At 38.7% G+C, this 144,179-nt stretch overlaps 1 protein-coding gene and 1 pseudogene across 1 annotated transcript; both read left to right on the top strand.

The window, feature by feature from the left end:
• Nucleotides 1-42,545: 42,545 nt before the first annotated feature.
• On the top strand, nt 42,546-86,580 carry LOC118619687 (annotated as a pseudogene).
• Nucleotides 86,581-89,794: 3,214 nt separating this feature from the next.
• On the top strand, nt 89,795-90,947 carry TMEM229A (transmembrane protein 229A). Its single transcript, XM_036247528.1, has one exon. It carries the CDS (start codon nt 89,795-89,797, stop codon nt 90,899-90,901), a length of 1,107 nt encoding a protein of 368 aa, XP_036103421.1. The 3' UTR covers nt 90,902-90,947.
• Nucleotides 90,948-144,179: the final 53,232 nt, after the last annotated feature.

Genomic DNA, 144,179 nt, shown 5'->3' with positions numbered 1-144,179 from the left:
CTTATTGGGAACCGAACCCAGGTCTCTCTGGACTGCAGGCCGACGCTCTAACCGCTGAGCCAAACCGGCCAGGGCAAGAAGATATATTCTTACTCTCGATTTTAAACATCTATAGCAATAACAAAATAAAAATAAGTGGTGTGTGTGTGTGTTTGTGTAAGAGAGAGTTTTCTGTCTTGAAGGGTTGGGGATAAAATAAAGGGAAAAAGAGAAAGAAAGAGCAAGAGTCTTTCAAATGATAATGCAGGCAGTTACCACAGGCTTTCTTTTGCAAGACTTAATTGGTGCTCCCAAGGAAATACTTCCTTGTAAAAGTAAACAAACTATACAAAGAAGGGTTTAAAAGATGAACTCCAGGGACTTCTGCTTCTAGCCTTTCTCCTTGAAACAAACAAAAAGCCAAATATGAAACCACTGTTTTCAAGACACTACACACTAGAAATCAAATGACAATGATCTCAGGGCGGGGGGGGGGGGGGGGGGGGGGGGGGGGGATTAAAAACAGATGAAGTACTTGCTACATTTGCACCCAGATTATAGCTTGAAAGAGATTCCAAGTCACAGGTTAGGAAAAGGGAACCCAGGCAGATCCCCACAGAGTATCCTGAGTTGAGGAGAGAGCTGAATGTCCCAGAGACCAAGGCAGATGACGCTGCAAGAGAAAAATCTGCCTGGAAAGAGAACTCTACAGATCTGCAGAGGGTCCACTTTAAGACTTCCGCAGAGTTCTGGTCAGCGCATGCTTGTGAGGCAACTTCTCAAAGCTGGTCATGCCTTCCTCTCCGTGGGAGCCTACACGGTGAGTGACACGAGAGAATGACTTTTCCTGCAGAGAGCCCAGCTTGCTTGAAGCACTGTTGGACCATCATTGAACATTTTACCTCCTCTCTGCCCAGTTTTGTCTCCACCCATTTCCTTTAGCAGATTTGATCCTAATAAACATCTTAAACGCCAGATGTCATCTTGGGACATGCTTCCAGAGAATCCCACCTGTGGCAGAAAGGAACAACTCCAAGATGACAGCTAGTTCAAATCTGGCTTGAACTATGGTATAGAATCTATACATAGATGGAGCTCCAATTTACTGAGATAAGAATTACTTTGAGAAAAATAGGTTAAGTGTATGAATATGGGGGTGGATATAGTCAGTTTCACTACATTATATTTAAGATGCCTATTAGATATGCAAATAGGGATGTGAAGTCTGTTATCTATGTGATTCTGGACCTCAAGTGAGAAATCAGAACCAGGGATAAAAATATAAATATCAACACTCAGACATGGAACTGGGTTGAAAGAATCTCCCAAATTGCTTGAAAACACAGTGGACGTCCCACAGGTATTATAATATATAGGCTGGAGCAAAGGTAAGCTTACAATTATTAGTATTAAAAATAATACAATAATTAATAAATAATAATACAAGAATAAACTCTGTTTTGTGTACTCACAACTGTAAAGCTACTTTTGCCCCACCCTGTATTTAACTGAATAAAACAAGTTCTTAGATATATGTTTGTTTGTTTGTTTGTTTGTTTTTTATCCTCACCTGAGGACATTTTTACAATTGTTATTCAGACAGAGAAAGAGGAAGAAATAGAAAAAGAAACATCGACATGAAAGGAACACATTGAGTGGCTGCCACCCACATGACACCAACCAGGGCCAGGGACAAACTGCAACCGAAGTATATGTCCTTAGTGGGAACTGAACCCGGTCTCTCTGGACCACAGGCCAACACTCTAATCACTGAGCCAAACCAGCCCAGGGCAAGATATATGTTTTTTTTTTAGAAACACTAAGAACTTACTCCTTTTGCAGGGATATACAGTGTATGTTTATTATCAAGAAAAAGTTCGAAAACCCATAAAAAATCCCTATTAGTTCACTTAAAATTCTCAATATAGTGTTTTGTTTTGTTTTGCAGTATAAACTTTTTTGGGAGTTCATCTATTATAATTTTTTCTCCTGAGTCATAGTTTGAAATTGTTGATCTAAACTAAAAGTCTAACATCAAATTTTCATGTTGATTCAGATATACAAAAAATCATCCTGCATTATAAAATTCTACATTTGTCTATATATCTATATAGACTATGCTTTTTATTCTGTGATTTTTCAAAAATAAAACTCCATAATTTCCCAACCACAGTATTTTCTTATTTTGCTTTTCTTTTATTCTCCTTCACCACAGCTAAGCCAGAACATACGTTTAAAAACAAAAGGAAAAATAAGTCAAAGTGACACACTGAAATTTAGTAGACAATACACTGCTCCATCTGTCCTAATACCCAGGTTTGAGCTCTGCCCCTAACAGGTTGGAGATCCTGGCCAAGTCACAAATCTGAATCTGTTTACTCAGTATAGAAAGAGGAAGGTGAGCAGATTAACTTTAAGGCTCCTTCTAGGGTTTGCCTTGACAACACATATACTAAAAAGCTTCTTCTATCTCTAACATGATATGAAATGAAATAAATGACAATAAGGAATAAAGAGAGAAAAATACACTTTATAGGCTTCGTGTTGAAGAACCTCAGTATGTCAGCCTTCTCTCCATTCTGCAGCACCTTCTGGTCATGTTATTAATACCTGTGGAATAGAGTAGAGGCTATTCCTGACTAGTAACTTACTAGTGAGCAGAACTTTTTAAAATGGTAATTGGCTAAAATAAATTTGCGTACTGATAGATTTATATCCTTCCCCATATTATAATGAAGAGTTGAGTTTGCCTGTGGTTGTTTTTCATTGTAAGCTTGTTGTCTGGAGCTCTGGAGACATCCATATTTCTTGCTGCTAAGTAGGATGTCAAACTTATGGATTAATGAAATAATTTTCCTTAAGCTTCCACAGTTTTCATAGGAAGCCTGACATTTAATAGTGAATGTACTCTAAACTGTCAATTTTCAACCTTTTTTATCTCATAGTACACATAAACTAATCGCTAAAATTCTGTGGCACACCAAAAAATGTATTATATTTTTTGCCTATCTGACAAAAAAAATAGATATAATTTTGATTCAACCACACCAGACAGGTACTGTTGTGTTGGTTGTTGTCAATTTTTTTTTTTTTTTTTTGTACAGAAAGAGTGGGAGGGAGAGAGGAAGAGAGAGAGAGAGGGAAACATCGATGTGAAAGGGACACATCGAGTGGCTGCCACCCGCACGACCAGCCAGGGCCAGGGACAAACTGCAACCGAGGTACATGCCCTTAGTGGGAACCGAACCCGGGTCTCTCCGGACCGCAGGCGGACGCTCTAACTGCTGAGCCAAACCGGCCAGGGCTGTTGTCAATTTTTTATTTGACAGGGAAAAGAGGTCAGTACCCCTGACTAAATAGTCAGGTATTGCATGTTTGGAAATTCTTACAGCATACCGGTACACCTCTTGCAACATACCGGTTGAAAATTGCTGCTCGAAGCCATTCAAAGAGGATTAATACTTAAGAAATGTGAAAAACAGACATGTAGAAAATAAATGCTTTATCATAGGATATCCAACTTTAAATCTTGAAGCCCCAAGAGACACTGGGTGGACATATATGAAAACAAGATCATTTCTAAATAGAATGCATTGGTTCCAGGGAAAGGTAATCCTAAAATATAAAGCATCCCCCAAATCCTCATATATTTTCTTTAAAATAACAAAGCGGAGTACTGGCACTGGCGTTTTTCCCTCACTTCATTTTTACTCTTTTGACAGATGAACAGTCTCACATGACATATCAAGAGTGATAAGTCAAGTCAATGGGCAGAGGCCAGAGTACAGCCCTTGCCTATGCAACCCAGACATAAGAGTGAAAAATCTGTCCCCATGCTACCAAGGAACAAATACAGAAGTTAAACTGATGTTCTTCCCTGATGCCATGGCTATCAGGGGACACAAGTACTAATGTTTGTTTTAAACTGAAGGACCACATCCATTTGTCCAAACAACGTTTGCTCTACAGAAAACCATGACACTTTGGCACCATGCAGCCTCAGTCTAAGAGAAACAAATGGTTCAGGGAATAAAATTAAGGTAAAATGTAATATATGCAGCAGAGAACATACATTCTGGCCTACAGGGTAAAACCCTGGGCAACTCAGATCTAAAAGACTTGCAACAAAGTTGTTCATTTCAGAAGAATTATAAATGAAGAACATTCCCCAAGCCCAAGGTGAGAGTTTGTCTGTTAATAGGAGATTAGAGAATTCTGGGAGACAAGCCTATCCTAAGTGGATGGAGACAGCACCTGTAAGCAGGATGAGGAACGCATTATCAGCCGCTGTGTGGACGTAGATGCTAGTGTTAGAACAAAGTGGAAGATCACCACAGTCCCAAAAGGAGGCAGGAGATGCTTCTGAAGTAAAAATGGTCAGAAATCTCAGGCAGCAATTGAGGAAAAAAGTGGATAAAACTAGCAATGGCCAGGAATGGGTTGGGCGAGAGAAGCTAGCCAAAAATGAGGTGTCCTTTAGAGGATTCATAACAGACTTAAAATTCTATGTTCTGCATATTCATTGCATAAGTTAGTTGTGCAACATATCTCATGAACCAAAGTTAATAATGAAACTGAATTTAGCACTAAAATTTTAGAAGAAAGCATTTTAACTTTAAGCAATATAACTTTTTAAAATGTGTACTGGCATTTTCAATTTTTGCTCTCCATAATTTGTAAGCAAAAAGAGCTAACATACAAAAGCTTTCTATTAAAGTGTTAGATTGTAATGACAAAATAATTTCTTAAGAAATAGAAAACCATCTTGGCCAGTGTGGTTCAGTGGTTACAGTATCGGCCCATGCAACAAAGGGACTCAGGTTTGATTCTCAGTCAAGGGCACATACCTGGGTTGCAGGTTCAATGCCAGCCCCTGTCAGGGCATATGTACAGGAGGCAACCAATCAGTGTGCCTCTCTTGCATTTCTCCCCACCCCCCGCTTCCCTCCTTTCTACTCTCTCAAAAAAATCAATGGAAAAAATATCCCTGAATGAGGATTAACAAAAAAAGAAATAGAAAACCTCTCTTACATTTAACCCACTAGTAATCTCAATATTTCAAAATTCTCTGTGACATTTATGGAAGCATGAAGATAAAATTTTGGGTTTGTTTGGGGTAGGGATTAGCACAGAATTTTATATGATATGATATGATATTAATTATATTATATTATATTATATTATATTTATTATATTATATATGCAGACACTTCTCTGTTTGTATTTCAGTTACAGCATGAGACATATACTAGAGGAAATAAATACTAGCGGATTTTTCTCCACTGGAGAACCTAGAGCTGAGCTGTGATTTAATGAGCTAGCATGTCCCAGAACTAAAGAATATTTTTTGATAGAAGGAAGTAACCTTCAGAGTTTGGGAGAAGTTTTCAAATGCAAAAGTGTTTTTCACCAGAAACATAATATTAAGTTACGAATGATCTGTAACATCTGCCATTCATCTGTGCTTCGGGAAAATGTAAAAAGTGGGGCAATAAAGGTGTGAAGTCTGTGAGGCATGGAAATGATGATATGTGCTGGCAAAGAAAAGATGCAGGAGGCCCCTCAAGGCCTGACTAGAGGGCAGAGGGCAGACAAACAAACATCCTAATAAGGAGAAGCACCAAGGAAGCTGCACTCATGGCTGAAAATAGCACGCACGCACACACACACACACACACACACACACAGAAAACAGTGTTAAGAGCTTTTCTTTATATGTGTATAGCACTTTAAACATATCATCTCATTTGAGCTTTAAAAAAAATACCTAAAAAGAGGTTATGATCTTCTTTGTACTAATGAAGAAACATTGGCTGAAAGAAGTTAAGTGATTTGCCCTGGCTGGTTTGGCTCAACAGTTAGAGTGTCGGCCTACAATCCAGAGAGACCCGGATCGGTTTCCACTAAGGACGCGTACCTCAGTTACAGTTTGTCCCTGGCCCTGGTTGGTCGTGTGGGAGGCAGCCACTTAATGTGTCCCTTTCACATCGATGTTTCTCTCTTTCTCTCTCTCCCTCCTGCTATATCTGAACAAAAAATAGAAAAATGTCCTCAGGCGAGGATAAAAAAAAAAGAAGTTAATGATTTGTACAAAGTCACACAATTTTTTTTTTTTTTTTTAATCCTCACCCGAGGACATTTTTCCATCTTTTGTACAGATAGAGTGGGAGGGAGAGAGAGGAAGAGAGAGAGAGAGAAACATCGACGTGAAAGGGACACATCGAGTGGCTGCCACCCGCACAACCGACAGGGCCGGGGACAAACTGCAACCGAAGTATGTGCCCTTAGCGGGAACCGAACCCGGGTCTCTCAGGACCGTAGGCCGATGCTCTAACCACTGAGCCAAACTGGCCAGGGTCAAAATCACCCAATTTTATTTTAAAGGTGGAAGTACCAAGTATTGGTGTTTAAGAATATTCAGTGCTTCAAAAGCCCATAGCTTTTATTTTATTTTATTTTTATCCTCACCCGTGGACATTTTTTGCATTTATCTTCAAATAGAGCTGGAGGGAGAGGGGGCAAGAGAAAGAGAGAAACATCGATGTGAGAGAAACACATCAACTGGCTGCCACCCACACAACCCCAACTGGGGCTGGGGACAAACTGCAACCGAGGTGCGTGCCCTTAGCAGGAACTGAACCTGGCACTCTCTGGTCTACAGGCCGACGCTCTAACCACTGAGCCAAACCATCCAGGGCAGAAGCCCATTGCTTTTAATACTAAGCCATATATCAATATGAAATATTAATCTTCTTGATGGTCTTTTTTAATGAAATTAAATTATTGCAATTATGGTTTTACAAGGAATGCCTTTTCTCTGTTTCTGGGGTCCGTTGGGAGGGTTTTTCCTGAGCACCATCACATCTCTCCATTCCTTTGCTCATGCTTCAGTGGGTGACAGATCTCAGACTAGAAATCAGGCCTGCATGAAGAAGGCTCAGGCCATCTCCTGTTCAGCCACGTGGTCAGGGCAGCTACGTGAAGAGACTTCTTTGTACAGCATGGCCCATAACTGGCTGGGTACGTCTTCTCTAGTCTGGGTTTCAGTTAACAGGCCAAGTTGACTGTCACTTTGATTCTGTTGTTAATAGGAGTTATCTTGGACTCCATTTTTATTCTTTATCTTATTTCATTTCTCAAATTGTTGTTAATCCCAGATGGAGGAAATGGATTTATTGAAGACCCACTCAGAAACCTCAGTGCTACCAATAAGGTTCTTACTCTAAGCATAAGAGCCATTGATATTTCAGGTCCACATATCAGGCTCTGGTAATGGTGGGCTGAGTAATTTGGCTCAAATTCTGAATAGAAAAGCTCATTATCATGTTTTTGTTGTTGTTAATCCTCACCCAAGGATATTTTCCTATTGATTTTTGGATAGAGTGGAAGGAAAAAAGGGGGAGAGAGAGAGAGAGAAAGAAACATTGATGTGAGAGAGATACATCTATTGGTTGCCTCCTGCACAACCCCAGCTAGGGCTGTGGATCGAACCTGCAACCCAGGTACATGCCCTTGACCAGGAATGGAACCCGAGACCCTTTGGTCCGCAGGCTGATATTCTAACCATGATCCAAACCGGCCAGGGCCATTATCATGTTTTAAAAATATCTATATCCTCAAAAGCCTGAAGAGTTAAAACACCAAAGCATTACCCAGAGGCTTAGAAAGATGAGCTCAGAGTCTGGAGCTTGTTTCCCTTGTAGATTCCAAAAAAAATGCCAGAGAGACTAAGAGACTGAAGACCTTCACAGGATAAAGGTACCACAACTGGAGTCAAAAGCTTTAAGAATTGGAAGGAGAGACCAAAAAACTTCACCCTCAGAGTAGTGTTAGCCAGATGTAGTTAGACTCTTGTATAAACTGTAGCTGAAATCTGAATGATTACAATTCTCGAAATGGATTTGAAGTGATTCTGCATTTTATAGAGACACCAGGTACCTGAAAAAGGCAAACATAAATAAGCTCTGGGGGGAGATAACATCACATCATAGACCTTAGACTATTTCCACAAACAACATTGCAATTATAGGTCCCAACACAAGTAAAATTAACATGGCACAAATGGATAGAATGACATGTAACAGAAGAGCATATCTGAATAGCCAGAAATTATGAAAATATACTAACACTATATAGTAAAGGATAAAATACAAATAAAAATGAGATAACACATCCACTCATTGGATTGGTATAAATTTTAAAAAGTTATTTCTCTGTTAGCAGGGAAAATCAGTATACTAAAAAACAAACAAACAAAAACATTGTTAGAAATGTTGTTATACAGTTTTTTCTAAAAAACAATCTTTTAACATCTACCTAAACTAAAAATGTACATACAATTTGGGCAGCCCATTTGTGGGACTCTATCCTATAGAGATAAAACTAGCAGATCATAAGGACATGTGTTAAGGGTGCTTATTGATCCATTATTCTTAGTAGCAAAAAAAGAAAGGAAAAGAAAAAGGTGCTAATTCCTATGGAACATATTTGAATAGCTAGCAATCATGAAAACACTCAAAGCTCCCTAGTCAATGGAGAAATGTATCAATTTACATAAGCCAGAAAGTAATTTCCAAAATTCTCTTCCCTGAATGGTTGCACATCAGGGATAAATTTGCCCCAGATTTGAGAGCCAAGTGAAGCAGTACTTACTACATTCTGGAGGTCTGTACAGGTGGCCAGATACCATTGCAGCTTGCACATGGTGTTGCTGATCTCTAGGCTCACCTTGTAGGTCAGACCCATATCAATGCCCAGGCAATCTCTTTCCTGTTCTCACCTGCTTCATTTTCAGGGTTGCTGGCCCTTCTGAACAACTTCAACTTTAGACTCACCATCTGCAGAGGTAACAGACACCCATTGACTTATTCACCAGCTTCCACAAATGCATTGGGGCTAACCTCTATAATAATTCCCTTTTTTCATATCCCTTGGAGCCATTCTGCTTCCCTGATTAAACTCTAACTGATACAACTCCCATTAACAAAAAAGTTGCAGAAAGTAAAATAAACTGCAATATATATATATACACACACACACACACACACACACATATATATACATATTCACACATATATACATCTATATATATAATATTAAGTCTATGCAAAATTATGGTTGTATAGAGAAATAAAATATTTTTAAAAATTATATACAGAAGTTGAAATATTTCCTTTATATAGCCCAATAAATAATCATACACATGTTTAACCATGTATACCCTTATCTAATAATACTGTCGAAGGGATGAGGTGTTGAAATGTCCAGTCTCTCTTATACTCCCCTTTTTTTTTTTTTTTTTTTTTTTTTTATCCTCACCTGAGGATATTTTTCCATTTTTTGTACAGATAGAGTGGGAGGGAGAGAGAGGAAGGGAGAGAGAGAGAGAAACATCGACGTGAAGGGACACACCGGGTGGCTGCCACCCGCACGACCAACCAGGGCTGGGGACAAACTGCAACCGAAGTACGTGCCCTTAGCGGGAACCGAACCCGGGTCTCTCCGGACTGCAGGCCGACGCTCTAACCGCTGAGCCAAACTGGCCAGGGCTCTTATACTCCCTTTTGTTAACTCTCTTTATCTGACTATTTAACTAATGGGGAGAAATCAAGATTTTGTGTGAATAAATCACATAAAATTTGGGGATGCTTTTTAAAGAAAAACAATATGAAATTGGGTCTTGAATGTATATGTATTTGGAAGAAGATATTAAAAATTATGAATTTTTAAAAGCTGACAGGCAACACAAATGTCACAAAATCTAGAAAAGTAATATAACATGTTTATTAATAAACTGTCTTACTCAGTTCTGGGTTGCATTTAGGGACAGATACATGCTCTTTGATTACCTCTTCATATACATCATTTTGTAAAATTGTTTTTATAGAGAGAATAGGAAATAATTCAGATTTTCCTCTAGCGCAATTGATGAAAATTAATTTATTACTAATAATTTAGATTTACAACTCTTATCAAGTATATTTTTAAGATCATTGTGAAATTTGGGGAATCTTCTATCAAATCTCTTTCATATATGCAGCGTAAAATTTTAAAGCATATTTTGGGACATATCCAAATTGCTGTGCTGTGACTACTTTTAAGTACTCTGAATTGATAGCACTCATAACCCATGTGTTATGGATGTTATTGAGTTCAGTGGCTTGGTAAGGATATAGAATTTTTGGAAGCCATTCCTTCACCTAAACAGCTAAAAAACACTTACGCACTGCCCTGGCCGGTTTGGCTCAGTGGTTAGAGCGTAGGCCTGCGGTCCAGAGAGACCCGGGTTCGGTTCCCGCTAAGGGCACGTACCTTGGTTGCAGTTTGTCCCCGGCCCTGGTTGGGTCGTGCGGGTGGCAGCCACTCGATGTGTCCCTTTCACGTCGATGTTTCTCTCTCTCTCTCTGTGTCTCTCTCCCTCCCTCCCTCCTACGTGGTCTGAGCAAAATATGGAGAAATGTCCTCGGGTCGAGGATTAATTAAAAAAAAAAAAACAAAAAAAAACACCTACGCACAATGTAACTGCAATCCAGATAAAATAATCCCATTAAACCCAAAATTAAATGTATCGGTTATTTAACTTTCCCTTAGGCAGATGTGACAAATACTCATGGTGACTGCAATGCCACCTGGGTGAAAGAAAGTATGGCTAAGTGGAAGTCATACTTTGTTAATAGAGGCTGGAGTATGGACTGTAACCAAATATTTTACTTTCATAAATGTTATTAAATATGTGAACACATTGCTAAGGCCCATCTTGAAATGCCTGTGGGCATGATGATTCGGAATCTTAAGTTTTTCTAACTTCATGATAAATAATGATAAAAACTTTGTCAGATATCAGCAAGTTTTTGGCAAAAATTGAGATTCAACCCAGATGGCCTCTTAGTCCATAATTTTCTTCTTATTCCTTAAAAAAAAAAAAAAAAAAAAAAAACTGGGAAAAAGCAATTTCTTCCACACAGGAGTGTTTTTCTCTCACCACCATTCCCACACCGGTGAAATTCAGCTTTAGGATTCTGTTAACCTATTAATTTTCATGAAAAAAAAATCCTAGAAACAGCTCATGTTATAATAAAAATACATACTAAACTGAGGTGTATTAGAAAATTTGGATTAATGAATCATTCTTCCAGTCATTAACTTTGGCCAAGGCAACCTCTCCGGCCCTCACTTCTCATCTGCAAAGTGAAGGCTTTACTAGGTTATCACTAAAGTCCTTTTCTTGGCCTAAACTATTATAACCATAAACATCACTCCACAGTGAAAATTCTTAGTCTCCTAATTTACCTCCCTGACTTCAGTTTTTCCATTTTCTAGTTTATCCTATGCAGCTCACTTTAAATTAATATCTCTGAAATGTTCTTTAAGCATAGTGTCCTACAGCCGTATTACTATAGGTCTTTCATGCAACAAGAGTTAAGGTATTCTACAATTCAGGAATTTTCTAGTGAGCTTTAACTGGGGCTTTGAACATATTTGATCTATGATTTATTCTACACATGACTTCTTGGAATTTAAAATTAAAGAGAATATTCACTGTGTTATATATTGTGAGAGCAAAGCATGTTCTTTTGTCTTGGCAAAGGTCAATACTGTCTGTTTTACCCTATTGAGCTGTTGCACTTGAAGCAAATAATTTTTTAAAAACCTGCTTTTCTTTTATTTATACTGTATCCTTTGCACAAAACAACTCATAGGAACATAATTTGCTCTTCTCACAAGGCCCTGAGTGGCCATCTTAATTAGAAGTGGTGAGCAGACTGCAGTTTAAAATAAAATGGAAAGAGGACCACGTAGGAAGCAACCGGCATCTACTCTTCCGTCACTGACAGTTTCAAGGATATCGCTGCCTCACACCTAGAAGCATTACAAAGAAGGCTACGGCCAATACCCAGTCTCAGCTTTCCTGCCACAGCCTAATATAAGTTGAACAATGTTCTTATGACATTATTCTGTGGAATGGGGTATGAATATTGGAGGGCTTCTGTTAAGAGCTTTATGACAGCTGGGCAACCAATTCATATAATGGAGAAGTGGTCCATTTGATTAATTAGCACTAAAACTCATTATCACTTTGTCCAGAGTTTGATTTTTTTTTTTTTTATTGAAGTAGCATGTATACCAAGAGTAAAATAAGAAAAAGAATATCTATAGCATTTTCTAAATACCACCTAAATAATATTCTGCTTCAACAAAGTAGTTATGTCCTGTAAGCACCTCAAAAGCAATAAAAATGATGACTTTACCAAATGTAATATTCTCTGTGACCTATTTAATGCACATCTCTGATTTGGGGGTGTTCAGATTATAAATTAATATAAATGACTCAATGATCTCTACTGTTCTCAGCTAAATTAATGTTTTATGTAAATATGTTGAAAATATTAATGTGGCAAGGAACAAATTATGGCAAGGAGGAAAACAACAAATGATTGATATAATCAGTTTCTCTTCTTCATAATTTTTTCAGAGTTATAGCCAGTAAGTGGTACAGCTGTACTTTGAACCCAGGAGTACACAGCTCTTGAGGTTAAGCTTCTAACTAGTACATTATACCATCTACCTTAGCAAACAGTTTGACTTCTAAACTTTTATTTTCAAACCTCTGCATATCTGCACATACTGTTGCTGCATTTCTTGTATATCTCCAACACACACTGTAATCAATCCACAATAAACCATAAACTTACAAATTTGATACTATATATAGACTTGGCCATTTATTATAAAAACATAATTTAAATGAGGAAGTGGATTTTAACTATATAGTTATATATTATATGTAATATATAGTTAAATTAATAATTAATTTAAAATATTAATGATGAATGTATTATTTATTAATAATTTAACTATATATTACATATAGTTTCTATGTATAGAAAATGAAAGAGGGTGATTGAGAGTATCCAGATCTTCAAGATTGCACAGATAGCTAGGGATGGAGCCTAAAAGACATAAATCTGGTTTCCCTATTCATAATTCTCTGAGCTGAATATGAACCTAGACTTTGAAACATACTCCCTAACAATTTACAAACTTCAAAAGTATTTCATCAGAAATGAAGTGTCCCTACATCATCTAAATAGTGAAAACTATTTCTATCTATAAATTCAAGAAAAAATAAGTCTACCATGTATCACAAATATGATTCTTTTTTTTTTTTTTTTTTGGTATGTGCCCCTAGCAAGAACTGAACCCGGGATTCTCTGGTCCGCAGGCGGATGCTCCAACTGCTGAGCCAAACCAGCCAGGGCACAAACATCATTCTTTAGTCCTTTATTAACAAGCAGCAATAGATTAAAAGGATAGTAATTGGGAGATTATTACTAAACACCAATGTTCTTTGGCAAAATTGGATGCATGTATGTATGTGTGATTCAGCTGTAAAATAAAGAATTTGACTGACCTTGTTTCTGGTTCCTGAAAGGGAGACTCTAAATCCTTGGAATATCCCCAGTTTTAGGAGTATCTTTGTTATGCTAATGAGATGATTCCTGGTGAACCCCTAGAGAGTTCAAGGGTGGGACCTGGTCTTAAAAACAACCATCACATGATTAAAAAGCTGTGGCTGTGAACCATGTAATATGAGTCTACCTTCCATAAAAACTCTGAGCATCAAAGCTCAACAGAGCTTTCCAGTTGGTAAGCACACTGATTGCCAGGAGAGGACATGCCCTGGTTCCACAAAGCTGGACAGAGAAGATCCACATTCCTTCCCAGACCTTGCCTTATGCATCTATCTCTTTATCTGGCTGGTCCTTCTGATTTGTATCCCTTGTAATAAAATTGTAATCATAAGCATATCGCTTTCTGAGTTCTGTGAGTCGTTCTAGTGAATTGTCCAATCTAGGGGAATTGTGGGAACCTCAATTTTGCGCCAATTCAGTCAGAAATGTAGTGGCCTGAGGGCTCCCCTGAACTTGTGATTGGTCTTTGAAGTAAGGGTGGTCCTGATGGAGATCCTGCCATTAAACTTATGAAGTCTGACACTACCCCTGGGTGTTCAGTGTCAGAATTGATTTTCAGCACAGCTGTTGGTCTTGGAATACTTAGAGTACCAAAGAATAAATTCCTATTACTTTTAATCAAGAATTATCACTACTGTGTCAGACACATAAGTATTTTATAAAATCTGATTTGGAAACTTGAATAGAAAAGCCAAGAAGGAGCATATTCCTACATTTTAGCAGCTGGCTGCCCCCTGCTAACACTGTCTTAGTCTCTGCTAATATGAGTCTAAAAGTTGATGGATTCTCTTAGTTTTTGAAACAACTAATTTTATAAAATTGAAATTCTCTCTGTAACTTGTTCTCAGCATTGATTAGTGGGGTAATTTCCAGATGGACCCTTCATATGGTCCTCAACCGCTAGAAATTCCATAGGCCAGAATTTTGTTTTAATCTTTTCTGTATATACTCAGAATCCCAAAACATAGCTACTCGAAAGAGACTGAGGGATTCCTAGTGCTTATAATATAGTTTTTAAAAGAGAAGAAACCTGGATTCACATGCTATATCCACAAATAGCATAAGCCTGAGAGTTTTCAATTTTTCATATGTTTTGTAGCATTAATTTTTGAGTTGAAAATCTGTTATTGTAACAGGTAACAAGCAACAACTTGCCAACAAGACACTACTTGAAAAATAACTTGATTAAATTTTAAGAATTCCTCACAGCTAGAAAATACACAAGATGTTCTACTTATTGAAACTATGACTTTTTCTCTTTTGTGATTGCTATATTAAAAAGTAATCTTTGACTAGCACTTTGTACACATCATTCCTAATCTTTAAAATGGAATTAAAACGAATTTTAAAAAAAGATATTATTTGTTTCATTTTTAAATAAGAAAAGAAAAATGATAAGGTGGAGCTCGTAAATTATTCCAACAGGATTTGAACCCAGATCCCTGTGCTTCCAAAGTCCATTGTCTTCACAAACCATATCATGGTGTAATGCACTTTTGTTATTTACTGTGATAAATACTTTGAATATATGCCTAAGTACAGCTTAAGTTTTATGTCTTTATAGAACATTTTATTTATTCATTTATTCATTCATTCAATCAATATTTATTGAGTGCCTATTTTCCGAGTGCCCTTCTGGGTACTAAGGAAACAACACCAAGCTAAGACATAGTAAACAAACGAACAAATAAATACAAGTAAGGTAGGGGAAAAAAATGCTAAGGAAAAAATAAAGCAGGATAAGGGATAATGAATGTTGAGGGGTTATGGAGTGGGGAACTGCTTTAGACAATGTGCTCAAGGAGGACTTTTTGATATAGTGACATTCAGATAAATAGTTCAACAAATAAAACTATATGTACAATTATTTTACCATAAAATATGGCCATTTACATATGATTTAAAGGTCAAATAGAGGGTGTCTTCCAGGAGATGAATTTCTTTTGCTCACAGGCTATGAAGTAGAGTTAGTATAAACAGGATAAATAAAAGAGAGACAAAAGGAAATTAGCTGCCACTCTAGAATATGGGTGCCTGACATTTGATGCCCTTAATTTTATATATTGCCCTGGAGGAGTGTGCACACAGAAGAGACTGTTAAATATTTCTGTGAGTCTGTGAATGTTTTGAAAAGGTGGCAATCACCAAACCCAAGATTTGTGAGACTTATTCTTTCATTATGATATTCCACTTTTATAAGATCACCTGTTTCAAATCTTTTTGAAAAATAGATGGGAGACAGAGGTCACTATATGACAAAAGGGAAAAGTTGGTGCTATATCTATGCTGAATGTTTGATAATAACAAACTCCCATGGCCACTAGATATTTGAAAGTGTACTTGACTTCTTATCTTACCTTAGCAAAGTTACTTTTTCTCCTTTCTCTGTTTTCCTTTGCAAGTACAACCTTTTGATTCCTCGAGACAATCAGTCAATCAATAATGTATGGTGTTTCTATAATAAGCCCCACAATGTGGTGATGAACAACACAAGTAAGGTGTCTATTCTCATGGAGTTGACTGTCCAGAGAAGCCAGGAGCCATCACTACCCATTTGGAATCAGTCACCAAGCACCCAGGTCCACTGATTCCAGGATCTTCAGGAAGATTCTCTGTCAGGGCACATGCCCAGGTTGTGGGCCAAATCCCCAGTGCGGGGGCATGCAAGAGGCAGCCAATTGATGTTCTCTCTCATCATTGTTTCTGTCTCTCCCCCTCCCTTATTCTCTCTCTCTAAAATCAATGAAAAAAATTCTTTTTTTTAAATAAATAAATAAAATCTATTAGCCTTTTTTTTTTTTTTTTGTCTGCAAAGCTCTTTATTTCACCATCAATTTTAAATGATAGCCTTTCTGGATAGAGTAGTCTTAGTCTCAGATCATTGCTTTGCATTACTTTGAACACTTCATGCTATCCCTTTACTGCCTGTAGTGTTTCTGTTCTGTAATCAGCTGACAGCCTTATGGGATTGACCTTGTAGGTAACTAATTATCTCTCTCTTCCTACCCTTAAAATCCCTTTTTCCTTATTATTTGCCATTTTAATTATGATGAGTCTTTCTGTGGTTTTCTTTGTGTTTATTGTGATTGGGACTCTCTGTGCTTCCTGAACTTGTATGGCTTTTTCCTTCACCAGCCTAAGGAAGTTTTCTTTCATTGTTTTTTCAAACAGGTTCTCTATCCTTTGCTGGCTTTCTTCTCTCTCTGACATCCCTATGATATGGATGTTGCTCCAATTTATGTTGTCATGTTATCCCACAGTTTCCTTACACTGTCCTCATGATTTTTAAGTTTTTGTTTTGTTTTGTGTTTGTTTGTTTGCAATTCTAATTGAGTGATTTTTTTTCTACCTTGTCTTCTAATTTGCTGATTTGGTCCTCAGCATCTTCTAATATGCTATTGATTATTTCCAGATTCTTTATTTGAGCTATGTCAGTCTTCATTTATGTTTGGTTCTTATTCATGGTTTCAATATCTTTTCATGCTGGTGTAGTTCCCATTCCATTTAACTCTTTTTCTGATGATTCTTTCTGTTCTTTCATTTGGGGCCTGTTTCTTGTTTTCCTATTTTTGCTGTTTCTTCATGCTTGTTTCTGTGTATCCAATAATACTACTATGCCTCCTAGTCTTGGTGGGGTGGCCTTCTTGTGGGACCCAGTGATGTAGTCTCCTTGATCTTCAGAGGTGGGTGCTCTAAGAATGACCCTTGTGTGTGTTATGTGGGCTCTGCTGTTTAATTTTGGTCTTGGTTGCTGTTGTCCCATTTGTAGGGTGAGCTCTGTTCTCAGGCTTGTTTATTCTGAGTTTCAACCCCAACCACATCATGCCAACTGTTATACAGGGGCTGACAGAGCAAAACAAGAAAAAAGCATACCAAACCAAAAACAACTCAAAAAACAAACAAATAAAACAACAACAATAATAAAAACAACAGTCTTAACAAAAAGACAAAAAATATAAAGAAATAAAACACACATACATATAGAAAGAATTAGAGGGGAAAAAAAGTGACTATAAAAACAAAAAAGGAAGAGAACTGAAATAGGGGAAGTATAAAAAATAAAAGATAGAAAATAATGAATAAGAGTATAATAATAATTTTTAAAAGTAATAATATTAAATAACAAAATATAGAGTAGGAAAAGAAAAATAAGAAAGAAAAAAGAAAAAGAGAAAACATTGAACTAAAAAAAATTATTTTTAAGTAAAGAGAACAAGAAAAAGAAAAGTAGACTAAAATGAAAAATAGCAATAAGAGAATATGGGAAAAAGAGAAAAGAAAGAGAAAGTCCAAACCAAACAAAAACCAAAAAAAATCTTTCAGTCTGCTATTTGTATAGCTCGCTGCATTTTACTACAGCACCGTTGGATCTGGACCTTTGGTGCGTGGGTCTGAGCCTCCTGGGCAGTTCTCTGGTGCAGGCCAGTGTGAGCAGCTGTCCTACCTGGCCCTGGGCAACCTGGCTGAAGCCCTGCAGGGCAAATCTCCAAGTAGTCTGCTGGGCATGGTCTCCCTAGCCCAGAAGCTGGGTCTGCTTTGGGACTTGACACTTAACTGTACTTGTTCTGGGCTACTTTCCCTTCCCCCATGGAACTGGGCTCTGCAGGGTATCTGGTACCAGGTCAGGCTGGTTTAAACAGATTTGCATTAGGGATGGTGCCCATAGCTTGTGGGAGGGGTAGATGGGTGCTTCCTCTTCTTCCAAGGCCTCAACTTTGCCTGGGTTGCTGGCATCCCCTTGTTGCCACTCCAAGCAAGAGAGGATTTAAATGTTTTTAAAAACAGCCCCACTTGGGCCTCTAATCTTTCAGCACACCTGGCTCTCACTGAGCAGGCTTCTGCCCAGGTTCCCACCAGTACAGATATTCAAGTCTCCTGTGCTGTGAGGCCCAGCTGCACAGGCACAGATTTCCAACCCACAGTTGTTCCACAGGTGGGGGGAAAGGCACCTCCTTTTCAATCGAGGTGGGGAGAATTGCACCTTTTCCCCTAGGCACTCTGATTGATCCCCGTCCTGCTCTCTGCTGCAAATTCTTTCAAAGAATAAATGGCCCCTTAGATTCACAGCTGAGTGGTCCACTCAGACCCATCTGCTGGTCTGGAGTTGTGCTGAGTGGCCCTTCCAGCAGACACCAATGGAGCAAGCTTCCCAGGCTGGTGGTGTAACCAAGCACTCATATTTCGCCTGGGATAGTGCCATCTGAGTCCCCCCGGTGGAAAGAATCACCATTGATTCCCATTGTCCAATGCTGTGTGGACTCCCCTTTCCTGCTCTGTTACTCTGCTTTGGGGATCCATGCGTGGGACCCCACACTTGGGGGAGCAGGAGCTGTGCTGCCACACCTTCCTTCCTGCTCCCAGCTACACAGCATGAGTTGGCTCACCCACTCTGAGTCTTCTCCTGGCCCCTCTCTATGCTCCTGGCTTGCAGTATTTCAGATCAGCTATTTTTCAGCTAAGTTTTCCAGCTGAATATTCTGCAGTTTAGCCACAAGTCTGGTCTGGTGCTGGGAGCAAGTAGGTGGACTTCCTTAGACTGAAGCCTCTCGCCTCCCTCCACTGCTGGCTCTTTCTGGTTGCAGTGTACTGTTGAATACTTACACTGTGCAAGACTCCAGATGAATTTATAGCTAGGGAGCTGATAGAAAAAGAAAAATAAACAATAAATCTTTACAGCAACAAACCTATAATGTAGAAAATATAATTAATTTCATTGACTTACCTTCCCAACCTGTCCCGCCTTCCACTCTGTTTTAATTTTCTTTTTTTGTTTGCTTGTCATCTCACCATCATGTCAGTTTCCCAGGTTAAAAACTTATTTCTGGTGCCCTTGGAGGAGAACAGCCCAGGAGGATTCCTCCAGGATAGCTCTGAGCACCTCAAGGAGATGATAAGCCCTGGGCAGTGAGACACTCAGGGATTTCCTGGTCGTGGGTGGAACTGTGATGGAAAGTAGCAGAAAAGAAAAGGCAATATTAGCTAATAAACCTCAGTGGCTTTTTGATGCTGTGTTTCTCTGTGTCAAGTAGCATTCTAAATCCTCTTAAATAAACTAACTCCTTTCATGGTAACAACACCCTATTTTGTCTCCACTTCACAGATGAGGAAGCTGAGACATGGAGAAGTTAAACAACTTTCCCCAGATACGCTGATTATTAATAGAAGAGCCAGATTTCAAACCCAGGGAATTTAGCTATAGATCCCGGACTCTGAGAGCATCATCTTTCTTTAACACGTATAAATCCCATAGTATAACTTTTTCTTTAAAGTAAAAAATGTGGATTTATTGACATCTTGAGAAGAATTAAGTAAACATAAGCCCTACGGTATTTACAATTACCAATTGTGAAAAACATTTATTATGGATAATTCCAAAACTGGTTATTAAGAAGAATGTTAAGAGCAGCTGTAGCAAATCCTTCCAAGAAAATGTTAAAAACTTAGAAATCAAAGATTTCTGCAGAAGAGGGTGAGCTTTGGTGGAACCAAAAAATGGGGCTCAGTCTCTTACTTTTTTAAATGAATAAGGAATCTGCAGAGTAACAAACAAATGAGCCAGATTCCAAATTCTCCTTTCTCGGTCCTGTGGGGATCTGCGTACTGTCGGCCCTGCTGAGATGTGCCGCTCATTGTGCTCCCTGGACACTCTTTTGTCCGAATCAGGTTGTAGAAACTACAGTCTCATTCCTTACATGAGTGTCGTCACCCAAAAAGTTGGAAAGAGTGCAGATTCACAAACAAAATCTGTTTATGAAACAAGGTTCATCAATTTGGAAACATGTTTTTGCCACGTAAACTGAATTGTAGTTAAAAAAAAAAAAAAAGTTTGCATTGAAAAATATCACCACCATTTCCTGAAATTAGTTAACAACACAAAACTGGGAGGATAGTATGAAAAGAGATTGTCAAGCCCTGTTGTAGAATTGTTACAGTTATTACCATACGTCCTCCCAAAATTTCTTATGTTGAGTCAGTTGTGGGAAAAAGTTACTGCCCTCAAGAAAGACTAGAATCTATTTTATAGAATCTTTTAGACTTCTGTCACTTATTATTTTTATGCATTCAGTAATGATCTGAAGCCTATGTTCTGTCAGGAGCTGTGTAAAATCCCAGGGGATAATGGAAAATGAGACTAATATAGTCACTGTTTCATTTAATAGTAATGTAGAAGCAGTTTGCAATGTGGTTAAGTGTTTCTCTTTAAATTTGAATGCCATGCCCTGGCCAGTGTGGCTCAGTTGGAGCATCGTGCCACCAGAAGCTGGCAGGTTCAATTCCAAGTCGGGGCACCTACCCAGGTTGCAGGTTAGATCCTTGGTCAGGGCACATGAGGGAAGCAACCAATTGATGTTTCTCTCTCACTTTGATGTTTCTCATACTCTCTCTCTCCCTTCCTCTCTCTAAAATAAATTTTTTTTATTTGAATGCCAGACCCTTAACTAAATATGTGGCCTTGAACATGTAACTAAAGTTCTCTTTGCTTCAGTGTCTTTATTTTTGAAAATAGAGGTTAAGACCCACTTACAGCAGAATGTTCTTTTTTAGGGAAGCATTTAATAAATGTTAGTAACTATTATGGTTGTTTTATTATTTCTATAATAATATACAGCTATTCTACTGATAGCAGAAATTCCAAAGTAGATAATATAAAAATAACCCCATAGCTTTTTAATCCCATCTTATTCATTTAAAAAATATAAAGGATTGAGAGAAATGTGTGAAGAGATTTCCTGGAGGTAGCAGCTCCCCAAGGAGGCAACAGGCTGCACCACGAACAGCAGGAAGAACGAGCAAGGATCAGTGTTTCTTCCTTCCCTTCAGCCTAAGGAAAGTACATCTCAATGGAACCGCTTGGAATCTGTTGCCTAGAATTGGGAGACTCTGGGACACTTGCCATCACCTGACACATGGACTAGAGAGGAGAGGTAGAGAAGAGCTCTTGGGAAGTAATTACACTTTCACTGTTCTTGGAGAGCATGAATGAATGACATTTCTCTGTGGATCAAATGCGGTCGAAAAGAAAGAGAAAGTGTGTAGCTGGAACTATTTCAAATTCCACCAGGAGGGTGATGGGACTTCAACAGAGAGAAGGCATGGAAATCACATGCTCCCGAGAGTCTAACTGAGGGAGTAGTGGCCACCAAAGGGAAGGCCACTAGAGAAGGGAACGGCTGTAAACATCTGCTTGAACCAGAGAAGAAGCTCGTTTGTGCCAGGTTCAGTCATCAGTCGAGCAACAACTTTATGTTCTGTACCCTGCACTCTCCTTCCTCCCTGATTCATCTCTGGTGTGGTCTGACACAGAAGAGGAGGGAAGTAAAAAGACTGCAGGATGTCTCACCACATCCCTTTTCCCACCTAAGATTCATGGTCAATCAACTGTAGACCCCAGAAGGAGCAGGAAGAAGAGATGAAATTGTAAGTTTGATGGAATAGTGAAATATTAATGCAAATCTTAGAATAGTAGATTTATGATTTGACAGAGTGTTTAGTACCTTAAAGTAAGAATAATTCTGCATTTACTTTTTCTTTCCCTAAAATAAAATTTAAAAAAATAAAAAGAATGATCATAAAGGTCATGGACTCACTTAGTTTCATCTAGTGACAAGAAAAAAGCTCTTCTTGGTGAGTAAACTGTAAAGAAACAGTCAGAAACAAAATAACTTCTCATTGTGATTACAGCCCAACCATCATGCTGCTTCAATGCACCTTCTACACAATGATAAAAAACCTATTTCGTCCTAGGCACTGTGCTAAGTACCACATTACTATTGCTATTAATCAATATTGAGGGATGTCTATGAGCTCTGTCACTGTACTAAGTTCTCTACAGGATAATCTCAGTTATTCCTCACAACTTTATGAAGGAGGTATCACTACTACACCAATTTGCCTAATTGGAACAAAGAAACATAGACATCAAGTTAAGTAATTTTCACAAGGTCACCTAGTAAATTAAGTAGCTAGGATTTTATTTTATTTCTCTCACAGACTCATTTACATCTTTATTATTTTCCCAAAAGGTAATTTTTCTACTTATTATTTAAGTTTACTTATATAGAAATATTAATGTTAACTTATTTGAGGGTCACTAGCCTACATTTAGCAGTCATTTTCCAGAAATTTCCCATCATGTGTCTAGAAGTTGCCTCTTAAAACTTGATTCCATATTATCAAGAAGCACAACGATCCAATTAAACAAACTTGAGTTCATGTTATAATAATAATCCTCAGGAGATTTAGAAAAGACAAGGTTAAGTGGAATGTCAAGAGACTTCCTCGCCATCTAAGGTAAAATGAATGAAGGAGTTTTCTCTCACCCACGGGTCATGTGTCATGCATTCAGAATTCAAACAAGGAACTCAGACTTCATTTAGTAACAAGTAGGGCAGCTGAGTAAACATCTACTAAATGGACACCCCAGGATCCATGACTTACATATGCCATGCAAGTAAATGACTTTATTATTGTTATTATTATTATTATTATTATTATTATTGATTTGTTAGAGAGAGAAGAAGGGAGAGAGAGATAGAAACATTGATGTGAGAGAGAAACATTGATCCTCTGCCTCCTGCATGCCCACACCAGGGATCGAGCCTGAAACCCAGGCATGTACCCTGGCTGGGAATCAAACCAGGACCCCTCAGTCCATGGGACGAAGCTCAATCCACTGGGCCACACCGGCCAGGCAATGGCTTTAAATCATTATATAACCACTGTATGCCAGATGTGATCACTATATAAAACAATCCTATAAGACAAATGTAGAAATACATAGTTCTAAGAATGACACAGTTGGTAGGACTACAATCTAATGGTAATTCCCTCACATTAACATATAACTCTCCAACCCAAATGACAAACAATGCACATTCAATTGAGAATATAATTAGCCAATCATACCTTCATCACTGGCTGATTATGCCATTAATAATGAAAAATGTGTTTGCATTGCACAAATATTACACTTATATTTTAGGCCTGAAGAAAGCGTTCTTATAACAGCAAGAATGTAAGCCTTAAGCATGACTTAAACATTCAGTTTCAGGAATTAAAATCTAAGCAGAAGAATAATTCATGAATTCATAAATTATCTACTCCTATTACAGCTATTATCTGACTATCAAATTATATGATAAGAGTAGTAATATGTTAACTTATGTGTTACAATTTTATTAAATTATTAAAATAATATGCCTACCACTGTAGTATAATTTTATTATTGTTTCCTGCTGTAGATTTTCATTTAGGCCTTGGATAGCATGCATATTTATGAACTAAGTGTTTCATGGTCACTTTGTACTTCTTTTCAGTGACAGCCCTCTAAGGCTGCCTACAATATTGAGTAAGAAATCGATTCTCTAACCTGCAAGAAGGCTCAGGAAAGCCAGGGGAGAAAAAACTATGGCCAAGAATAGTTTTACGTCATTTTTCTGTCTGTGCTCATAAATCTGAAATCCATATCTTATCTAGCAAAACAACCACCTCTGTTTTATTTAGTCAATACTTTCAAAATTACAAGCAAACATTTAAAGCAAAGAACTTTAAGTATATTTTACTATTTTGAATATGAAAGCAATGGTCTGAACTCTGTGATCGGCAATTTTTTTATACATTTCCTCTGGTGTTATTCAATACGTGATTTTACATGTTCAGTTCCCCCAGGATCAGTAGACAAAGCAGACAGCAGCCCCCTCTAAAACTGCCTTCATTCACTTAATAATTTGGATGATACTCATGCTGTTATATTGAAAAAACACTAAGGAAGCAAATGTTTCCAAAGTTCTTTTCTCTAGCAAAGAGCAAGCTTGCCTTGCTACAAGCCAAAGTTCATCTCTTCAAACTGCCAATCAAAAGAAAAAAAAAGAGAGCAATCTTTGTTTTTGGACTAAGGCTTTCAAAGCCAGACTTCTTTTATTGAGATTCTGTGCAGTCCTGCTTAGAACCCACTAATAGAAACTGACTATAGATGCCCCAGGGTCTATGCAAACCTTGAGTAGAAATAACATCTGGTAAGGCCTCCGGGATCTCCTGCTAGTCCAACTCCTTCATTTAACATGTGAGGAATGGGAATCTCAGACATCCCAGTAATTTTCCTGGTCCTTCTTTGGTCTCCTCTCCTATATTGAAACAATAAGTAATTCACATTGAGTACTTTGCTTTACCAATTTGGAATATCATTTACTCTTAGCCTGAAATTTTATTTCTTTTTGTAAATTATTAAAATAAAGTACTTTATTCCTGTCCCCTTGTAAAGTACTAAATTCATTCAGGTAGGTTTACTTTTTTACAAGTCAGACTAATTACACTTACATTACAGTTTATAGGCCTTAGACTCATAGGCAGTTAAAACCTTTATTTGCATTGTCCTCATCCAAAAGAAAATTGGAATAAATAATCTCACAGAATAAATTCAAGTCAGCACCATCAGAGTCCTAAATGGCTTTACACATATCACCCTCTAGTGTTTCAAAGAAGCATTTTGCATTCTGACCATAGCAAAGTTCAAATCACCGGAGACTCAATGTTGTGAATGATCTGGCCACGGGCAGACTGGTCAGCATAATAAACTTTATCTACTGTAATCCAGTCCCTTCCAGGAAGAAATTGTTTCAGTTTCTTTGGCAAGAACACAATTTTTTTTTTTTTTAATAAACGAATAAATATGAAGCACTAAAGCTGATTTCGCATTCTACATGGATAAATGCCATAGCAAAAAGAGTGTATGACCTAGTTTTCTCTGGTTTCTGCTTATAAAAAAAAGCATATAGCATAACCTATTAATTAATATACACCCTATTTTTAAAATAAAGTGCCAAGAAAATCATTCTGTCTTTTAGATTTTGCATACTAGCACTGAACATAGACTCCTGTGACATAAGTGCTGATATAGAAATATAAATATCTTATAAACACTTAATAGAATAAAGTATGTCAGTCTCATGACCACATAAGTCAATATAGCATTTAATGCAGTGTAAATTGTATCCTTACTAATATACCACAATAAGAATATTTGATAAAGAAAGTAGCACATGAGCTTCTTTACATCTTTAATTGAGTAATAAATTGTCAAGGTGACTCTGAGAGAGGCATCACTGATGTTTAATTCTGGTGAGAAGTCAAGTATTTCTATGATGTCATTGGAACCCATAGGACATTTTCTAGGAGAAACACTGTCAGGTCTACACGACATTTAACACGCATTTCTTTCTGTTGTATATGTGCCATTAGCCTGTGCATTCAAGAATGTAAACTAAATCAGATAAAATAAAATCATTTCTCTCTTTTTTTTTCTTTATTGATTTTTAGAGAGAGAGGAAGGGAGACGGAGAGAGAGAGATAGAAACATTGATGAGAGAGAACATTGATTGGCTGCCTCCTGCATGCCCTACAGGGGATTTGGCCCACAACCTGGACATGTGCCCTGACTGGGAATCAAACCGGCATCCTTTTGGTGCATGGGTCAATGCTCAACTACTGAGCCACACTGGCTGGGCATAATCATTTCTTTTAAAAACAAATTGAACATCAACTTATGGTTAAATAAAAGGCAAAAACACAAATAAAAAAACAGGAAAATGAAAACAAAAGAAAGAAAATGTGCATTTACAGAAAAAAAAAGCACAAGGTTCTGTCAGCTTCAGACCCAAACTCATCATACCCAAGCAAGGTGATCCAGAAGAATGCACTTGGTGAGTGAGTCGGATGCACAGTCATCAAGCAGCAGGTGGGGGATTTAGAAATCGCTATAACATGCTGAGAGGAAAGGTAAGTGACAGCACAGGTGGAGCCTCGGAGAGTCTAATTCGAATCAATTAGGCAGAGAAACAGAACCAGGTACAGGACAGATCAGAGAGTGTGGGAAAAGGAGGGGAAGTCAAGCCTAGGGCTCAGAGCTTAAGTGAAGAGATTTTTATTGGGTTCTGACTTCAGTCTTGACTATATTAAGGAGGGATGCTAACAAGGGTGCATACCCCTTAAGTAATCCTTCCCCTTAAATTTACCTTCCCACCCAGATTCTCTCAATTGGACATAGAAACATGTAGGACAGCAAGACAACAGAATTTGCATTTAGATGAAGTTGAACACAAGAAATGGTTCTGAAAAGGGAGGCAAGGGCTAGAGAGTTAAAGGCATGAACTTAGGCATTCAAGAACAAAAATACAAATAAATGTAAATATGTCTGCTATTTCCTGACCTAGTAAATTCTGTTTACGGAAGCACTTCTATCTATAAAATGTGGCCTTTTGAGGTTGATTCTGACCCAAGCCAATAAGCATAGAGTGTGATTATAAAAAAATGAGATAAAATGTTTAACAGGAGTATCAAACTATGAGTATACATGCGGATGATTTGATCCTTCAGACCACAGGCAGCCTTCAGTTCATCCCTAATGATTTGAATGCTTGTAATTGACTAACAGCACTCAGTCAAAAATACCATATTATTAACATATTATTAACTGACCTTTCAAATAATCAGAGGTATTTATTTTATTGTTCATTTTGATAATAATTTAAAATAGTTCTCTTAGACACCTCCCTTTGCCAAGATTAGAAATCGGGTAAAGTTATCTTGTTCACAGCGACAATAAAGCAGAGTTGGTCAAAAGTGGCATTTGCCCATTTCCGCAAGCCTCATGGTTCTCATAGAAAAGAACGATGAGGCTTCCTCTTCATGTGTGTGAGTCAGACTTTCAGGCTTGGACTGGCCTCCTACCCTCCTGCCCTTCAGCTTTCCTCACTGTCTCTGAGTCTATCTTTGGCACTTCTTAGACCGTTGTTTGTTGTGAAAGGGCAGAGGAAGGAAAGAGGAAGAGGAAATGAATTGAATGAAGTAGGAAAGGACAGAGGGTGGGGAGGGAGAACCCAGAAAGAAAATAAAATTACTTCTCTGATGCGTCTGGTACGGTCTCTGAAGGCGATTCTAAAAATGAAGCTCAAAAGTAGTTCACAGCTGGGATAGAGATGGAGAATGACCTTCTTGTGATCCCCGTCTGCTCCGACACCCTGACTCTCTAGCTGAGACCTTTACCCTACTTTTTCTGACTCTCTTAATGCCTGGATGCTCAACATGCAATCCAGAGAGATGAAGTGACATGTTTAAGATCACACAGTTGGTCGTATGTGGCAGAATTCAGACTGTTTGCACTAGAGACTCATGGGCTCCACATGAATATCAGACCCAGGACTGAAATGATCTCTCTTCTTAAAATCTAAAAATAGGGACTCAGAGATTTTACTAGCCATATGAACACTTGAACTAAAAGTCCAGATAGACTTGGGAATTAAGTATAAATATCTAATCTATAGAATGAAGTTTATGTACATCCAAGAGGAACTGTGTGTGTGTGTGTGTGTGTGTGTGTGTGTGTGTGTAAAAGAGAGACAGAAAGAAACACAATTCCGTTTTTCTTTCCACTTCCTGTGAGGAACAGCTTTACATTTTGCAATTCGGTCTTATAAAAGTTCTATATTCTTTTTCTTTTTTTTTTTATTGATATTAGAGAGAGAGAGAGAAACATTGATGAGAGAGAACATTGATTGGCCACCTCCTGCATTGATCCCACACTGGGGATCAGGCCCACAACCATGTGCCCTGACTGGGAATGGAACCAGTGACCTCTTGATGCATGGGTTGATGCTCAACCACTGAACTACACTGGCTGGACAAAAGTTCTATATCCTTAATCGTCCCCATCAAACCCTCCTCGACATAAGATAGTGTTAAAAGATAAACTGAGGCATAGTAAAAATTTTAAGAGTTTATTTGAGCAAAAATTTATTGCAAATATGTAGCACCAAACTGAAAGTAGTTAGGAGCACTCTGCAGACAAGACTTATACGGAGAAAGTGTGGGAGGAAAGCAAGAAGTTATTTGATTGGCTGTTGCTTGAAGCCTAGTTGGCTTGTGTGTGAGTAGCTGTCCTTAGCATTTTGATTTTGTGATCTTGAGGTATTTACAGGTTTAGGTTTTGGTTTGCTCACATAAGCCACCACAGAGTTAAAGCCACATTAGTCTAATGGCTTTCTTGTTTGATTAATTAACAGTAGTTAGGAAATTTTTGTTTCTTGTAACAACTACTTTAGCTACAAGGCTTCTACCAGCTGAAAAGTGAGCTATTTGGGGGGCAAATAATAAGAAAATGGTACTCTAGTCACTGCTAATATTCACAGAAAAGTTCTCCATCTCTAAGACATCAGCATTTTGTTTAAAACTGTTGTAGGTCTTTCTCAGGGAGAGCCACCATCCACCAGTGGTTGGTTCAATCATCGTAATTCACACAGCATTGCTGATCCAGTGCTCCAAATGACAGAGAAACATGCTGCTTCTTCATTCAGCAATGGTTATGTCAGAAACATCTCACACCTACCACCCCCGTTAGCATCAGCATCCTTTGCTCTCAGAGAGGTCACACCTCTTCGCTAGGATGTTGATTGGATTAGAATGCCCAAATTGATATTTTCTGGGTAATATTTGCTATAATTATAAATGAGGGGAAAATCTGGTATAGACTTTGCATTGGAAGTGTCTTTCATTTTTTACTTTCCTTTTTTTGTCATATGTTATTCTTTTAACCACTTTTATTACCTTCACACACACACACACACACACACACACACAGATTTTGATAATGGAAAGACATACTGAAGTTATCTCAAATGCAATGAATGTGGTTTCACAAATGAGTGATTATCCTAAAAGTAAAGAAAGCTTCTGAATAAAGGGATGTAAAAGTGGGCCAGGATATAAACATATTTCTCAATGGCACTTTTATCACTTAAAAGAATAGTGAATCCAGACTGCTTGTGTCTAGAATCTCAGTGTATACTTTACCAGATAAGGCACTACTCTCATACAGAAAACTATTATTACTGACAAAGCACACTTTAACACTGGGGTATTATCTTCAATTAAATATTAAGAGTTAGTGGAGTCATTCAGCTATCTAACTCCCTTTTTATATCAGCAACTCTCCTTTTAAATGTCTCTGACATTCAGTTGAATGATTATATATTATAATAAGAGTTATGAAACAGCAATTTAAATTCTCAGAAAAGATAGTCAGAAAGATACATATTGAAAGGTCACCAGGCAGACTTAGGATAGATAATAGATCCCACAAGTCAGACTACCAGACAGTTCAAGTACATAAAGAAGATAAATATGATTCTTTCTTCTTGAGAGAATCATAAACATAATTAATGAAATTAGAGATCCTAAAGAAATACCTATCTTTTTTTTCTTAATTGATTTTAGACTGAGAGGAAGGGAGAAAGAGAGAGAGATAGAAACATCCATGAGAGAGAACATGGATTGGCCTCCTCCCGCATGCCTTGCACTGGGGATTAGGCCCACATCCTGGGCATGTGCCCTGACTGGGAATCGAACCAGCGACCTCACTGGCTTGGCAAAATACCATCTTATCTTAAATCCAGAATAGATACATGACAGCAGTGAACCTCTCCTTGGAAGAGCTAAAACACCCAATCATTATGTCTTTAATTTAAATTTTTTTCAGATTTAAAATAATTGTAACCAGAACAGATCAGGTGTCAGTATTGAGAGTGATCATAGTACTCTGCATTGCCATTTTTTTGATATAGTTTTACCACTAGATCTCCAATACAGCATGTTTACCAACCTAAGGTTCAAACTGGGGCAGAGGGGACATTATCTTTTCAAAGTAAAAAATAGAAAGTTATACAGTCAAACACAGTGAGACTTGAGTATGAGGCAGTCTTCAAAACCAGAGTCTATCCTGCCATTAAAAATTTGAAATAGTTTCCCTTAGTGTTCTATGTTAAGCTACTTAATAGATCCAAAATTTCTTGTACCTGTAAATCAATCAGAACTTCACTAAAATGTTACTTGTGAGATTGTCTGTGAAACAATATCCATTTTCTTCTCAACCCATGAAGTAATATTTAAGAGGCTCAGAAACTCCTAACTTATTCAAGAATAATTTATATACCTTTAATTAAGGTAAAAAACAACCTATTTGGAGTTAGATCTGAGATAGATCCTAATAGAGTGACTTAAAATGTAAATAAATACTAGTACCTTTGAAGTAGTGAAAGAGAAAAAATGAGAGTTCCTTAAAGACTGGATAAAATACTCTCTGGGGGAAAGGGAGAATTTTGTGGAAAAGTAGGTGAGAGAGATATAAAAGGACATTATAATATTGCCCAGGATAACGCCTATTTAATAAGATTTTTATGATTCTTTGGAAATAAAGGATTTGAAACAAATCCAAAATAACTCTCCTTAAAGAACATAGTATTTTGTAAAGAATTATATTATAGCAAGCTTCAAATGCATTAGTTTAAGTCACTTTTTTCTCCCATAATCTTCTGGCATATATATTCATGACATACTTAGCATTTAAAAAATCTTGCATCTTGTTCTTTATGTCTCAGTGAAAGATATATTTTATACTTTTTGTGCTAAAGCAAAATATAAAATATTACTTGCCACTGAAGATGGAAGACTGGTCACAAAGTCTGAGACTGACCAGCACATCTCATCGCCACAGTGATTAGTGTCAAAGAATCTTGGGGTGAAATGACAGTGAGGCCTCACAAACATGCACCATTCACACACCATCATTGAGCACCATTGTTAAAACTACAATGGCCGCATGGTTTAGTTGCTTCCAAGGGAGTCTTGTTTTTCAAATTCTTTTTCTAAATGACCATATTCTGTCTGATAAAGCAAACCAATTTCTCTGAATTCCAAAAGTGATTTCTAGTGTGCCTACCACAGAAAGCATATAGATGAGTAATGGAATGAGTTGGTTATAATGGATAAGTAAAGGCAAAAAAGAAAATGTTGCAGTAAATAAAAAACATTTAAAATGATATTATTTTAAATGACAGATAAGAAACTGTTAACAGAAGTTGCCTTTCTGATACGTGGAAATTGGGAGTGTGGGGGTAAGTGAAGGGAGATAACTTTTAATTTTTACTTTAAGGATTTTCATTCTAACAATTTTAACTTTGTGCATGTATCACTTTTATAATAAAATCAAAGCCCCTAGAATGTAGCAAGAAATATCTTCGGACGTTAAAAAAAAAAGCAGAGCACTTTTGCAGAATTCATTTGGATGCCAGCTGCACCCCAGAGGAGATCCTTAGACTTCTTTTTAAAGCTGGACATACAGCCTTTGCATATAAAATTGTTATGCTGCTGGTTTAAAAAAGGCAGAGGAGGACAGATGTGTGGGCACCCCCCGGTTCTCCCCAGGGTTCCTGGACCCATGCAGTGCTCTGAGGATAACAGGGTAAAAGATGGTCCTCAGTAACGGCGGTGAGCTGGTGAACCTCGCGGGGAGCTGCCTCCTCCCAGACGCTTGCATGCAATAAGCCCACCATTGTTCAGGCCACCTTATTGAGAGGTGCTTTTGTTTGCAGCTGAAAGCTAGAAGTGCTCTGAGCAAGTGTAATGAGTGTTCTGAGACTCACTACCCTGCAGGACTTAGGAAAAGTTTCTTGAAGAAGATATCACAGAGTTGGGTCTCTTGGGTTTGGAAGCAGCAGGACAGTGTGCAGGGTGGGTGTGGCCTGAATAAGGAACAGATTCTATGATCCTCTGAACACTGGAGAATAGTCTTCATACACAGCAAAGTGATTGACCAAAAAGAGACATTTTTATATAAATCAGAATTACTTTAAGATGTGAGAAATTAAGAGCAAACACTGTAAAGTAGTAATATAAAGCAAAAATATAATTAAAAACTAAAAAAGACTGTCTACTTATTCTGCATTCCATGTGTGTAAAGCTACATAGCTGCTGAAAATGTATATATAAAACACCTCACTGTCAAGGAAACCTAACATATACCAATCACAGGTTTCCAACGCAGGTCTAGCTAGGTTACCTCACCCTAAAAGTAGGACCTCTAGCCGTATAAGGAAATCCCTGACCTCCTAGCCAATGCTGCCATTTCCCTGCTGTCTCTTCCAATGCTCTATACAACTCACTCTTGCTCTGGCCAGTTTGGCTCAGTGGTTAAAACATCAGCCTGCGGACCACAGAGTTGCGGTTGGATTCCGGTCAAGGGCATGTACCTCAGTTGCGGATTGGTCCCCAGCCCTGGTGGGGGTGGTGCAGGAGGCAACCAGTCGATGTGTCTCTCTCACACTGACGTTATTCTCTCTCTGACTCTCTCTCCCTCCCTCCCACTCTATCTGAAGATAAATGGGAAAATATCCTCAGGTGAGGATTAAAAAAAAAAAAAAAAAAACCAATACGGTTCTTGCCCCCAATCCCTCAGGAAGAGGCTTCACTGCGTGTGAGGCTGTGCTAGCATAGTGCATGGACTGTTTTCCCCTGAAGAGAGGACATCGAGATCATTGCTACATTGTGTTATTTTTGTCATTTGATAATGACATACAAGGCTATGCTTTTGTTTCCTCCGTTCTGCATAGTGCAAGGAATCCTCAGAGATAGAAAATGTCTTTTACTTAGCTACTATACTGTACAGCTTTTAATAAAATGCTTATTGCTGCATATTTAGACTTCTACCCACCTATTTGTTAGTCCTTCAGTATCTCCACTCTTTTATTTTTGCTTGTTTCCTGCTTTAGATTCCATCTTTAGGTTTTTATTTCTAGTAGATTATAATAAGGAAAGTGAATACCAATGCCCACATGAAATATTGGTGGTACCTCCTTTCTGTCAATTATTGTCTCTTAAGTAAAGATCTTTTAAAGATGAAAATTGGGGTTCCTATGCGCTCTTATATTACAAAGAAAACAAAACCTGATGTTCTTCCAAGTGTTCTGGCATGAGCTGGCCCCAAACATTAGTGGTTCGATGTTTTTAGTTTCCTATCCACTGACATCTTCCCTGTGAGTGGAGATGGCTGAGGAAGGGAGAATTGACCAGACTCCCTTCTGAACTAGAACAATGTGCCTTTGTGGCTTTTACAGCCAGAATTTGTGGAAATGGTGAGTCAGATCAGTAAATGGAGTTTTTACAGTTATGAATATTTAAAGGCAAAAATAGTACTTTCCTATGGTTTGCTTTTGGTTTTAGGTATTATTTTTTATTTCCATTTCAAAAGAGACTGGCAGCTCTTAAATGACAATGTTATCATCATAATTAGCTAGTTTATTATTATTAATAGTAGGAAGACAGCAAAGGGGAGGCCAGACATTATAAACATGGACATCTGGGCAGCTTCACCAAGAAGCTATAGCTTCACACAGCATTATTCCTCCAAGGAGATTAACACTCCTTCCTTCTTCCATCCAATACCGGATTATTGGGGGGAGAAGAGGAGAGATGGGCACATGGGCGGTGAAGTCGGGTGATTTAGGGAAGGTGCTTGCCTGTCAGTCTAGCCTGGGGAACAATGGATTGGCTAGAGGTTGGACCCCTTCAGAGGCGCACACCAGTAGCTCCAGGTTAAAATCCCCAGAGAGTTCCCCTTCTCCTGTTGGCACCCTTGTTCACTTCTTGGTCTGGTTTGCTCCATGACCCACATTAGCCCACCTGCTCAACTATTCTCTTTCCATAGCCACATGGCCTTAAGCAGCCACATGGCCCATGGCCATCCACACACAGGATGCTGGATTGAATTAAACTTTAATATGGAGCAGATGCCCCGCTGGTGTGGCTCAATGGTTGAGCATCAGCCTATGCACCAAGAGGTCGCTGGTTTGATTCCTGATCAGGGCACATGCCCAAGTTGTGGGCCTGATCCCCAGTGGGGGTCATGCAGGTGGCAGTCAATCAATGTTCTCTCTCATGGATGTTTCTATCTCTTTCCCTCTCCCTTCCTGTCTCTCTAAAATCAATAAAGAAAAAGAAATATGGAGCAGGAATTCTGGGCAGTGGCCTTAATTCTGGCCATGCTTAAGACAAGATTGGACTTCTTCCATGGTGAGATGGAGATAGAACCTTGAAGGGGAACCCCTATAATTTTATGTCATCAATAAAGCTTTCCATGAAATCCCATCCTCCCATGGGGGGTCTCAGGAAATTCTTGTCCTCGCAGCACCCCAAAAACTCACTTCCCCCAATAACAGCAACAGAGGTGAAACTGTCTTACCGATGATTAGCACTGGGTTCAAACTTCTAGTGTGTGTGTACAGATGTGAATCAATGCAAAGTCCTCATTAATTACACAAAAATAGGGATATGTGGAACAAATAGCTTTCTGAAAGACACGGTACACCAAATTATCTGACTTTTAACAGTGTCTGTACAGCTCTCCTCCTTACCCTCAGAACAGAAACACATAGCTTTTAAGGGCCAAGAAAAAAAAAATTAAAGGGCATTTAAAGGCCACTGTGAAGACTGTGTGTTTCCAATTATTTTCCTCATTATAAAGAACTGTTCCTTTCAAGCTATTTTGCATGGACTGTCACTGAGCTGAGTTCAAAAGCAGTTTCACCTTGCTCTGGGAAAATAAGAATCTGAATCCCCAGCTGGAAAAAAGGAATGTGTACCAACCATCATTATTTAAGCACACCTCTAGTTTCGGATCTGACTAACAATGTGAATAGCAGGAAACACAATAGAGTCTATTCTTTGCACCGTCTGAAACCAGGAAGCAGTGAATCCCACTGGAGGGAGCTTGTTTCTGCTGGGCTCCAAGTCCAGTCCTCAGATGAAAGCGCCTTGGAGAGGTAGGGCGAAGCCGGGCTTTGTTACGCAAATGGTCGGCTTACCTCCAGTGCTTCAACCAGCAGGCCTGTTCCTTCTATTCTGCTCTGAACCAGTTTCAAGAGCAAAAGGATGTTTGTTGTTGCAGGACTAGATGCTATGAAGGACCTTTGGAAACCAAATAGTCTCAAGTGCATGTTCATGCATACCAATGTCTCCAGAACTCATCGGGCTTTCACAGACCATTTAAAGCTGTAAGTATCCTAAAAGAGCTGAATGCTTATCTCTTGCTATGGCACTTGTATTTTAAGGAAACAAAGCAACTAACTTAATATTTCAAGAACCTAAAAATTATGATAAAAAGTAAAATAAGATTGAAAATAGGACCCTAGGTATAAAAAGAAAAAAACAAGAGTAAGTCTCTTATTTTTTCTATTTTGGAATGACAGCATTAAAAGAAAGGAGAAGCCCTGGCCAGTTTGGCTCAGCGGTTGGAGCGTCGGCCTGCGGTACAGAGAGACCCGGGTTCAGTTCCCGCTAAGGGCACATACCTCGGTTGCAGTTTGTCCCCAGCCCTGGTTGGTCGTGCGGGTGGCAACCACTCGATGTGTCCCTTCACATCGATGTTTCTTTCTCTCTCTCTTCCTCTCTCTCCCTCCCGCTCTGTCTGAACAAAAAAATGCAAAAATTACTTCAGGTGAGGATTAAAAAAAAATAAAAATAAAAAAAGAAAGGAGAAAAGGATCAAGTTAAATAAGACAGCCCGGCCAGAGTGTCTCAGCTGGTTGAGCCTCGTCCTGTGCCCCAAAAATCTGATGGTTGAATTCTCAGCCAGGGCACACAGCTGGGTTACAGGTCCCATCCCTGGTCAGGGCAAACACAGAAGGCAATTGATTGATGTTTCTCTCCCTTTCTCTCCTCCTCCCTCTCCCTCTCTAAGCATGTGCTCAGATGAGAATTTTTTTTAAAAAAGTTGATTTGCCCTGTCTAGTCTGGCCCAGCAGGTAGAGCGTCAGTCTGCAGACCAGAGAGTCCCAGGTTCGGTTCCTGCTAAGGGCATGTACCTTGGTTGCAGTTTGTCCCTGGCCCCAGTTGGGGTTGTGTGGGTGGCAACTACTCAATGTGTCTCTCTCATGTCGATGTTTCTCTCACTCTCTTCCTCCCTCTCTTCCTCCCACTCTATCTAAAGATAAATGCAAGGGAAAAAAATGTCCTTGGGTAGGATAAAAAAAGAAAGTTGGATATGATGGAGGAGAAATAGAAAATGTGAGACTCAAAAAATCTGATAATGGGGCTGTACCTATATAAAAGAAATAAATATTAAATTATGCAAAAAAAATTAAAACATTTCCACATTATTTTTCTTTACCTCCCTCGTGCTTATCAGAATGCATATTAATATGTTAGGGTTTCTTATAAATATGAGTAATTTAATCAGGACCAGACCACTGAGGAAATGAGGCCAAGAGTTTTCCAAAGCTTCTCATTATAAATTAGAATGTATAAACTAACCAAATTTTTGTCCAAATCACCTCAAACACAATTCTATATACATGTTTTTCCCATTCTAAACTCTAAACTCTTCAGCTGGCTAATTCACCACTGTGATTGATAAAGACTCTAACCAAAACTTGGTCAGGCTCTTCTGAACCCTTTCTCTCCACCTGCCCCTTGCAGAGTTCAATTTTAGTGAAGAATCCTGCTAAAACAGTTTATCCAGAATCACCTCTCTTGGTATTCATTCAAGCTCCTTGTCCTCTGCCTTTGAAATTCAATCAAGTTCTTCTTCCCATGCACCCACGACACCTAACCAGGTTCCTCTTAGTGATCATCTATCCATTCCCTCATCCTACCCACTGGCTGTACATCCCCACTTGTACCTAATGCATTGAGTTTGTATCATATCTAGTTTAATCTCTCTCCCCTATTGCAATAATCTTGAATAAAATCTTATATCCATGCTCTAGAAAGTCCTATCTGGGTGGTTATGTAGTCACTCAACTTGTCAGAATCTTTTCCCCATCTTGGATCAGGTGAACCAACTTGTATTGCAAGGAGCCAGTTTAGTATGTGTAATATGCAATCCGAAGAAATTCTAAAACAGCTGATAAAAGGAATCCAAGCCAAAATCCTTGACATGCAACTAAGAAGCAAAGACAAAATACAAATGGACTTGCCTGGTACAAAGGGCAGGAGAATATAAGGTTTCAAGTCTAAAACCCAGACATGAAATAGTTAAGGCATAAACAATTGAGGCACAAAGAAGAAGAGAAAGAAAAATAACAGGGGACATTCACCTTTAGGATTACTACATGCATATGGAGGGCTAAGTATGCATCTAAGATAAATAAAACCATTATTTGTTAAGTTTCCAATGTTCACCTGAAATTATAACTATTTCTGTAGTTAAAGAACAAGAAGAAAGAGGAAGCCAATTATTAGCTGCTAGCTATAATGTACTATGTATGCAAATCAATCTGTGCTGCAGAAGACAGAGCTTATAAATTCTAGTTATAGGCAAAGCCATTCAGAACAACAGTGTACCCGATAATCCAAAAGATTCTCAAATAACTGCATATTATGGCACTCAAATATCATATCATACCAGATGAAAATGAAAATCCTTTGTCTGATAAGTTTTTCAAAGATGTTCTCTCAGCAAATGTACCTACATTGTTTTTTATAACTACTTTATAGGTGACCAAGTAATTGCATTAATTTGGCAATCTCCTATTAACATCAACAACTTTAACACAGGTCTAGGGTTGAAAACGGTATTTGTCAAGACTAAATTGTCTCATTTTAACTGCAATTTTTAAAAATTAGGACAATTTGAGCAATTATGTTCAATAAAAAACAGCCTTTGAAACAGCCTAAATTGAGTTATCTAAACTACCATTTAAATGTTTTATGAAATGTTATTTTGTGTCTAAAAAAAAAAAAGCCTGCTTTTTAAATATTTATTTCTACCACATAATTCATTAATTTTACCTGGATATTTTTAGAAAACAAAATTTAGCTCGGCCAGTGTGGCTCAGTGGTTGAGCGTTGACCCATGCACCAAGAGGTCAATAGTTCGATTCCCAGTCAGGGCACATGCCCAGGTTGTGGGCCAAATCCCTAGTAGGGGACATGCTGGAGGTGGCCAATCAATGTTCTCTCTCACTGATGTTTCTATCTCTCCCTTCCTCTCTCTCTCTAAAAATAAATAAAAAAAAAAAAAAAAAACTTTAAAAAAAAGAAAACAATGTGTTTTTTTAAAATTTACCTACTTCATCAGGTTTCTTTCTGAACATGTGTGTGCGTGTACTCTATTTGTTAACTGAATATGTTACTTTTTTCTTTTCTTCTTTTTTTCTATTTAATTGTTGACCCTTATAAATGTCCTCATTTCCGTAACTTTGCCCACTGCCCCCAGTTCCTGCCCCCGCCCTTCTCTCTGGCCATCACCACACTGTTGTCTGTGTCCATGATTATGCACATGTCAATGCAAGATGACTTCAAACCTGTGAAGAATTCTGTGAGTTTATTTGGGTCAAACTGTCAACAAATGCCAGAAAGAAAAACCTCAACAGATTGAGATAATGCTCCCAAGAATGGCAGTTTTGCCCCTTAATTTATACACTACAATCAAAATAGAAGATGTAAGTGGGTTACATGAAATTCATTGGTGATAGATCAGGGAGGTGGGAGAAAGCAACGTGGGGAAATCTCTGGGATAAAAAGTAAAATGATAGATACTTACTTATTTTACATAGTTGGGGATTTAACAGTCAACAATTAACATGATAATAATAACAGTGAGGGGATTTGTGGTTTCCACCCTGGTGCATAGGTTGTGTGCTGAGGGGTCTGGAAAAAAAGGAAGTTACCCCACATTCCAAAGGTATGTTATCTTAGATGCAAAAAGTCAACAGTCTTCATTAAGGTAAAAATTGACCTTTGTCAGGGAAGGTGCCAGCCTAGGACATGACTACCTGCCATAAACTGCTTTTAGTTAAAAAGTTTAAATTTCAGACAAGCCTTTGTGGTTCTTTAGGTCTTTGAGTTTGCAAGGCTGTCACGCAGCCTTCACTGAGCTTGTCAGGTTAGCACGTGGCCCCTTTTCATCTACACATTTGCTCTTTGGCTAATCCCTTCTTTAAATTCACTTTTTGAAATTTTTATTTGCAAATAAGTCATTATAACTGCAATATTATACCTTTTATAATATAGCATTTACAATTGGACATTTTGTCATTGAACCCTCGTAAATTTTAGCACAATTTAATAAATTGTGCTAGTGATAGAAGACGTAAATCGCCATTTTAGAACAAGCAAGGACCCAGAAGATAACCAGACCTTTTTGTCTCCTAGAGATAACCAGACCTTTTTGCTTCCTGCTTCTGTAAGCTGCTTACCGCTCTCACATCTATAGAATGTCCGCCCAGCTCGCTATAAAGCTAGACACGCCCTACAACTCGGGGCCCAGAATTTGGAGACCGCCTCCTCTGGGTCTGCATGCGTGATAAAGGAACCTCTTCACTTCCTCCGATGTTCTGTCTGAGTCTTTTCCGTAACACTTGGTTTCCTGACCAGAAAACGACTCACATGAGCAGGCAATTGCCACCGGTGAAGTGGCCCCACGGGCGCTCCACGGAGCCTTGTTATGGAGGAAAGCACGCACCCTGGTCATTTCGGGTCCCTGCCCATTCGGGGCTCCGCGGCCATCTGTCGGCGAGGTTCACACACCACCCAGGCTGCCGGGGGAAACGAACGGGTCCAGCTTCAGGGACTGTGCAGCTTCAGGACCGGTGAGTGCCCTGGGGACCAGGAGCCCGAGCACAGGCCCACCCTTGAGGTGGAAGGAGAGACTGGTCACCTCTCAGGCCTTCTGGCCACCAGGTAGGGCAAGCCCTAACGAGAGGGAATGTTTAAACTTGTTTGAATGTCAGTGCATGAATGAGTGTGAATGTCTGTGTGGTTCCACCGGTGCAAACCTACTCTGTCTGAGTGGCCCCAACCTGCAGTACTGTGGTGACCTCATAGAGTTCAGGGCAGTATCAGGTTCTGGGGTACCCTGTCCCTCCCTGCAAACCTGATCCAAGTCAGGAGGTTGTACTGACCTGCCAAATCTAAAGGCACCTAAATCCCATCAAGGGGAGCAGCCAGGCGGGCAAACCAAAAATCGCCACCCCTTGTCTGTCTGCGACGTTATGGGAAGAGAAACCATGGGGAGGCCCATCAACAGTACTCAACTGCATGTTGCAGAATTTTGATCAGTTCAGCCGAATGGCCTAGTTTTGGGGTAGGCTGGCCCCCTGAGGGAACCCTCAACTTAGGAATCATACGTGCAATACATCTGATAGTAACAGGGAGGCCAGGACACCCAGACCAGTACATCTACATAGATAGATGGCAGGAACTAGCTCAGGACATGCCAAAGTGGCTCCAGGGTTGTGCTGGGCAGAAGCCAAAATTGGCAGGGATGATGACAACAAAGAAAAAGATCTCACCTTGTCAAATGCAGACAGTCCCTGCCCACATCCTCGTGGCTCAATCTAAGGAAGCATGCTGACCCCCCTCATTCTCAAAGGTGACCCAGAGGAAGAACTGCCCATCCACTTGCCCCCCCCCCCATATGTGCCTGAGACAGACCCCAGGGCCCCCAAAATTGAAACTCCACCACCATCCGTCTCACCAGCACCAGCCCCAGAAACACTCCCGGCCTCCCCGGTCTTGACAAGGCGCTGGCAACAGCAGACATTCCAAATGCCTCTCAGGGAGACCCAGGCCCCATCACAAATTGGGCCAAATGGTACAGAGCAGCCATGATGGACCATCGTTTATTACTAACCATTCACCACCACTGACCTCTTAAACTGGAACCACCATACTTCAGCCTACTTGGAGAAACCCCAGGCCCAGATTGATTTAATGGAATCCATCATGCAGACACACTGTCACACCTGGTACGACTACCGACACTATTCAACACCTCATGCTGTTCAACACCAAGGAGCGAAGGCGCATTCTCCAAGAAGCCCACCATGGTCTGGAGACCATGGCGCCCATGGGCATATTAGACCCAGTCCAATGGGCAAGAGCAGCAGCACCTGAGACCCAACTTGACTGGGACCACCACTCAGAAGAAGGAAGGAATGCACTTCAGAGATACAAGGATGCCCTCTTTCGTGGAATCTCGATGGCCTACTAACATGTCAAAGGTAGCTAATGTGACTCAGCGGCCTGATAAATGCCCTGGGGATTTTTAAAAACGTCTGTGTGAGGCCTATCAGATATACACCCTGTTCGATCCTGAAGGGCCAGACAACTAGAAAATGGTCAACACGGTGTTCGTCTCCCAATCAGCCTTGGACATCAGGAAAAAGCTTTAGAAACTCGAGAGCTTGCCAGAATGAACATAAGCCAACTAATAGAGATTGCCAACAAGGTATACAGTAACAGAGAGGAGGCAGCAAAGCAGGAGGCTCAAAAAAGAATGGAGAAAAGGGCAGCCTTCCTAGCAGCTGCGCTAGGAGCTAGGAAAGCCCCTGCCAGCCAGCAAATGCCAGCGGCCAGAAGAAAAAAACAAGCCTACACACTGGAGTGGGGAATCAGACCAATGTACATATTGCAAAGAAAGGGGACACTGGAAAAAGAATGACCCAACCAAATGAAGAAATGGCAGGCTGATAAGCAATCAAGACCTGAGACCCAGGTGCCTACCATCCTCAGTCTGGCAGGCCTAGGGGAGACCGGGCTCACTACACCTCGGCCCCCATGAGCCCATGGTCCAAATGACAGTAGGGTGTGAAACCCTCCCCTTTTTGGTAGATACTGGGGCAGAACATTTAGTAGTAACAACCGTGGTTGCACCTCCCTCAAGGTGCGAGATCTCTATTATTGGCGCCATCGGACAGCCTAGCGGCCCCAAACAGTTTTTTCAAGTTTGAACTGTAGAACTAAGGGGCCACTAGGTAAAGCACAAGTTCCTGCACATGGCAGTGTGCACGGTTCCACTCCAGGAATGTGAGCTTCTTTCTAAGCTAGGAGCCCAGATCTCCTATTGCCCACTGGGAGAGGTTCACTTACAAGTTGGCACCCTACACTTCATATCAGTCTTAGTTCCCCAGGAAGAAGAATATAGACTATATAAGGAAGCAGAAGAAGGTCAATGGGAACCCAGAGAGGAAAGGGGGATTGACCTTCGAAAGAAATATCCAAAAGTCTGGGCAGAAGACAACTCACCAAGATTGGAAGGGAACCATTCACCTATAATTATAGAACTGAAGCTGGGAGGCAGATGAAAATAGATTCCCCCAGGACTCCATCCCCAGAAAGGCCAGGCGAGGCATCACAGAGGTCATCCAGAAGCATCTGAGGAAAAGTATACTTGTCCCATGCCAGTCCCCCTGGAACACTCCCTTGCTGCCAGTGAAGAAGCCAGATGGGAGTGGATACAGGCCAGTACAGGACATACGATCAGTGAGCATGGCAACAATCACACTGCACCCCGTGGTACCGAACCCATACACTCTTCTTAGCCAGTTCCCACCAGAGGCAGCCTGGTTCACCTGTTTAGACTTGAAAGACGCCTTTTTCTGCCTCCGACTTGCAAAGGTAAGCCAACCGCTCTTTGCTTTTGAATGAAAACACCCCCACACTGCAGCATACACGCAACTGACCTGGACCAGATTGCCACAAGGATTTAAGGATTCAGAGCTGACAAAATGGCAGTGAAGTGAATGGAAGCTACACAGACCATCTACCAAGACCAAACTGAAATTACAACTAAAATAAAGGCAAGTCGTCAGGAAAAAGCAACAGAAAAACAGCTTGCAAGGACCATATAAGCAGGGACACTGACTCAAACCTGGTACGATTGTGGAGGTGCGAGAAGGGGGCTGGGAGCCCATGGTGGCAGCAGCCTTAGCTGTGAGCAGCACCCTCAAGATTAACTCCCAAGCAGTTCCACAGTGCAGAGCCAGAACAGATGCTAAAATAGCTACAGCCACTCACCTTGGGCTCCAGCAGAGGGAGGGCAGACTGGACAGAAACAGTGTGGGGACTCTTGGGATTTGGAGGGCACTCAAAGCTTTTGCTGAGTTGCAGTCACGCAAAACTATTGCCATCTTACTCCTTCCCAAAGCTTGTGGAGAGGCAGCAGCCCCTCCCTTGGAGAATGAACCCCATCTGTGGGACATTGAAAAGCAAATTGAGGCTCATTAACAACCAGCATCGGCCCCACCCTTGAGAACTCCCCTTACACTGAGCTCCTGAGGGAATTTTTAATCGACTGAGAACCCAAGGTTCTGTAAGTAACCATGACTAATAGCCTCCAGGGAAAAAGCTAGAGAATAACTGAACCATTCCTGGGCTTGCAAGTCTGCCCAGAAAAGTAAGACTTGACAGTGGAGTTTAATGTGGGACCTCCCATGCTCATCCAAACCCAGGAAAGGGAGCCACAAATAACAGAATAATAACACCCACAGAGAAAATTTGGCAAGCTCCAAAGCCCACTGTGATAGCCAAAATGGTGAAACAAACAAATAAACAAAAAAGCAAAGTGAAAGAACAAGAGACCTCTACCGAAGATGAGATAAATGAAACACAGTTAAGCAAGTTAACAGAGCTAGAATTCAGAGCCATGATCTAGAGGAAGCTCAACAGCATGAGTAAAGACATAGAAATGTTCAAAATCAATGAATTGGAAATTAAAAACCACCAAGTAGAAATGAAGAATGAGATATCAAAAATAAAGAACACATTGAAAGGTCTAAACAGCAGAGTAGAAGAAGCTGAAGACCAGATCAGTGAATTAGAAGACAGGGAACAACATATCAACCAATCAAAAAACCAAAAGAAAAAACAATTAAAAAACAGGAAAACAGCTTCAGAGAACTGTGGGACAACTGGAAACATAATAATAATCGCATCATAGGAGTGCCCAAAGAAAAAGAAAAAAAGCAAGGGTTAGAGAATATATTTGAAGAAATAGTAACAGAAAACTTCCCTTGGAAAAATCTTCCAAAATTTGGTGAAGGAAGAAGGCATTCAAGTTCAAGAAGCAAAGAGAGCCCCAAGTAAGAAGAACTCAAATAGGCCCACACCAAGACACATACTAATCAAAATGCCAAAAATTAAAGACAAAGAGAGAATCCTAAAAGCAGCAAGAGCGAAGCAACAGGTTACCTACAAAGGAACCCCCATAAGCCTATAAGCTAACTTCTCAACAGAAAAACTAGAGGCCAGAAGGGAGTGGCACAAAGTAATCAAATTCATGAAAAACAAGGATCTGAATCCAAGACTACTCCACCCAGCAAGGCTATCATTCAAAATAGAAGGTCAAATAAAGAGCTTCCCAGACAAAAAAAAAGGCTAAGGGAATACTTTTGCACCAAACCAGCTCTGCAAGAATTGTTAAAAGGACTGCTGTAATTAGTAGAACAAATAAAAAGAAAAGTAGAACCTCACTAAACATAAATGGCAATAAATAACTACATATCAATAATCCCCTTAAATGTAAATGGATTGAATGCTCTGATAAAAGACACAGAGTAGCTGATTGGATGAAAAAGCATGACTCATCTATATGTTGTTTACAAGAGACCCACCTCACAACAAAAGACTCACATAGCTTGAGAGTGAAGGGATGGAAAAAAATCTTCCAAGAAATGGAAAGCAAAAAAAATCTGGGGTAGCAATACTCATATCTGATAAAGTAGATTTCAAAATGAAGGCCATAACTAGAGACAAGGAAGGCCACTACATAATATTGAAAAAATATCCAACAGGAAGATATAACCTTGATAAACATATATACACCCAATATAGGAGCACTAACATATATTAAAAATCTTCTAGAGGACTTCAAAGGAGAAATCGACAGCAATAAAATTATAGCAGGGGACTTCAACACCTCGTTGACATCACTGGATAGATCCTCTAGACACACACACACACACACACACACACACACACACACACACACACACACAAAATAGCAAGGAAACAGAGACTTTAAATAAAGCACTAGACCAAATGGATTTAATAGATACCTACAGAGAATTACACCCCAAAATTAGAGAATTCACATTCTTCTCAAGTGCACATGGGACATTCTCAATGATAGGCCACATGATAGGACACAAACTAAATCTCTACAAGGTCAAGGAGATTGAAATCATATCAAGCAATATCTCAGATCACAATGGCATGAAACTAGGAATCAATTGCAACAAGAACATGCAAAGACATTTGAACACATAAAGACTAAACAGCATGTTATTAAACAATGAATGGGTTACTGAGGAGATCAAGGAAGAAATTAAAAACTTCCTGGAAACCAATAAAAATGAACACACAACACAAAATCTATGGGATGCAGCGAAAGCATTTCTGAGAGGAAAGTTCATGGCACTATAGGCCTACCTCAAGAAACAAGAAAAGTTTCTAACAAAATATCTAACCTCAGAACTTAAAGAACAAGAAATCAAACAAAAAGAAAACCCCAGAGCAAGTAGAAGGAAGGCAATAGTAAAGATAAGATCAGAAATAAATGACATAGAGACCAAAAAAACAATTCAAGGATCAATGACATAAAGAGATGATTTTTCGAAAAGATAAACAAGATTGATGGACCCATAGCTAGACTCACCAAGACACAAAGAGAGAGAACCCAAATACACAAAACCAGAAATAAAAGAGGAGAAGTCACAACTGACACCACAAAAATACAAAAGATTGTTGACAACTACTATGAACAATTATATGGCAACAAACTAGACAAATCTAAGCGAAATGAACAAATTTCTAGAAACACATAGTCTCCCAAAACTGGACCAGGAAGAGATAGAAAACTTGAACAAATCATTAACAACTAAGAAAATTGAAGATGTAACCAAGACTCTCCTAGCAAACAAAAACCCAGGCCCGGATGGCGTCATGGGGCAGTTTTACTGAACATTCGAAAAAGAACTAATACCCATTCTCCTCAAACTATTTCAAAAAATTCAAGATGAAGAAAGACTTCCAAACTCGTTTTATGAGGCCAGTAAAATTTGAATTCCAAAGCCAGAAAAAGACGCTATATATACAGAACACTACAGGCCAGTATCCTTGATGAACATAGATGCCAAAATCCTGAACAAAATACTAGCAAATTGGATGCAGCAATACATCAAAAAAAAATTATTCACCATTACCAAGTGGGATTGACCCCAGAGATGCAAGGCTGGTACAATATTCGCAAATCAATAAATGTGATACACCACATAAATAAGATGAAGAATAAAAATCACATGATCATATCAATGGATGCTGAAAAAGCATTTGACAAAATCCAGCATCCATTTCTGATAAAAATGCTCAGCAATGTGGGAATAGAGAGATCATATCTTGACATAATAAAGTCCATCTATGAAAGACCTACAGCCAACATCATACTCAATTGGCAGAAACTAAAAGCATTTCCCTTAAGAACAGGAACAAGACAGGAATGCCCTCTTTCGCCACTCTTATTTAACATAGTACTGGAAGTCTTAGGCACAGAAATCAGACAGGAAGAAAAAATAAAAGGGATCCAAATTGGAAAGGAGGAAGTGAAGCTCTCATTATTTGCAGATGATATGATATTATACATAGAAAACCTTAAAGACTCCATCAAAAATCTACTAGACTTAATAAATGAATTTGGCAACATAGCAGGATACAAAATTAACGTCAAGAAATCGACATAATTCTTATACACCAATGATGAACTCACAGAAAGAGAAACTGAAAAAACAATCCTATTTACCATCACAGCAAAAAAAATTAAGATACCTAGGAATAAACGTAACCAAGGAAGTAAAGGACCTATTTGCAAAAAAAGTACAGGACATTGAAAAAAGAAATAGAGGAAGATATAAAGAAGTGGAAGCACATTCCTAGTACATGGATTGGAAGAATTAACATTATTAAAATGTCCATACTACCCAAAGCAATCTATAGATTCAATGCAATCCCCATCAAAATACCAATGACATATTTCACAGAACTAGAACATATACTTCAAAAGTTCATATGAACCCCAAAAGATCCCAAATAGCCACAGCAATTTTGAAAAAGGACAAAGTAGGTGGGATCACAATACCAGATATCAGGTTATACTACCAAGTGACTGTAATCAAAACAGCCTGGTAATGGCACAAAAACAGGCATATAGACCAGTGGAACAGAACAGAGAACCCAGAAATGGACTCAGGACATTATGCTCAATTAATATTTGACAAAAGAGGCAAGAGCATACAATGGAGTAAAGACAGCTTCTTTAATAAATGGTGTTGGGAAAATTGGACAGCTACATGCAAAAAAGAAAAAGAAACTAGACCATCAACTTACACCATACACAAAAGTAAACTCAAAATGGATAAAAGACTTAAATGTGACCCGTGAATCCATAAAAATTCTAGAAGAAAATCTAGACAACAAAATTTCGGACATCATACGCACCAGAATTTTCACTGATACATCACCTAAGGCAACAGAAACAAAGGAAAAAATGAACACATGGGACTACATCAAACTAAAAAGCTTCTGCACAACAAATGAAACAACCATCAAAATGGAAAGGCAACCCACTGTATGGGAGAACATCATTGCCAATGATACATCAGATAAGGGGTTAATTTCCATAATATATAGAGTACTCATGCATCTCAACTAAAGGAAGACAAAGAACCCAATTAAAAAATGGGCAGAGGAGCTGAATAGACACCTCTCCCAACAGGACATACAAATGGCCAAAAGACATATGAAGAAATGCTCAACATCACGAAACATCAGAGAGATGCAAATTAAAACAACAATGAGGTATCACCTCACACCTGTCAGAATGGCTGCCATCAACAAATCATCAAACAACAAGTGTTGGCGAGGGTGTGGAGAAAAGGAGACTCTAGTGCACTGCTGGTGGGAATGCAGACTGGTGCAGCCACTATGGAAAACAATATGGTGTTACTTCAAAAAATTAAAAATTGAACTGCCATTTGACCCAGTGATCACACTTGCAGGAATATACCCTAAGAAGCCTGAAACACCAATCACAAAGAATGTATGTATCCCCATGTTCATAGCAGCACTATTTATAATAGCTAAGATGTGGAAACAGCCCAAGTGTCCATCAGTAGACAAATGGATACAAAAAGTTGAAGTACATATACACAATGCAGCTGTAAGAAAGAAAGATCTCTTATCCTTTGAGACAACATGGAGGGACCTGGAAAGTATTATCCTAAGTGAAACAAGCCAAGCAGAAAAAGACAAATACCACATGATCTCACTTATTTGTGGAATATAATGAACATAACAGTCTGAGGAATAGGGTAGACCCAGAAACATGGAAGTAGGGTACAGACTGACAACCCTCAGAAGAGGTGGTGGTGGGGGGAGGGAAGAGATAAACCGCAGAAGTTAAATGCATGTACAGATAACCAATGGACATGAACAACAAAGCCAGGGATGGTGTGGGGTGTGGATGGGGAGGAGGGTGTCAATGGTGTAAAAAAGGAGAAACATCTGTAACAAAAATTAAATATATATATATACAATAAAGTCTTTACATGATCAAAAAAAGTAATCTAATTTCTCTTTCTCATCTCTTGATCATTGCTGTCATTCATTTCAGTTATATGTAAGCATACACAAGCAAATATATAATATATACATAAGTGTACATAATTGAATACATTTTTGCTATTATTATTTTTAAAAGCTGTGATCTGTTTGATCAATAAAGATAAAAGTTTTTATTTCACTCTCACTTATTTCTTCTTTGGTTTTTCTTTCTCTTTGTAGATCCAAGTTTTTAACCTATACCATTTTACTTCTCTACAAAGATCCGTTAAAATTTCTTACAAGGTGAGTCTACTGACAATAAATACCCTTGATTTTTGTTCTCCAAGAAAATCTCTATTCTTCCTTCATATTTGAAGGATAGTATTACAGGGCACTGAATTCTAGGTGAGGGTTTTTTTTCTCTCCATACTTAAATATTTCACCTTACTCTCTTCATCATTGAATGGTTTCTGAGAAGTCAGATGTAATTCATACCTTGGTTCCTCTATAGGTAAAGAAGTTTCCCTCTGGCTTTTTTGAGGATTTTTAATTTATCTTTTATTTTCTGTAGCTTAAATATGATGTGCTAGCTGTAGTTTCTTGCATTTATCCAGCTTCGTTTTCCCCAAGATTCCTGGATCTGTGGTTTGATGTCTGAAATTAAAATGGAGAAACTTTCAGTCATTATTGTTTAAATATTTGTGTTCTTTTCTTTCCATTTCCTCTGGCATTCCCATTACATAAACATTAGATTTTTTGTTGTTGTCCCACAGTTTTTGAATATGCTGTTATTTTTGTTTTTTTCCCCCCAGTCTTTGTTTCCTTTGCTTTTCAGTCCTGGAGATTCCTATGGAGATATCATCAAGCTCAGAGTTTCTTTCCTCAATCATGCAGTCTACTAATAAGCCCATCAAAGGCATTCTTTATTTTCTCTTACACTGCTTTTTCATTCTAACACTTCTTTTGGTTGTTTATTAAGATTTCCACCTCTCTGCTCACATTGTCCATCGTTATCCATTAGGAACCTTAGCATCCTAATCATGGTTATTTATATTTCCCATCTGATAATTCCAACATCCCTGCCATGACTGGTTCTGATGCTTGCTCTGTCTCCCTAAATTGTATTTTTTGCTTTTTGGAATGCCTTGCAATTTTTTCTTGATTGATGGGCATGATTTACCAGAAAAAAGAAAGTGCTGTAAACAGGCCTTTACTATTGTGGTGGTAAAGTGTGGGAGAAGGAGAAGGCGTCTGATATTTCTATGATTATATCTCGATATAGATGTAAATTTCACAGGTCTTCTCAGGTTTCTTTTCTTCACCTTAGGTAGGAAAGGATGGCTAGAGTGGACTGAATTTGGGTGTTTCCTTCCCCAGGGTTGGTTAGTCCCTGATAATACCTCAGCCAGATAGCTTCTGGTTAACTCTTTTCTCCTGAGAGCAGGCCTTGTTAAGAAAACTGAACCTCATGAGCGTCTGTTCCATTAAGCTGTGATTCCAGGCATTCACCTGTCTCTTCAATTTCAGAAGCAGCAGTTTGCCACGTATCCTCACTTCTCCTAAAGATTTAAGGAGAGTTGTTGATTTTTCAGTCTGTTCCACTTTTTACTTGTTAGGATGCTATCACAGCTTCCAGGTTTCTTTTATGCAAAACCCTCAATTGTCTTTTAATTTGTTAATGGATTCTTTGCATTTTATTTTTATGTAATCAAATGTATTTATTTATTGCCTTTAGATTTTGAATATGGTTTTAAAGCCTTCCCTACACTGAGGTTAAAGAGGAATCTACTTGATTTCTTCTATTAGTTTGTTCTTTTCTTTCTTTTTGTTTTGTTTTTGTTTTTTGGTTTTTTTTTTACAATTATATCTCTGTTTTATTTCTTCTTCTATATAGTATGTTTAGGTTAGCATAGGAGTTTATTCATGTGTGTAATATGAGGTATATATCTAATTTTATTTTTTTCTCTAAAATTGTTACCCAGTTGCCAGTACCATTTACTCTAAAGTCCATCTTCCCTATAGTAATTTGAGATACCACTTTTATCTTATACTAAATTTTCATATGGTCTATGTCTAGTTTTGAATTTTTCCCCGTTTTATTCTTCTAGTCTCCTTGTCTATTTATGATCCAGCACCACACCAATTTAACTCTCATTGTTTTGTGGTATATTTTAATATCTGGAAGGGGTAGTACTTCCTCATAATTTTATCTTTTCAGTGTTTTTATGGCTATTCTTAATTATTTTATGTGAACTTTAGAATTGACTTGTCTAGCTCCATTTTAAAATGTTTGTTGGTATTTTAATTAAATTGTACTAAAATTATACATTAACTTAGGGAGAACTGACAACTTTATGATATTAAGTCATCCTACACAGAAACAAGGCGTTGTTGTGTTTTGTCCAAACCTACTTCTGTGTCTTTTAAGAGAAATTTACTCATACACACATAACCATTGAAACATATATTCATTTGACAAGTCAAAGACAGCAACTAAACTTGTATACATGTTCAATTAGATTCTTTTCAGATATAACTTGAGACCCAGGGCCCACTAGAAATCCATGGATGGGCTTCAAGACCATAATGAATCCCTTAGAATTATACAGAAAAGTGTGTGTGTGTGTGTGTCTGTGTGTGTGTGTAGTGTGTGTGTGTGTTTAGTTAAATTTTTATTTTATCTTCTCTGAAAGATCATTATACTTTTCTTCTGTATTCTGTATTCTCACTCACACATATTCTATAGTGTGAGATTTCTCGACAATAACAATCTTGTATGTTTAAAAATAAAGAAATACATACACAATATGTCAATTTTCAAAAATGCTACCAAGTCCAATGCACCAAGCAGCAAATTATTTCTCTCCACCCATAATTGAGCCAAGCAATATAATAGAAGACTCTATAAAACTGATACTTTTACTCAAGAAACTTGCATTTGAAGGCAAAACACCAAAATCAAGTAGAGAACCACAAAAGTTACACACAATCTACTTCAACAAAGAGTTCAATAGAGAAGAGATGGTAGATAGAACACTCTGTGTGCAAAGAAATTTCTAAAATTTATATTTTTCCACTGAGAAGAAGAGATTCAAATAAAATATGTTATTAAAACATAATTGTGTTATTTATGATCTTACTTGCAACATTTACTACAATCAGAATTTTCACTTTCCAACAGTGATGACAAATTCAAAGGTAGGGAAAGGAGGGTGAATAAGATGTCTCTTCCTCCTTCTCCTCTTCATCCTCCTTTTCTTCTCCTTCTCCACCTTCTTTATTAACAAAACAATTGTCTTCACTTGATCAAGTTTTCTCAGTGAAATGACACCTTGGATTTGGCTATATCCCTGCCATGTCATTCTCCATTCTTCTGTCATTTTCTTCCAGGATGTATGCTCTATGTCTTCCACTCTCTCTTTCTTTACTTTCTTATTTTCCCTTTTGTGTCATTTATCCCTCCAGGCTTATACCTATATTTTTCACTAAGAACATTGTTTATTCCCAGTAAATATTTTTAGCTTTAATAGTTTTTCTGATTACCTAGATCAATGGTAATTAATCTTGTTAGGATTGCCTGGAGTACCTTTTACTAACTACTAATATCTTGGCCTACATCCAGAGATTTGAGTTGACATAAGTGGGACCCAGCCATCCCTATAACGTAAAATTCTCCCAGTGAACCTAATATGATGCCAAAGTTGAAAATAGTGACCCAGGGTTACCATCCATCAACAAACTAGTTCTGTGCCAAAACCCACATGCTAACATTTCTATAGCTATGAAAGGTCCCTCAACCTGTATTTCTACCAGTAGAACTTGGCAGTTACTTTTCCCCTTTACTCTGTAGTTGTTTCGGAATCACAGAATTTTAGAAGCTAGCATTCACAGAGATGTTCTAGCTCAATTTTGTGATTCTAAAGAGAAGTAATCTAAAGTTCAGAGAGAAAAAAAGACTTACCCCTAATCACACATTAATAAGTGCCAGGACTAGACTATGTTATTGCCTCTATAACATTGTTTTTAGTCCTTTACTTTTCCAGATAACCCTAGATGTATATTTGGTTGCTAGTTTTTTCTCCCCAAATTTCTATCTTCCCTTCTGTTTTCTAGTTTAGATGTTTCCCACCCTATGATAATAAAGTATTACTTTCTGTTTATTGGAATTTTAATATCAAGGGTTTTGACATATGTGCTTCTTTTCAATTTATATCACAAATTATACCCCATTAAAAATGTTCTTCCTTCTAACAATTTCACACCTAAACCTTAACTTTGTTTATAAAATAAGAACAGAAAATCATTAGGCAAAGTTTTAGTAGCTTATAACAACATTTGAAAAATGATAAAACATGAAATATCATATTGCTTTGAATTAATTATCTATATAAGGAAACAAATTTTTCTCAACATAAAAACCTAAAAGCAAAGATACAGTGTGAGCGCCATCTCCTGGAGAAATTATGCCAACCTGTAGACATGTTCTCCCTCACTCTCACATGAAGTATTTAGCTTTAATTTTTTATTTTATTCATTAATTCATTTATTATTGTTCCATAATAGATTTTAGGTAGTTTCCAAAATATACAAACAGTAGAAAACTAAAAACTAAATTTAAAAGCATGAGAATCAAACAGACAGTGAAAAAAGAAGTAGAGGATCAGAAGGGAAATAAACACTGATAATCAGGGTTCCCATACAGCAGTGTAGAGGAATGATAAATTTATTAAAGGAATTATACATTTAATAAATGATGAGTTTATTTTATTATATGTAAGTTTGAGTTGCCTGTAGGAATCCATGAGGAACTGTGAAGTATGAGTTGAAAGCGATCGATTTCAAGGTGATCAGCATGTGGTCACTGAAGCGCTGGGCAGCATGGAATTGCTCTGAAAGAGTGTAAAGAGGACACAGACCCCTGAGAAATACTCATGTTTAAGGGATTGTCAGTAAAAGGTGGGCAATGTAAATGAGAATGACCCTTGGAGCCAACTACCTGATTTAAATCCCAGCTCCGGGAAATCCAAAATAGTGGCAGAGTGAATGGAAGCTACACAGACCGTCTCCCAGGACCAAACTGGAATTACAACTAAAATAAAGACAAATCATCAGAAAAAAGCAACAGAAAAGCAGCTTGTGAAGATCATATAACCAGGGACACTGACTTGATCCATGTAGGATGACAGAGGTGCCAGAATGGGGGCTGGGAGCCCACGGTTGGCAGCAGCCCTAGCTGTAAGCAGCGCACTCGTGGTTAAAGTCCCAAGCAACTCCACGGCGCAAAGCCAGCACAGATGCTAAAATAGCCACAGCCACTCACCTTGGGCTCCAGGAGAGGGAGAGCGGACTGGATTGGAACTGTGTGGAGACACTCAAGATTTGAAGGGCTCTCAGCTATTGCTAAGGTGCAGTCACGCAAGACTGTTGCCATCTTACTCCTTCCCAGGGCTCTGGGAAAATGTGGTGGCCGCTCCCTCAAAGATTCAACCCCACCTCTGGGTGATTGAAATGCAAATTGAGGCTCATTAACAACTAGCATCTGCCCTGCCCTCAGGAAATCCCCTTCCCCTGAGCAACTGAGGACGTTTTCCATTCAACTGAGAACCCAAGGCTCTTCAAGTAACCTCTACTGGTAGCCTCCAGGCAAAAAGCTAGAGAAAAACTAAACCATTCCTGGGCTAAAAACTCTGCCCAGGAAAGTAAGACTTGACAGTGGTGTTTAACATGGGTTCTCCCACGCTCTCCCAAACCCAGGAGAGGGAACCACAAATAGCAGAATAATAACACCCACAGAGAAAATTTGGCAGGCTCCAAATCCCATTATGATGGCCAAAATGGTGAAACAAAAAACAAATGCCAAATGAAGGAACAAGAAACCTCTACCAAAGATGAGATAAATTAGGAGCAATTAAGCAAGTAACAGAGCTAGAATTCAGAGCCATGATTGTGAGGAAGTTCAACAGCATGAGCAAGGACATTGACACCATAAGTAAAGACATAGAAATATTCAAAATCAATGAATTGGAAATTAAAAACCACCAAGTAGAAATAAAGAATGACATATCAGAAATAAAGAACACATTGGAAGGTCTAAACAGCAGAGTAGAAGAAGCTGAAGACCAGATCAGTGAATTAGAAGACAGGGAACAAAAAATCAATCAATCAGAAAACCAAAAGAAAAAAACGATTAAAAAACAGGAAAACAGCTTCAGAGAACTGTGGGACAACTGGAAACATAATAATATTCGCATCATAGGAGTGCCCAAAGAAGAAGAAAAAGAGCAAGGGTTAGAGAATATATTTGAAGAAATAGTGACAGAAAACTTCCCTAATTTGGAAGGAAGAAGGCATTCAAGTTCAAGAAGCAAAGAGAGCCCCAAGTAAGAAGAACTCAAACAGGCCCACACCAAGACACATACTAGTCAAAATGCCAAAAATTAAAGACAAAGAGAGAATCCTAAAAGTAGCAAGAGCGAAGCAACAGGTTACCTACAAAGGAACCCCCATAAGCCTATCAGCTGACTTCTCAACAGAAACACTATAGGCCAGAAGGGAATGGCATGAAGTAATCAAGGTCATGAAAATCACGGATCTGAATCCAAGACTGCTCTATCCTTCAAGGCTATCATTTAAAATAGAAGGTCAAATAAAGAGCTTCCCAGACAAATAAAGGGCTAAGGGAATACATTAGCACCAAACCAGCACTGCAAGAATTGTTAAAAGAACTGCTGTAATTAGTAGAACAAATAGGAAGAAAAGTAGAACCACACTAAACATAAATGGCAATAAATAAGTACATATCAATAATCCCCTTAAATGTAAATGGATTGAATGCTCTGATAAAAGACACAGAGTAGCTGATTGGATAAAAAAGCAAGACTCATCTATATGTTTTTTACAAGAGATTCACCTCACAACAAAAGATTCATATAGGTTGAGAGCGAAGGGGTGAGAAAAAAACCTTCCAAGCGAATCGAAGGGAAAAAAAAGCTGGGGTAGCAATACTCATATCTGATAAAGTAGATTTCAAAATGAAGGCCATAACTAGAGACAAAGAAGGCCACTACATAATATTGAAAGGAGCTATCCAACAGGAAGATATAACCTTGATAAACATAGATGCACCCAATATAGGAGCATCAACATATATTAAAAATCTTCTGGAGGACTTCAAAGGAGAAATCGTCAGGAATACAATCATAGCAGGGGACTTCAGCACCCTGCTGACGTCACTGGATAGATCATCAAGACAAAAATTTCACAAGGAAACAGAGACTCTAAATGAAGTACTAGACCAAATGGATTTAATAGATTTCTACAGATAATTACACCCCATAACTACAGAATTCACATTCCTCTCAAGTTCACATGGGACATTTTCAAAGAGAGACCCCATGTTAGGACACAAACTAAATATCTACACATTCAGAAAGATTGAAATCATATCAAGTATCTTCTCAGATCACAATGGCATGAAACTAGAAATCAATTGCAATAAGAACATTCAGAGACATTTGAACACATGGAGGCTAAATAGCATGTTATTAAACAATGAATGGGTTACCGAGGAGATCCAGGAAAAAATTAAAAACTTCCTGAAAACCAATGAAAATGAACACAAAATCAATGGGACGCAGGGAAAGCAGTTCTGAGAGGAAAGTTCATAGCACTACAGACCTACCTCAAGAAACAAGAAAAATTTCTAACAAAATATCTAACCTCAGAACTTAAAGAACAAGAAGTCAAACAAAAAGAAAACCCCAAGGCAAGTAGAAGGAAGGCAATAGCAAAGATCAGAGCATAAATAAATGACATAGAAACCAAAAAAACAATTCAAAGATCAATGGAACAAAGAGCTGATTTTTCGAAAATATAAACAAGACTGATGGACCCTTAGCTAGATTCACCAAGAAACAAAGAGAGAGAACCCAAATACACAAAATCAGAAATGAAAGAGAAGTCACTACTGACACCACAGAAATACAAAAGATCATTAACAACTACTATGAACAATTATAACATCAAATTTGACAATCTAAGTGAAATGGACAAATTTCTAGAAACACATACTCTCCCAAAACTGAACTGGGAAGAGATTGAAAATTTGAAAAGACCAATAACAACTAAGAAAATTGAAGACGTAATAAAGACTCTCCCAGCAAACAAAAGCTCAGGCCCAGATGGCTTCACGGGGGAGTTTTACCAAACATTCAAAAAAGAACTAACACCCATTCTCCTCAAACTATTTCAAAAAATTCAAGATGAAGAAAGACTTCCAAACTCGTTTTATGAGGCCAGCAAAATTCTAATTCCAAAGCCAGAAAAAGACACTATATATACAGAAAACTACAGGCCAGTATCCCTGATGAACATAGATGCCAAAATCGATAACAAAATACTAGTAAATCGGATCCAGCAATACATCAAAAAAATTATTCACCATGACCAAGTGGGATTTATTCCAGGGATGCAAGGCTGGTATAATATTCGCAAATCAATAAATGTGATACACCACATAAATAAAATGAAGAATAAAAACTATATGATCATATCAATAGATGTTGAAAAAGCATTCGACAAAATCCAGCATCCATTTCTGATAAAAACGCTCAGCAATGTGGGAATAGAGGGATCATATATCGACATAATAAAGACCATATATGAAAGACCTGCAGCCAACATCATACTCAATTGGCAGAAACTAAAATTATTTTCCTTAAGAACAGGAATAAGACAGGAATGCTGACTTTCACCACTCTTATTTAACATAGTACTGGAAGTCTTAGCCACAGCAATCAGATATGAAGAAAAAATAAAAGAAATCCAAATTTGAAAGGAGGAAGTGAAATTGTCATTATTTGCAGATGACACCATATTTTACATAGAAAACCCTAAAGATTCCATCAAAAATCTACTAGAATTAATAAATGAATTTGGCAACATAGCAGGATAGAAAATTAACATCAAGAAATCGACAGCATTCTTATACACCAATGATGAACTCACAGAAAGAGAAACTAAAAAACAATCCCATTTACCATTGCAGCAAAAAAATTAAGATACCTAGAAATAAACTTAACCAAAGAAGTAAAGGACCTATTTGCAGAAAAGTACAGGACATTGAAAAAAGAAATACAGAAAGATATAAAAAACTGGAAGCACATACCTTATTCATGGATTGGAATAATTAACATCATTAAAATGTCCATACTACCCAAAGCAATCTATAGATTCAATGCAATCTCCATCAAAATACCAATTACATATTTCACAGATCTAGAACAAATACTTCAAAATTTCATATGGAACCAAAAAAGACCTCAAATAGCCACAGCAATCTTGAAAAAGAAGGTCAAAGTAGGTGGGATCACAATACTAGATATCAGGTTATACTACAAAAGCTACTGTAATCAAAACAGTCTGGTACTGGCACAAGAACAGGCATATAGACCAGTGGAAAGGAAAAGAGAACCCAGAAATGGACTCAGGACATTATGTTCAATTAATATTTGACAAAGGAGGCAAGAGCATACAATGAAGTAAAGACAGCCTCTTTAATAAATGGTGTTGGGAAACTTGGACAGCTACATGCAAAAAAATGAAACTAGACCATCAAATTACACCATATATAAGAATAAACTTAAAATGGATAAAAGACTTAAATGTGACCTGTAAATCCATAAAAATCCTAGAAGAAAATGTAGGCAACAAAATTTCAGACATCATATGCAGCAGAATTTTCACTGATACATTACCTAAGGCAGCAGAAACAAAGGAGAAAATGAACACATGGGACTACATCAAACTAAAAAGCTTCTGCACAACAAAAGAAACAACCATCTAAATGGGAGAGCATCATTGCCAATGATACATCAGATAAGAGGTTAATTTCCAAAATATCCAGTACTCATATAATTCAACTAAAGGAAGCAAAGAACCCAATTAAAAATTGGGCAGAGGAGCTGAATGGACACCTCTCCAAACAGGACATACAAATAGCCAAAAGGCATATGAAGAAATGCTCAACATCACTAATCATCAGAGAGATGCAAATTAAAACAACAATGAGGTACCACCTCACACCTGTCAGAATAGCCGCCATCAACAAATAATCAAACAAGTGTTGGCGAGGCTGTGGAGAAAAAGGGACTCTAGTACACTGCTGGTGGGAATGCAGACTGGTGTAGCCACTATGGAAAACAATATGGTGTTGCCTTAAAAAATTAAAAATTGAACTGCCATTTACCCAGTGATCCCACTTGTAGTAATATACCCTAAGAAGCCTGAAACACCAATCAGAAAGAATATATGTACCCCCATTTTTATAGCAGCACCATTCATAATAGCTAAGATCTGGAAATAGTCCACGTGTCCATCAGTAGATGAATGGATTAAAAAGCAGTGGTACATATACACAATGGAGAACTTGCAGCTGTAAGAAAGAAAGATCTCTTATCCTTTGAGATGACATGGAGGGACCTGGAAAGTATTATCCTAAGTGAAACAAGCCAAGCAGAAAAAGACAAATACCACATGATCTCACTTATTTGTGGAATATAATGAACAGTCTGAGGAATAGGGTAGACCCAGAGACGTGGAAATAGGGTACAGACTGACTACCTTCAGGAGAAGGGGTGGTGGGGGGAGGGAAGAGATAAACCACCAAACTATGTGCATGTATGCATAACCAATAGACATGGACAACAAAGCCAGGGATGGGGTCAGGGGGATGGGGAGGAGGGTGTCAATGGTATAAAAAAGGAGAAACATCTGTAACAAAAATAAAATAAAATAAATGAAGAATGAAAATAAATAAATAAATGATAAAATAAATAAATAAATCCCAGCTCCACTACTTCCTATGGCTAACGCTTAAGTTACCCTAAAAAGTTATTTTAGCCCTGGCTGGTTTGGCTCAGCAGTTGGAGCATCAGCCTGCCGACCAGAGTCCTGGGTTTGGTTCCCTCTAGGGGTACGTACAAAAAAAAAGTTATTTTAAAATTGGTTTTACATATAACTTCATATAACCTATAAATGGACTGTTGGATTTTTTTTTTTTTAATCTCTCAGGCTATAATTAACAATTCCTAAACTCTTTGGAACTGTCTTTACCGCTGCCTAAAACTCTAATCTCTGACCTGGGTGGAGTCTGGAATGGAAATGGTTCAAAATAATTGTGTTTTCTTATTATTTCTGTTTCTAAACACACATAGTAGCTGACCTAGCTGGCTTCCTGTCCTTTTCCATTTGCCTTCCAGGCTGTAAAACCCTGGGTCTGGCAAGGAGCAAAGCCCTCAGAAGGTCTGCCACCCACCTTTAGCAGTCCTTCTTCGTCACCTTCTTCAGAGCTGCAGTACAACTTTCTGATCCTGAGGAGGGGAATACAAAGAATTGCCATGATTTTCCGGCTATAGCTTGTTTTTCTAGAATTATTTGGAATGTTGTTCTTTTTACTCTTTTTAAATCTCTTGTGTGGTTATAAATGCTGCTTGTTTCAGCAAAAAATCCCATTTCAATTGTTTTCCTTTGTGAACCAGATGAACTTTTCACTGAAACGGTCACATTGTCTCATTGAATTTCAGGTCACTGGCAATCTCTCTTTTCTTAATTCCACAGAGAGAAGAGGACTGAATTTGTAAAAACTCTGCCCTACTCTCACTCACACTCCCTTGGCAGAGCTCAGTTTCCGCTGAAGTCCACGTACATCATGTCTGTTCGGCAGTGCACAAAGGGCCTGGACATTTGGCTAAGTGGTCTGTAACTCTTTATGACCTATTCCTTTTGCATTCTCTCTCAAAACTCTGTAATAAATTCTAACCAGATTTAGATAATGGATTATAAATTTTCTTAATCTACTGGAATTTTCTAGGCTTTTAAATGTTTTAATCTATTAGAAAAATATGTCATCTCTTTCCATCTGTGCCAGTAGCATAACCAACTGCTGATTTTTCTTCTAGTCTAAGAACCTGTAGCGTTTTCCTCTAGATCTTCCATATGTTCACTTCTACATCTGTTTCATATCTCTTTTGACTCAGTTTCATAATTAAATGATACATTTTATCTCTAAGGAAATATTTGATATATCTATTTCGAATTTTATTTTTCAATTCAGGGATAGTTTTTATATGGAATTGCATTATATGAATAGCCAGAGGATTGCATATAAATTTTTCATATGAGTAATATATATTTATTTAATAAAACAAAACAACACAGTGGAGAAATAATTTAACAGCCATTAGATAGAAAAAAAAAATTTGTGTTGAAATTCTCTGGTATAACATCCTTCCACTTATTATTATTCTATTAACTCTTTTGGTAAAAACAAGAGTTATAAAGTTAAAAGAAAGTATAATATAGTACACAGTACAGATGACTTAGCAAGCTTTCTCTTAAAAGAATACTGAGGTCACAGAACTTATAATTATTAATGGTATTCTGATAATGTATTTTCTAATTATCAAGTACTGAGGTTTTAAAGTTGTGTTGTATTTTTCTGAAAATATTTATAAATCATGTTTAATATCCTTAGATCATGTCTTATCAATGAAGAGGTAGATACAAGTCAAATTGATATAGAGGTACTAGTCAACTAGAAAATATAAAATCTGAAGTTAAAAGTAGATTTGATCAATCTTCAGAAGGTAACAATGAATATTTCCTCAGCTCTACTTGAGAGATCTGAGCAATGTTCTCATTAAATAGAGAATACAATATAAGGATTAGTTAATCTTAGAATCATAAAATGTTACCAGTAGAACAGATGGCCTAAGTGGTCTGACTCCATTATCTTATAACTAAGGAAACAGAAGTCTTATCCAATATAGTAGATTATCCAAAAATCATACAGCTGGTTAATGCAGAGCCCAAATCAAGCCATAATTCCAGCCTCTCAGATAGTTTCCTTTTCACTCTGAGAGTATACCACCAAATGCCAATTTCTAGCAGTTGGAACTCCTCTGATATAGGGCCAGGCCCTTAGGGCAACTGTGCCTGAGCAAAGCCAGCCTTGTTCATCTCTCCTGCCTTTCAGTTGTCTCTCCCAGACCTTTCCCTGATGTGGTTCTACCCACTCCTTCTCGACAAAAGCTCACCAATCCTTTACATGATCCCAAAAAAGCCCAAAGTGGCAGCTCTAAATCTACTCCATTAACCAGACAAACGTGCTCAGGAAGAAACCTAAAATAAATGTTCTCATGTGCATATGGTTTCAGTGTGGCCTACACAGAGTAGTCTTCTGCTTGTTCACACAGACCCCATAGTAAGGAACTAGCATGAGGGTCAATTTGAAAAAATAAGGAATGTTTACAGACTTCTTTTTTTCCCATTTAGTCTGAAAATAAGAATTAACTTCAATGGTCAAAATGTGTGTTCTTATCATTTAGATCATATTTACCTACTTTATTAAGCAAAAAAAGAGAGAGAGAGAGAGACAGTGGCATTGATTCTAACCAAAAAACTATAAGTATCTGTGTATATTTGAGATGATTAATACAGCTTTTCAATCTTTCATCCAGAAATTAGATCACTACCCATGTTTTGAAGTCAGACAGCCCTAGAGACACAAATTACTTGCCATTACCAATCTACTGAGGATTTTAGCACCAGGAATTTCATACCAGATATGTATAGAAGGCTGCTGAGTGGCAGCTAAGTGGCAGATATTTATTGTGTGGAAGGACAGAGTCTTCCTGAACACCTGAGACTATACGTAATCCATATATGCACAGCTCCTCCTTGCTAGTTATTTCATATTCTGTAAACATGAGTAGAGATAAAACTAGGCCTTCAGTAAAAGGTTGTAAACCTCTATAGGGCTTCAGCTTTAACACTTAAGAAACCACCTAACAAGATACACCTCTCTTTCATCTTGCTCATTTCTCAGTAATATTTTATTGGGTGTAAGTTAGGATAAAATACACACACACACAGACAAAGCAGCAAAGTCATACAGTAAATCCAATGATATAGAAACAAAAGAAGGCCAAAATGTCAACAGACGGAAAAGTTTCACTTGGCACGTGTACAAAAAGTCACTGTTCCAGCCAGGCAACCATATGCCTATAATGTGGCACAGCCATTCTCTGGGCATGAATCCAGGGCTCCAGTCTACCACTCTCTAGTTTGGATTAATAATTCATTGTATTATTCAAAAAGGTTGCACAATATACCTAGTCAGCGAACCATAAAGAATGAGTCATATCAAATTACACACATAGTTTTCAATGTTACCAAGCAAAACAAGTCCCTAATTAAATCTGCTTGTGGTAATACCCATTCACGCAATGAGAATGTAGAAAGAATCAATAACCAAAGGTGAGTTGGCAATGGATGCATCAAGGGATAGAGGGAAGGAAGGGAGGAAATGAGGGAGCTAAGAAAAGACATCAATATATGTTAGATACCTTCCATGTGCCAAGCATGCTGGGAACATACAATCCTCATAACAATTCTGTGAAGAAGGTAATAGTATTCCCACTGGAGAGATGAGGAGGTTAAGGTTTAGGAAATGTGAGTAAATTGATCTGTTCATTCATCTATTTGGAAAGACTCCAAATTCTTCATGGAAATGGTGAGCTAAGTGGGTAAAGAAACATGCCTAGAAAAAAAAAATCACACTGAAATATAGCTCCAAGACAATGTATGGCAGATATTTGATATGTGGTACAAATGGAATGTAGAAGTACTGAGGAGCCCGGCCAGTGCGGCTCAGTGGTTGAGCATCGACCCATGCACCAAGAGGTCACTGGTTGGATTCCCAGTCAGGACACATGCCCAGGTTATGGGCCCAATCCCCAGTGGGGGGCATGCAGGAGGTGACCAATCAATGTTCTCTCTCATTGATGTTTCTATCTCTCTCTCTTTCTTACTTTCTCTATCTCTAAAATCAATAAAGAATAATTATTTTTAAAAAATAAGAAGTGCTGCCCTGGCTGGTTTGTGGTTGGAGCGTCGGCCTGTAGACCAGAGAGTCCAGGGTTCAGTTCCCGCTGGGCCCTAGCGGCTAGGGGCACATACCAATATATATATATATATATTAAAATAAGAAGTGCTGAGGAAATTTCAAATAATGTTAATCTAATAGTTTTAGTAAGAGCTAGTCAGAACACTTCATGGAAATGAGGCCTGACATGACTCCAAAGCCTCTCAATTTTTTAATTAATGAGTTGCTCTATGGTTAAATGCTGACCTAATTTCTGAAGCTGAGAAACACCAGATGGGTGTGAAAGTTAAAAGCACTTGAGTTTGAACAGGGAGAGATTCAGGTTGGCCAGAGAAAAAGTTAAACATAGCAACTTTCTTCTTTGTGAGGAAGGAGGAAGGAAGCAGAGAAGACAGCTTCTTCCTCTTCCAGCAGTAACCTATCTAGCTGGCTGATGGACCACATCTGCACCAAGAGGCATCTTTTCTTTTTTTACTCTGTAAGTAAAATCAACATTGCCTAAAGTCTTTGGTACTGTAAGAAGGATTTTACTCCTGTCAAACCTTTTTTGGTTCTTTAATATCTATTCTTCTTCATAAAATAAATAATATTTATTTATTTATGTATTTATTATTTATTTTATTTATTACAAGCAAAAAATTATTTAGAAAGTCACAGAGGTGGAAAAAGTGAGCTGTGGAAGAAGTGAGCCAGTTAGGCTGTGTGGGCTCAGAAAACAAGTTACAGAGACAGAGGGCCCTTGGAGCTTAGGAGAGAGAAAGGAAAATGTAAAGCACCCGGGGGAATGAAGAGGGGAAAGGGAAAAGTGCAGACATGCTCCCAAGAGTGAGAGCGTGCCTTAATATTTTAGAATTACTGACACACAGTTTTAAAAAACTGGCTGCCATAAAGTTCATGAATGTGACTCAATAGATGTGCAAAACACAAGTCAATTGTACCCTGATCACTTATTGAAAGCATTTCACTTTCAGCATCATTAATTTCCATTTGTTGTAGAGAGAGAGTCAGATGAACAGTGAAAATCTTTGGGTTACATGACATCACATTTCTTCCTCTTGACTATGGAAACACTGGGAAAGAGAAGGTCTTCATTCTCTGGTCTCCAGTTTCACACCCACAATTTGAGGGTTAGAGTATATGACATAGATGTTTTTCCAGATGTAATCCTCTGTGGTTCTTTAGATTAGGAAACTAAGTAACTTGGAATAAGAAATATCCTTTGGATTTATTGCATAGGCAGCCAGTGGTAACTTATTGGAGAACAATTTCTGTGAAGAAATTTAGGATAAGGTGTTAGAGTTGGGTGACTAAGCGAGGGGCAAGTTGAGATGAAATGCATTAGGGACTGTGTGGGACCTGAGGCAGTGGAGACAGAGATTAGATGTTTATCCTTAAAATAATTTGGCCCTGAGAAGAAGAAGACAATAAAGATGGATGGAAAAGAATATGCATTTGGTGGAACAGAGGAGAGAGAGTTCTTGCTTGCATTTAATGATAGGAAAAATTAAATGTTGGTGGGAAAGACCTTCTAGACACTAGTAGAAAGTGTTTTAAAAAACCAGAATTTTGAAAAGGTACCTGTGGATGGGTTTCAAAACATTTTCCTTGGAGGAAAAAAAAAATGATAAAACAGTTCAGGAAAATGGTTAACTCCACTGAGGCCAAAAACAAAGGGCAAGAAGTTGAAATAGTGATTACACTGAAAAATACAACTTTATAGAACTTCAAATATTCTATCCAATGAAGATGGACTCTCCATGTATTCAGGCAATATATGTCAGAATCTGGACATCTGTCTGTGTCACATCTGGATGCATGCATAGTGGAATCAATTTATATTTAAATCTGAACTTAATGCCAGATATTTTTGCCTTTGTTTAAACTTTCCCTTCCCTGTCCCAAAATAATGCCCTCATGAATAACAAGGTCAGAAATAGCATCCAAAATTTTCCATTTACCCTCTTTCCTCTGTTTTATAATCACTTCCTTTATTTGTTTTTTTCTTTTATTTAAAGAAAATATATAGAGAGTGTTCTTTACGGGAAATGGTGTATATTTACTACACTAGATTATTAGTGTAGTAAACACAAGCTCACTTTGCCACTTATGGCCTAAATAACTTAGAATAAATTTGAATGGTAATGTGGGCCTTGATTTTCTCATCTATGAGATGAGGGAGAGCCAAGGTGAGAAGAATTGCATTAAGGACTGAAAGGGACATGAGCAAGTGGAGACAGAGATTACAGAATTGTGTAAAAGTGTTCTCAGGTCTAAGAATTCTCTGACTCTAAATTAGAGAATACTTTTTAAACAGTGAACAACTAGGAAGATTAATAAAATAAATGTTTCTCTTGGATTTTCACCTTGAAATTAGTGCATAAACTAAAAACAATGTTGAGATTTCTTTTACCTTTTTAAAAAACAAACAAACAAACAAACAAAAAACAACTGAGAGTCAATTTATTAAATAGATTGATTTAAGTATCTTGGCTCAATACTGATGGAAGTAATTTGCTTAGCAATCTCAGAAGGACTGTGCAAGTCAATGAGTCGCTTGTGAGTCCTCATGTGAAAACGATCCCAAGTCTTGGCACCTTCCCATGGGGAGTTTTCCTTGATTCTCAGAGTCTTGGCAGGCATCTAAACTGGTGCTTTCTTTGCGCCTCTGATCAAGTCAGCACACACCTTTGCCAAAGACATTAGGTTTCAGCTGATTGGAGTAATTCTAATTCAGTGAATCACAGCCTCTGGTTTCATGGGGGTCCTTCCGGTATCTTTAAAATCCATCGCTGCTGCGTGGCTTCCGAACAGAACAGCAGTGAGTCAGCAGCTGAGACCAGGAATGGATCTCGGGCTGTATCTGCCAGAGATCCTCCTCCACAAAGAGAGATGTTTCTTTTTCAAAGAACATTAATATTCTACATGAAGCTCTTTTCTACTAACATTTATTTTTGTATCTGAACTACTACTCCAATACCATTAATGTCACTTTTGATCCTTAATAAACTTAATACAGCAAGATTTTTTTCTTTATTAAAATGATGTAATCAAATCAAAATTGTCGTTTTTGTGCCTGTTCCATTTCTATGTTATACTCAAAATCAATTTAAATATCCAGAGAAACAGTAGTGAACATATTGATAAACTTAGCAGGACCATTAGTCTCTTTCGAAAGTTCTGATTTCAAAAAATACTTAGGATATAAAAAGGTGAAATTTAGTAAATTATGGTTCACATGATTTTTAATTCACATGATTTTTAATTCACATGATTTTATTTTTCACCTACATGGGAAATGATATGTGCCTCTGTAACTATCTCAGATATGACACTTTAGCACAAAAAATTTAAATCCACTCAAATCAGCACAAGACAATTAAAAACAGGGTATGTAGGGACTTCTGGTCAAGATGGCAGCATAGGCAAATGCAATAATCGCCTCCTCCCACAACCACATCAAAATTACAACAAAACTACAGAACAACCATCATTCAGAACCACTTGAAATTGAGCTGAATGGAAGTCATACAACTATGAAATTAAAGAAGAAGCCACATCAAGACTGCACCTGGCCTCAGTGAGGCCCATATTTCTAGCTAACTGGCCCCAGGCCTGAAACTACAAGTAGCCAAATTTGGTTCATAGCTTGGTTTTGCCTGGGCACCTCCAAGACTAGCACAAGAAGCAGCCATCTGTAGATCTTTTTGTAGCTTATGCCTGGTGGTCCCAAGTAGAACACAGGCAGAGACTGACCTTGCCCCAGAGCCAGCACACCCAGTGGACAGCTTCAGACCACATCAAAGCACCACCACCCAACCACCTCCACAAGTGACACATTTAGTGAGTGGACTCAGTGGGTACCAGAGCCCTGCTGAAGTAAGTCTTGCTCTGTGTGGTGAGCCTTACACAGTTGATCCTTCAAGGTAGTCGTAGGTCAGTGGTCAGTGGGCACAGCCAGTCCTTGCAGCTGATAAGCCTGGGTAAATCCCTCCAACTGACATGCCAACAGCAATCAAGACTCAATTACAACAGAAGGGTATACAGTCCACACGAGGAGTGCACCTTAAGTGCCCAGCTGGGGTGATCAGGAGGCTGTGCCACTGGACCCTACAGGGCACCTACTACACTAGGCCACCCTCCAAAGCTAGGAGACATAACATCTCTACTTAATACATAGAAACAAATACAAGTAGGCAGCAAAAAGGAGGAAACAAAGAAACATGTCCCAAATGAAAGAACAGAACAAAACTCTAGGAAAAGAAAAGAATGAAATAGAGATAAGCAATCTAATAGATACAGAGTTCAAAACACTGCTTATAAGGATGCTCAATGAACTTAGTGAGAATTTCAAGGAACTTTGTGAGAATGTCAAGGAACTTAGTGAGAATCTCAAGAGCATAAAAGGACCAGTCAGAAATGAAGGCTGCACTAATTGAAATAAAGAATAATTTACAGAAAATCAGTAGTAGAGTACATGAAGCTAAGAAGTAAACCATCAATTTTGAATATAAAGAAACAAAAAACAGCCAATCAGAACAAAGAATCCAAAAAATTAGGATAGCATAAGGAGCCTATGGGACAACTTTAAGCATACAAACATTTGCATCATGGGAGTGCCAGAAGGAGAAGAGAGAGAGCAAGAAATTAAAAACCTATTTGAAAAAAATAATGATAGAAAACTTCCCAGCTTGGTGAAGGAAACATACAAGTCAGGAAGTACAGAGAGTCCCGAACAAGATGAACCTAAAGATGTCCCCATCAAGACATATCATCATCAAAATGCAAAAGGTTAAAGACAAAGAGAGAATCTTAAAAGCAGCAAGAGAAAAGCAGTTAATTACCTACAAGCGAGATCCCATAAGACTGTCAGATTTCTCAAAAGAAACTTTGCAGGCCAGAAAGGAGTGGCAAGAGATATTCAAAGTGATGTAAAGCAGCCTACAACCAAGATTACTCTATCTTGCAAAGCGATCATTTCGAATCAATTGACATATCAAGAGTTTCCTAGACAACAAAAAGCTAAGGGAGTTCATCATCACCAAACCAGTATTATATGAAATGTTGACAGGTCTTCTTGAAGGAGAACAACAACAATATGAACAATAAAATAGCAATAAATATATATCTATCAACAATTGAATCTACAACAAAATGAGCAAGCAGAACAGAAAGAGATTCATAGATACAGAGAACTTTTTGTTGGTTGCCAGATGGAAGAGGGGTTGGAGGGATGGGTGAAAAAGGTGACAGGATTAAGAAGTACAAATTGGTTGTTAGACTGATGAACCTCAAAGGAAGAGGGGAGTGAGGGCAGGAAGAGATAAACCAAAGAACTTATATGCATATATGCATAACTAATGGGCACAGACAATAGTGTAGGGAAGGCAGGAGGGGACAGAAGCAGAGAGGAAGGGTCAATAAGGGCAAAAAGGGAGGACATCTGTAATACGTTCAACAATAAAGATAAGTTTAAAAAAAAAGAGAGAGAAAAAAGTTTGGGGGTATTGTTAAAAGGATACAACAAGACTCATAGAAATGACACAACAGGAATCTCAAGGAAAAAGCCAGACCCCGAAGGAAGCCCAATGGCACAAGAGTACAGTGGAGACTTACATGTCATATGACCAAATATTTAAAAGTGATAAGTCAAGATACCAAACTGTTAATAAAGACAACAATTATCTGTATGTTTTTTGTTTTGCCAGTTGGCTGGTTTCTATTTCAGAAATAACATGGTGTAATTAATGTTAATTAACTGTGCAATTAGTGTTAATATGGGTTTGGCACCAGTCCTGGTTCTGACACTGACATCGATTGGGCATTACTAACCACGATGTAGTCTGCGAGGCCCTGGTGATACACAAGTGAGGAAAGCAGAGCTTCTAAACCTTTGAAGGTCTCAGCCTGCAGTAAGAGAAAGAATTTGCATATAACTAACTGAACCTTGATAAGCATCATACTGGCAGCATCAGGTGTTATAAATAGCTGAGAAGTGAGACCAAATTTCTGCTGGATTGAGGAAGACTGCTGTCAGTAGACAGGAAGTGACACTTGATCTCTGCTTTAAAGGATAAGCAGATTTCTTTTGTCAGACAGGGAAGTGTCAACTAAGAAATATTCAAACCTATAGAGAATTTTTGTAAATTTATTTGAGCCAGACTGTCGACAATTGCCAGGAAGCAAAATCTCCTTTGAGATTGAGATTATGCTCCAGAGAATGGCAGTTTTGCACCTTATTTTACACGTTACAATCAAAACAGCAGATGCAAGTGGGTTAGATGAACTCCATCAGTGACAGATTAGGGAGATGGGAGAAAGCAAGGGGTGGGGTAATCTCTGGGATTGGATGAAAAGTAAAATGATAGACACATACTTCTTTTACATAGGTGTGTATAGGATAGTTATTAGTCAACAATTAACTCATAACAATGAGGGGATTTGTAGTCTCCACAGAATGGTGCCTGTGCTTTGAGGGGGTCTAGAAAATGAAATTACTTTGACATTCCAAAGGTATATTTCTGTAGAGGCAAAAAGATAGATGATGGCTAACAGACAGGCTTAGTTAAGGTGAAAATTGACCTTTGACAGAGTAGAGTTCTAGCCAAGGGCATGACTACCCACCATAAACTGCTTTTAATTAAAATTTTAAATTTCAGACCATCCTTTGTAGTAATTTTAAGTCTCTGAGTTTTTAAAGCCACCACTCAGACCTCCTCTGAGCTTGTCAGGTTTAGTATGTAGACCCCTTTCGTTCACAGAGGGAGTGAAAGACATCTCGGACAGAGTCATGTAACAATAAGTCAATTAAGGGTTTAGGCATGTATAAGACAAGACAATGTGAAATTCCAGCATACTAAAAGTAACTATGCTCTTTTTTTCTCCACTCAAGAAATGATAATAAAATGAAAGCAAGTAAGAAGGAGGTTATTATTAGCAATGATGTCTTCTCTTCTACCCCAAAAAAATAAGTCAGTCATCTAGAAGGCAGTGCTTTATCATTTGAAAGACATGATTTGTGATGGTGGTTTTGAAAACACTTTCACCAACCAATCTATAAGATCGCCTCATCCTACCATATTAAGATTCAAATAAAGAAGAAAGTGTTGCTTTGTATCATTACAACCTCTTTCCCATTCCCACTCCTTCATCCCCACTCCTCTCTTCTTATGTGTCCTGAAGATGCAACACAAATGATGACAAGAACCTCATCAGGCAAAACAGGAAGGTCACAAGCCTGTTCTGTGACCTAAAACCTGAAGAAATACTGAGAGCTTTGGTAGGTCAGTAAATTACCATGATCTCTGCATCAGATATGGAATTATCTTATGCACAGCCCTCCAGAGCCTGCCTTACCTGACAGAAGAAAATATCTTCTGTCATACGTATAATGGATAGGAGAGGGGATCATCTCCCCAGGTAACTAGTGGAAATGGGGTTCTGGGGGTACTGCTGGAATAAGAATTTCTAGAGGCAGAAAGTTTTATTTTCATAGAATTATACCCCTGGGTTTTCTAAGTCCCATTTCTCTTAGTCCAGGCATAGAAGAAGTATAGCTAAAGCTTCAATAGAGCTAAAATCAGAACAAGTGTCCAGAGTTTCCTTTCCATGTTGGAGCAGGATCCAGTCCAGCATCAGGCTAGTGTAGCTTGTGTTTCCTCATTGCAGTCCATTAGCCTACTGTGTAAGAGATCTGTATTGCTGTGGGCCACAGGGGCAAAGGTAAGAGAGCCAAGAGTCAGAAGAGTCATGAGCCAAGCTCACCAAAAGCAACAAGAGAGAATTCTTTTGTTTAGGGGATTCTGACCAACCATCTCTGTCTCCAGATGTGACTGACAAGCACTTTTGCTAGTAGTCACCCCAACTTTATTAGGCGCGTGCCTATCTTCTCTTTGTTGGATCCCTTCCCCCAATGTTTTGAAGGGAACAGGCCAGTATTCCCTGGGAAGTGTGAAATTATAGCTTCCTGGTGAAGCTGCCCAAATGACATGCCTATAATATCAGACCCTCCCCTGTTCCTTACCTATTATTAATAACTAGGTAATTACAACAGTATTGACGGTATTTATTAACCACAAGCACCTGACCAAGTGGATCCAGTATTAAAATCTCAATAGCAGTAAAGCCAAGAAGTGATCCTAGAATAAGGCACTTTGTTTCACATGAGAGAAAGAATCTCTGACCTCAGATTTCCCCCCAGCCCGATCCAGCTTGCTCATATCTCCAAAATAAATGGAGGGAGAGAATGTAAACAACTGACTTAGATGGTTCCACACTAGCAAAATGACCCAGAGGTTATACCGACAACTCAATGATTCATTCATAATTTGAGTGAGAAAAGGAGTTTGTCAACCAGAATGTGTTTAGCATGGAGTAGGGAATCCAAGCAGTGTTATCCTTAGACTGGGGTTATTTCAGTATTGTCTTGTTCTCTTTCTCATCCCAAACATAAATATTTTTAAAACTCAATTTTAATAATACTTTCATTAGTGGGAGACTATGCAAAATAGTATGATGTTATGTTTTACGAAGCAGTTTTCTTATTTTGTTTCTAGAGAATGTATTGTTTGAGCTTGTTAGTTTTTTTCAAATTATGAGAGAAAGTTTGTTTAGAAAGTTGCAGAGGTGGTAGAAGTGAGCCAGCTGGGCCCACAGGCTCAGGAAACAAGTTACGGAGTTTGGGAAAGGCAAAGGCAACAGTCCTGGAAAGAAGAAGGGGGGGGGGGGGGGCTGCTCCTGAGAAGGAAAGAGCACTGATTTTCAATGGCTGAACCCTAGATGACTCAGAAGTCTCCTCAGTACGTTTTAACAGCTAGCTCACCACTTCTACATACTATTTCCAACTCAGCCTTATCAACTTTCCCCAGGAAATGTTGTTTGGCATGACAGTGAATCAGAACTTCCAGAATCCTGGAATAGAGAATGACATGACATGCAACTTCGAGTAAGCAGCAGGCAAAACAGTCCTATAAACTGGGGCCAAGGGAACTAGAATTACTCTGTATTTTCCCACACTCTCATTCATCAGACTCATAGCCTCAAGTATTCAAATCTAAGAAAGTCTGTTTTAAAGGGAAATTATATCAAGGTAGATATTTATACTCATATATCACATAATATACATACTTTTATATTATCTTTCACCTTCCAAATTTTCCTCTTGAGTTTGCTAAGGGGATCCTTTCACAAAGACAATCATACTAAATATGCAATCACTGTCTGGCCAAGAGCTGCTCTTTTTTTTTCATTTAACCATTTATTCCTTTCCCAGTCATTGAAATTTAGTCCAACTCCTTTGTTTCCAATTGCCTGTTCTATAATGTTTTAGTAAGGTATCAGCTAGTTCTGTATGCTATTTTCTCTATAGTCTCCCTCCTGACCTTTGATTGTCTTCACTTCTAATTTAGATTTTAGTTTCCTGAGGCAGAAACTGCAAATAATTACAACTCAGTAATTAGTAACAAATATTGTGCTTGCTCTGAAAATGTAGCTCCTTTGCATTGGTATTATTTTTGTAACATTGATTATTTTATTCATTACCAGGTACAACTTTAACATCTTAACTTTTCACAGTGTTATGCAAGTTGTGTTAGCTGAACTAAAGTATGATCTGTAACAAAATTGACCATCCTAACCATTTTAAACTGTACAGTTTAGTAATGCTGAGTATATTCACATAGTTGTACAACAGATCTTCTAAAACTGAAACTCTATAACCCATAAATAACTCCCATTTCTTCCTTCTGGTAGCCACCTTTCTTTCTGTTGCTATGAATTTGTTACTTTAAATACCTATTTCCTTAAACTCATAAAATCTAGTGATCTTAATCTATTTTCTGAACCTTATCAACCATGGAACTCTTCTACTTCAAAATTTATTGGAGAAATAGCTGATTCGATGCTGGGGTAATAAATATACAAAATAAGCCTAGAGTGCCAGAAACTAAAAGAGTTTAGAACCCAAATCAGAACCACAAGTATAGGAATATGTCAAAGAAATACAGGAGCCAACTGAAAGAGCTATATCGGTGGCCAAAGGTAGGACAATTTATCAACCAAATAAATAAAATAGCATTAGATTATAGCTCAAAGTATAAAATAAATATTAATTAGTCCATAATAAAATGAATGAATTATTAGAATAAATAACAAATATTGAATAAATATATGTGCCGATTAGGCAAATTTCCCATGCAGAAGAATTTTATAAAATCACCATCAAAGAGGTGAAGAATAACTCTCCACTTTTTTAGTTTGAGCTGCACATAGTGTCTTCTAAATAGTGCAGTGTGGAAAGGAAGGAAAATAATAACCTCCCACTGGATACACCTGTCAATCACACCTCACGCGTGGTGATCAAGGTTTAACATTGAAGTAAGTTATATTGTACTCTTGATATGTTGTAATGAGAATTAAATTTTATCTATGGGGACTGTCTCCCAATAACACATTACCTCTTTCTAATTATAATAAAAACATTAGACACTTTCCAATTAAGGCATATTGTAACAAGCGTACCATGTTAACATAAGATGTTAAAATGGGGAAACTGCATTTGAGTTATTTAGGAACTCTGTTCCATCATCACAATGCTTATGTAATTATAAAACTGTTCTAAAATTAAGTTTATTTAAAACATTTTAAAAATAAATAAAAACCTTAGGATTCTAATATCACACGCTCTGCCCACAGCCTCCAGCTTTCTACCAGCATGTTCACATGGACATCCAACAGGAACATCAAACTCGGCATGTCTGGTTGATCACTGATTAGAGCCTGAACTAGATTGTGCCCAGGCACTGGTCCAGCTTTGCACCTTATTCCTGACCCACTTGCTCACCTCCTGACAAGGAGCAGCAGTGGGTCCACAGTTCTTCCAGCTCCCATCAGATCTCCTGCTTTGGATTTTCTGAGTCCTAGTCCTGTTGCATGTCCGACAAGGAGCACCAACTTCATTTTCAGGTCACCCACAGTGTCAGAGTTAGATGCCATGAGAGCCACACAGGTGTGTCTGTTGCCCACAAGAGATCCAGTTTGTCTCCTAAGGGTCCATTTCATCGTCATGGGTTCCAGTCAGCACTCCCATTCTCCCACTTCAGGTTCACATTCCTTTCCCAAATACTTGTCTTGCTGATCTATAGGGACTGTGAAGGAACCTTCCAGAAATTACTTCACAAGTTCCCCCAGGATAACTAGTGACTTTTCTCTGATCTTCCAACCATCACATGCTGGATCCTTGTGTCTCCAGATTATCCACAGCTTTGTGCAATCTAATCTCTACACAATAAACCCTCGATTTTGTGGACCTCAATTTAACAGACTTCAGATTTAACGGATAAAATGGTCCATATGTCATATGTGAAAATTAGCACCCTGTTAATTTTTAAAAACTTTTAACCAAAATTTGTTATTAATAAACAGTTAGTTTTAATGCATTTTAGTGAATAGGCCATGTGTTGGAAAAAACACTGTAGTAATTTTGCAGACATAAATAAATATTACATACCAACAACTATAGTTTACATATTTAAATTCAAGAGTTACCCCTTGTAAACCATGTTCCTCGAATGATTAGCATGTGATCACACTGCATCATGTGTGGTAATTGGTTCTGTTGTCACATGGTATAGCATGTGCCAGCTGACTTTCTGACTTGTGCTAAGCCACGCCCCAGCTGTGTGCATTTGTTTACATGGTGACTGGTGAATGCACACATTTGCTAAACCTATTTAGTACAACTGTAATACATATAGAAACTTTTTTGTGAAATTAAATTTTTCAAACATACTTATTTTATTTACATGAACGTGACTACATAAGTAAAAACAGATAAATTAACTAATTTGTCAATTTTTAACATACACATTCAGAAAACCTACTTTATTATATAACAGACTTTTGGCTTTAATGGATACCCTCTTGCCCAAATTAGTTCATTATATTGAGGTTTTACTATACTAAATCTATTCCATACCACTTATAGTGGTTGTCCTCTCCAGTCAAACTATAACAGACAGCAGATTTGAGGATCTAATGCAAAATTCTGAGAAGTTTCTATAGAAAAATCAAAGTTCTTAAAAAGCAAAAGAATGAGAATCAAGGAAATTTTTTATTCTCAAATGTTTTCAAAAAGTTCTGATTTGATTGGAAGTGAGGGGAAAAGCAGGACCGAAAAACAAGAGGTTATCTATATATTTTAATAGCTTCATATCATTTAAGGATAGTATTTATATATATTCTTATCCTGGTCACTCTTTTCCCAATAAAATTCAAGAGATAGTGATCTAAGACCATTGAAATAGGTGGGGAATAAATAGAATCATAAACAATTTTTGACTAACTTTTCTATACCCACTTCAACCAAACATTATTTATTACATTTCAGTACAAAATGACAAATTCACCCTATTTATCTTCTCTTCTTCTCTAGACCCCGATAAGATTATAATAAAGTATTATCAAAAATTATAAGAACACAATAATTAAAAGAACAAGAGTAAGGACGATCTAAAAACAAGTATTTCAACACATATCTGGAATGTGGACAGTGAGAAAAAGAATGCCATGTGCTACAGGTGGAGCCAAATAAGAGAGAAGGGGCCTCTACAGCTGTGGGAAACCCTGCCCAGCAGAAGTCTAGACATGCTTCAGATTAAAGGCTCAGGTAGCTGACAGAGTCGGTAGGACAGAGAGCTGAAAACAGGGGATTAATTAAAGACCTGTGTATGAAAGAGACACCTACCTACCTTGTCATTCAGGATAACCCCTAGTCAAACATTTCACACTGATGCCAGAAAGGAAAGCCCTTCTCCTAATAGCTGTCAGAAGAGAAGGCAGCTGGTTTATCTCCTTCTCACTGTCATGTAAAACTTCGAGCAACAAATATTTTTCACACACGTAGCACACCATCAGCTGAATAATTCCTTCGATCTTAAAGATAAATGGACAATGAATGACCGCCAGAAAACTGGGTGAAGGCTGCAGTATAACAGAGACAGACCAAAATAAATAGAAAATTGTCCCCTAAACAAAGAGAGAACATTCAGGAAGCTTAAGAGAGCTTGTAGTGTCCTTGGGCAGAAAATATTGTATCCAAAGACCAAGAACATAATGTTTTTTTAAAAGTACAGTCAACAAATGTGTGTGTGCCCTGTTGGCGTTGCTCAGTGATTAGAGCATCAGCCCAAGCACCAAAGGGTTGTGGGTTCAATTCTTGATCAGGTTTGATCCCCACCCTGGTCAGGGTGCACGTGGGAGGCGAAAGGTCTGAGCCAGCGGAGATCACATTCGCAACACAAGGCCAGCGTAGAGCCAAATGGCTTTATTGCATGCACCTCGGTGCAGGCAGACTAAGTCACAAATTTTGAGCTCAGGATCGAAATCTCTTTGTTCTCTGGTTTTTATAGGCCCAAACTACAGAAACAAAACAAAACAAAAAAAAAACTACATTAAAAAACAAACAAACCCACATTCTCTTGGCACTGCGCAATTGGTGCTGGGGGGCTGATACAAGTTGTCTCAGAGGTAAGTCTACTCCAACAGAGGTCTGGGCCATCATTAATCTCTTTCTTCTTTATGGTCCTTCAAGTTTCCTAAGGCCATTATTAACCCCTTATCTTTATGGTTCCTCTGGGTGTCAGTTCCAGGTTTTTTAGAAAACTACTCGGGTGTTTACATGCAGGAATAACTGATCAGAATGGAGTTTAATTTTGTTAAAACATTATTAGCCCTTTCAGAAGGCAACCAATCAATGTTTCTCTCTCACATCAATGTTTCTCTCTCTCGCTCTCTCCCTCTCTCCCTTCCACTTTTTAAAAAAATCAATGGAGAGCCCTGGCCAGTTTGGCTCAGCGGTTAGAGCGTCAGCCTGTAGACCAGAGAGTCCAGGGTTTGGTTTCTGCTAAGGGCATGTGTCTTGGTTGCGGCTCATCCCCGGCCCCAATTGGGGCCATGTGGGTGGCAACCAGTCGATGTGTCTCTGTCTTCCCCCTCTCTCCCTCTCACTCTGTCTGAAGATAAATGCAAAAATGTCCTCAGATGAGGATAACATAAGAAGTCCCATTATTAAGAGTTCTAACAGAAAAGAGGGAATTGTGAAAGAATTAAAGCAAGAAAATTCTTCAGAGATAAAAGGAGACAGATGTCTGCAATCTGCAAGGGTTTACCTGCTACCAATAGAATAAATTTCAAAGGAACCGCACCTGGGCACATTATTTATGACCCTTCAGAACTCCAAAGGTCCAGAGGGGACCGAGAAGAGAAGATTGTGTACACAGAAATTAGAATCAGAAGCATTGGCTTTTTTTTGTTTTTTATTTTTATTATCCACACCAAATAGTAAAGCAATGCCCTCGAGATTCTGTGGAAAGCTTTTTTCAACTTAGAATTCTCTACCCAGCCAAACAATTAATCAAGTGTGAAAGAATGATAAAGAATTTTTCCGTTTGGAAGCACTGACGAATTCACCTCCATACACCCTTTCTTGGGAAGTGACGTGCGTGCTGACAGCTGTGGGGGCACCCTCATCACGCACAGCAAGCCCTCGCTGGCAAGTAGGGCGAAATGGCGCTACATGTGATTTCCTCGGAGGCGTGAAGCTAACCATCAGAGATTAAACACTGAAGTTGTAAATGTGTTAACTTCTGGAGAATATCAGATGGTAAGTTAAACCCTTCAGTATCATTTCATTTTTTTAAACATGCCCCTGTATTATTTTTTTTCTTTATTGATTTTTAGAGAGAGAGGAAGGGAGAGAGAGATGGAAACGTCGATGAGAGAGAATTGAGAAAGGAGGCTAGAAGAGGCGAGAAGACAGGTTTGCTATGATCACCCAAATAGGAAATAATGGAGCCAAGATTTGGTCCAAGCAATCTGATGACGAGGCCACACTACTCCTCACTCTCTGACCATTCCACAGCTGTCCCATACAGATGAGAATCCATCTCTCTATAAATTAAACTATAATAAATGTAGAGAAAAGAGCAGTCTTATTTTTAAGTGAACATATTCAAAGTGTTATCTTGCTCCTAACCTATATTTATATTTCATGTTTTATGTGCTCATTTGACCCTTATCCTTAGATAAAGACCTCTTAGACATCATCATTTCCATGTTTATTTTATGACCCAGAAACTAATTATTAAAGTACTCTTTCACAGGCTAAATAACCACCAGTCCTTATGCCTTTCTTTATTGTCTCCCAACCCCTTGAATTATCCCCACTGTAAATCTTTGAACATTATTTAATTCCCCACAGTCTTTTACCAAAGTGCTATTTCTGTTTACAGATTTAGCAGCATATATGACTTGAGAATGAGTTTTTCACAGCAATTCCTTTGTACCGGGCCAGGATTCATGCATTAGCCCACCCATCACACTGAGTTGATTTAAATACTTGGTGAGTTAAGAGGTTCTTGCTGTTTTTCAAAAACAAAGGGAGCTTTGTGTTTTTGCTTGAAAGCCACGTGAATAACTTGAAAACAAAGAGTTGGTCCACTACAATCTGTTCTTTATGTTTTCAGAGTTTGTATTTGGCTGATCATAATCCACTAAAATTCATCTGTGGGCAGGGAGGGCACGGGAAAGAGTGATACAGTAATTTCCTCCTGGGACAAACCCAATGTATCAGCAGACAGGGAAGGACACATCATCCTGGAGAAGTAAATTCAGAGCACAGCAATTGCCATGGGTTACGCACAAGGAGTGAGCTCAGGGATGCTTGTTATCACCTACGCCTAGAAAAATCTAGGTGCCCAAAATGCTTAGTTCAAAAGAGAGATCTATGCTACTGTGAAATTCTAAAGTTTAGAAGTTAATTTTTTTCAGTATGGGTAAAATATTTCAGAAAATGGAAATGCCTCTTGGTAGGAAGGAATACTCTTAGCAGTAAGATTATTATCAGTAGAAATTTGGAAGGTACTCTAAACGTGTTTCAGAAATAAGGAACATTAGAGGGAAGTTGAAATTTATAAAACTACAAGTAAGAAATAACTTCATTGGAAAAGAAACAGAAAGGAGTATTATTACATGGAAATAGATAAATAAGGCAAAAGATTTGCAAGTTCTAGAGCTTCTATATCAGAAATAATGTTTAGTTTATTTGTTTAATATAGTGGTGAGAACATGAAATGTAAACCCAAAAGTCTTGTGCATCACACAAAAGATGAATTTCCTAAAAAAAATAAAAACTGCCGCCAATAAATAAAAAATAAAAGACAGAAGAGAAAAGACAAACAGTTCTTCTATTATTTCACATAATGCCCCAGTGCACTCATAATATGATCAGTGAGAATTAAACTGCAATGAGATACTAATTTTCACCTATCAGATTGGTATATATCAAGAAGTGTAATAAACCTTCATTGGCAAGATTGTGTAGAAATAGACTCTTTCATAATTGCTCATGGGAATGCAAATTGAGATGATTTTTTAGAACCATTTGGCAATATATAGAGTGGAAGTAAAAGTAGGTTTACGGTTGTATGAAAAATAATACAATAATTAATCAATAATAATACAATAACAAACTCTGTTTCATGCACTCGCAACTGGAAACCTACTTTTGTCCCACCCTGTGTGTTAAAATTACAAGTGTACACATCCTTTCTCCAAACAACTTCACTTCTTGGAATGAATCCTTCACACATATACTCCCACATAAGTAAAATGATTTATATGCAAAGCTTTTATATTGCAGCATCTATTTAGCATGACAAAAGATTTGAAACCATTTAAATGCCCATCAATATATGCCTAGTTAGATAAATGATTCAATCAAATAACTCAATACTATTTAGCTGTTAAAACTAAAAGTTTAAGATGAGTTCTTTATGTAAAGAATTGGAATGGTTTCTATACAAAGTTATTAAGAAAAGTAAGGTGCAGAATAAAATGCACAGTGTATTAAAGTGGACATAAAAATGGTAGAGGGGGCTATTATTCATTTGTATATGCATAAAGTATCCCTGGATGAACAGTCGAGGAACTAATAATATACTAATAATATTGCCCCTGAAAGAAAATGGTTGGGCCCTGGCCGGTTTGGCTCAGCGGTTAGAGCGTCGGCCTGCGGTCCTGAGAGACCCGGGTTTGGTTCCCGCTAAGGGCAGGTACCTCGGTTGCAGTTTGTCCCCGGCCCTGGTCGGTTGTGCGGGCGGCAGCCACTCGATGTGTCCCTTTCACATCGATGTTTCTCTCTCTCTCTCTCTGTTCTTCTCTGTCCCTCCCACTCTACCTGAACAAAAAATGGAAAAATGTCCTTGGGTGAGGATAAAAAAAAAAAAAGAAATAAAATGGTTGGATGGGAGACAAATGTCAGAAGGAAACTTTTGTGGAAGATATAAAAGTATTTCATATTTTTATATTTCATATTTGTATATTTCATATTTGTATAGTTAAATAAAAGCTAAATTCACAAACATAGGCTTGAGTCCAGCTCTCCCAAGAATTATTTTAACTTTTGAACTACCCTGTCAGTAAGTGGTACGTCTTTCCTACTTGTTGCAATAATGATGTCTGCCAGATGTGTGAGAGCGAGGAATGGTGAGGGGCCAGGCATGATCGCCTTTGCTCTATATGTTCCCATATGTTTCTCCTTCTTAATTTCTTTCTGCCCTCCCCACCAAAATTTTCTACAAAAAGTTTCCTAGGAAAGAGGGCTGCATGATAAACAAATTTATGCACCCTGAAAAATAGAAAGAGCTGTTTCTCTCCCTAGACTTTCTTAGCAGAAGAAAATGATTAAGAAATGGGAAGTAGGCTTATCTGGAGCCCAGATAGATGTTACTAGCACTGATTATGAAATTAAAATGAGAAAAGGTAGGAGAGATACACATGACCTAGTTCATGCCAATACTATTAGATTTTAATTTACACATAATCTAATCAAGGAAGTTGGAGAATTGTCCAAATAGCAAGGAGCTCATTTAATACAACATCAGAGTCCACAGAATGTGAATGAAAGAAGTTGAATGACAGGGGAGGTTATAAAGATGAGTGAAAGAGATAAGGTTGGAAAAGTAGGTTATTTTCTGAGGATCAAGTGAAGGAACTTGGATTTTCTGCTTTAAGTCTAAGAAATCTTTTGAAGGTTTTTGACCAGGGTAAAGAAATCTTTAAAGCAGTGGTTTAGGAGGTTACGCTGATAACAATATCCAATGTCGATTGGAAGAGGTCAAGAAACTTGTGCTGGTACATCAATTAGATTATTTGTGGAACAGTCCTGGCCAGTATAATAAAGGTCTGAGTGAGGGTGATAGTACTGGAAATGGAAAGAAGACAGCAGAATATGAAAATGTTTTAAAAGAGATATTAGAGAATAAGATAGACAGGCCATAACAACTGCTTAATGGGGGGGGGGGTTAAAGGTATTAACGAGTAAGTTTTAGTTTGTTGGGAGAACAGAAACACCCTAAAAGACAAATGTCTCCCAACTAGGGTCAGGTCCCCCTCCTGTGTGGGCCAATACAATCAGTGCTTTCCTTCTGGGATAATATTTATTATTCAGTTTTATGGTCTCTGTATATTTATCTGCCTCTCTCACTAGGCAGTGAGCTGCTTGAGCATAAAGATCATGCTCTGGTTGTGACCTATCTGGCAGAAATATGTTTATATACATAATGGCTGGAAGGAAAGAAGAAAAGGTGGGAAGGAGGAGGAAGAAGGGAGGGTAAGGGAAGGATGTATCAGTTTTAGAGGAGATGAGCAATGAAGTTTTATACATGGAGAGATGGAGGTAATAGTATATCATTCAAAATAATACATTTTATTTAATCACTAGATTTTTTTCAAAGGTTACCTTTATTACTGTCTACTCAGTGCCCCCATGGTACCACACATCCAAACACACAATCACAGCGCCAAGATTCTACTATTAGGCCACCTTCCACTAGCCATGACTTCCTGCTCCCATCAGAGGGAAGTATTTATTCTACAAAAGTATTCCAAGATTCCAAGAAGGCTTTGGGAGGGCTGTTTAGTAGCAATAACCAAAGCCTTAAAATGTGCATACCTTTGATCCTCCCATTGAATGTTAAGGAATGTATTCTACTTGAATAAAAATGGCTACATGAAAAAAGAAGACTAAAGAAATGCTTGTCGCCCTGGCCGGTTTGGCTCAGCGGTTAGAGCGTCGGCCTGCGGTCCAGAGAGACCCAGGTTCGGTTCCCGCTAAGGGCATGTACCTCGGTTGCAGTTTGTCCCCGGCCCTGGTTGGTCGTGCGGGTGGCAGCCACTCGATGTGTCCCTTTCACGTCAATGTTTCTCTCTTTCTCTCTCTTCCTCTCTCCCTCCCACTGTACCTGAACAAAAAATGGAGAAAATGTCCTCGGGAAAGGATAAAAAAAAAAAAAAAAAGAAATGCTTGTCACATAGAAGTTCATAACAGCAAATGATTTGTGTGGTTTTTTAAATTGTTTTTCTTTATTGATTTGAGAGAGAGAGGAAGGGAGAGGGAGAGAGAGACAGAAACATCGATGAGAGGGAACATTGATTGGCTGCCCCCTGCATGGCCCCCACTAGGGATTTGGCCCACAACCTGGGCATGTGCCCTGACCAGGAATTGAACCCATGACCTCTTGGTGCATAAGTCGGTAATCAACCACTGAGCCACACCAGCCAGGCTTGTGTTCTTTTTTTTTTTAAACAACCTAACTAGCAAAAATTTGGGGATGACTAAACAAATCAATTTATGGAATATTTATATGAATAAATCCTTTGTTATCAATACCAGTGATGTAGCAGACAATCAAATGGAGATTCTCCCTATTCAGCAGTAAGTGATAAGAGCAAATTAAAAATTACTAAATGAATGCATAATATAATTTTATTTCGGTCATGTTATAATGTTGACAAAAGTCTATCTACCAAAATATTAATGAGGGTCATCTATGAGTCATGGTATCATGGGTGATATGTGCGTGTTTTACTTTTTACTTTTTTTTCAATTTCTTTAGTAGGCAATTATATTTTTTTGTAATAAACTATACCTTTTTTTCAAGAGGATATAGACTTTGTTATATTCATCTTTGTACATCCATCCAGGGCATAGCATAAAAAATAGAAACCGAGGGTCCTATGACTTTGATTAAGTGAAAATAACCCTTCTCTTCTGAACCCTGATCACACAGCTCAAGTGGGCACTTTGGACCTTTCGGTGGGGAAGAGACATTTTTTAAAGAAAGTCAGGTATTCTGAAAGGACTATTTAAATTCTAAATGAGAAATGCCACTAACAGAATGTGCAAGTTTTGTCAAGTCCTATTTTCTGGCTTTACCTCATAAGTAGGAATTATAAAAACAGCCCAGTCATCACAAGATGGAGGAAAAAGTGAAATAATGACTAAATAAATTAAGAAGTGCAATACACTCTAAAGTGTGTTAAACTATAAAATAAATGTATTACATTTACTTCTGGTAATTAAGTAAAAGTTTTACAATAAAGTCAGCCTTCAGAGCAGATAGAAAGTAAGTACTTTCACAACACTCTGTGGTGGAGAGGAAAAACCCGCAGTTGTGATAAATGAGCTTCAGCTGAGGCTGACAACACCCACACCTCCCCACCTACCTCGTATCTATTTATCTATTTCTTGATTAGAAGACAAGACAGTTAGGTGAACAACCAACTGTTAGTCCAGGCAGGCTGGCAACCAATGGGGTCCCTACAAAGCTCCATGACTGCTGTGCTGTACACCTCTCTTTCTGTCTAGAATTTACCATCTTGCTTGCAGTAATTAAAAATTAATGCAGGACTCTAAACTGTGATCTCAGTGAGGATAAGATCGATGTGGTGCTCAGTTTTGCATCCTTAGGTCACAGCAGAATACCTAGAATGCAGTAAGTGCGCAATAAATGTAAGAAGCAGGACAGGGTTCAAGCACTCATGAGACGTGATTTTCATTGCATAACTAACATTCATAACTGGTATGTTTGTTCAGCTGCCTTCATCTGCCTCACATCACACCTCGCTGCCAGATGAGGCTTTTAAAATGGATAGTTTTTTCCCAAAGTCTCCATATTAGCAACCAATCTTGTGTTAGCAACATGTTTTTTCTATGTTGAAAATATTAAAATATAATATAATATAATATGGAGATTCACCAGGTTCAAGTGAACATTGTTAAATAAATAAACCCATGAAAATATATTTGTAAGTCATTATACTGAACCAAGCCAAGATTTTCAGATTATGGAAACCATGAATATGGGTGTTAACAACTGGAGCAAGGTGTGGTCTTGTCTAACTTCAGTATCTAGAAACATGTACTAACAGTCCCCAGGAATATCTTTGCATTCCATATTTATTGTCTTGTTATCTAACCCTAATTTCCTTCTATGCTCACACCAGAAAGCAATCTCTCTCATATAGCCACATGTGTACAAATAAATAGCCATTTATTAATTTACAAAGAAACCCAGTAGGAAAGATGGGGTAAAAATAAATAAATGTACAGGAAGAAAAGGACTATGAAATACCTGTACAGATTGAAGATTGTAATAAAATGCATGATAAAAGAAGGGAGGGAGGGACTGGGAAAGGTTTAGGGATTGATACTGGAACTATAAACGGAATTAATCTCTCTTATTATTAAATCTCTTCTTATTAAATCTGAAGCTCATTCAAAATAGCTTAAATACGTATAAGAATGTAGGAGGTAACACAGTGTAGCACAAATAAATTTTGGCATCAAGTGGAAATGTTCCATAGCTTGGCTCTTGACTTATCAGCGGAGATCTTGAGGAAGCAACTTTTTTGAGTCTTAGTTTCAATATCTGTTTAAAAAAATAAGGGAACAGATATGTCAATTACTAATAATACATGCAAAGTGCACAGCTAATAAGTAGGTGCTCAATAAGTAATATCCATTAACTGAAATCATCTCTCTTCACAAAGTCTCTAGGTTACCAGTAAACCTGCAACCAATGTGCTTGGACTATCATTTTTCAAAATAAGTGACTTCCTTTGAAAACATAATGGAATCAACTGGGGAGGGGAAAATAGTCATTTTCCTGGAGCACCCAAGGTGAAGCTCTGGCAAGCAGACAAAGATTACAGAAAGGGGGGTTGCTGATTTGAATATTGCTTAAAAGATAATTTTATTTTTTAAGCAAGCTTTTCCAAAACAACTTGTTATTTTAAGTTTTATGAATTAAAAGAATTTATTCAATGTCTGTTTTTTAGGAGTCCCACTGAGTGAAATCTCAGAAAAAAAAAATCTTCAGCTGAAGCAATATTTCCTGGTGAAAATGTAGAGCTCCAAGAAACTCCAAGAACTGAAGAAAGGGTCTAAAATTAAAATTAATGCTATAAAACCACATAAAAAGCCACCAGACAGAGATACCAAAAGAAACTTTCCTGATATCTGTGTGACTCCTGTTAATCAGATTATTAGAGAGAGGAATTAAAAGAGCATAGTTATGGCGTGAAAAAAGTGGCTCGGGGGTTGTGTTGCTTATCCAGGGCTTTAGGATGGTGGTCTCAGCAGAATACGGAAGATATGAGAATATGATGCTAATTTTAAAGTAGAGGACTTCCCCTGAAAAAGCTAAAGATATCTTCATTGAAGCTCACCTTTGTCTAAACAAGACATGGTCTGGGACCTCCAATATAAGATCGTCCACTGGAGCTTTGTAGAATCTTTAGAACCAGCCCAAGTGGTTCAGGTTCACTGTTCAAGTAAGGTGAACCAGGGTAACATATGTGGCAGGTCACCATCCGCATGCATACCCGGCAGACTCTGGCCATCTGTGACCGGTTTGGCAGATTGATGTATGGACAAGAAGATGTGCTCAAGGATGTCTTGGAGTATGTTGTCTTTGAAAAGCACCTGACAAACCCTTATGGACGCTGGAGGATGCATGGCAAGATCATCCCTCCATGGGCACCCCCTAAGCAGCCTATCCTTAAGACAGTGATGATCCCTGGCTCCCAGCTGAAACCTGGAGGAGGCTATGAAGAGCCACAAGGAGAGGCCATAAGCCTCAGCTAGCCTGATGGCAAAAGTGCCTCCTGAGGTGAAGTATGGGTGATGAGGTGGCTGGGAGCTGTGAAGTCATCCATCTCCATCATGCTGCAGAACTACCTTTGTTCTCTCCTGTCCTGCTTGGGTGTTTACAGCAGTCTCATCCTCGATGACCACAGCTGATAGCTGGGCCCAGTGGGTGGCTGCTATGCACAGCTCGGGACCCACTTCTTCTTCACATTTTATATCTACCTTCTGGGTCTAGATGAAAAACACTGTTTTAGAGAATATATGACACCAGTTTTTCCTGCAGCTGGGACTGTAAGGAGCAAACTAACATAAGTTTCTTTCTTATCACAGGGCAGGGATCAGCATTTGAAATAAAACACTTTTGGGGTATTGGGGGGGGGAAGCATAGTTATAAAGAGTTTTGGAAGGACAGACAATAGGAGTAATAGGGCAGATTTCCAGGATGATCCCCTCACAGGGCATATTCAGAAATATTTATCCTCCTATTCCATGATCTTTCTACATTTGCCAATAAGTACTAACAGTTGCTTTCTGCCTGTCCATTTGTTCTCCCTGTTGCTTAAGCAACAGAGGAAGAATTGCTTAATTTGAAACTTTAGAATACAACAAAAGAAATTAAGAAAGAAAAGAAGAGTTATATAAAGTAAAAGAAATTATAGATGTATGCATACAAATATTTTACACCTTTGAACGGTCAGTCAACTTCCCTCCCTTCACCTGCCCTCCACACCCGGTGAGGATGAGCATTATTTTAGCTAAACTCGTTGTCTGCCCTGCTTCTTCATTATCTTTACCTGTCATTACTCAAATTATTCCCCTCTTGGATTCCAAACTCATCCTCACCATTACATTATGTGAACCCAAAACCATATACTCCTTGCATCATAAGGCATTATCCAATTCTAATTAGGCCTGAATACTGAAAAGCCCATTTTAAACAATACCCCCAAAACCTCATAAATAGTGCAACCTTGCCCTCCCTGCTCCATGATGCTATTAAAACTTTGTTAACTTAGAGAGTTCCCTTATAACGGTAAGCAACAGACTTTAAAGACAGCATTTAACACTTGCAATCCTTTTTGAATGGATGTTCTCCTTATTTAATTTACCATCGAAATCAATTCAAGTTTAATCTTAAAAATTAGTGTAGGCATGTTGGAATGGCTTTATTTATGCTATTATCGTGAAGTGCTTTCCCTTGTCTGAATAGCAATTTTGGAGAAAGAGTGTATTTGTTTTTAATATCTGATATTTGGGCCCAAGATTGAGCTTATATAGTAAAAATAATAACTCAAAGAAATGTTTTATTTGGGATGTACTACTGACTGGTCATAATTAGTTATAATAATAATCATAAATAAATAGGGTTTACAGGGGTATGATAGATTATGATATCAACTAGGTTATACACCTTAGAGAGTGAACCTGATAATCCTGTATCCTACCAGTGCATGTAGCATCTTGTATATAGTGGATGCTCAAGAAAATGTTTACATTATTATTTCTCTTCATTGCACCTGCTCAGGAACTAACCACTAACCTTGTCTTTGCTGTGTAACAGGTTTGAAGAGCCTATATGACCTGATGCTTCTATCCCTGGCATGACAACGTTTTAACAGCTGCCAAAGGAAATCTACAAAGAAACCACTTGCTAACAATGCTATATATTTTTTAAAAATCAGTACTTTGACTTTATACAGGCACTGATATCATATCCCCTTAATTTTTCTTCTTGCCATCTTCATTTCTCTCTCTTATCTAATTGACAGATAACTTAGCACCACAAATTGAACATAAGGGGTTTATTACGTAAGGAAAGGAGGTTGCTGTAGAAATAAAGAAACTGTCTCAGAAAATTTATTCTCCAGAAGAAAAAAATGTCTTAGCCTTCTATCAAGGGAACATCTGATCTCCTTATCTAGAAACAGGTTAGAACTGTTATCTAGTTTCTGACAAGACATGACTTTTATGTGTGGGGGTTATCAGTATTACTGAACTCTAAGAGTCTTTAGAATTCTAAGCCTCATTCAAAATTGGAGAAAAAGTGGAGCCCAACACACCAAAATTCTGGATTCTCTCACCCTCTCCACTTAAAGAAACAAAACAAAACAAAACAAAAAACCTCTTCGCAGTCTTTATTTCTGGGGTGACCTACTTCTGCAAGGAAGAAAAGCAGCATTGGAGTGTGCCAGTGAAAGCAAAGGTATTATTCTTGCTATGAGACTCCACCCCAACCAGAGCAACGCCTAATCCATTGCACTAATTCTGAGGGACTTTGATCTTTGTCCTTGACGGGAAGTAAACTCATCGAGAAAAGCAGACTGGCCAGGAAGAGAGACTGAAAAAGTGGACCAGGCCCCCAGGCAATATTTCAGATGCAGGGAAACCCTGGGGTACGCAGGCTTGGAGTCTCCTGTTTATTCTGTGACTGGGACACAGCTGGCTTTAAATAGGGACATTAAATATACAGCAATAAAATTTGGTCTGGGCCCCGATCATGTGGCACTTGGCCATTCGTCTAAAACAGCCAGGACCTGGCCCTGGTTTTGGCAACACAGGGAATGCCCATCAGCGGGCAGTCACACCTGTTAGAGGTTTCTCCGCTCGGTGCCTCCACCCCAGCGGACGCCTGAGGACCGGGGTGCAGAGCCTATGAATGAGGCCAAGAACCAGGGCCGAGTCTTCTCCAGAGGACTACCGAGGGACTGAGCGCGGAGGGCTGGGGCGGGGAGGGGCGCCCGAGAAGGCGGGAGCGGTCGAGACCGGCGGAGAGGGGAACGGGAGGGCCCGGAGAAGGGGCGTCGCTGCTCACATTACGTTCCAGAGCCTGCAGCAGAGGCGCCGGGGCTGAGCAGCGGAAAAGATGGGGTTTGCACCAGCCTCCGCATTTCTCTTCGCAACCCCGGCGCCGCCGCCCCTCGCAGGGCCGCGGCGCCTGTTAGGCCGCTCAGGGTGAGCGCGGGCGCTGGCCAGGGGCACCTCGCCCCGGGCTGGAGGGGAGGGTGCAGCGGGGCCGCGGCTGGGGGACTCCGCGAGCCAGGAGGCCTGCGCCTCACCCAAGCGCCCCAGTTCCGCGGCCCGGACAGAGCTCCCTGCGCGCCCCCAGCGGGCCGGCAGGGGCTGGGAGGCGGCGCGGAGCTCGGCCCCTCGAGCCCGCAGCTCCACGCACCCGGCGGCGAAGGCGTGGGATCGGGCGCCACGTCAGCCTCGGAGCCCATGGCGGGCAGCGACGCGGATGGCAAGGGTCTGGCGCGGCGGGGAGGCGCGTCGCGGCGGCCGGCGGCCTCCAGCGTGCGAGTAGGCGAGGCAGCCGCCGACCGCCCGGAGCCGCTGTCCACTGCTGAAGCCGCGGCGGAGGGCGCCGAGCTGCCCGCCTGGATGCGCCTCTACTTCTACGGGATGCACGGGCTAACCCTGGACGTGCTCCTCTCCTCCTCTCGGCGCTTTGCTCGCAGCACCGACCTCCGAATGCTCGGCTTCTCCTCGCCCTACCGCTGCCTCCTGCACTTGCTCACCCACTTTGCCCTGGAGAAGGTCTACCTGCAGCAGCGGCGCTGCCCCAGCGCCTTCGTCTTCAATTTTCTCCTCTACCCCTTGGCGCACGTGGGTCTGCAGACCCTGGCTGACCAGGCTCTGCTGCTCAGCCTGAGCGACGGGCTGGGTGACGCGGCGGCGCCGGGGACGCTGGATCTGGCGCTGCAGTACCTGCTGGCGCTCTACCAGTCGCAAGTGTTCCTGAAGCGCTTCCTGCGCTTGCGGTACCGGCGGCAGCTGCCCCAGCGACTGGGCGCACCCCTCGCGCCTCCTGGCACCCGAACTGCTGCGGCGGTGGGTGGCCGGCGGCGACGACCCCGCGGCCCCCGGAGCACCGAAGGAGCCCCCAGCAAGGGGCTGCCAGACCTGTTCCGCTTCCTTTTCTACGGAATGCACGGCTTGTTGAATGAGATCTTCTTCACCTTCTTTTTTAACTTGCTGGGGCAGGGGGGCCGGGCAGCCAGCGGCCACACGTCGCTCTGGTCGTTCTTTATGTATGGCAGCTGCAGCTTCGTGGTGGAAAAGCTCTATTTCCACCTTTACTACAGTCGCGGTTGGAGCACCTGGAAGCGGGTGCCCATCTATGTGATCATCGTCTACTTGTGGGAGCTGTCCTGGGGGCTGGGACTCCGCAAGTGCGGCGCTTGTTCCTGGGACTATTCTCACTACCCGCTAAATTTCATGGGCCTCATCACCCTGACATATTTACCTGGTTGGGTATTCCTTAGTGTGTACCAGGACCTACTATCCGACGTGTTGTGGCGGGTGCAGTGCATACCAGTTGTCTAAAACAAACAAACAAACAAACAAACAAACAGAAAGGCTTTAGATTACCACCAACAAATGCGACTTCTTTTTCACTTTTAAAACAGAGGTCTTTTTAGCATTCTAATTTTTATACGTTTTACTAAACTCTTCCAACGTATTTCATGTGATTTTTTTTCCTTACTATTTGGAGCCCATTTATAATACAGTACTTTGAAATTTACTCAAAGTACTAATTCGCCAATATTTAAAAACCTCTACACGCTCAAACAGCAAATCCATTACACCTTAACACTGGAAAGCTGTGGGATTCACTTCTTTAGGCATAGGTGGGTGATAACTACTATATTTTCTTTTTTCAGTGAGGAAGTTCTTCAAATCAGAGACTAGTGATTTTTACAAGATTTAGAAAAATAGTCTGGTTTAATGGTGTGTTTAGTTTCTTTTTAATCCAATTTCACTTTACTTCCTTGCAATATTTATCAGTGACTGCTGAAACTCAGTGTCTTGTACTCCTGAAAGTTAATAACTCTAAAGTGCCTCCTGTCTAGTACACAAAGTGGAAAGAAACTGACAAATATGAAAACGTCCTATGAATCGATTTTTAAATAAATCTTCTCTAGCAACCCTAACAGGTAACACTATATTAAGTATTTGATCTCCATCCTGGAAATGATTGCTTTCAAATGTGGTTAGCCTTAAACTCCAAGTGCGTTAATGTTGATCAGATCCTATGTTTTCTATGGCTGTGTTTGTTACTGTGTCATAATGTAAAATATTTACCTTACATGTTCAAGGGCCAAGCCAAATTATACCACCCTCAGTAGTGCTCTAACCCTAAGGACTCTTTCTACATGGAACTTCAAGAATAGAAACAATTCCTTGGAATAAAATGAACTTGAATGTTCACTCTAATTGCACAAGGTCTAATTGTTTTCTGTGAATATAGATATGTATTTTCTGAGTATTTCTGCCATGGCTCACTTTAAACATTTTTCTTTTTTCTTTTTTCTCCTGGGTCCACATGGAGTTCTTGGGCTAAGCCTGGTGTGTAATTCAAATTATAAATTAATCATAACTTTTTGGTGACTCATTATTAATGTCTGCAAACTCCAAAGTTAAATGAGATGGTGTAAACCATTTTAAGAAATCATGTTTAATCAATTAATAATGTACTTTAAGGTTGTTTGCTATTTTATTATATTTTTAAAAGACAAGTAGAATTGAGTATGGCTCAGCAGAGGATGACTAACTTCTCAATTTTCATTATTAACATAATTAGAAAAACTTACAAAGTATACAAATGAATAGTTTCTATTCAAATTATTAGCTTGCCTATGCTATAAAAAAAAACTTTCTTTTCTCAAGAAAAAGTTTGCTATGGCAGTAAAAACAAATACGTCTTCAGATTTGATTAAGTCAGACATAATTGTGAGATTACTATATTATTTTAATTCACTATCTGAGGTTGTGAGCTAAATTATAGGTAATGCTATATAAGCAACCCCATCTGTGAAACTGATAATGTCAAACTTATTTTTTTTAGTCAGTCGAAGCTAAGTAAAAACTGTTCATAGTAAGCTAAAATGTTTGCAGAGAGTAATGTGTCATTTTATGATACCTGGTCATGGGTAAAAGATACCTGAAAACCATAGGCGGTTTTGTTCAGATGCTGAACAAAATATTTGTAATTCAAATGTGACACATGGGTATAAATCTGAGTTAACCAAATCCATGTCTTCTGAAATAGTTGCTACATGTACATATTTGCACTTGCAACCTTCACAGGCTACTCCTCAGCCCTGCTTACCTGCTTATCAGCATTCTCAGGGTCAGAAATCTGTCAGGAAATGGAAAAGCCTGCTACTTTTTGTTTGTTTGTCTTGCTTTTAGTGATAATTTTATTTAATAGAAAGGTCAAGGTTTTCATTCATTCAACGCACTCAAGAAATAGTTTAATTATTGAGCATTTATTTGCTAGGCCTTAGCTTGGACTCTGCAAATACAGCAGTAACCGGGCACAGACAAAATCTCTGCCCTTATGAAGCTTACATTCTAGTGTTTTTATTTATGTGAGATTATGCCTCTTTGCAAAGCTACTGCTTTAGTAATAGGCTGTGAGAAGTAGTTGTTATGAGGGTTTTCATCTGGCCAGTCCCTAGCAAAGGCCCTTTAACTCTCTTTTCAAGTTCTACAAAGAGCTTGGTGATGTAAGTATATTCAGTGAGGGATTATCCTGTCTGTTAACTCAGCACCTTGCTGTAGGGCTTCTCCTGTGTTTACTCAACCTCTTACAAGTGATGTTTTGCTACACCTTTGAACCTTCAAAGACAAAGCAGAAAAAGAAAAGAACCATCAGATCAATCAGTTTAGTTACTCATTAGTAATTCAGATATAAAAATGATAATTACAGGAAATACTTCAGTAGCACCACCGTTCGAAAACTGCTCTATTATATATAAAATATTAAGTAAATATATGTATATACCCATAAATATCTTAAATGATTATATATATGAGATATATCTTAAGAAAAGATATATAATCCTAAGTAAATATATCCATATATAAAGGTAACACACACACACACATATATATATATCCATATACATATATATATATATACACACACACACACACACACACCTGTTAGATCGACGAGGCCAAAGTGAGGCAGGATCAGAAGTTTATTCAGAACCCCTGTAAAGCAGACAGGCTGAATCCCAAATGACATCAGCCCAAACAGGCTGGGGCTCACTGCTTATAAAAAGCTTTGGCAGGGCTTTCTTTTGGCAGGCGCTTTGCGGTATGTACAGGAACAAAAACCAGGCAAACAAGATGGCAGTTGCTTGACCAAAACTGCCCAGGGTCGGGTTCCCAAACCAATGGGAATGAGCAGTGAACAATGAAAGGCCATATCTATAGAGGCACTTCTATAGCAGGGTGCTCTCTGGCCTAACACTCCAGCCTTTCGTTATTAAGGACTGGGGGCAGAAGTCATTTCTTCTGTAACTGCTTCTTGCTGGTGGGGGTGCTAAGGTCACAGGGATATAAACTTTGATAGTAGTCGGCTGGAATGTGGTACTGGCCTTCTGGAACTTAAGATAGGTGTTGGTATCAGACAGACAATTGAAGGAACATCATCTCACCAATAGACTGGTTGGTGAAGACCCAAACACAGTTCTGGAGAAATGAAGAAATTGGCATAGGATACAGGGACCAAAAAGAAGAGCGAGGAGAAGCATTAGCAGGGGTCCTGCTAAAAGAAAGAGTCAAGAGATACAATTAAATTTTAGCCTGAGCCCCAAGATTCTGAGAGCTGTTGTCAAATCTTTGAGGCCCAATCAGCTAGTTTATTTATTTATTTATTTATTTATTTATTTATTTATTTATTTATTCATTTTGCTGTATCTCTAACTAGAACAGATTGATTTGTTGTGGCAGAAATTTGGTCAGCAGGAAAAGACAGACTGCACGCACTTGGAGGATTAGAAAAGGACTATTTAATGTGCACCAGTGCTGACCCAGCAGAGTCACCTCCAAAGGTTGAGCCCCAATTCCAGGTTCCAGCCACCTTTTATACATGATAAGCTTCTGGGCATTTGGGGCCTTCTTGTTCCACTGTAGTTTAGGCGCTTGGCAAATGTTAAGGGAATTACAAAAGCCAGGGCGGGATCCCTGCACTGCCCAAGGGGCTGCACCTGGCTTGCCTTCTCATTCCCTGCTCTTGATTCTCAAACTGCTCCCAGCTGATTTAGAGAACATCTTGGACAGGGATTTCCCTTAGTGCCACATGAGGAAGAGGGGCAACAATCTCTCTGTCTGCTTCTTGCTGAAATAGGGGCATTGAAGGGGAGGGATACAGCAACTAGAGTTCTTCACCATCCAGAAGAGAGTAGTTGGGGATCCTTATTTGAAGCATAATTTGGAGCTATATTGTTTCTAAGCCAGAGGAAATAAAATGAGTTAGCATGTTGAGAATACAAGGGCCAGACAGGAGTACTATAAAAAGCATTAAGAGAGGACCAGCTAATGGGAGTACCCAAGATGTCCAGTATTTGTTCCTGTAACTGCTGGGCCATGTCCTAACTATTTCTGACTGATTAAAATAAAATCAACATTCCTCTCTTAAGAAGAGGCGTATTCCTCCCTTTTCAGCAATCAGTAGGTCTAACCCCCTTCTATTCTGTAATACTACTGCTGCTAAGGAGTCTACTTGATCCTGTAAGGCTACTAAGGATACAGAGTCCAGTGCTGGGATCAGTCCAGCAGGTGATGACCCTCGATTCTACTGATGGAGTCCTCAGGCACTTGCTGTAGACCAATCAGCAGGTTTCACTGTCCTCTTTAGAGTGACCTGCAGAGGATTGTTCTGGCTGGTGGTCATGCTCCAGGCAGGTTGGTTGTTGTATAGCACGTGAGCTGCCTTCACTCATGAGTAGTGGATCCAGGTACTCAGACCTGCAACCTTGAGAGCTGTGGGAGTGGTTAGTATAACTATATAGGGCCCTTTCCAGGTTGGTTTGAGGGGTTCCCTTTTCCAGTCTTTTATTCAGACTTGGTCCCCTGGTCTGTGGAGATATATAGTTATTCCCAGGGAAATGGGTATTCTTTTGGTTACCCACTTATGTACCTCAAGAACGGTTTTTCCTAGTCCTTGTAGTTGTTTTTGGATTTCCAAGTTTCCCAGTTCTTTAATGTCCCCTTTGAATTTGATTAGTGGGGGAGGTCTGTCGTATAAGATTTCAAAATGGGAGAACCCTATCTTTGCCTGAGGGATACAAAATACTTGCAGGAGAAATAGGGGCAGTATAACAGTCCATGGCATGTTGGCTCAAGGGTCTGATTCATGCATTCTACTTTCCCTGAGCTCTGGGGCTGGTAGGCTGTGTGCAAATTTCTTTGGACACCTAGCGTTTTAGCTACCTGCTGTACCATTTCTGGTACGAAGGCTGGGCCATCGTCCAATCTTATAGTGAATGGCATTCCATATCTTGGGATGCTGTCTCTCAGTAGAGCTTTAGTTACTTCTCTCACATTTTCTGTATGTGTGGGGTAAGCTACAATCCAGCCCGAGAAAGTACAGATGAAAACCATGAGATATTTATTTTCTCGACTGGGTCCTATTTTCGAGAAGTCTACCTCTAAATCTTCAAAGGCTGGTTGGCCACAGTGCTGGATCCCAGTGGGCTTGGTGGGACCTTGTCTGGCATTGTTTTGAGCAAAGAGGGGATAGTGTTGGGAGACCGAGGCACAGAGGGATAGAAGTTGAAAAATCAGGTAGTACCAGCTTAATAAGGCTTCTAGGGAGGTTTTTCCCAGATGAGTGAGTTCATGCTATTGGAGGACTAACTAATGGGCTAATTGTTCTGGCATGTAGATTCTGTGGTGTGGGAGGATCCACCATCCTTCCTTTCTTACTTTCTCCCACTCCTATTGGGCTATGTATTTTGGGGTTGCAGGTAGTTCTGGAACCAGCATGCCAGACACAGAAGCTGTGCAGGGTCTGGGCATCTCTGGGTCCCACCTTGGGCCCTTCCTTTCCTGGCCCTAGAACCACTAGCCGAGTCACCATCAAGCTGACAGGATTGCAAATGCTCAGATGCATGAAGGCCTGGGCTGCGGCCGCCATGACTGTGAGCAGGTAGTGCTTTAGCCCTGTGCCATGAAATGCTGCCATCTTGTCATCTGCCACCACCAGGGTCTCCATGAATCTACTCAGGGAAGCAAAGCACTTGGCTCTTCAGGGGCTGGGCCTGAGGTTGCCAGGAAGAGTCTTGATGATGCACATGGGGCCCTGGCTGCTGGTGGGGCTCTTCTGGTGTAGAATGTGAGACCCAGACCCCCTGCAGAGTTAGGGTGCCTCCCTCATCTCAGTGCAGAGATGCCACTGACTCTGGATCTCTGTTGATGGTGCCAGTGAGGTAGATGCCCGGCTCTGCCTCATCCAGCAGCTCAGGCACCTGGCCCAGGTACTGCACTGGCAGCCCCTTGACCTGCATGCCCAGGTCTTGCTCCAGCTCTAGCAGTAGTGTCTTCCCAAAGGCAGGCAAATTGTACCACAGCCTAGCAGGGATGTCCACACCAGGCAGGATGCTGCCATTAAGTTTCTTGGGAAACACAATCTCCTCCTCCGGGGCAAGGGGACTGGCCAGCCAGGCTAAGGGCAGGAGGGAGGCCAACAGCAGCAGGAGCAGCCATACCAGCCCAGGAAAGGTTACAGTGGGGAGCAGCAGATGGGGTTGGACTCCCCACAGCCAGCTGCCCATCCAGGCTGTCCTGGGATGTGGGTCTGGCTGAGACCTGGCAAGGTGCTGAGGCTGGGAGGAACTGAGGCTCTCTGGGCACCTGACCTTCACATCCTGGCTTTGTGGAAAGCTCCTCTCTGCAGCCTGGGGCTCAGACTAGCACCAGGGTCAGAGGCAGAGTTTCAGAGGGGCTGGTGACCTTCAGACAAAATGGAGAAAACGTGCCCCTTGGCTTGGGAGAGGTGCCTACTGGCCCGGTTCCTGCAAACCCTCCTGTCCTGCATCTTTGTCCCTCCCTACTTCTGTCTCCTGCAGCTTCTCTGGCCTTTCTCTGTCTACCCCCAAACTCTGTGCTTCGCCTCTGTGCTTTTGTCTGTCTCCCTCCTGCCCTCTCCCATCTCTGTGTCTGTGGGTTTCCCTGAGGGTTCCTCATCAGGTGAGGCCTCTCGTGTTTAGGCTTCTATGTCTAGATGTCTGGCTGGCATCTGGCTCTGGAGCCACCTTCTGGCTTCTGTGACAATTTGCTATAGTCGACCCAGGTGGGGCGATGAGTCTGAAAGACTGCTGCCCCTTCTTGTAGGATCCTGTCAAGACCCATTCTCTGTGGACCCCTTTTCTCCTACAGTGGTAATTGCATTGCTGCTGGGGGTTGTGGTCCCTGGGTTGCTGACCTGAGACATCTTCCCATTGGCTCCAGCGACCCTGGCTCCAGTTGTGGGGGTGAGATGAATGAAGGTGGGCTGTTGGGCAGGTGAGGTTCCATCCTTAGGTAGCGGGGTGTATGGTGGTGGCAATGGAGGGACCTCTTCTGATTCCCCTTGTAATATAGGAGGCTACTTAATTCACCATAAAGTCTTCCTTTCACCTGATGCCATGAGGATCTTACATTGTCCCTGACTAGTAACACAGAATCGGACCCAAGGAGACCTGTCTTGGGCTATTTCCAACCACTGGTCTATGTAGAGAAATTGGTCAGATGGCTGAAGTCTCTGGTGACTACCCTATACATGGCCTGGACTTTGGGGACATCAAGGGTGCCTTCAGTGGGCTATTCCACACCAAAGGTGGGCCATTCTAATTCACAGAGGGAGTGCAATTTTCCAGGGGTTAATTTGAACCTATAATCTCGTGAGAATGCCTTCCTTTCTGTACCAGGGGCCCAAAATTAGTGGCTGCTTCCCACTGGCTTTCAACAATGGTGGCTCAAGGGGCCAGCACGGCTGTCGGCTTCCTGGCCAGTGCACCAAAATGTTGTGGCAGAAATTCAGTCGGTGGGAAGAGACAAACTGCACGCACTCGGAGGACTAGAAAAGGACTATTTATTGTGCACCAGTGCTGACCCAGCAGAGTCACCACTAAAGACCGAGCCCGGATCCCAGGTTCCAGCCACCTTTTACACATGATAAGCCTCTGGGCATTTGGGGCCTTCTAGTTCCACTGAAATTTAAGCAGTTGATGGATGTACGGGAATTACAAATGCAAAGGGTGACTTCTCTGCACTGCCTAAGGGGCTGCACCTGGCTTGCCTTCTCAGCTTAAGTAATTAGGTAAACGGGAACATAGGCATACATTCTATGAAACAGAAGAGCAGAAAACGTAAAGGTTAATGTATACATTAAATCATAAACCAGCTGAGAAGATTTCCAGATGTAAGGCTTCCACTGTAGTGAAATCATACAGTGACAGTCTGACAGATTGTCTGCAGTTAGAACATTCTGGTGGTTATCAGGTGCTGAGACATGCGTGGCATACACAGACACAACCTTAAACAAAACTTTGAAGACAATTAACTGTGCTGGAGTTCAATACCCATAACTGGATGTTGTGGTTTTCATTGGAACATAATTTTTCTCTCTCCCTAAGAGCACCCTCCTGTTAAAGAGATTATTAAGTCTAGTTCTAACCTGGCTTGGTTATTGCATACACATGAGAGTATCAATAGATCAAATAGATTGCACAGGCTTACTCCATTTTACTTTGCTAGAATGTTACTCACTCATAAGGAATCTTTAGATCTAGCTCTAGTGAGCAGTTAACAGTCAGCCCTTCAGGGCAGAGAAGCCAAAGCCACAATTGGCATTAGGCAGTGCCTGGGGTACCTGCAGACTTGGACAGTGTCCTCAAGTCTTTGAGGTTCCCCAAGATGCTGAGTTTCCTTTTCACCATCTTTCAGGAAAGCAACCCTTGTTCCTTACCTGGAAAGATTGCCATGAATCACATGACCAAGCAAGTTACCAGGCCCTGTCTCCAAGGGGCTCTTTTCAGCTTCAAAGTCAATCTCCATTTCTTAAAGCTTTCTGGTGACATCCAGAGTCCTGGCATGTCTTTCTCAGACATGACATTCTCTTCAAGGTCTTGGTTAATAAAACCACAGTTGGAAACTGACTTTATAACTGTCCTGTTACAAAGAAATCAGATTCCTATTGGATTCATGGCAAATAAACAGAGTGCCATGAAAGTCATAATACTCACTCATTAAGAGCTTCCAAATTCTGGAGGGATCAGGTAGTAAAAAATATATACATGCCTCAATATTGCTTATGAAAGTATAGTTTACTAAATTGCTTTGAGAAAAGGAACGATTGTCCTTGTGTCTGGAAAATAAAAATATTAAAAATCAGCAATATTTAAAAGAATTACAAAAACTATTATTTTCAGTTCATTCAGTCCCTTAATTAAATTTCTGTTTCTTGCCAGTACTTCCATAAATTCAGATATCCCCCAGAGTTCTAATAATTGCCACCTAGTTTAATGCAATGATCTGAAATTTATTCTCAGAGATATATAATTTAAACTAAGTCAGATCTTTCAGAAGATGTAACATCTTTGCAAATGCAATATAACAAAAACAGTGACTCTTGGTAAACAACAAAAAAAAAACCTTAAAATAACATGGTTGTAGATTTGATTATAATGCAGTTGACAAAGAAATTTGCTTGTCTTGTAACGACATTTTAATATAACACTCAGAATTATGAATAAAAGTATATCAGACTAAGACAAGCTGGTGTGGCTCAGTGGTTGAGTGTCAGCCCATGCACCAAGAGGTTGCCAGTTTAATTCCCAATCAGGGCACATGCCTAAGCCTATGGGCCCAATCTCCAGTGTGGGGCATGCAGGAGGTGGCCAGTCCATGTTCTTTCTCATTGATGTTTCTATCTCTCTTTCTCTCTCCCTTCCTCCCTCTCTAAAAATCAATAAAGAAAAAACAATTTTTTAAAAGTATATCCGACTAGGAGATCAATCAATTTGTTCCCCACTGTCAACTGTACCTGGGGGTTCTGGTGGGGAAATTACAGTTGGTTTAGAAAGTCACAGGAAGCTTCCTGGACTCCTCCACTTGGTACATATTTTCTAGCTTTTTGTAATAAAAGGCCAAAAGTAGGTTTACTTAAGACGTGTTTAGCAATCAATGTTTAACAGCTGAAATAAATTCATTGATCTGCTCAGACAGGTTTTTCCTTTCTATAAGGATTATCTCCCAGACACTTGCATTTTAAAAAATGCCTCAAATAAGATTTCTTGAAGCTTCTCCTAGGACATTGGTTTCATCAATTAGCTATAAGCATTTTGAACCAAATAGGGAAGGTTTAGGGGAAGATAAAAGCACGTGGTGGGCAAACCCAGGCAAAACAGACCTGTATTTTTTGTTAATGACTTTTAAAAATACCAATTAAACTTAAATTACCCATATGATTCTTGGTGATTACTGCATTCCTTCTCTGTGCTTAATAGTGAGCTGTTTAATTATCTAGTGTCTTTGGCTACTTCTAGCATGCTGGAGAAGGTAAGGAGGGGGAGGGTATACCAGGCCCCGAGGCTTGTTCCAGGGGCTGCAGCATCTCCCAGGCCTCCAGCACCTTGAATTTAAAAGTAGCATTTTTTTCCTTCACATTGAGGTAGGGCCCTGGCTCCTGCTGCTTTGACAGCCTGCACAGGTTTAGGGGTGGTATTAATTCCCCCAGTGTCCCCAGGACTCCTGTAGCTCCCAGGCCTCCAAGATGGGGATTTAACTAAGTGTTTAAAAGATTTACTTTACTGCATTATTCTTTTACACTCTGGGAGGGAGGGAGACCTTTTTCCCCCTCTTTGAACCATCCATTTAGATCTTTCTGAGTAGAGTCCTTATGATGTAACAACATGAATCTTACACATCAGAAGGGGCCCTGTCCTATCTCAAAACAGAAACAATATCTAGAGTAAATAAATGAGTGCTCTCAAAAAGAAGCAGTGGGACACTAGTTTCAGACTAGTATCTCACACCAAAATGCCCTGTACCATGCAGAGCAATGTCTCAACTCTGAGCTGATCAGGCTTGTCTTCAAAGACCAGGCAAGGACTGTGAGGGACAAACACATGCTATGTTAACACACAGTAAAAATTTTTCCATTAACAAAGGAAGGAGATATACATCAGCCAGAGTTCATCCATTGTATAGTTAATTCATCCCTCAGGTGTAACAGCTAACTGCAGCTATCTGCTCCTGTACCTGCTTGCTTGCTCACAAATCTTTAGCCCAATTTCTTAACTAGGGCTAAGACAACTATATAAGCAGCCCTCCCCCTGAGCTCGGGGCTGCTCTCTCCTCTGTGTAGGATGGGATAGTCGCCGCACGGCTAATAAAGCTCTCTTCATTGGAACCCAGTTCGGAGTCTGAGTCTGGTCCGTCTCATTGGTCTACAACAGGACCACGAGCGGTCACTTGCAACCAGGAGCTGATCAGGCTCACACCAGATGAGAGGTAACAGACAACAAATGCTTTTTGTAACAGAATTATAGTCACAGAGCTAGAAAGCTGGACTCAACTTTAGATGAGACAATAGAAACTATTGAAGCCATGGCCAAGACTCAAAACAGGAAGAGTCTAGGCCTCAGTCCCAGAACTCCCAGTCCAGGCAGCAAGCATGATCCCCAGTATTCATCACAGAGGGGTCCCACTTGCGATCCCACCAGAATCACCAGAAAATGAAACCAGACAACAAATGGGTCGGGACCACCTGTCACTACTTGAGCCAATTAAGCAGAGACAAGGTTAAATTGTATATGAGTCTTATTCCAATACTGCTGTTAGTATGGGAGAGCAGCCAGGTCATCCTGCAAACATCTCCTCTCTCAAAGTTGGATTCAGAGGCAGCGGGGTGAGGAGTAGAAGGCTTAGAGTGTACGAGAAGAATTTGATAATAGAACAGGGCAGGCATAAAGAGGGTCAAGATCTGAAGGTGAAAAAGCCTGGACATAAGGTATTTCTGACCACTTTCAATTGCAATGACAAAAGGTACCTAAATCATGCAAAGTGTTGAAATTGAAACTGCTGTTTTCAGGCCATTGAGAGCCATTATGCAATTCGTACTGTGGTCATGCGGTATCACAATAGAAAATGAGACGCGAAGGGTTAAGGTCCCCTGTGAATTTGAGTTGATCAAGGCCTTGAGGAAACAAACCAAAGGGATGGTTTTCAGTGGGGCAACGCCCTGTGTAGCACACCTGAGGTGTCCTTGGCTGGGTCACTGCAAACACTCCACCCGCTGAACCCTCCTAGGTTCTGGCACCAAATGTTAGATTGCCGAGGGTAGAAAACACAAGGCCAAAGTGACGCAGAAACAGAATTTTATTCCGAACCTCTACAAAGCAGAAGGGCTGAGTCCAAAATGGTGTCAGCCTTAAACTGTCCCGGGCTTGCTGCTTATAAAGAGCTTTGGGCAGGCTTTCTTTTGGCGAGAGCTTCGGGGTATATACAGGAACAAAGACTAGGCAAACAAGATGACAGTTGCTCTACAAAAACTACCAATGGTCAAGTTCCTGCACCAGTGGGGAATGGGCAGTGAACAATGAAAGGCCATATCTACAGAGGTACTCCTGTGGCAGGCTGCTCTCTGGCATAACACTACTGAGCATTTAGACTTGAATACAAATACTCTGGAATCCCGGGTCTATTCTTTTTTTTTTCTTTCTTTTTTTAATACTTCATTAACTTCTTTTAGTACAGGTGTCCCTCCTTTTTCCTCATTTGACAAACTCCTCCCACCCCACCCCTCCCTCACAGCCTTCACCATACTGTTGTCTGTGTCCGTTGGTTATGCATATATGCATATAAGTTCTTTGGTTTTTCTCTTCTAGCCCCCAAACCCCCTTCCCTCTGAGATTTGTCAGTCTGTTTTCTACTTCCATGTCTCTGGATTTATTTTGTTCATCAGCTTATTTTGTTCATTATATTCCAGAAATAAGTGAGATCATGAGATATTTGTTTTTCACTGACTGGCTTATTTTGATTAGCATAATACTCTCCAGGTCTCTCCATGTCATTTCAAAGGTTAAGAGATCTTTCTTACAGCTGCATAGTACTCCATTGTGTATATGTACCACTGCTTTTTCTATCCACTCATCTACTGATGGACACTTAGGCTGTTTCAAGACCTTGGCAATTGTAAACAGTGCTGCTATGAACATAAGGGTGTATATATTCTTTCTGGTGTTTCAGGCTTCTTGGGATATATTCCTAGAAGTAGAATCACTGAGTTAAATGACAGTTCCATTTTTAATTTTTTGAGGAAACACCATATTGTTTTCCACAGTGGCTGCACCAGTCTGCATTCCCACCAGTAGTGTACTACACTGCCCTCTTCTCCACAGCCTCACCAGTACTTGTTGTTTAATAATTTGTGATGTCACCTATTCTGACAGGTGTAAAATTATACCTTAAAACAGTCATTTTAATTTGCATCTCTTCGATTAGTGACATTAAACATTTTTTTAAAAATCTTCACTTGAGGATTTTTTCTATTTATCTTCAGAAAGAGTGGAAGAGAGAGAGAGAAAAAAACATTGATGTAAGAGAGAAACATTGATTGGCTGCCTCCCACGTTACCCCAACCAGGGTGGGGGACTGAACCACAACCTAGGTATGTGCCTTTGACCAGAATCAACCTGTGACTCTAGTCTGAAGGCTGACACTCCAATCACTGAGCTAAACCAGCCAAGGGTGAGCATTTTTTCAGATGTCTCTTGGCCATTTGTGTGTCCTGTTTGGAGAAGTGTCTCTTCAGGTATTCTGTCCATTGTTTAATTAAATTGTTTGTCTTCCTTTTGTTGTGTTGCAGGAGTACTTTATATATTTGGGAAATTAACCACTTATTCAATGTATCACTGACAAATATGTTCTCCCATACAGTAGGTTCCTTTTCATTTTGATGCTGGTTTCTTTTGCCATGCAGAAGTTTTAAGTTTGATGTAGTCCTCTTTACTAATTTTTCCCTTTATTTTTCTTGCCTTAGGTAATGTATCTGTGAAACTTCTGCTACGTGGGATGTCTGAAATTTTGTTGCCTGTATTTTCTTCTGGGATTTTTATGGTTTCACAAGTTACATTAAAGTATTTTATCCATTTTGAGTTTATTCTTATGTGTGGTTGAAATTGGTGGTCTAGTTTTATTTTTTTTTACATGTACCTGTCCAATATTCCCATCACCATTTATTGAAAAAAATGTCTTTACTCCTTTGACTTCCCTTGCTTCCTTTGTCAAATATTAATTGACCATAATGTCTTGGGTTGATATCTGGGTTCTCTGTCCTATTCATTGATCTGTATGCCTGTTCTTGTGCCAGTACCAGGCTGTTTTGATTACAATTGCTTTGTAGTATAACCTGAAATTCAGAATTGTGATCCCTCCAACTTTATTCTTTTTTAATATTGTTGTGGCTATGCAGGGTCATTTTTGGTTCTATATAAACTTTTAAAGTATTTGTTCTAGATCTGTGAAGTATGTCATTGTATTGTAAAAAGAATTGCTTTGAATTGCTAAATTGCTTTGGATCGTATGGACGTTTTAATAATAGAGGTTCTTCCAATCCATGAGCATGGTATATTTTTCCACTTTTTTATATCTTTCTCTATTACTTTTTTCAATGTCCTGTGGTTTTCTAAAAACAGGTATTTTGCCTCTTAGTTAAGTTTATTCCTAGGTATCTTAAAGTTTTTGTTGCAATGGTAAATGGGATTTTTTTTCAGTGTCTCTGTGTGTTCATTTTTGGTGTATAAAAATGCTAATAAACCCAGCCAGTGTGGTTCAGTGGTTGAGCATCAACCATGCACCAACAGGTCACTGTGTAGTTTGATTCCCAGTCAGGGCACATGCCCAGGTTGTGGCCTGATCCCCAGTGGGGGTCATGCAGGAGGCGGCCAATAAATGTTCTTTCTCATTGATGTTTCTATATCTCTCTCCCTCTCCCTTCCTCCTTCTCTAAAAATTAATAATAATACTTTTTTTTTAAGCCAAGAATTTCTGGATGTTAATTTTGTCTCCTGCTATTTTGCCAAGTGAACTTATTAAATCGAGTAGTTTTTTGGTGAAGTCCTTAGGATTTTCTATGTACAATATCATATCATCTGCAAATAATGAGAGTTTCACTTTCTCCTTTCCAATTTTGGACACCTTTTATTTTTTCTTCTTGTGTGATCACTGTGGCTAAGACTTCCTGCACTATGTTGAATAAGAGTGGCAAAAGTGAGCATCCCTGTTTTGTCCATATTCTTAAGGGAAATGTTGTTAGTTTTTGCCCATTGAGGATGATGTTGACTGTAGGTTTGTCATATATGACCTTTATTATGATGAAGTATGATCCTTGAATTCCCACTTTGCTGAGAGTTTTTATAAAAAAAAAAAAAAATGGGTATTGAATTTTGTCAAATGTCCTTTCAGCATCTATTGATATGATCATATGATTGTTATCTTTCATTTTATTTATGTAGTGTATCACATTTATTGATTTATGAATATTGTACCAGCCTTGCATCCCTGGAATAAATCACATTTAGTCATAGTGAATAATTTTTTTATTATATTGCTGGATCTGATTTGCTAATATTTTATTGAAGATTTTGGTGTCTATGTTCATCAGGGATATTGGCCTGTAATTTTCTTTCTTTGTAGTATCTTTATCTGGTTTTGGGATTAGGATTATGCTGACCTCATAAAAAGAGCTTAGAAATATTTCTTCTTTAATTTTTTGGAATAATTTGAGGAGAATAGGTGTTAGTACTTATTTTACTGTTTGGTAAAACTCCCCTGTGAAGCCATCTAGACCAAGGCTTTTGGTTGCTGGGAGTTTATTGTTTACCACTTCCATTTCATTCATTGTTTTTGGTCTTTTCAGGTGTTCTGACTTACCCAATTTGAGTTTTGGAAGACCGTATGATTCTAGGAATTTGTTCATTTTATTTAGGTTGTCAAATTTGTTGGCATATAATTGTTCATAGTATTTTCTTACAATCCATTGTATTTCTGTGGTGTCAGTTGTTACTTCACTTCTTTTGTTTCTGATTTTGTTAACTTGGGTTCACTCTGTTTTCTAGTGAGTCTGGGTAAAAGTTTATTAATTTTGTTTATTTTTTCAAAGAACCAGCTTTTGTTTTTATTGTACTTTTGTAATTTTTTTTAGTCTCTGTCATTTATTTTTACTCTGATCTTTATTATTTCCTTCCTTCTACTAACTCTAGGTTTTCTTTGTGTTATCTTTCTAAACCTTTAAGTTGTAGGGTTTGATAGTTTCTTAGAAAGTTTTCTTGTTTCTTGAGGTAGGCATGTAGTTCTATGAACTTCCCTCTCAGGACTGTTTTCACTGTGTCCCATAGATTTTGTGTTGTTGTGTGTTCATTTTCATTAATTTTCATGAAGATTTTTTTTATCTCTTTCTTGGTCTCAGTCTTAACCCATTTATTATTTAAAAACATGTTATTTAACCTCCATGTGTCTGAATATTTTTGAGTGTTTTTATTGTAATTGACTTCTGGTTTGTGCCATTGTTATCCGAGAAGATGACTGATATGATTTCAATCTTCTTGAACTTGTAGAACTTTGTGTCCTAACATGTGGTCTATCTTTGAAAATGACCTGTGTGCCCTTGAGAAGAATGTATATTCTGCTTCTTTGTGGTGAAATGTACTGTAAATATCTACTAAATCCAGCTTATCTACTCTGTCATTTAGGGTCTCTCTTTCCTTGTTAATATTTTGTCTAGAAGATCTATCCACGGATGTTAGTGGGGTGTTAAAATCCCCTAGTATGATTTTATTGCTGTCAATCTCTCCCTTGAAGTCCTCCAGAAGTTTTTAAGTATATTTTAGCACTCTGACATTTGGTGCATAATGTTTACCAATGTTTTATCCTGTTGTTGGATTGATCCCTTTAATATTGTGTATGAACTTCTTTGTCTTTTATTAAAAACTTTTTTTTTTTTTTTGCATTTATCTTCAGATAGAGCGGGAGAGAGAGCGGGGGGAAGAGAGACAGAGAAACATCGATGTGAGAGAGACACATTGACTGGTTGCCACCCACATGACCCCAAATGGGGCTGGGACAAACTGCAACTGAGGTACGTGCCCTTAGTGAGAATGAACCCGGGACTCTCTGGTCTGCAGGCCAATGCTTTAACCACTGAGCCAAACCGGCCAGGGCTAAAGCCTTCATTTTGAAGTTTATCTTATCAGATTTGAGTATTGCTACAAAAGCTCTTTTTTCATTTCTATTTGCATGGAAAAATTTTTTTTATCCCTTCACTTTTATCTGTGTGAATCTTTTGTTCTGAGGTGAGTCTCTTGTAGACAACATATATATGGGTCATATTTTCTTATTCAATCAGCTATCCTATGTCTTTTGATTGGACTATTTAAGCTATTTACATTTAAGGTTATTATTGATAGGTACTTATTTGTTGCTTTTTTATTCTTTATACCTGTGTTCCTCTCATTCTCTCTCTCTGTTTCTTCTTCTTACAACATCTCTTTAACATTTCTTGCAGTGTTGGTTTGGTGGTAGTAAAATCCTTTACCCTTTTTTTTGTCTGTGATACTCTCTATTTCACCCTCAATTTGAATGACAGCCTTGCTGGATAGAGTAGCCTTGTATTCAGACCCTTGTTTTTTATTACTTTGTATAGTTTATGCCACTCATTTCAAGCCTGCAGTATTTCTATTGAGAAATAAGCTGACAGTCTAATGGGAGCTCTCTTGTAGGTAACTGTGTAACTCTCTCTTGCTGCCTTTAAGATTCTTTCTTTGTCTTTAACATTTGCCATTTTAATTATGATGTGTCTAGATGTGGGTCTTTTTGGATTCATCTTGGTTGGGACTCTCTGTCTTTCCTGGACATATGTGACTTTTTTCTTCAGGTTAGGGAAGTTTTCTTCAAACAGTTTCTTCTTCTCCATCTGGTATCCTTATGATGTGAACGTTGTTATGTGTCGCATTGTCCCAAAGCTCCCTTAAACTCTCCTGCTTTTTAATTTTTTTTTCATTTGCTGATGTAATTGGGTGGTTTTTTTCTACCTTGTCTTCTGATTCAGTTTTCAGCCTCTTCTAATCTACTATTGAAGCCCTCCAAAGTATTTTTTATATCAACTATGTCATTCGTCATTTCCACTTGATTTCTATTTATAGATTCCATTTTTTTTTTTTTTTTATGCTGGAGTAGTTCTCATTAAGTTGCTTGTAATCTTCACTAAGTTGTTTGAGCATCATTTAAACCATTGCTTTGAATTCTTTATCTGACAAACTGCTTGCCTCCATTTCATGTAGTTCCTTTTCTGGTGATTCCTCCTTTTCTTTCATTTGGGAGTTGTTGTTTTTTGTCTCACCATTTTAGCATTCTGGTAGTTTGGGATCCGGTGAGATATGTTGGGACATAGGTAGATCGGTGCGTATCAAATAAGAGTGCTATGCCTCCCAGTGTGGTCTGGTGCATGGCCCTAGGGCTGGCACCTCTGTCTGCTGTATCTGATACTATTGATAGCTGGTAGGTCATGTTAGTCTGTTGTTGTGGGCACTGCTGGGGTGAATGGACCCAGCTCATATGCTGCTGCAGTGCCCAGATCCCCAGATACTACTGCTGCCTGGTGTGGCTCAGTTCCTTATTTGCATCTGGATTGCTGCTGCTGCTGCTGCTGCTGCTGCTACCCCAGGGGGATAGATCTCAGTTCCAGAGCCTTTGTTCCTTCTGGGGCTGGGGCTCCACTCCTGATCACCTTAGCCACCATTGCTGCTGCTAGAGGTGGGTCTCAGCTCCCCATCCTCTGCTACTGCAGGGGGTTGGCATCCACCCCCAATCCTCTGCTGCTGCTATTGTAAGTGGCAGGGTTTGGTTCCAGCCTGGGGCTGGGCTGGTGGGGATGGTTCTCAGCTAATGAGCCTTTGCTGCTGCTAGGGGGCGTGTCTTGGCTCCCAAGGCTTTGGGGCTGCTGGGGGTGCTGCTCCTCTCCCTAGCTGGCTGCTGCTTTCAGGGATGCTGCTTGGCTCCTGAGGTAGCTTACCTGGCTGACCTGGCTTCTGCTGCTGCTAGGGTCAGTGCTTGGCTCTGGAACCTCAATGCTACTGTCGCTACTGGGAGTAGGTACCTTGACAGCATGGCTACTGTGCCCCGGCCCATGCTGGCACAGTGAGGGCCACTGGTCTGATGATATAAGACACACTGGTGGCCATAGGTTGCTGGACCCTAGCCACTTCCCACTGCCTCCTCCCAGGGAGGACTCAGCGGATCTTCCAAAATGGTGGGACCTTCCAGCCTAGAGCTGAGAGAAGCACCCTGCTAAACAGCACACAGCAGTAGCTTGCTGTTCCCCTGTCCACAGCACCAGAACCAGCTTCCCTAAATTTCCACATTACTGCGCATTTGCTCATCCACACTCACATCCACTCATAGTCTCTCTCACACTCACTCACACTCTTACCCTCACTCTGGTCCTATCCACAGCTATGTTCCTCTCTCCAGGATCTATTCTTTTTTTTGAATATGTTTTTATTGCTTTTTTTTATAGAGAGAGGAATGAAGAGATGAGAGAGATAGAAACATTGATGAGAGAGAACATCGATTGGCTGCCTCCTGCATGCCCCTCACTGTGGACTGAGCTCACAACCAGGGCATGTGCCCTGACCAGGAATTGAACTGGTGACCTCTTGGTGCATGGGTCAACGCTCAACCACTGAGCCACACCAGCCGGGCTGGAGTCTATTCTTAATAGTAACACCATTGTGCCTCTGTCTACTGACAAGTTATCTGAAACCTTATAATGGGTTTTACCTTATGATCTGTATAGCTTTTCCCTCCCCTATCATAGATGAAAGGGTAGCTTCAGAAAAGCCAGACTCTAGTAGTAAAAACACTCTTTCATGTTGCTTTTTTATTCCATGAAAAATAACAAGGTAGTTAATACCAGGATGCATGACTGACAATCAGCCGTGTTCTGATCCTCAGATGATAGTCTATCTTCAAACGGTTCTCTGCAATAGAGTTCCTTACCTGAAGTGAGATGATTCTGAGTACAAAAACAATACACCATTGTGGATTCGATCTCTGGTCAGGGCACATACAAGAAACAACCAATGAATGCATAAATAAGTGGAACAACAAATTGATCTCTCTCTCTCTCTGCCTCTCTCTCTCTCTCTTGTTTGCTCCCTTTCTCCCTGTCTTCTCTCTCTAAAGTCAATACATTTTTTAAAAAGAATAATACACCAAAATGAGAGACACCTTGTATCACAAGCTAGAAAAAATACATATAATTACTGCCATCCATTTAATGTAGTACTCAGAATGAGCATCACTGTAAGAGCTAAACATCCCAAAAACTTAAATTAAATTTCTGAGACTTTTATTCTGAGTTCAATTAAACCCCTGTACTCTAAGAAAGTTTCTAATAGAAAAACACAAATAAAAGTAACAAAATAGTTTTTGCTCCATGTTTAACTTATACAATGCTGAATTTTTTTATTAGAAATGCTTTAAATTTTAAATAAACTCTATTTGAGCTCTGAATGTAAAGAAAAACACGACTTTTTATGATTTTTATGTAAACAAATACAGAAGTCCCATGGTATACAAAGATTCCAATAAGGTTGATAACCCATTTCAATATTTCAGACATGTCAGTGACTTAGTGCACTTAACTTTGAATATTTTATTAGAAATATTTAACATTTCATATTTCAACTTAGCAAAACATGGCTTGGAAAAATATGACTTGTTCTTTTTTATTTAAAAAAAAATTCTAATTGTTTAATTCTACCCCTTTGAAAAAAATTTCTACTGTTTTGAAACAAAATTGTTTCTGTTGACATAACAGACCTAGTAATCTTTAATAAGAATGGTGAAGAAGAATTTTGATAGACTGCTTTAGTTCTTTTTCTACTTCCAAATTACATTTAAAAAATCAATATACTTGGAAAGGAAGTTATACTCATGATACAGGCTTGAAGTGATAAATAAATCATTGCATTGTAATATCTGGAAGCATTTCAATAAAATCAATTTTTATTTATATTAAAAGACATTAAAACCCTTTACCTTTTAAATTAATTTTAATATACTGTCTTTGATATATTTTCCAACAGTGCTTAGTGGAACGAAGCTCCTTTGCTGAGGGAAAGTAAGTAGAGGTACCCCTCACTCACTTCCATCACACTCATGCCTCAGCTACTGCTGAGGGAAAGATGGCGGTAAAGGGTGCTTCTATTGGGTTACCAATTTGTTGTTGTTGTTTTTTTTATATTCTTAGACTTGATACCAGAGGAACAAACAAAAATAACAATTTCCTGTGTGGACTTTTATTCATTAGAATTGGCCACATTCTTATTTTCAACATTGAGGCATAAAGCCATCAAATAGGGAGTGACTGTCAGTCACTAGTAACCCAAAATGTAATTAACCTGTGATGTGTAGAAAGTTTTTCTTAGTGATTTTTCTCTTACTATAAAGAGAAGATAATACAGAGAATATTTTATTTGATTTAAAATTCTCTTTGCAGGAATGTTCAAACAGCATCAGAGAGAGAGAGATTAGTCTCTAATATAAAGAAAGGTTTAATTTTTATCTTACCTCTTAACAATTCTATTAGAGTCCAAAAGTCACATGGACCAACTTTCTTATTTAGAAAAAAAATCTTTGCCCTGGCCGGTTTGGCTCAGCAGTTAGAGCGTCAGCCTGAGGTTCAGAGAGACCCAGGTTTGGTTCCCACTAAAGGCATGTACCTCGGTTGCAGTTTGTCCCTGGCCCTGGTTGGGTGGTGTGGGTGGCAGCCACTTGATGTGTCCTTTTCACATCGATGTTTCTCTCTCTCTTCATTTCTCTCCCCCACACTCTCTCTGAACAAAAAATAAAAAAATGTTCTTGGGTGAGGAAAGAAAGAAAGAAAGAAAGAAAGAAAGAAAGAAAGAAAGAAAGAAAGAAAGAGAGAGAGAGAGAGAGAGAGAGAGAGAGAGAGAGAGAGAGAGAGAGAGAGAGAGAGGAAGGAAGGAAGGAAGGAAGGAAGGAAGGAAGGAAGGAAGGAAGGAAGGAAGGAAGGAAGGAAGGAAGGAAGGAAGGAAGGGAAAGAAAGAAAGAAAGAAAGAAAGAAAGAAAGAAAGAAAGAAAGAAAGAAAGAAAGAAAGAAAGAAAGAAAGAAAGAAAGAAAGAAAGAAAGAAAGAAAATCTTTACCATGATTAAGGAGAATTAAGGGTGGAAAGAAACAATGAAGCCTTGTACCCAAGAGGCAGGAATTTCCAAGGCAGTATTAATTGTGTTTTTTATGCGAAGACTGAGGGAAAGGCTGTCAATAACTGAACTGATAAATCCCACTGTCTATCAATGAAGGAAGGAAGCTTTTTAAAGCTTTCAGGAACTAATGTATACCATTCACCCTGCTTGTGTATTGCAATGAAACATTTTTTAAGGTGCTCATTTTCTCTTTACTAAAAAAACCCACAAAATCAGTGTTTTGTTCTTTTACCATGATGCTTGCTGTCTACACATGTCTTTTCAAATGAAGCTTCATTCACTAAGTCTAAGCATCAGAGTTTTGAGAGACTTGAAAGTAATTAAAATTACTTCAGGAAAAAAAAAATGGCTGTGGGGATAGAAGTAAAGGATTAAATAGCAGGAACCTTGCTTGGGTCATTGGAGTCTCAACCTAGTTCAACTCAGAAAAAGCCATTGGCTGCTGTTCAAGTCTACCTACAGAATATCAATTGGGGGCTTTTTTTGGTGGCTTGCCCTGGCAGATCTAAACAGATGCATTAAGAAAGAAACTGAAGCCATAAATGTCACAGAAACAAGTAGCTAGCCAGGAAGGATGAAAGATGCCATGAATCAACTCTCTTGCCCCCCAAAAATAAAATAAAATTATACTTAGGATATTAAGGAGAAAGCTAGCCATACTTTTGATGGGATTCCAACAGACATTTGTATTACATGCGAGATAGTTTATTAATATATCATTAATATCCATGATAAAAATAAAGTAGTCTCACAAGATCTCAAATTCAAAACTGTAAATATTTGAAAAGTCATTGTTGGGGGAAAATAATATTGAGAAGAACATACAGAAAGTTTGTATCATATCATTTTGATTACTCACTTGTTAAATATTATGTTAAATATTAAATAAAAATTAAATATGCTCTTGTACATTTTGGAAGGAGGGTTATTTTAGGCTTACCTTCAATTAGAAACAATGCAAGACAGGAAGAAAAAATAAATAAAAGAGCTCCTTGGAGTACATTAGAACAAGGACTCAGATTTCAAATACTTAAAAGCAAGAGTTTAGCAAAATTTATCATTGTACTTATTCATAATGATGATATTTTAGCAAGCAAAACAGAAACAAAAGAATAATAAAGACAGAAATAGAAGGTACAGTGAAAGGGATAGTATTCAACAGCCTTAGAGAACCCATGTGTTTACTTGTCTAGGGCTAAAATAATTCAGATTTATGAATATTATTCTAGGTGTTTATAGCATATGAGATTTGAATTACAATGAAAATGTAACTTTATGTTCATGAAATACACTACACCCTAGGTTTGGTTGGGTACCAAAATATATACTTTAATATGTTGATATTTATTAGATTAAATTTCTGAGTTTATCTTTTATGTAATGATGTCATTGGACATGTTATAAAAGTTTTAATAATGTGTCATTGAAGTGTCAATCCAATATACAAGGAAAGAGTCTACTACTTATTGAAACATAAAATCACAGAACTTTAGAACCTTTAGTCATCTACTCAACTCCCAGGCAACAGAATAATTCTTTCCCGATCATCGTTGACAGGTGTGTCTGTCCATCCTCTTCTTGATAATTTTCAATGATAGAGATCATTGTACTTACTCAGATCTCTCAGATTTCTTTGTTCTGTAACTGGTTGCTAGAAATTTCTTAATGGTAAATATCTGTAACTTGCATTCATTTTTTAAAGTTTTTCATCCATAAGCAAACAGAAGACCAAAGGTTTGAAGAAAACTTTCTAAGTATGTTTAATTGACTTTAGGCTACATACCCAAGATTGTTCAGCAATATATAATAAAGTATACAATGGTAAAACTATAACCTACCTTGATCTAGACGCGTTATTTCTACAAGTGAGGAGCAGCATTAAAGCATTATTAGCTTTTTAAACGGCTCAGTCACGTCATTGTTTACATTGAATTTTCATTTATCCAAACAGTCTGTCTTCTTTCAATGAGCTGCCATTAGGCCAGTGATCCTCTTTATACCCCTGTACACATCAAATAAAAATAATTGGCATAAATTCATGCTATTCCAATTTTCCATGACCAATCCTGAAAGTGACTTCGAGAAAAATGAAGGCAAGTAGAGTAAAGAACAGAAAAATTGCCATTGTATTCTTTATTTCTTTTGTTCTTCCTATTTTCCTACTTTGTTCTTTTGGGAGCAGACATATGTCATTCTCTGTGTTTTCTCAATATTTAGCAAAGAATCCAGCACAGAGCAAGTGCTCAAAAAATTTTTGTTGATGAACTTACCTGAATTCTCAATGTCAGGCACAATTCCATACAGGAAGTGAGAATTAGGAATGCCGCCAGATGGCAACATGTAATTTCAATGGACATTTATTTATGGAACATAAACACCACCCAATATATGCCTAGAAAAAAGGTAGGAATTGCTTAATTTTCTTATATTCTTCCTTCCTCTGCTTAGCAACTTTGTTTGCCAAGCACAAAACTCAGTTCTCTAAGAGAGTTTAACTACATACAGGTTTGTTTTTGTTTTTTTAAATTTGTAGGCTATTTAGAGAACTTAACTATTCTTTAAAACATTATTTCTGAAATATAATTTTTTTGGAAACCTGATACACATATGAACTAGTTTCAGTGTACATATTACTTCCCTGAAGACTGATTTGCCTGGTTTTCAGCTTATTACGCCTCTTGATTTTCATCATTGTTTTTGCTGATGACCTTATGAATTTTGGCAACTATTGTTTTGGTTTTTTTTGGTACGTGCCCATAGCGGGAACCGAACCCAGGACTCTCTGGTCCGCAGGCTGACACTCCAACCGCTGAGCCAAACCAGCCAGGGCGATTTTGGCAACTTTTAAACAGAGTAGTAAAAAATAACATTCAAAATTAGTTAAATTTAGGAAAATACTGCTAGTGGCAGGTGGTAAGTATTTATGTTTTATTATCTGTAAACATGATTGGCTTTTTGTTATATTTTCAGCCCCAAATATTATTGGAGGATTGTAGTAGTCTGGGTTTTCCAGAGAAACAGACCAATAGGAGATGGTACATAGATAGATAATAGATGATAGATGATAGATTAGATAGACAGATAGATGATAGATAGATAGATGATAGATAGATAGATAGATAGATAGATAGATAGATAGATAGATAGATAAAAGATAGATAAGGATTTTTCTCACACAGTTATGGAGGCTGACAAGATACCCTCTCTAAAATATTCAGAATTATGATCTGAGCAGCCCAGTCAAGTTGACACAATTAGTCATTATACAGATCAAAACATTTGAACTAAAGGACTGAAAATGGGCATAAGTTAAATTGAGAATTATTCTTGTACTCACTTATTCAACAAATATTTAAATGTTTACTGTGCATTTGAAGGTTAATAAGACAACTTTTTCATGTAGCAGAGGATACAGATTTTAAAACAAAAGTGTAAATGTTGCAGAAAAATGCTGTTGAAGGAAATCATGGGACAGCCACCTAGACTGGAGAACATGTTAGTAAAGTTCTACATGGAGGGCCCAGCATGCTCAAAGTCCTGGCAAGAGTAAACGTCAGAATATTGAGAAACTCAAAGCCCACTGTATCTGGCTGAGGAGAGTGGTGGCATATGAGTGAGACTCAAAGCCAGAAGGGTAGCAAGGGACAAGTCTTTTTGTTGTTGTTGTTGTGGTACGTCCCCCTAGCATGAACCGAACCCGGGACTCTCTGGTCCGCAGGCCGATGCTCAACCGCTGAGCCAAACTGGCCAGGGAAAGGGGACAAGTCTTAAAGACTTCTGGACATGTTAGAGTTTGGAGAAGGATTAAAATACATACATTTGAGAGCTATACAATAGACTGTGTGGTAATAAGATGGTTGTACAAGTTGAGGGAGGGAAGCAGACGCAATTTGCAGAAAAGTGAATGAAGACTCAGAGCCTTGAGGACCTCAGAAAGTAAGTGAAGAGGAAGCTGCACGAGATGAGGAAATAAATGGTCAGATAGGCAGGAGATCCAGAGAATGTGGCATCGCTGAAAACAGAAGGAGGAAAGAGTAAGGACATGTTCAGTATCATCAAATTCAACTTAAAATTAAAGCAAATTAAGAACAAAATCAATGACCACTGTATTTAAAGTATTGGGGAAGGGGGAGTGTATGCAAGAATTGGGAGAATGCTAGGTTAAAATAGATTGAGGAGCCCTGGCCAGGTGACTCAGTCAGTTGGAGCATGGGCTTGTGCACCAAAAGACTGAGGGTTTGATTCCCAATTAGGGCACATACCTAGGTCGGGGGATCCATCCCAGTTGCAGAAGCATGTATGAGAGGCAACCAATCGAGGTTTCTCTCTCTCTCTCTCTCTCTCTCTCTCTCTTTCTCCTTCTCCCCCCTTCCTCTTTCTCTAAAATCAATAAAAGCATATTCTTAGGTGAGGATTAAAAAGAAAAGGAGATTGAAGAACACAACCTGAGAAAATGATGACCATGGTATAAATGATTTGTTTGAAAATTTAGCTATGAAGTGGACAAAAAGACTGGCCTGAAAGAGGAGCTAAAGAGGAATAAGGAGTCAAGGAAGAATGTTTTTTAATCTTCTGCACCATGACATGTATCAGTTTGTTTGATTCTCACAGTAATCTGATGAGGTTGGCACTATTATGATCTCCATTTTACATATGCTATTACTAGCACATAGGAAATGTAACCATCTCGTCCAAGACCATAAGCAGTAGAGCCAGAATTTGGACTCAGGCAGTCTAGATCCCAAACTGCATCCTCTAAGCACCTACACAGACAGATGGAACTAAAGGAAAAGAATAGAGGGGCGGGGGAAACTGGGATTGCACTGAATTTACATGCTTCCCAACATATACAATCCAATAAAGAACCCAGAGAAAGCTTCTGAAGTCAGCTCTACTAAAACAAGAATTGAAATCCATATATAATGACTAACTTCTGTATTATTTACTTATTCATTCAGTAAAGATTTATTGAGCACCTACTTTATAAGAGGCACTGAGAATGCCCTCGGGTTAAAAAATAAACAGTATAACATGGACCCTTGACACGCTATTGTATTATTAAACTCAGACTGCTGTAGCAAGATGCTACAGACTGGGTGACTTAAGCCACAGAAATTAGTTTTCTCAGTTAAGGAGACTAGAAGCACAAGATCAAGTTCCAGCAGGATCAGTTTCTGGTGAGAGCTCTCTTCCTGGCTTACAGATGGCTGCTTCCTTGTTATTGCCTTACATGGAAGAAAGAGCAAGCTTTTCAGTGATTGATTAGGGCCTACCCTATGACCTCACTTAACCTTAACTCCCTAAAGACTATTTTAGGAGGACAAATTCAGTGCATAGCACCTATGCTCTTAATTCCCACAGTGACCTTGTATGGTTATTATAGTAATAATAGTTATTATTATTATCTACAGCTCATAGACAAAATCAATGAAATGTGCCCACCGCATTGCTGATAAAGGACTGAAATGAGACTCCATTTCAACATTCATTTTAGGCAACTTAATTTGTTTCTCAGAAAGGTCAGTGTTGTATCATTAGACAAAAGAAAAGAATATCCAAATAAAGAAAGAAGGACCATTCTCTTAGTTTTATCTTCCTAATGTTACATAATCTAATCATCATTGGTTTTTATTCTCTCTAGGGATGAGTATTATGTTGTCCATCCTTAATTTAAACTTTTTTTTAGTATTTGTACAGATTTTTAGGTGAACCCTTCTCCATTTTATTTTACTCTTCAGATTCTGTCTACTTATTATCAGAACATTAGCTCTCTGGAAACACTCTCTACAGACACTGTGTCCAGGACTTTCTGAGTGCTGAGACAGAGGCAATTGTGCTCAGAGCCGCCAATTCACTTAATTTCATAGAACATATTTTGGGATTAGTGTTCAAAATATTTGACCAGTGGTACTCAAGACTGAAAAATAAATTTTTAATGTAGTATCACTATTATTGAGTAACCACATTTTCATTAAGTTTATAGGATATTTACTTCCATTTCAGAAATATGAATTTCTAATATTATTTCTAGGTGATCTATAATTAACTTCAGATTTGCTTATCGGTGTGATGTTTTCTTTTGATGGCATAAAATAGAAAACATAGATAACGAGTTGTTTTGTTTTCTTAGTCAAATATTTTTTTTTTTTATCCAGAAAATTGTGTATTATTTTGGAAGCTGCATCCAACTCTCAGGTCACCCCTGGTGTCAGAAATCATCAGCCTTCCAAAATCATTAAAAATAGTTTGCATGAAAACTTTTCATTGAAGCAGTTGTTTATTTGAGGATAAAAAATTGTAGAGTTTAAATTGTACCACACAAATTATATTTGGGAGATAATATGGTTACCTGAATGGTAAAAATTCTGTTAAAACTTGTTGCCCCCAAATAGCTAAAGGAGGTTGGTAAAACTTCTCAAAATGAAAAAGGTCTGTGATTAAAGTTAGCTATTCAAAATGTCTTTTATAAAATTGTTTTCTTTCCCAATGCCAAGTTTTTATGAATAGACCTATTCACTGAACCAGTAGAATAATGATAAATAATTTAATAATCAGCTTTACACTATACCAGTGCTCTCCAGTAAAACATTCTGCAATGAGAAATGTTCTATGTCTGCACTACCCAATATGATAGTCATTAACCACATTTAACTATTGAACAACTTGAATGTAGCTCATGCACCCAAAGAACTAAAATTTAAATTATATTATATTTTAACTAATTTAAGTTAAATAGACACATGTAGCTAGTGGTACTATATTGAACTGCACAGCTCCATACCATGTGTATTAATGCCATACTGCTCACACTAAAAAGTACCACAAACTTGCTGGATTGAAACAAAAGAAATTTGTTGTCTCACAGTTGTTTGTGGAGGCCAGATGTCTAAAATCAAGGTGTTGGCAAGTGTGTGCTCCCTCTGAAATCTGTAAGGGAGAATTCCTCCTTGCCTCTTCTGGTTTACGGTGTTTGCCAGCAATCTTTGGTGTTCCTTGGCTTCTAGAGGCATCACTCCAACCTCTGCCTCCATCATCACATGGCCATCTTCTCTCTGTACATCTCTGTGTCCAAAATTTGTTTGTCACATAAGCACACCAATCATATTGGATTAAAGGCTAACCTGTTTCATTTTTACTTCATCATAACTACATCAGTAACAACCCCAGTCTCAAGATCGTATTCTGAGATACTTAGGGTTAAAAATTCAACATATTTGGGGGAGGAATATAATTCACCCATAAAACCATATTTTAAAAAAATAAATAAAACCTGGAATATCTTTATAATTGCATAAAAGAGAAATGGGCAAAGGTTTTTATTTTCTGTAACTGTAACTGTTTTCTGCTGTCAGGGGGCAGAGACCTGTCTATTCCAAGGCTTAGAGGTTTGTCCTGCCTGACAGAGGAAGGGAAAGCAAGAAGGAAAGGAGTTTCTATGCAGGGAAGAGGGATTCTGTAAAGTTCAGGTCAGCCTGGTGTCCCTGAGAGGTGATAGACGATGTCCAGGAGGAGGGTGCGCTGGACAAGCTGGCATCCTTGTTGCATTATGAAAATGAAAAATTTGACAAGAAGTTTAAAAGGCAAACTTAAAAGTGAGGAGACTTTTAACAACCAAAGTTTTATTGAGAAGCAAAAACTCGTGACAAAGGGGAAAGACTAACTTACAGAGTCCCCAGGTAGGTTGGAGGAGTGTCTTTGCTGGAGGCAGGTGTGTTGCACCTCTCTGAAGTCCTTTTGTTCACTATACTTAACCTAAATTAACCTAAAGAAGATACTTTAAGATGTTTCCTATGGGAAAGTGTGAACCTTTTCTGTGTGACCTCTTTGGGCAAAAGAGGAAAAGCAGTTTTCAATGAAGCTGACAGACCGTCCATGTTTTATTGACTCAACCATAAGTCCAAGCCACTGAATCTTATTTCAGAAGATGGTGATGCAGATGGCTTTTAACATGAGGCCTACATTGTGAGACTAAGTAATTAGGTACACAGGGACATAGGCCTATATTCTATGAAAATAGAAGCAAATAAAACACAAAAGTCAATGTGCATAGTAAATTATAAGCCAGTTGTGAAGACTTTCAGATACAAGGCTTTCACTGAAATAAAAGCAAACAGTGACAATCTGATAGATTGTCTACAGGTAGAATACTTCTGGTGATGTCATCAGAGACTGAGGTCTGTATAGCATATAGTCTTAAAACAAAATTTTGAAGACAGTTAACTGCATTGGAGTTTAATAACCACAATTGGGCATTGTGGTGTCCATTGAAATACAATTTTTTTTTCTTTTCCTACAGTTTAAGGAGACTGTATTAAGTCTAGTTTAGTCTGGCTTAATTATTTGCATAAATATAACAAGAGTAGCAATTGATCAAATTGATCAAATAGGCTTTCTTAAATTTGTTTTGTTAGAATTGTATTTATTTATTAAAAACAAAGAAACAAACAAAACACTTTTAGCTTGAGCTCAGGGCAGAGAAGCCAAAGTCACAATTGCCTTCAGGCTGTGCCTGGAACACCTGTAGATTTGGGCAGTGTCCTCAAGTCCTTGAGGTTCCCAAAGTATCCTGAGGTTCCTTTCTTGCCATCTTTCAGGAAAGCAAGCTTTGTTTCTTTCCTAGAAAGACTGCCATAAGCCATGTGACCAAGTAAGGTATTAGGCCTTTTTTAAAGCTTTTTATTATAATTAAGGCTAATGAAGGCCTCCCATTTTAGTTACATCTATGATCTCCTTATGTGCTCCAATTTATATTCAAAATATTTCAGTTGAGTTCAATTGAAACAAAATTAAAATTAAAGAAATTTGAAAAAAATTCCAGAAAAAAATGTGTTTTAACTATCTTAGAATAGCTCAAATTATTAAATGAAGTGTTTTGATATCTAAGTGTTACTGAAGGAATTAGGGGGTCAGATTTTCCTGACACTTGCGGGGGTGTGACTCTTGTGATATTTAAGAAAATTAATTTTCTAAGATTTGCATGGAGGATGAATGGTCTTTATTCTTGGGGTTGTAATGTCCCAATTCCCTTAACACAGTCCTGGAAGACATGCAGCTGTGGATTCAGCAAAGCTAGAATCAGGGACAGGTCCAGAGTTTCCTTTCCATGGTGAAGCTGGGTTCCATGTAACATCAGGTATCAGGCTAGATTCAGTCCATCAGTCCATTGTATGGGTCCCACATGGTCATTAGCCACATGGGCAAATGCAGGGTGTGGGAGGCCCACAAGCTGGGACTTTGGTGCAGGCAGCAAGAGAGCAAAGGAGAGAGCCAAGAGAGTGCACCTTCTTTTGTTCAAAAGATTAAATATTCAGGTTTGATGTGCTTGTATTGGCCACATCTATTCTGGCCAATTACCCGTTTCTAGGAGTGACTGACAGGTAAGTACCTTCACACATCACACAGACCTTATTGGGCATGTATCTAAACTGCCATTGTCTGGTCCATTTCCTTGTCAATTAGCAGGGAACAGACTTAGAGAGTGTTAACGTCAGCTTTCTGGAAAAGCTGTATAAATGGTATGCCTATATTACTTAGTCTTCCCTTCACTCCTTTCTTTTAAACAATAACCATATTTTTTCAACTGCATAATTTTCCCCCTGAGAAAATAGCTTTGAGAGTCCATCTAAATTTCTCAAGGCCTTCTGGTGGCACACAGAGTGTGGGCATGTCTCTTAAACATGGAATTTTAGTCAAGTCTTAGTCAATAAGATCACATAGTTTGGAACCAATCTTATTGGATTTATGCAAAGAAATGTATTGTCATAATTCACCTATTAAGAATTGCCAAATTCTAGAGGGATCAGATAGGGAGGGAAAAAGTTAGAAGTGAGTAATTAGTATTCCTTAGATTAGAAAACATATTTTATAATTTTTAGAAATATAGGCTTTCTTATTGACAAAAACATGCCTCTTTAGTGTCAATATTTTTGTCAATAAGAAAGCCTATATTTCTAAAAATTATAGGCTTTCTTATTGACAAAAATATTGACACTAAAGAGGCATGTTTTTATGGAGACAAGTATATAACAAAATATTGATTTAGCAAATTGTAGGTGAATTGAATTAAACTGATTGCCTTAGATAGTTTAGGCTTAAATAAGATTTATCTTAGTTTATTAATTTAGTAATTACAGATAAATTGGTTGGCTTAATTAGCTTAGGCTCAGATAAGATTTATTTTTTAGAATCTATATTTCAATAGATGATTCAAATAAGTATACTGGAGATCAGATTTACAAAGACCTGATTACTACAACAGCATCACAAGAAAATACATAAAATTGTTGTTAATTTGCAAAATTTTTAAGTTAAGAACTAATTTAGTTAGTTCTTCTTTCCTGGAGTATCTTGAATTTGTTGCTCCTTTCTCTCTAAATTAGCACTTGAGAATAAAAAACTTTCACATTCAAATAGTGTGAGAAACTTTGTAAACAACATCAAGGAGTTGCTTTACTATAGAACTTGTCAGAGATCTTGTTAGTTGATACTCGTTGTGAGCTCCAAGAGCTTGGTATAGTATGCAATGTTTCCCAAATTCCTTGAGTACAAAACAAGATTTCTTGGTTTGTGTTTGTTTTTCTTTGTGTTTTAGTCTCTCACAAAATAATACACTTGGGAAACTGTTTTCCTAAATGTATTAACTAATATTCAGCCTATCCTGTGATTCACCCAAATCTTTTTATGCTTGGTAACTACAACAAAAGCACTCCTTTACCCCATGATTTAAACTTATTCAAAAACTCTGAAGATTTAAGAGTAATTCAGATTTTTCCTTCTTGTGTACTTAATATGCAACCAATAATCAATTCTTATCACATTTTCTTTGAAGTTACAGTTTATATTCACCTCTTTCCATTTCCTCAGCCTCAGAAGAAGTAGAAATCTATGTAAGTCTCATACTTGACCTCTGTAAACTCACTTTCTATACAATTTGATTTCTCTAAACTAATCTTCCTTAAATACCAATTGAAAGATGAAAGTCGGTGGTTCTCGGTACATGGGTATGCTAAATAGCAATTTCAGATGGTGAATAAAGAAAAATTGGGTTTATTTAAAGAAAAGGGAATGGGTGATGGGAATATCCAAAGGTAAGGGCTACACATCACTGAGCCATGGAGTATTGGGTCAACGGCAGCCCCTAGGACCTGAAGTTTTATCCTTATATACATCCATTGATAGGAAGCTTTCATCAGTCAGTGGGTTTTGAGGTCTTGGTTGGTGGGTTGGGCAGAGGGTTGGGTCTACAGAAAAGCAGATGTACAGTTAGGTGCTTCTTTGGTTCCTGGTATCCAGTGGCATTTCTTGTCCAGCTAGTTCTCCTGTGGTGGAAAGTTTGGTCTGTGTTCTCCTGTGGTAGGGAGGCTTGTAAAATGGCCATCAGGAATTATATTACCTGTGTAAATCCTAACACCAGTGTCTTCACATTGAAGGAGAAATTAAGGCAGCTCTTTATTAAACTTCATCTCATGGAAAAAGAATTAGTTAGTGACTATTAACTAACTGTTCATTGAAAATCTAAGATTGTCAATTATTGCTTTATTAAGACTTGGTTTATCCTGAAGCTGGAATAGAACAAAGACGATGCCAAACACACTTTTCTGTTCATAAGTGCAGTTATAATATAATTAGATAATCAACCAAAGTAGATTTAATTAACATCAAATGCTAAATTTATCTTCAAGGGAAGAATAATATCTTTATAGAGTTATCTAGTACCATCTCATTAAAATTGGCTTTTGTGATTACTCAGATTATCCTTAGGTAACAACAAAAGTAAAAGATTCTCAAAGGGGTAATACTAGTGAATTACAGAAATATATTTATGTCAACGAGTGTATAGAAACAGACAGTAAAGGACAATATCAGGAGCCATATTTTCCTATTCTAAACCCAATACCTGTAATTGACTTTCAGCAAAGAAACATCATTGGTCATATTAAACTAACAGTTTATTTCTAATATTATTGCTTAATGGTTTGCTTATAGATTTGTTTTAACATATAGATGTGTAAGAGCTATAAATGCAAGGTTTCATTACTGGTTTAGTTTGTTCATTATTTAAGCAACTTTATAATAAAAATTATACTCATGATAATTTTTTCTCTTTAATAGGAGTATGTCATATCTGTTTTAGAGAAACAGTTCTGCAACTTCTAGATTAGAAATGACCTATTTTGTGGAAGAGCTTGATATCTCAAACTGTGGTTTTATCTAAACAAACGTTTAAACAAAACAGTGAATTGTTTTCACATGGAAATTCATCTGTGTCTGGCATTTGCTTGCACTACAGAATGCATTTCTTAACACCACCACACTTATTCCACTTATAGAACTGGAAGGGAATTGGGAAAATGTAAAGTAAAAGAATGAAAACTATAAACTGCATAAGTTTAACATTAAAGCAGAGTTCTTAGTTCCAGCTTAATAGTAAAGCTCTTATATTCAAGTGTAAGATATTGTGTAACTAAAGGAAATGAGTATAAATGCAGGTTTTACATATCAACTGGTATGAGGATAAGTGTGAAAAGCCTTCATTGTTCAGAAACAATAGGATGTGACTTCCCTATCTCCAATGATGCATTTTAATATTTTTAAAAATATTTTTATCAATTTTTTTTTTTTTAGAAAGGATAGAAACATCGATGAGAGAGAGAAACATTGATTGGCTGCCTCCTGCATGCTCCCCACTGGGGATGGAGCCCACAACCCGGGTATGTGCCTTGACTGGGAATCAAACCAGGACCTCTTAGTCCATGGCCTGACACTCAGTCCGCTGAGCCACAACTGCGGGCTGATGGTGTTTTTTAGTCTCATTATTTCTTTCTTATTAGGGGCTTTCCTCTGCTATTGGTCTGTACTCTCCCTGCTGCCCCCTTCTCTCTGTGGAATTTACTCACCTAGATATGGCACCAAACACTTGAACCCCTATCATGATCAGTTACTGTTTGATTAATGAATGACCCTCTCCTGTGAAATCAGCCCCCATTGGCATCCATATTAATTCAAATTTAATTTAATTTTATCTTTTTGTGTTCAGTTCTCTTTGAATTCTTCCTTTTGACCAAATAAATGATGATACAAAGTTTCCACACAGAGATCAAGCAGGTAACTTTAAAATTGAGTATGTAAATGAGTATACTTACTCTTTAATTTACTTTCTATTAAAAATCGGCTTCAAATTAGAGAGGAAGATTTAGCCATGATTTATTAAGGATTAAAAATTTTTCCACAAACCATACTAACCAATGACATTAGCCTTTGCTGTGTGTTTTCTCTATAGTGTATGAGACTGCCCTCTCCTCTTTCCTCCTTATTACCTGCTCCACCCAGTGGGCCAAATCTAACTTAATTTAAATACCAGGAAGACTTCTATTCAAAAGCTTTTAAGTAAAATTTTACCTATTCTGTTTTTAAGAACACTAAAAAAAAAATTTATTTATTTATCTCTAAATTCTACACTTATAAAAATTCCTTTAGAATTATGCTATACTCCCAAGTTAACTCATGGGAGTAGACATGATTATTATGTGCCCTTTTTCTGTAACCACAAGGAAATCAGTAACTCTGTCCTTCGTGAACAAATTCTATCCTTACGCGAGTGTATAGATAATCACTTCCCTGGGATGATGATGGAGAGCCCAGGAAACATTCCAGGCAGAGGCAGGGACTGAGGAAATCAAGTAGGAGTAGCTACAAGGTGAGACTGGAATAGGGATCAGGCTCTAAAAAGATGTATATTCTATGCCAACCTTGAATTTATCCTGTTGGGTTATTGGGTTTCAATTGAAAAGGGAGACTAAGCCATCTGTGAGCATGTATGGATTCTAGAAAGATTATTCTGATTAGCATGGGGAATAGAGTAAATGACTGAGAAACTGGGAGATTGCTTTGCCAAGTAAGAAATGCTGAGAGTCTGAGTGAGACTGTGGCAAGGTGGATAAGAGAAAATTATTTGGAAAATAGGTGCTGTTGACTTACTGGATATGACAAAACAGGGATAGGAGGGGCTATGACTCCAAGATTTTTAGTCGTAAGTATGTGACACATGACACACTTTCTTATCCTTCTTTTCCTCTTTCTTTCTTTCTTTCTTTCTTTCTTTCTTTCTTTCTTTCTTTCTTTCTTTCTTTCTTTCTTTCTTTCTTTCTTTCTTTCTTTCTTTCTTTCTTTCTTTCTTTCTTTCTTTCTTTCTTTCTTTCTCTCGGTACGTGCCTCTAGTGGGAACCGAACCCACCAGGACTCTCTGGTCTGCAGGCCAATGCTCAACCGCAGAGCCAAACTGGCCAGGGCAGAGATCTTTCTTTCTTAAAGCTGCATAGTATTCCAATGTGTATATGTACCACAGCTTTTTTATCACTTATTTACTGACTTGGGCTGTTTCAGGATATTAGCCATTGTGAATAATGATGCTGCAAATATAAGTATGCATATATTCTTTCTAGTTGGTGTTTTGCGCTTCTTAGGATATATTTCTAGAAGTAGAATCACTGGGTCAAATGGCAGTTCCATTTTTAGTTTTTTGAGGAAAGATCATATTGTTTTTCATAGTGGCTTCACCAGTCTATTTCCACCAGCAGTGTACTAGAGTATCTTTTTCTCCACATGCTTGCCAGCACTTGTTGTTTGATGATTTGTTGATGGTAGCCATTCTGGTGAGTGTGAGGTAATAATTCAAAGTCATTTTAATTTGTATCTCTCTGATGATTAGTGACATTGAGCATTTTTTTTCATATGTCTCTTGATCATTTGTAGGTCCTCTTTGGAGAAGTGTTTATTCAGGTCATCTGTCCATTTTTTAATTAGTTGTCTTTCTTCCATTGAGTTGGAGAAATACTTTGTATATTTTGCATATTAACCCTTTATCTGATGTATCATTGGCAAATATGTTGTCATATACAGTGGGTTCCCTTTTTATTTTGGTGCTGTTTCCTATTGCTGTATAGAAACATTTTAGTTTGATGTAATCTCGTTTTTTTGTATGTTTGTTTTTCCCTTTGTTTCTCTTGCCCTAGGAAATGTTATCAGTGAAAATTCTGCTACAAGTGATGTCTGAGATTTTGCTGCCTAAATTTTCTTCAAGAACTTTTATAATTTGAAGAGTCAATGTTAAGTATTTATCCATTTGACTTTATTCTTGTGTATGGTGTAGGTTGGTGGTCTAGTTTCATTATTTTGCATATACCTGTCCAATTTCCCTAACACCATTTATTGAAAAGATTGTCTTTACTCCATTGTATGTTCTTGCCTTCTTTGTCAAATATTAATTGAGCATAATGTCTTAGGTCTATTTCTGGGTTCTCTGTTCTCATTTGATCTATATGCCTGTTCCTGTGCAAGTACCAGGCTTTTGTTGTTGTTGTTGTTGTTGTTGTTGTTGTTGTTGTTGTTGTTACAATGGCTTTATAGTAGAACCTGATACTCAGAATTGTGATCCTTCCAACTTTGTTCTTCTTTTTCAAGATTGCTGTGGCTATTGGTGTCTTTTTTTTATTCCATATAAACTTTTGGAGTAGTTGTGACAGATCTGTGAAATATGCCATCAGTATTTCAATGGTATTGCATTGAATCTGTAAATTGTTTTTGGTAGTAAGGACAATTTTAATGATGGTGATTGTTCCAATCCATGAACATGGTATATATTTCCACTTATTTGCATTTTCTTCTATTTCTTATTTCAATGTCTTGTAGTTTTCTTACAATACATCTTTTACCTCCTTTGTTATGTTTATTCCTGGGTACCTTAATTTTTTGTTGTTGTTGCAATGGTAAATGGTTTTTCTTTTAGTTTCTTTTCTGCCATCAATTTCTATATGCTAATCTTGTATCCTTCCACTTTGCCAAATTAATTTATTAAATTTAGTATTTTTTTGGTGGACTGTTTAGAATTTTCTACATACAATATCATGTCATCTGTGAATAATGACAGTTTCACTTCCTCCTTTCCAATTTGGATGCCTTTTATTTTTTCCTCTTGCCTAATTGCTGTGGTTAAGACTTCCAGTACTATGCTGAAAAAGAGTGGTGAAAATGGATATCCCTGTCTTATATCTGTTCTTAAGGAAAATGCTTTTAGTGTTTGCCCATTGAGTATGATGCTGGCTGTAGGTTTGTCATATATGGCCTTTATTATGATGAGGTATGATCCTTCTATTCCTACTTTTCTGAGAGTTTTTATCAAAAATGAGTGCTGGTTTTTGTCAAATGCCTTTTCAGTATCTATTGATATGATCATATGGTTTTTATCTTTCATTCTGTTTATGTGATGTATCACATTTATTGACTTGCAAATATTGTACCATTCTTACAACCCTAGGATATATCCCACTTGGCCATGGTGAATAATATTTTTAATATATCGATGGATCAAATTTACTAATATTTTGTTGAAGATTTTGGCATCTGTGTTCATCAGGGATATTGGCCTGTAAATTTCTTTCTTTGTTGTGTCTCTTTCTAATTTTGGATTTAGGATTATGTTGGCCTCATAAAAAGAGCTTGGAAGTCTTCCTTCCTCTTGCATTTTCTAGAATAGTGTGGAGAATGGTTATTAGTTCTTCTTTGAATGTTTGTAAAACACCCCTGTGAAGCCATCCAGACCAGGGCTTTTGATTGCTGGGAGTATATTGATTACAGCTTCAATTTCCTAAGTTGTTATTTGTCTGTTCAGGTTTTCTGACTCTTCCTGCTTGAATTTGGTAAGATTGTATAATTCTAGAAATTTGTTTATTTCATCTAGGTTGTCCAATTTGTTGGCATATAATTTTTCATACTATTTTCTTATTATCCATTGTATTTCTGTGGTGTCAGTTGTTACTTCTTTTGTTTCTGATTTTATTAATTTAGACTCTCTCTCTGGCTAAAGGTTGATCAATCTTATTTTTATTTTCAAAGAACCAGTTCATGGTTTCATTGTACTTTTGTTTTTGTTTTTATTCTCTATGTCATTTATTTCCACTCTGCTCTTTATTATTGCTTTACTTCTACTTACATTGTTTTATTTTTATTTCTGTTCTCTTTCTGATTCTGTAAGTTGTAGGGTAAGATAATTTATTTAAAAGTTTTCTTGTTTTTGAGGTAGGCCTGTAATACTAGGAACTTCCCTCTCAGTACTGTTTTCACTGTGTCTCATAGATTTTGTCTTGTTGTGTTTATTTTCATTCGTTTTTTATTTTTTCTTGATCTCATTTATAATCTAATCATTGTTTAATAACATGCTATTTAACCCTCATATGTTTGAACATTTTTGAGTGTTTTTACTGTAATTGATTTCTAGTTTTATGTTATTTTAATTTGAGAAGATACTTGATATGATTTCAATCTTCTTGAACTTGTAGAGATTTAGTTTGTGTTCTAACTTTGAGAATGCACCATGTGCACTTGAGAAGAATGTATAGTCTGCAGTTTGGGGGGTAAAATGCACTTAAATATCAATTAAATCTTTCTGATCTAGTGCATTGTTTAGGGTCTCTGTTTCCTTTTAAATTTTTTTCTGGGAGGTCAGTCTGGTATTAAAGTCCCCTACTATGATTGTATTGCTGTTGTTCTCTCCCTTAAAGTCCTCCAGAAGTTTTTTTGGTTCTCTAATTGAGTGTTGTTGTTTTTTCTACCCTGTCTTCTAATTTGCTAATTTGATCCTTGGTTTTCTCTAACCTGTTGTTTACTCCTTCCTGTGTATTCTTTATTTCTGCTAGGTCATTCTTGATTTGCAGTTGGTTGTTTTTTATTGTTTCTATATCTTTTCTCATGCTGTTGAGCATCCTTATAGTCATTAGTGTGAACTCTGTATCTGATAGCTTACTTATCTTCATTTCATTTAATCTTTCTTCCAGAGAATTCTCTTGTTCTTTCATTTGGGTCTTGTTTCTTTGTTTCACCATTTTTCTGCCTTTTGGGTTTCTTTCTATGTATTAGGTAAGTCTGTTACAGCTCCATCTGGGTAGGGTGATCTTATGTTGTAGGTGACCTTTGGGACCCAGTGGGGCTGTCTCATTGATCACCAGACCTGAATACTCTCATAATGTCCCTTATGCATTTTGGTTGGCCCTCCTGTTGTGATGGAGTCTTGATTCCTAATGGCCCATTTGTGTGGCCTCAACTCTCTGGCCTGTTGACAGTGATGCTCACCCCCCCAAAAAAAGTGAGCAGGCTGCTGTGCAATTGCTTATCGCGTGAAGTGCAATTCACCTCATCGGGGTTTGGAGCCTGCCCAAATCTCCCTGTGGATATCAATGATCTGAAGTTTGTGGATTCCTCTGCTGAGGCTGGATGTATATGGATCAGACAAAGCTGAACACCAAGGTCCTTGCCTCATCTTTTAAATGGTTTTGTACATGTTGTGTACTATTTAAAGACCTAAGGTCCTTGATGTAGGAGAAGAAAAATAATTTTACCTCTTCTCTTCTAGGTTCTCACTGATTTTCCCCCTCCAATAATAAAAAGACAGATTAACAGGAGAAAAACAAAAAGAAGTGAAGTAACATGTACACATTCTGTATACATGGTAGATACCAAAGGTAGAATACTTTGCTACCCCAAAAACATGCTTTTTGGGATATACAGTGATACCTCGGTTCTCGAACACCTTGACTTTCGACCAAATCGGTATTCAACCAGGAGATTTGAGAAACTTTTGTCTTGGAATCCGAACAAATATTTGGAACTCGAACTTCCGAGATGAGCCGAGTTGAGCCGAATGGCGTTCATTCGGCCCAGCGCGCCTTGCTTGCGTCATCAGTGTGAGTGCAGAGAGAGAGTCATGCTTTGTGGAGAGAGTCACGCTTTACACTGAATTTAACCCTTAGGCATGGGTCCAAAGAAAGCCAGAAGTGGTAATGCAGACAAAGGTAAGTGGAAAGCTGTGAGAACAACTATTGAGCTGAACAAAGAAATCATTGCCAAATATGAACAGGGCACACGTGTTTTTGATCTGTCTGCTGAGTATGGCGTGCCAAAATCAACCATCTCTACTTTCCTTAAGAATAAAGCTGTTATAAAGGCTGCCAATGTTGCCAAAGGTGTAACGCTGATAACTAAGCAAAGGCCTCAGATAATGGAGGAAATGGAGAAGCTGCTCCTTATTTTCATTAAAGAAAAAGAGTTAGCAGGTGACAGCATCAATGAGGTCGTTATTTGTGAGAAAGCACTACAAATATTCAGTGATCTGAACAAAGAAACACCTGGTACAAGTGGTGAAGGTGCTTTCACGTTTAAAGCCAGCAGAGGTTGGTTTGAGAATTTCAGACATAGAAGTGGCATACATTGCGTCACTAGGCATGGGGAAGCAGCTAGTGCAAACCAGGAGGCTGCTAATAACTTCATTAAAGAATTTAGTGACTATGTCAAGGCAGAAGGGTTTGTTCCTGAGCAGGTGTTCAACTGCGATGAGACCAGATTATTCTGGAAAAAAATGCCAGCCAACACCTACATAACCAAAGAGGAGAAAGCGCTACCAGGGCACAAGCCTATGAAAGATAGGCTTACTCTTTTGTTTTGTGCAAATGCAAGTGGTGATTGCAAGGTAAAACCCTTGCTTGTCTACCATTCAGACAATCCCAGTCCATTCAAAAGGCACAATGTAATGAAGAGTAAATTGGCTGTGATGTGGCGGTCTAACACCAAAGCTTGGGTTACCAGACAATTCTTTACAGAGTGGGTGCGTGAAGTTTTTGCACCTCGAGTGAAGGAATACCTGGCAGAAAAAAAAAATTGCCTTTAAAATGTCTATTAGTGATGGACAATGCTCCTGCTCACCCCCCAGCTTTAGAGGAAGATCTAGTTGATGACTATAGCTTCATCAAAGTAAAATTCTTACCCCCCAATACAACCCCTATTCTGCAACCCATGGACCAACAGGTCATATCCAATTTCAAGAAATTGTACACAAAGGCCCTCTTCCGGAAGTGCTTTGAAGTGACAGATGACACACAGTTAACTCTGAGGGAATTTTGGAAAGAACACTTCAACATCCTAAACTGTGTAAACTTGATTGACACTGCTTGGAGTAATGTCACTCATCGCACATTGTATGCGGCATGGCGAAAACTATGGCCCGAAAGGGACAGAGAGGGTTTAGAAGCTGAGTCAGCTCCTGTCGTTGATGAAGATGTTGCTGTAGTTGATGATATTTGGCCATAGGAAAGACCATGGGCCTTGACATTCAACAAGATGACATCAACGAACTTGTGGAAGGTCACGCTGCTGAGTTAACCGCCGAGGAACTGATGCACCTACAACAACAGCAGCAGAAGGATATGGTGGAAGAAATTTCTTCTGAAGAAGAGGAGAGAGTGGAGGATATTTCTAGTGGCCTTATTCATGAAATGTGTGCAAAATGGGCAGAAATCGCAAACTTTGTTGAACAACATCACCCTGATAAAGTGGTAGCAAATAGAGCAGTTAACATTTTTAATGACAATGTTATGTCCACTTTCCGCAAAATTTCTGAAAGGAGAAAAAAACAGCAAACAATTGAAAAATTCTTCCGTAAAGAAATCAGACAAGTAACTGCAGAGAAAGATTCTGATTCTCCTCAGCAAAAGATACAGAGAACAGAAACACCCGAAGAGCAGTTACCCTCTGTTTTTATTGAAGAGGACTCCCCTTCAAGACAATAAAGGTTGGTACAGGTACAGTAAATGAAACACAATTTACTGTACTTTACAGTACATTTTATTTTATTTTTTTTAATACATACTGTACACTTTTATTTCTTGTTGAGACTTATGTTTTTCTACATATTATATACAAATTAGGCCAGTAAATAGGCATTTTCTGGGGCTTGGAACAAATTAATCCAGTTTCCATTATTTCCTATTGGGTTTCATTGCTTCGGTTCTCGAACAATTTGGTTCTCGACCGTCCTCCTGGAACGAATTATGTTCGAGAACCGAGGTATCACTGTAGATTATTTTTAACAAATTATTTTTAAGAAAGACTCAGGAAAAATCTTTTATCTTCTTTCTAACTACATAAAAGGAATTTTGATAGAGGACCTGCTCCAGGATGAAAAACATCATCATAGGTAATTATAGTTTACTGTGAACTAGGTATCACACACTGAGAGCAAGCAAAAGGCATTTGTTCAGAGTCCTTTTCATGTTCCATTGTTAATGATGGCCCAGAACACACTTATTTACTAAACATTTGCTTTTCCATCTCTATGTGAATTGCCTTCTTGCCCTTTGGAGCCCCAACCACATACCACCCTCTCCCCGTAACTCCAGAATGGCATACAAGTCTCAACTGCCAAATGTGTTTTGGGGGCTCATATTCATATGGTGCCTCCACATGCACATCCATGATAAAAATTTAATGAATTAAAATTTTCTGTTAATCTGTCTCATGTTATTCTGATTATTAATCCAGCCAGAAGAATGTAGAATGGTGGGAGGAAATTTTCTTTTTACACCACCACCATACCAAGGAAAACTGAGTAATCCTGAAATGAACTAAGCCACCACCTTAAATACCATCTCTAGCTAAAGACTAAAGGTTTTGGAAGTAGAGAGAGAAGGCCAGTTATAGGAGGTTACCAGGAAAGCACAGTAAACAAAGATAAAGTTGTTGTGCATATTTAAGTCCTTGTCTTCCCCAAAGGTAAGAGTTTCCAGAGATTTAGAGTCATCCTCTTCTTTCCAGTATGAAGAGAGAGACCCCTTACAAATGGAGATTTTCCTTATAAATGTAAATGTTGCATACAAAAAGGTAATTTCTACTAAGTTTTTAGAGCTTCTGCTTTGTCTGCTGTTACTTAAAAACAGCCAGCTCAAAATGAACAATATGCCAAAAAGGCATATTTTGTAGTGGTATATTTTTGCTCCCTTTTACTCACAACTTGAGGAGAGGATGGAGAAGCCCCCCAGGTGTCTGTGAATGGACCCTAACTAACCTTGGGCCACTTGAGGTCACAAACCTGTTCCCTAGAGGGACTTAAGAGCTGCCCAGAGGCATTTTTTTGACCCACTCCTTGGAAAATGTAGGTGTCCAAGTATATCTTAATTAGCACAATAATCTTAATATTTTCACATCAATTAAGAGGCACAAAACAACTATTGGCAATTGCATATTAAGTGATTTAAAAAGTAATCTAACCCTGGCCAGTTTGGCTCAGCGGTGAGAGTGTTGGCTAGCTAACCTGAGTCTCAGGTTTGATTCCCATTCAAGGGCATATACCTCAGTTGTGTGTTTGATCCCTGGCTCCATTTGGGGTCATGCAAGAGGCAACCAAGTAATGTGTCTCTCTCACATCAATGTTTCTCTTTCTCTCTCCCTCCCACTCTATATGGAAAAAAAAAAAATCAATGGAAAAGTAATTTAAACACGATGGCAGGCAGGTCTGGGCAATTTTTATATGTTTCCAGGAGAAAATAACAGAATTAAAGGATTAGTGTTGGCAAGTTCCAAAACAGGATCAGGGGCACTTCAGAGAAAGGCTCACAGTCTGTTTGTTACCCACTCTGTTACCCTCTCTCAAACTGCTGCAGGCTAGGTTTCAGAGCATGTATTTTTTTATTTTTTACCCTCACTGGAGGACATTTTTTTTTTCCATTTTTTGTTCAGATAGAGTGGGAGGGAGAGAGAAGAAGAGAGAGAGAGAGAGAAACATCGACGTGAAAGAGACACATCAAGTGGCTGTCACCCACACAACCCAACCAGGGCTGGGGACAAACTGCAACCGAGGTATGGGCCCGAACCGGGCCTCTCTGGACGGCAGGCAGATGCTCTAACCACTGAGCGAACCGGCCAGGACCAGAGCATGTATTTTTATCAGGAAAGGTAAGACACCCTCCTAATTGCAGTTTTCAGGAAAGTTCTGTGATCAGAACTCTGTTAAGAACACTTTTTCAGGAGGGAACAAGATGTACTGGGTGAAGTTCCAGATTTAATGGCTGAGAATCCTTCAGTGGATTCCTGCTTTTCTACTCTAGAGAGTATGTATATGATTTGAGTCTTTTACATACAGACTATGAGGCTGTTATAGACAGACCTGTGCTACAATTTACTGACCTTCATGGAATCCTCACAAAGGAGAGTCCTGGTCCCAGACCTATATCCACATTGCTCAAACAAAAAATGAGAAATCCATTTAGCGATAGGCTATAGAAATATAAATAAAAGAGAAGGATTTACTATTAGATTATTTCCTGCTGGATTTATGGTTGTATATAAACCCTCTTTTTTTTCTAATTCTCTTTCTTATTTATTATCTCAGAGTTAAAAGATATCCATATTAAAACACAAGCACCATTACAGAAAAAACAATGGCATATAATGACAATATTAGTAAATAAATGATAAATATAAACATAATACATATAAGTATATATAACATTTTTGTATTTAAGGGCATTCTTTTGATTACTTTGCATAAAATATTAAGTTATTTATACAGCTGAAGTCAAACATTTTGTAACAGACTAGCATATCTTTAAGTAATTTGCTTAAAATTTTCAAACATAAATTTGCAAATCTTTCATCTTTTAAAATGTCTTTGCTTTCTTCTGGGCCTTTTTTACTGGTCAATGACCCTAAGGAATGGTTACATTAGCATATTTATAGTAGTATATTTTTAAAATATGCCATGTTATAAATTTGACATGTGTGGATAGAATTTAACTTTAGAAATATTAATTAGGAATAAAATAGATTTGCACATTTTATCATTCAAATAGCAATAAAGTCTAAGAGCAAGATATTTTAATGCTTTTCTTGAAGGTTTAAAAATTTAGATTCATTTATTTTTATAACATTTAATTTTTGAAATGTGTATTCCCATTTATATGGCATAAAATTTAAAAGCTACAGAAGAGAATAAGAAGAGAGCAAAAAAAATCAAAATCAAATAGAAGTATTTAATATATTCAATACTACATTAGAATATGACCAACACTTACATATTTTCTATAAGAATTCATGATTAGAACTAAGTAATTTGCTTGCACTTTAGTGAAAAGTATTTAATTGAAATTCTCACTGTAAGTTTATATATGTATATTAATCATTAGATATTTTGATGCAGTAGAATGTCATCCATAGGTTTTACTAATTTGTCAATGTGGTAAATCCAATTATTATTACTGAATGTTCACTCCCTCTCTCCACCCCTCCATATGTTGGGGCAGCAGGAATGGCATCAGGTGTTAGACCGGTGAAGTCAGATTGGACCTGGGTTCAGCAACCTTGGTACTTGAGTTCCGGTTAAGAAAGAAAAAGCCAAGAACTATAAAAGAACATTTATTTGGAAAATTGCAGAGTTAGAAGAAATAATTTGTAGAAGAAATGGGCTGAGAAAACAAGTTATAAAGGTAAAGCAAGGGCCCTTGAAGCTAAGAAGTGAGGAAGGCAAAGGTGATATGCCTGGGGGAGGATGAGGAAGGAATGGAGGAAGGGTGACGCTCTGGCAAGCTCCCAGGAGGGAGAGCACACTGAGTCCTCTGTCCTAAGGGTTTTAAGGATAAAGGTTTTATGGAAAGTCCCAGGGAAAGATCTCAATAGGATATTCAGCAGTTTTAGAGGTGTATCCGTTAAGGCTCTGGGTCTTCACAGATTGATGGGTCTGTGCCAGGTGAGAGGGTCATTAGCCAATGCAATTGGTCAGTCATGAGGGCCCTGGTTTGGTTTTGCTGCTTTCCTGGGTCTGGAGTTGAGATACAACTTGAGGCCTAGATGTTATATCTAGGGAGGAAAGGTCAGGAGGTCCAAAGTACACGATCGGCAATATGCTAGGGGAGGAAATGTCACCCTGGAGATGAGGTCCCATGCTACAATTGTCCTTTGCTAGGCACCAGGTATTTCCTCCCTGGTAATCTTCTGTACCTGTCCCATTGTCCTTGCTTTGCCTATGTCTGTCTAATTGCCTACTGTAAGGCCAGCGAGCTCCAGGGAGTCACATGGCCAGGAAGTCACATGACCCAAAAATGGATGGCCAGAGGAGAAATCAAAACCTAACTCGGGAGGCTCCGCCTTACTCTGATGTGGCTGAGGTGACACTCCTGGTCACGTCCCACCACCCTTCCCAGCCAATCAACATAGCCATATTCGAATCTCCCCAGCAGCTAGCCAGTCACCTGATGCCACACCTAATCACCCACCCAGGTCCCTAACGTCCCTATAAATCTTCCCCAGGTGAAAGTAGCAGCGTGACTTCCCTGGCCCCTGCAACGTGGACCAGTGGACCTCGCCCAGGAATGCTTCAATAAAACTTTTGCCCGCCTTTGCGGCTCCATTTCTCTTTCTTCCTCAGGAAATACCTTACAGTCGTCTGGCTCTGCAGACCTCATATGCAATGGACTGATGGACTACAGCAGGAAACACAAGTTAAGCTAGCCTGATGCTGTACTGGGCTGTGCAGACATGGAACAGAAACTCTGGACACTGGCTTTGATTTATTCACTGTTGAAGCCACAGCTACACTTCTTCCTTGATGGGCCAAAAGGAAATGGGACCTAGGAAACTCAGAGATTTAATTCCATGCAAATAAAAATTACTCATTCTATATATATTTTGAAAATTAACCCCTCATCAGATGTATCATTGTAAAATATGTTCTTCAGTACAGTGAGATCCCTTTTATTTTGATGCTGTTTTCTTTTGCTGTGCAGAAGCTTTTTATTTTCATATAGTCCCATTTGTTTATTTTTTTCCTCTTTGTTTCTCTTGCCCTAGGTGATGTATTAGTGAAAATTCTGCTACTTAGGATATATGAGATTTTGCCACCTACATTTTCTTCTAGGATTTTTATGGTTTCACAACTTATATTTAAGTCTTTTATCTATTTTGAGTTTATTATTGTGTATAGTGTAAGTTGGTGATCTAGTTTCATTTTTTTGCATGTACCTGCCCAATTTTCCCAACACCATATACTGAAGAGCCTGTCTTTACTCCATTGTATGCTCTTGCCTCCTTTGTCAAATATTAATTGATTAAAATGGCTTGGGTTTTATTCTGGGTTCTCTGTTCTGTTCCATTGATATATATGCCTGTTCTTATGCCACAGCCAGGCTGTTTTGATTAAAATGGCTTTGTAGTAGAACCTGATATCTGGCATTGTGATCCCTCCTATTTTGTTCTTCTTTTTCAAGATGCTGTGACTATTTGGGGTCTTTTTTGGTTCCATATACATTTTTGGAGTGTTTGTTTTAGATCTGTGAAATGTGTTTTGGTATATTAATAGAGATTATATTGAAGCTATAGATTGCTTTGAGTAGTATGGACATTTTCCAATCCATGAGCATGGTATATTCTTCCACTTGTTTGTATATTCTTGTATTTATTTTTCAATGTCCTATAGTTTTCTGAGTATAGTTCTTTTACCTCCTTGGTTAAGTTTATTCCTAGATATAGTAAATTTTTTTGCAATGGTAAAAAGGATTTTTTTTTTTTTTTTTTAGTTTCTCTTTCTGAGAGTTCATTGTTAGTGTATAAAAATGTTATTGATTCCTGGATGTTAATTTTGTATCCTGCTACTTTGCCAAATTCATTTATTAAATCTAGTATTTTTTGATGGAATTTTTAGGGTTTTCTATGTACCTACACTATCATGTCATCTGTGAATAATGACAGTTTTACTTCTTTGTCTTTTTTTTTTTTTTTTTTTGGTATGTGCCCCTAGCGGGAACTGAACCCAGGACTCTCTGGTCTGCAGGCTGACGCTCCAACCACTGAGCCAAACTGGCTGGGGCTACTTCCTCCTTTTCAATTTGGATGCCTTTTAATTTTGTTTTCTTCTTGTCTGATTGCAGTGGCTAAGACTTCCGGTACTATGTTGAACAAGAGTGGTGAAAGTGGACTGTAAGGAATCGGGGGCGCCGCCGAATAAAACAGAGAAGAGACTGGAGAGCCAATCAGCCGAATAAACAGGGATCAGGCTTTATTGGGTGCACTCCGGGCGGGTTCATAGACTCCGGGGGTCGAGTCCTAGAAGCCACGCTCAAGGTAGGGGCTTGTGTCTTTTATATCTGCCTGTTGCAGCTGGAATTTGTCCCTTAGGGTTTGGCCCTGCGGGGGTTATGCATGGAGCCTCTGGAATATGAATCGATAAGAGCAAGATGGGAGTTAATCTATAGGCTCGAGGCAGGCCGTTCAGGGTGGGAGACAAAACTGACCAAGGAGACAATGGTCGAGCACTTTGCCTGGCGCCAGTCCCCCAGCCATCGGACATGGACATCCTATAACCCAACAAAAGAAAGACAAATAATCCAATTTAAAAAATGGGCAAAGTACCTAGATACTTCAAGGAGGACATACAGATAGCCAAGAGAGATGAAAAAATGCTCAGAGTCACTAATCATCAGAGATGCAAATTCAAACCACAATTAGATATCACCTCACAGCTATCAAAAAGGCTACCATCAACAAATTAACAAATAAGTGCTGTTCAGGATGTGAAGGAAAGGGAACCCTAATATACTGCTGGTGGGAATGCAGACCAGTGCAGCCACTATGGAAAACAGTATGGAGTCCCCTCAAAAAATTTAAAATGGAACTGTCATTTGACCCAGTGATCCCATTTCTAAGAATATATCCTAGGAATTCAGAAATACCAATCAGAAAAAATATATACACCTCTATGTTTATAGCATCGTTATTTACAATAACAAAGTTCTAGAAACAGCCCAAGTACCCATCAGTAGATGAGTGCATAAAAAAGCTATAGTACATTTATACAATTGAATACTATGCAGCTGTAAAAAAGAAGGATCTCTTACCCTTTGAGACAGCATGGAGGGACCTGGAGAATATTAAGCTAAGTGAAATAAGCTGATCAGAGAAAGGCCGGTATCAAATGATCTCACTTTATGTGGAATCTAATGAACAAAATAAACAAATGAACAAAATAGATCCAGAGACATGGAATTATGGAACATACTGAAGAATCTCAGAGGGAAGGGAGGAGGGAGGACTGGAAGGGATTAACCAAAGAATTTATATGCATGTATGGATAACCCATGGACACAGACAATAGTGTGGTAAAGGCCTGAGGGAGGGTGGGAGCAGGATGAAGGGACCACCACTGGGGGAAAAAGTGGGGACATCTGCAATACTTTTAACAATAAAGAGTAATTGTTTTGAAAAATCACTCATTCTCTCCTGTGAGTCTCAGAAAACTCTTTTTCTAGGGATATTGCAAGAATTCTACTCCCAGGAGAAATAGTTGGGGACAAGGACCGTCACTTCCACTAGTAACATCCTCACTGCCCTGCAAATGCTCATTTAGGAATGATGGTTTCCAGTAGCCTCATCCCAAGTGTCCTTGCCTCATACCCATTAAGAATTCAAAACTGTTGACCTTCCCTCTTTTACCAGGACCCTTTGAAGTGCAAGTTTTACTCTAATCTGTAGTGGAGCTTCAGGGCCTCAGTAATTTATCTGCTCCTTTATTATGCCACAGTGTTTCTGATCAAACAGAATTTGAGAAGACAGAATTCATCCTGTCAAACAGTAAACAAAGAACCTCTGACAATAGCCCAGTGTTCTCTCATAGCCTGGAGGCTGAGGTGTCCTGGAATGCTCCTGATCCACAGAAAGGCACTCAACTGTCTTGAATATAGAAAAGGGACAATACAGTGAAAGGACAAGTTTGGCTGTTAAATGTATCTGTGCCTTAGAAAATCATGATTACACTGATTGTTCATTTTTTTCAAATGCTCTAACAGTATAGCTTGGTAGAGGGGTCAGCAAAGTATTTCTGCAAAAGGCTAGATAATAAATACTTTAGAATTTTGGGCCCATACCATCTCTGTCTCAACTACTCAGCTCTGTAGGGAAAGCAGCCATAGGCAATAATAAACCAATGGGTGTGCATGTGTTCCAAAAACATGTCATTTACAAAAGCAGATGGAGAAATAAAATTTATTGTTAAAGGCAAAGCTGCTTAACAAAACTAGTTGGTGTTGGATCTCGCTGGCTCCCACTGCTCTCTATACCTTGGTCAAGGTGATCTCAAGTCCCTCTGCCTTCATGGTTGGATGTGCACATGTTATTTTGCTTGCCTGCAATGCTTGTCCCTGTCTCTTTACTGGTTAATGCAACCCATCAGGGAAGACTTTCCACTGGAGAAGTCAAACCACCTATTTTATTTTAGTTGTTCAGGGACCAGCAGGACATTCCTTGGAAGCATATGTCACAAATGAGGTTTTATATTGGCTGGAAAATTAGTGGATTATGATCTCACTCACTGGATATACCATCCTACATATATATATATATATGTTTTTATTGATTTGAGAGAGAGAGTGAAAAGGGAAGGGAGAGAGAGAAACATCCATGTGAGAAACATGGATGGGCTGCTTTCTGCACACCCCCTACAGGGGATCAAGCCCACAACCTGGGCATGTGCCCTGACCAGAATCAAACCGGCAACCATTTGGTGCACAGGACTAGGCCAAACCTACCGAGCCACACCAGCCGCTATACCATCGTCCTGAAGTCAATGATGGTTTCCAGTAGCCTCATCCCAAGTGTCCTTGCCTCATACCCATTCAGAATTCAAAACTGTTAAAAAGGGAAGGGAATTTATATGCATGTATAAGGGAAGTCAAGGGATCAAAATCTAACATAGCACCTCACCACAGCAGCTTCTGATAATTACTGTACTGAATAAATAAATGGAAAAAAGTAAGGTTTTTAAAATATAGTTTAGTCAATTCTGGTTTTAATACTTTTTTCCCCATAATTTAAATCTGCATTTTATCCCTGAGCCTTTGTAAATTCCTATTCTGATAACTAGTTCAAAGACAGCACTTTCTTAGTGAACTATTTAGCAATTTCCGGAAAAGTCAGGGACTGGGATTACATTCTCAAAATGTGGAAGAAAGGATATGAGTGATTCTGAATACTTTTGTGGTTTAACTTTCTCTATATCTTCCCAGATATCACCACGCCAAATGTCAGGATCCTTTCTTTTTTTATCAGTGCCTTCACATTTCATGAGACCTAGTGAGAATATAAATTTAATGATTTAAAGCAAATCCATAATTTTTAAAACCAAAATGTTCATACCTGTGTCATCCAAAATAATCTTACATTTTACAGCTGTGCTGTACATACTTGAAAACCATAGCAAGTGAAGCAGTGCAATTTTGGATTGAAATCCACATGGGTTAGAACCCTATTTCTGTCCTTTGCTAACTTCTGGAATCTGTGTTTCCTTACCTGTGACGTGATGACAGTGTTCTGGTTCATGTCCCCACAATGAGAAAAGCCAAAACGCAAAACGTCTGAGTTTGGATTAAGGAAAGATTTATTGACCAGGAACGCATGAACAGAGAAGAAGGGAGACTTTGTCTCAAATTCATCTTGCTCACTGAACTAGGTAAGGGTTTGTAAGAGGTTAGTGGGAACACGAATGCAGAAGTGCTCGTGGGGCAAGTTAATTGGAGGACCTTGGAGCTTGGCCATTTATGATAAGAAGCATTAGCACCAGATCTTCCTGGACAGAGGACCTTCACTTCTGAAAGAGTTCCAGTATTAAGTCAGGTTCTTTGGTTCCTGGCAGGCGGGAAGTGGGAGGGTTCGGGGAGGGGGAAACATTTGGTTCCAGGTGCAGCTGGAAGTCAAAACTCTCCCCCTAGCACGTTTCAGCTGCATGACTTGTACTTTTGGCCTGCATGTAAAAAGCAACTCAGTATCTTGTTAAACATAATAGAACTGCTTTGAGCTGGTTCTTGGTTACAATAACAAGAGCTACTTCACAGGACTGTTCCAATGCCCGACATCTGACTTATATATGGTAAGTGCTAAATAACTACTCATTATTGCAATCAGAGTTATTTGAATACTTTACATTCTATGTTCTCTTATGAAGATAAAAAATGCTATGCACATCAGGAACTTTTTTTAATCAGAAAGAAAGAAAGAAAGAAAGAAAAAAAGAAAGAAAGAAAGAAAGAAAGAAAGAAAGAAAGAAAGAAAGAAAGAACGAAAGAAAGAAAGAAAGAACGAAAGAAAGAAAGAAAGAAAGAAAGAAAGAAAGAAAGAACTATCCAATTTATCTTTCCTCATTTAAAACTGAACATTTCTTCAGTATTTTCTTTCACCTTCATTTAGTACAATTTTTTTTTTAATTTCAGAAAACAGTTGTATAATAAACTCAATTTCATATTTGAGCAACACAAATGCAGATGAAAAGAACAGCAATGTCATAACTACGAACCCATAAATCTAGGGTTAATAACAAAAATGGTTGGGTGCAGACATTCGTGATGCTCTCTTAGTGTTTTTTAAAAGGGTTGCTTTAATAGAAAGTATGTTGTTTTGCTGCTGTTAAATTATAGTTCCTTCACCACTTTCAAGTCTTTACTCAAATATCACTTCTCAGTGAAGCCCACCCTGACTACCTCTATAATGGAAACCTGCCCACACCTCCTCCAGGAAGTCCTGACCTCCCTTGCCCTACCTTTTTTTTCTATTTTCCATAGCACTTAGTGCCTTCTACCATTCTACTTTGTTTGTTTATTTATTATAGTTTGTTGTTTATCTCTCCATTGGAATCTCCACAAGTTTTGTCTCTTTTCTTCACAGGTGAGTTCCCACTTTCTA

The sequence above is a fragment of the Molossus molossus genome, unplaced genomic scaffold (genome assembly GCF_014108415.1).
Source record: "Molossus molossus isolate mMolMol1 unplaced genomic scaffold, mMolMol1.p scaffold_m16_p_7, whole genome shotgun sequence".
Lineage (NCBI taxonomy): Eukaryota > Metazoa > Chordata > Mammalia > Chiroptera > Molossidae > Molossus > Molossus molossus.
The sequence above is the reverse complement of the archived record's forward strand: the minus strand, read 5'-3'. Positions and strand labels throughout refer to the sequence as shown.

Excerpts from the sequence above, each read along its gene's own strand:
- TMEM229A (XM_036247528.1), top strand. The coding sequence starts at position 89,795 with ATGGCGGGCAGCGACGCGGATGGCAAGGGTCTGGCGCGGCGGGGAGGC.